Raw genomic sequence first — 131,738 nt, 5'->3', positions numbered from 1 at the left:
AGGCAGACAGACACCGAGACACAGCACCCCCACCCCGAGGTGGGGGGGGGGGAGTCACTCAGAGACACCACGGGACAGACACAGATGGAGAATGACCGAGAGATGAAAAGTCTGTCCTAACCGGGTCCGACCGTCTCCCCTTTTAGGCTGTTTGAGCTCAACAGTGTGGCAAGTGTCAATGGAATCTTGTTTGCCGTGCCAACTCTCTGGACAGGATCTGGGTTTGGAGCTGCGGGCTCCCCGCTGTGCTTGGGGAGGCTCCGTCACCCTCTCTGCGAATGTGCTTTGCCAGGTGATGCAGCAAAACATCTGGGCAGATGAGCACGTGTCTACAATGGTCCGACAACGGGATCTGCAAGTTTCGGAGAGGCAGGGAAGAGCTTCTGGACGAGGCTGTTGACTTGACTGAAGGTCGGAACTGTTCCCAGTTGGCGGAGGGCCCGCGGAATGATAGAGGGCGGCCGCTCGGCCCGTCTTGCCTGTGCTATCTCTTTGATCAAGCCATCCAAAGAGTCTGAGGGCAGTGGGGGGACGGCCTGTCTCGAAGCTGTGATCCGGAGAACGGCTTAACACTTGATTTGCCAACCAAAGCAATTACATTCTGGGTACTGTATGATCACATTATGTACATAAGAAATTAGATTTTATTTATTCAGGTGACGAACATTTGTAAAAAACAAAAATGAAAGAAAACGCAATTGTAAATCTTTTTTAAATAATGTAAATAAAGCTGTTTTTTGATTACTGAAGTGAAGGCGGAATGGTTTCCACGGCAACGTATGGCTTCCAAGGCCCCCCTGTCAGAGAATTCAGGGGCTGTGAGGATTTTCTTGGCCAATCCTGCGATAAGTAGACCAGGACCTGAGTTCCAGTATCGCCAAGCGGGAGACAAACCTCAGACATGACAGAAGTTGGGCACAGCCTCCCCCCCCCACAACTTGGCATCAAGAACCCCCAGCAAATTGGCAGAGTCCCCATGTCAAGGCAACAGGGTGGCATGAACCCTGACTTTTCACCTCCTGGGACCTGGGTTCAAATGTCACCCGGACTGATGGGGCAAAGCCCTCATCCGGGTGGGGCCTACCGCGTAAAATTGCTCCTAATTTAGCACTAATTGTTCACCTTGCTTCCCCCAAAACACGATGTGGGGAGGGGTGGTGGGGGGGTGGGGAGAGGTGGTGGGGGGGGGTTGCTCAGTGAGTAGCAGTCCTGCCTCAGCGGTCAGAAGGGTTTTGGCGTCCTGCTCCAGAGAGATCTGACGAAACTCGCCGTGCAGTCCCGAGGGAGTGCTGCACTATTGGAGGTGCCGTCTTTCGGGTGAAATGTTAAACCGAGGGCCCCGTCTGCCCGCTTTATTTTCCCGTGACACCGGTTGAAGAGGGGGGGTGGGGGGGGGGGTTGCTGTGTCTGAGAAGCTGGGGCACATGGCCTCCCCATGACAGAGAGCTTGGCACCGGGTTCAACATTTTTCATTCGTGCAACAAAACAATAATATTTACCCCTCAGCCATCATCGCTTAGCAAAGGATTATCTGGTCATTCTCTTGCTGCGGTTTGTGGGATCTTCTTGTGCACAAACCCGGCTGCCCGTTGCCTACAACAGTCGCCAGGCTTCAAAAGGGAAGAATTTCATTGGCTGTAAAGCGCTTTGGGACGTCCGGGGCCTGGGGTGGGGGGTTTGGTGGGTGGAGGGGGGGGGGTTTGGTGGGTGGAGGAGGGGGGGTTTGGTGGGTGGAGGAGGGGGGGTTTGGTGGGTAGAGGAGGGGGGGGTTTGGTGGGTGGAGGGGGTGGGGTTTGGTGGGTGGAGGAGGGGGAGTTTGGTGGGTGGAGGAGGGGGGGTTTGGTGGGTGGAGGAGGGGGGGTTTGGTGGGTAGAGGAGGGGGGGTTTGGTGGGTGGAGGGGGGGGGGTTTGGTGGGTAGAGGAGGGGGGGTTTGGTGGGTGGAGGAGGGGGGGTTTGGTGGGTGGAGGAGGGGGGGTTTGGTGGGTAGAGGAGGGGGGGTTTGGTGGGTGGAGGAGGGGGGGTTTGGTGGGTGGAGGGAGGGAGCTGTTTTTGAATTATGTCTGATGTCTCTCTGCTTCTTTCTGTCCTCTTTAAAACTTTTAATCAGTTTAAAACGGGAACTCCACCTCTCTCTCTCTCGGCCCAGTGAAAGCTGCCAAATATAATCCACACTTCAGGCCCGGTCCCCAGCTGATCCTGTTGTTTTCCCCCCTCTCGGGGGAGTGTCTCCAGCTGCCGACACCCTCCCGGTACCGGGAGAACAGGCCATGGTGAAACCCGTTGCTGGCCTGGTGTCTGGAGCTGTTACCGAAACCTCCCCGGCCTAAATTAGTTCATTGAGAGCGGCTGAGGGTGTCGGCTGCAGGTTTAATTGGGTAACACTCCCTCCCTCCCTCACTCCCTCACCCTCACTCCCTCACTCTCCCGCCTCTGAGTCACAGCGTTGCGGGTTCAAAGCAAGGCCGAACTCCCAGCGTCAGCACTGAGTGCAGGTGCTGTCTTCCGGACGGGCTGTTGAGCCGAGGCCCCTCTCGGGTGGACGGAAAAGATCCCGCGGCCGCTATTTCGAAAAAGAGCAGGGGAGGGGGAGTGTTTGGGAGGGGGAGGGGTTGGGGAGTTCTCCCCAGTGTCCAGGGGCCATTATTCATCCCTCGATGCAACATCACTCAGAGAAAAAAAATATTGCTGTTTGTGGGATCTTGCCGTGCGCAAATTAGCCACCGTATTTCCTACAACAGAATTCCTTTGTTTTTTTTTAAACCCCCCCCCACCCCCATCCCATTATCGACTTGCCCTCCCAGCTCCTCTGGTGCCCGTCTGCCAGCTGCGTCTCTGCTCCAAAAGAGCCAGAACAGAACAAAGGGCTGAGTGACCTCCGGTGCTGTGAGATTCTATGATCTAACTCAGTATGTCGGTGGGTGACTCCGATACCACACGGTGTGGGTTGAGTTATAGCCAGTGCAGAGTTTCACTGCAAGGTTAGGCGGCAGGTCTCTCTGCCCCTTTCCACCATCAGGGCCTTCCCACCGAGAGACACCCTCCGAAAAAACACATTCCGCTGGTATCAGCCGAGCGAGAGATTACACAAGTGACATTGCTACTAATCACCGGCAAGACATTCCTCATTGGTTAGCTCAACACTACAGCACAATAGGTTGCTTCAATTTGCAAGTGGCAAGGTGACCCCTCTGACACACTGAGTGACGTAGGGACACATTTTCAGGCTTGTGCTCCTCTCCTCTCCTTCCTCATGCCCTCTCTCTCTCTTTGTCTTTCACCCTCCTTTCTCTCTCGCTCTGTCTCCACCTGTGTGTTTCTCTCTCTCTCTCGCAGATTGCCTCTCTCTTGTCTTCCTGTCACTCCCTTTTTCTGTTTGTCCCTGATCTTTCCCTTTTTCTCTCTCTCTTATCCTTCTCCCTTGCACTGTCTCCCCTCGTCCTTTCTCTTTTCCCATTCTATTTCGTTCTCTCTCTGTGCTCAGCCGTTGACGCCCGGTGTCCATTACACTAAGTGTTTGGCTAACATCAACATCTCCATGGCGACTGCACATAAGGTGGACAGAAAATTTTTTTTATTTAGAGATACAGCACTGAAACAGGCCCTTCGGCCCACCGAGTCTGTGCCGACCATCAACCACCCATTTATACTAATCCTACACTAACTCCATATTCCTACCAAACATCCCCACCTGTCCCTATATTTCCCTACCACCTACCTATACTAGCGACAATTTATAATGGCCAATTTACCTATCAACCTGCAAGTCTTTGGCATGTGGGAGGGAACCGGAGCACCCGGAGGAAACCCACGCAGACACAGGGAGAACTTGCAAACTCCACACAGGCAGTACCCAGAATTGAACCCGGGTCGCTGGAGCTGTGAGGCTGCGGTGCTAACCACTGCGCCACTGTGCCGCCCAAGTGAACAGGACTTGACAACTGAACTACTGGAGCAATCATTTAAATGGTGCCTCAAACGGTAAGAGAGGTGGCCCCGCTCCAGAGAGCTGAGCACGTAATCCAGGCCGACAACCCCAGTGCCAGTACTGAGGGGGTGCGGCACTGACAGAGGTGCCATCTTTCGGATGAGACCTTAAATCGAGGCCCTGCCAACACTCTCAGGCTGATGTAAAAGATCCCACGGCCGCTATTGGAAGAAGAGCAAGGGAGTTCTCCCCTGGGGCTGATATTCATCCCTCAAACAACATCACTAAAGAAAAAAATTAATCTGGTCACATCTCACCGCTGTTTATGTGCACAACTTGACTGTCACTTTCCCTGCATGACAACAGTGACTACAAATTTAAAAAGTACTTCATTGGCTGTGAAGCGCCTTGGAACATCATGCAAGGCGCTACATAAATGCAAGTCCGCACTTTTACGTGCGCAGTTGGGAGCTGGGGCCCCCTGGACGATTTCCCTCCTTAGCCAGTCTAGGGGAACTGAGGCCAGTTGTAACCTTCCCAGTTCACCACCGCTGATTCATCACAGACTGTGGATGAAGCCTGAGGCCTACCACCTTAAACACACTCCCCTCACTCCTCACTGCACCGTTCTCACAGTAGATTACCCTGAGTAAACAAGAATAAAGCTTCTCCCCATGACACGTTTAAGACGACAGGGTAGCGAGAGAGAAAAACTATTTCCGATGGTTGAGCGCGGAGGGGTCAATTGAAAATCTCAATTTTTGCTTGCATTTTGTTGTATTCGGGTTTACACAACCAAGGCGGTTCGGGGAGGCGGGGTGGGGGGGGGGGGGGGGTTCAGATACAGATCAGCCGTGATCTGACTGAATAGTGGAACAGACCCGAGGGGCTGAATGGCCTCTCGATGCTCTGTCCCAGTGCAGAAGGTGAACAGAATGCCTGTGTAGCTTTTCTGCGAGGCCAGGCCCAGTCGGCACCACCTCAGCTGCTGGTCTCTTCCACTGTCTCGTACAAGTCTCAACAGCTCCCGTGCACGGGGAATCTGCATCGGACTGGATGAGGTGAGCATCGCAGAGATTGCGAACCGAAGCTTCTTGTAGCGGGAAACAACCTGCCTCACCATGTGCTCTCGTTCCAAATGCCCAACAGGCGCTTTCTCAAAATACTTGGGTCTACAAGTGCCAGGCTTTCCCTTGAGGGACTCGCAGTGGGGTCGGGGGGAGGGTGTCCCAGGCTGCTTGATGAAAAGCAGGAGCCTTACACCACATAACCCACCACGCATTGTTCTGTTGTTAGGGCCTTTTCAGCGTGCCAGTATTCGCCTAAACATCAGTGAAATCTCAGCCTGCTCTTCGATTGTTTTTTTTTTGATGCAGGGTTTTTTTTGTTTTAGGGAAGTTTGGCTGTCGGATGGTTCATTTTTTTTAAACATGACTCAGGTATTTACCCAACTGCAGCCTGGAATGGGACGGATTTACAAACTAGAGTGATGTGCAAGCCTCGCATTCTCTCCGAGTCAGATGCTTGTGAGTTCGAGTCCCACTCCAGAAGGCTTCACCCCATAAGCCAGACCGACACCCCCAGTGGCCAGTACTATCAAGAGAGGTTAAACCGCGGCCCCCGTCTGCCCTCTCAGGTGGATGTAAAAGATCCCACGGCCACTACTGGAAGAAGCGAGGGGGTTCACCCTGGTGTCCTGGGGCCAATATTTACCCTTCAATCATTCCATGATTCTATATAAGGAAACAGTTACGAAAACAAGTGATGCACAGCTCGGGCAATCAAAACACACAATATGGGAAAAATTCCCTGTTACAAAGTGTCTGGAATAATCTGCGAGGCCCGGAAGTGGAGGTTAAGACTTCAGGCAAAACACAACTGGGAGAAGATAGTCTGGTTCTTTTTTCCAGTAATGTTGTCAGAGGAATAAATATTGGCCCCCAGACACCAGTGAGAATTCCCCTGTGCTGTTTCGAAATAGTGGCCGTGGGATCTTTTACATCCAAGGGAGGAAGGGGCCTCAGTTTAATGTCTCATCTGAGAGACGGCACCTCCAACAGTGCAGAACCCACTCAGTTCTACCCACTGAGCCACAGCTGACACCAATGGACAGCTAGAGATAACGGAGGTTGGTTGTGGAACTGTACTCCCAATACAGGACACAGGTCAACCTGGGGAGCCTCCTTCGCCGAGTGACTCAGTTGGGCCGAGCAGTTAGTCACTGGAGGAAGCTGGGAGTAGGGCCAGCCCCTTGTCTAACAGCCCAGGAAGCGAAGGCAGGCCTATATTCCCCGTGGCTGGCTGGATTTAGCCTGAGGGAGGCTGAGACGTTCAGTATCTACCAACACCTCTCAGTCAATGACAATCCACCTTGAGGGGAATGACAAATCACAAACTCCGGTGACTCACCAGATCTGCCCGAGGGAGCAGCGGAGCTATCCGGAGAGTTGGGAGAGGGGCAGGACAAACGTGGCGGCCAATGGGTGCACAGCAAGATCCCAGCTGACTCACTGTTTTTTGGTCGAGTCAGTTGAGGAAGGAAGGCTATCCCAGGACACGGGGTGGGAGCAGAACTCCCCCCACCCCCCCTCCTCCTCTTCAAATTAACAGCCGTGGGATCTCGGTTTAACCTCTCGTTCGAAAAGACGGCACCTCCGACAGTACAGCACTCCCTCAGCGTTGGCGTGGGTTATGGGCTAAAGTCTCTGGAGTGGGGCTCGAACCCCAACCTTCTGATTCCAAGGTGGGAGTGTTATCCACTGAGCCTCAGCTGACGCTGGGGAGGTGGGGGGGGGGGGGGGGGTGGGGTAAGTGGGGACAGGTGGTGTAGAGGATGGGTGGGTTGTTGTTCTTGGCGCACATTACCCCAAGTGCAGGGGGCTGGAGGGGGTCGGGGTAGAGACTTAGCCTCTGAAGGAGACACCAAGACGCTCGAAGAGGAAGCTGTGGTCGACCCCGAGACACAGGAATTGGCGTCCGAGCAATTGATGGAAATCAAGAAAAGGTGAAATCTTTTAAAAGATTAAACCCTCCCTTTCGGAGGGCCTGCCAACGACCAGAAACGTCACTCAGAGGCCCATGGCTTTCACACCAGCTGCTGCCTTAGCCAGGCCCGGCGACAAGCACTCACTGGCAGAGCCTTGCAGCGAAAGGCCTGCGGTTAAACCACAGTCCCCAGTGGGGAAAAGGTTATCATTTTGTCAAGGCCCAAGCTGCCCTCCCGTGGGATTGCACATGGTTGCGATTCAGTTGCTCCAAAGAGTTGGGGCGTCTGGCCTGTCCCTTTAAGGCCGCCTGTCCGATTCTCATCACCAACCACAAACCACCACCCCACTGCCCAGGTCTAAACAGGCACCTATCCATAAAAGCCAGAAGGCCTGCAATATAAAGATGAGCAGGATGAAGACATTGCTGCGGAAACCAAAAGAAGTAATTGCCAACCAAATAGCCCAGGTGTTGTCGCTGAGCGACAGCTCAGGAATGCCTGGCGTCACACCCTCCTTTCGCTGTCAGTCATGGCTCACTGGGGTAGCACTCTCGCCTCTGAGTCAGGGGATCGTCGGTCCAAGTTTAGGAAGGATGTCAAGGACTTGGAAAGGGAGCAGAGGAGATTTACCAGAATGATTCCAGAGATAAGGGCCTCCAGTTATGTGGAGAGACTGGAGAAGCTGGGATTATTCTCCTTAGAGCAGAAAAGGTTAAAAGATTAAAATTATGAGGTGCTTTCAGAGAGCAAGTAGGGAGGAATTGTTACTACTGGCAAGTGGGTGGGTAACCAGAACACACAGGTTTAAAATAATTGGCTAAAGAACCACAGAGGAATGATACTAATGGGAAGAGATTATTTTACAGAGGGTTATGATGATCTGGAACAGACTACTGAAAGAGTGGTGCAATTAGAATCCATGGTAATTTTCAAAAGGCAATTGGACGGGTATTTAAAGAGGACTAACTTTCAGGGCTATGAGGAGAAAGTTGGGGTGCCGGACTAAATTGGATAGCTCTTCCGAACAGCTGGCAACAGGCATGACGGAGCTGAACGGTCCCCTTCTGTGCTGTGCCCAAATTCCACTCCAGGAACTTGAGCACGTAATTCAGGTCGACGCTCCCAGTGCAGTGCTGAGGGACCGCTGCACTGTCGACGGTGCCGTCTTTCAAATGAAACGTTAAACTGAGGCCCTGTCTGCCCTCTCAGGCAAAAGATCCCGCGGGTACTAGTGGAAGACGAGCAGGGGAGTTCTCCCCCGGCGTCCTGAGGTTAATACAAATCCCACAACCAGCGTCCCTAAAAAAAAAAATTGCGCTGGTCATTATCACAGTGCTGCTTGTGGGATCTTGCTGTGTAAAATATCTGCCACGTTTCCAACAGTGACTATACTTCATTGGCTGTTAAAAGCTTTGGGACATCCTGAGGTTGTGAAAGGTAAAATATAGATGGGAGTTCCTTCTTTCATAGCAGGACCACTTAAGACACTCGGGGACAGGGCATTCCTTACAACAAGACGGCCAAGGCTTCCAGTGAGTGATGCGCCTTTGACCAGTCAGGTTGCAAGGTACACATAGTTTACAATGTGACTGCGATGAACAGAGAGGCAGACATTCGATGCAGCAATCAAGGAACATCACTCTACACAAGGGCCAGCACAAACTAGATGGGCTGAATGGCCTTTTTCTGTGCTGTACTATTCTCGGATTCTATTCTAAGGCACAACATAAATGCAAGTTGCCTTTCGCTTGCTGCAAAGGAGCAAAACAAAAGCGTAAGCCAGCAGGAGGGTGCTAAACCAAATGCATGGGGCATATTAGGAGATGAGTTTTTCCCATTTTAGTGGTGATGAGTTTGTTTCTACCACTGAACTCTGGGTGTGCATCACGCAGTAATCAGTCAACACGCAACACGAACCATTACTCAATCACCATTAAGATGCATATGCAGAAAATAGGACAAAAGTGCCCAGCAATGTTATTGCATCTTTCTTTGTGACTGGAGCAGGGGGAAAATAAGACAAGACTATTCTATTTCATGCTGGGTTGGGTTAGGAGTTGTCTGTACAGGTGCTGGGCTCTGTTGCATAAACACTGGGCTTTGCTAATACACAGGTGTTGATCGGTGCGGGGGCCCTTCAGTTATACTGGATCACCATGATTTAAACGTTCAGTGAGGATCCCCTTGCCTCGTCAGTGTGGATGAGGTTTGATCCCCACTCTCTGGGATGAGTGTACAGTTCTCTTAATTTCCTACTCTTGCCCAGACTGTCTAATTCCCTCCAGTCCCCATCCCACTTAGAACACAGAAAGGCGAAACACATGCATACCAGAAGTCCCAGTCATAATCTGTACTGGGAGCCCAGCCAAAAAAAAAAAAAACCGTGTATTACCTCACTTGGGTCCCTGATAACAGAGCTGCACTTAAGAGTGTGCAAGCATACCTCATATTCAACCCCATTTGCTGAGTTCAGATCTCAAGAGATTAAAACCAAGTTCAGGACAGCAGTAGGTGGGGGAAAACGAAGGCAATAGAGGGTGCCAAAAAATGATATCTTAATTCAAATTCTCTCTTTAAACATCCCGCCACTCTCTCCTCAAGACGCTCCTTAACATCTACGATTTTGACCAAGCTTTAGGGTCATCTGTCCCTAATCTCTATGTGGCTCAGTGTCAATTAGGATTACACTCCTGTGAAGTGCCTTGGGACGTTTTACTACGTTAAAGGTGCTGTACATTGCTTTATCCAGAGAGAGGGGAGAATGTGAAACTTACTATCACAGGGAGTAGCTGAGGTGAGCAGTTGGGCAAGGGCATTAGGATTATGGAACCAAGGTGAGTAGATGGTGTTAAGACACAGATCAGCCATGATCTGACTGAATGGCAGAACAGGCTGGAGAGGCTGAATGGCTTCCTCCTGTTGCTACATTCCACAGCACAGAGGGACTGAATGGTTAACACCCAGGTACGAGCCACTATCTCTCAGGTTCCTTCAAAAAAAAAAGCACTTGAGAGAAAAACAGGAAGTGGTGTTCACTTCTTGCACCGAATTCTGAGAAAAGTGAAAAAGCTGCTCGCGTCTGTACAACATTCTGCTGTGAATACTGCTGGCCCACCAAAACCCCTCTCCCACCAGCCACAACGGAAGCACCTTTGTTTCTACTGCACCTTTCATGACCCAGACTGCCCTTAAACGCCTTACAACCAATGAAGTACTTGTTACTGTTGTAATGTAGGAAACACAGCAGTCAATTTGTGCACAGCAAGCTCCCACAAAGTGATATGTTAACGACAAGATAATCTGTTGGTTGAGGAAGAGACATTGGCCTAGGACACCAGGGAGAGTACCCCTGCTCTTAGGGATAGAGGTCGTGAGATCTTTTACATCTGCCCAAGAGGGCAGATGGGTCCCTTAGTTTAACATCTCATCTAAAAGACGGCAGCTCAGACACCCTCAGTACTGGAAGTGCCGGTCTGGATTATGTGCTCAGGTCTCGGAGTGGGACCTTACTGTTTGCAAACTTGATGTAAGAAACACAGCAGCCAAACAGTGACTGCCAAGTGTTTGGGACATTCTGAGGTTCAGAGAGGTAAGTTCTTTCTTCCATGGTGAGTAACGGTGGAGAATTTACCAGTACCTTGCAAAACTGATTGCGTGAGGGCGAATTAAAGGATATACCCCCTCAATTCAACACTGCAGGGGCACCACATGGCTAACAGCGATTCAGGAACAAAGCACAAGTGCAGCAATTTCAAATGTGTAACAAAAAAAACTTTAATGAAAAAACATTCTTCAAAATATTCTTTTAAAACAAAGGATATTAAGTAATAATAGATGTCAGCTGAAACAGATTATTATGCAGACATAATTTAAAGTATACATTTTGTTTCCTTTTAAAAGCGGTTTTTGCCCCCATGCCTGCCCGCCACACTGGTACTGAACTGGTTGATGGAGGCAGAACGCAGGATAGCACCGGCATCCCAGCTCGCAGTCAGGAAGTCCTGGGCTCACTGGGCAGGAGACACGTGTACAAAGCATATGGCACATCAGTTCACCCTCCCCCCACCACTGCTGGACTAAACTTCTTTTCCTATCCCCACTGTTTTATATCCCCCTCACCACCCCCACGTACAGTTCCATGGCCGGCCCACTACCTGGCATGAAGCACGAGCTTAGGACGGAGTGCTGGGAAGCTATTCAACAGTGTGGCAGCATCACGGGGAGGGGGGCCACAGAGCAAAAGGGGGAGAAAAGGTGACCAGTCTTTGCTCCCACAGCCTGACACTGAGTAGGAACACTGACCAATTCACACCCCGCCTCCCCCTCCCCACCCATCCTAGGGTCACTGAGGCCAAAGGTGTAATTGCAGGGGGCAGTGGGGGTGTTGGCAAAGGGAAGGGAAAAGCATGAAGCATTGTCTTTATAAAACACTGGGATGCACTTCTTGATGTGCTAGCATGGATTCTTCCTGCCGTTACACTTGACCAGCACAGGGAACATAGGAAAAACGGGATGGTTCCCTCAGAGCTGTGCATTCCTTCCTCTCAGTCCTCATTACCCCATATTCCCAGGCACAGAGGAGTTCACAGCAGCATCACCTACCCCACCAGCCTCTGCTCCCTGCAGTCAAGGCCTCAGAATTTATAGCAAAAGGCAGGTTACAAGGAGAGGCTGCAGAAATTGTAGAAAATTAGGGAACTTAAAATTCCAATGCTTAACTGACCCCTTTTAAATATAAACATTAAATAAATGCTGATTAAAAGCACAGCAAGTCAGACAGCAAGTGAAAGAGAAAATACTGGTCAACACTGTGCCAACTCAGGTTCAATCCAATGAAAATCCATTCTGGAAAATATTAATTTATTTTCCCCACTTTCACACTGGTAACTGACGATTCTGTGCGTTCCCAAGTACTCTCCATTCTAAATTCCAATTTTTCTGGGTTTAGACCATCCGAACATTAAAAAAAGCTTGTAATTTAAAAAGAACACTAGGCTGCAAATGAAGCTCAAGGCTCAGCCAACTGTTAGCATTTTCCAGTGACCAGACCTACACCACCTTCAAACAACTCAAGACTACGATTTATTTCAGAGAAACAAAAATAATTTACCATGTTGACAGACAACTGTACATTGGGATAGCCAAGCTGTTTGGTGCCTTACTTCCAAAATGGATGCCCTGATACTACAACGGCAGCCCTAGAGATTCATCAAGTTGAAGAGGCACAAGAATATTTTTAAATGCCACACCAATCTGCTGGAGCTAGGTGTGGACTCAAATCAAATAATTATGAAATGCAGTTCCTTCAATCGGGAGGAGAACAGGGTTGTGTTACTGCTAGTGTGGTGTTACCACATAAGTTTCAGAAGTGGAATGCCTTTCAAAGCTGCAGCATCCCACAACTGTTGCAAGATTTTACACCTTCCCTCTATTCCTGCACCCCCATCCAACATACAGAGCCTAGTACATCACCAGATGAGGCTGCACTACACAGAATCCACTCTCCCCACCTCCCATTTTTCTCTGTTCCACACACGCTGGCACTTCACTGGGTTACAGTTCCACAGCCACCCTCTTGTTACTGCAGCTAATTATGCATGAGTCGTCCCAATGAGGAGCAGTGGGTTATACGGGCCCAGGCTGCATCACATCAGAGCCCGAACTTGTCTTTATTGGACAAGTTTGAGGCTGGGGCGTGATGCCTCTGTGGTCGAACAGCCTGCAACACACAATTTTCCAGCAGAGCTGGCTGCTTCCCACCCCCACTCAGAATTCCCAAGGCCAATTTGTAACTCCCTTACCACTGTGGTCTCATGGTCTGAGATAGGCTAACTCAGCACAAGGATTTATTCTGGTTTGCCTAGCTCGGTACCACACCTGACAGTTAATCCACGAATGAGCAGGTTGTCTTGTTTAGATTCTGACTGATCTTACTTCACAATGGTTTGCAGTGCAGCGGTATGAGAGGGAGTCAGGATTGGGCGGGGACATGGGGAGGAATGAGAGGAATCAGTCATGGACGAAAATGACTCCACAGCCATTTCTAAAACTATTGTGAGACAAGATCACCAAAGCACATCAACACAGTGACCGTTCCCACCAGTGTTTCGAATCCTAACCATGCTGTCTCCAAGAGTTTGGGGGTGAGTGGCGGGAGTTAGACGAGTGGCTAACACATCATTTAACCATCTTTGCAAGGAATGAACCCTCTTCCCATACACTCTCTCCTTCTGGGGCATTAAACACACTCTAAGAATATCTTTAGTCTGTGTTTCCTCTCTCAAAACATAAAATATAAACATAACCAGCGTTGAGGGCAGGGAAAGGAGAGATGGGGTCAGTCATCTATGCATATTATTTCCCCGCTCTTCTCTTTTTCCACATTTGTCCCGTCCTTGCTGCTTTCTTTTTTCTCTAAGGCAGAAGGACCGTTGGATGCTGAAAAAAAAAGGGCAAGAGGAGATCATTCAAGATGTAACCAGTCATGTCCCATTGACGGGATCTTTTCAAAAGAGATGCTAACTCTCCAGCAGGTACTTTCCAATTATATCCTCTTTGGTCTTCCACATCCTTATTTCAAGGCCTGCTGTTCTGTGTTGAGAAGGCTGTGGCTGAAAGGATCCTTCTTGCTGTTCCCCACATTCTAAAGCTCTGGTTAGACTCCACCTGGATTAATCGTATTCAGTTCTGGGCACTGCTCCTCAGGAAAGATATACTGGCCTTGGAGAGTGTGCAGCACAGATTAACCAGAATGATAACAAGCTCAAAGGGTTAAATTACGAGGACAGTTTGCATAGGTTGTACTCCCTCGGGTACAGAGGATTAAATGGTGATCTAATCGACTTAAGACAATTACAGGATTTGATAGAGTAGATACAGAGAAACTATTTCCTCTGTGGGGGAGCCCAGAACAAGGGGGAATAACCTTAAAATTAGGCCATTCAGGGGTAATGTCAGGAAACATTTCTTCCCAAAAAAGGGGTGTGAAAATCTGGAACTCTCCCCAAAAAGCAGTTGAGGCTGGGGTCAATTGAAAATGTCAAAACTGAGATTGACAGCTTTTTGACAGGCAAGGCTATTAAGGGATAACAGAACCAGCGCAGGTAGATGGAGTTAGGATACAGATCAGATATAATCTAACTGAATGGACTCCTCTTGTTCCTGTATTCGGACCACTGCTGGTAACACCACACTTAATGGCCATCCCCTAGTTGTCTCATATGTTGATTTGGTGATTCACTGCTAAGCTGGGTCGCTTCACAGGGGCATTGGGTGTCTTATTGTGCAGTGGTATGACTATATGCAGGCTAGTTAAGCCTGGCTGGTGTTCTGTACAGCTTTCAATGGCAGCTGTTAGCTACAGACTGAGAAAGTAAGAACATGGAAGACATTACAGGTAAATGCTTAGACTGAAAGTACCGTTTCCCCCTCCCTCCTAACAAAGATGAATAATGGTGCACGATGAATGGTAAAGCAGTTTAAACACATTGACACACTGAAACAGTCAGACCTCTGCAACCAAACAGCTACACACATTGAACTGCCTGATCAATAGATTTACAGCACATACAGACCATTTGGCCCTCCTGCTCCGTGCTGGTGTTTATGCTCCATACGAGCCTCCTCCCACCCCTCTTCATCTCACCCCAACATTAACCTTCTATTCCTTTCTCCCTCATTGTTGATCCAACTTAAATGTATCGACACCATTCACCTCAACCACTCCCTGTGGTAGAGAGTTCAACATTCTCACTACTCTCTGGGTAAAGTAGTTTCTCCTGAATTCCTGATTGGATTTAGTAGTAACTATGTAATATTTATGATCCCTAGTTTGGGACTCTCCAACAAACGGAAACATCTTCTCTACATCTACCTGAACGAACCAGTTCATAATCTTAAAGATCTCGATCAAATCACTCCTCAGTCTTCCCTTTTCTGCAGAAGAGCCCAGCCGATGCAGCCTATCCTGATAAGTATAACTGCTCAAGTCTGGTGCCCTCTTTGTAAATTTTTGTTGTACCTTTATACCTTTAATAATATAAATACTAGAAATGTGCACAATACCCTTAATTGCAGTCTAACCAAGATGCTACACAAATTTAAAAGGTAACTTCCCTGCTTTTCAATTCTATCCCTCTGAAATGCACCTGTGCTATTTGCTTTTTTGATCACCTTCTTAACATGTGCTGTTACTTTTAAGGGTTTGTGAATCTCTACCTCCAGATCCCTTTGCTCCTCTACCCCATTCAGACTCTTATTTTCCAAAGGAGAATGTGGCCTGTTATGCTTCATACTAAAATGCACCGCCTCACACTTAAATTAATTTGGCATTTACACACCAATTCTTTAGGTTTATTAGAGTCATCTTGTATTTTGTTGCAGTTCTCCTCAGTTATGTATAGCCCCCAGTTTGGTGTCATCGTTCTGTAGGTGGAAGGTCAACTGAAGTTTAAGGCCCTTGGCCATCAACTCTCTCTCTCTCGGCCTCTGCCTAGCATTATGATACTGACATTAGGAGTTCAACCTAGCATTGCTCCTGGTATGATGGATACTGTCACCAGAACTTGTGATCTAACCTCATCCCAGGCTGTTCCCTCTGGTTGGCCAGTTTCAGATTATCGGCCAGAGACGCCTGATCCATCGGTGCCACTAAAGGCACATCAGTTCCAAACATCAGGAGTTTAATAAACCCGCCAGCCTCAATAGCACTTTGCTCCTGTGAGCGGTGAGGGAGGAAAAAGCCTCTTCTCAAGCCTCACACTGTCAGCTGTGGCTCAGAGGGTTGTACTCTCGCCTCAAAGTCAGAAAGTTGTGGGTTCAAGTCCCACTCCAGGGGCATTATCCAGACAGACACTGCCAGTGCTGTAATGAGGGAATACTGCACTGTTGGAGCAGTCTTTCAGATCAGATCTTAAAGTGAGGTCCTTATGGCCTTGAAGGCAGATGTAAAATATTCTGTGGCACTATATGAAGAGCAGCAAAGAGAGTTCTCCCCAGTGTCCTGGCTAATATTTATCCCTCACTCAACATCACTAAAACAGATTAACCAGTCATCATCACATTGCAGTTTTTGGATACTTACTGTCTGTAAATTGGCTGCCACAGTTTTCTACTTTAGAACAGTGACTACACTTCAAAAATACTTCATGAGTTATATACACCACACTGCTGACAGCTAACCCACTGTTGAAGTATTTGCCTGACCCCACCCACATTAATTCCACACCCACTTTCTCCCATTGGGCACTGATTCTTGGTTGGCCCCACAAGGTGACCATTCTTCCTCTACAGTGGGCTATTCCAGTGTGAAATGACAGCCCGCACCCACTCTTAGGCAGCGCCCCCATTTGATCTCCTCTCTGCTCCCTCCCCTCCACCTCCCCACAGACAGACAGACAGGAATCTTGCCTGATGTCCACAGACAGTGACCAGGAGCAGGAACTCAGTCTGATCTCCCCTGCCACCCTCACAGAGCACTGAGGCTAACTGTAACACCCCAGTTGAGATCTGCTAACCCAAAACAGATTGTAAGGCTCATCCTGGGACCCTCCTGTTTCAGAAAGCTAAGGAGCCACTGGAGGTCGAAGTTATCAGAGAAACCAGGCCATATTTTCCAACCACCTTAGTGAAAAATTCCAGTACTGGTTTAAGCTGTAGCTCAGGATTTTATGACCTGTGGGTTATGACATACACACTGAGCTATAATTCTATTGCTCACCCACTATTGAAGATCCTGTTTACATTTCGATAACCCACATGCTCCTTTTATGTACCCATCTGCTGATACCGAAAACACTGACAGAATACACAAGGGACACCTCACCAGTGTGATAGTCATCTGCATGGCAGACCCAATATAGAATCACACATCACAGAAGCGGCCATCTGGCCCATCATGTCTGTGACGGGTGTTTGAAAGAGCTACCCAATTAGTCCCCCTCCCCCGCCCCTGCTCTTTACCCCACAGTCCTGTAAACTTCTCCTTTTCAGGGATTGATCCAACCCTCTTCTTGGAAATGATAATTGAATCTGCTTCTACTGCCGTTTCAGGCAGTGCAGTCCAGATCACAACAATTTGTTGTGTAAAAAAATTCTCATCTCCCCCTCTGGTTCTTTTCCAGTTACCTTAATACAGTGTGCCCCCTGCAGAAGCAGAGTTGGGAGGTTGCTGCAGTTGGTCCCAGGGCCTTTCAGCCAAAATGGGGACACTAGCCAGGGGGACTGCTCCTGATCTACTTACCCAGCTGAACTGTGTGTGTCTGTGTGCTTGTGCCTATGCATCTACACTTGTGCCTGTGCAGGCCAGTGCTTGGTCGGGTGTGAACAACATTAATTGAAAGCAGGATCAGTCTTGGCTGTGATTCCTTCAGGGCTGAACTGCTTGTCCAAACACGCATGAGGAATTCAACTAGGCTGAGCAACTGTGGGGTGGCCAGCGCCCACATAACCAGGTGGCAGCGAGCAGCAGAGGAGGGAAGAAATCGGAGGCAAGAAGAAACGGAGATTATGGTTACTGCAGTATCACACTGGCTCTGCTGGCACCAACACTTGCCCAGCTCACTTGCAGCCTCTAGTGCCACTTGGTGGCAACACAGTGTTCTAGCAGGCCTACAATAACAATAAATTAAACATAAAAACACGAGTAATGAAGTCACCGGTAGTTTCAGTAAATAGTATCGGACTGGTGGCGAGTTTCTCTCAATCTCTAATACTATATTTGAAAGGCTTGGACATACCCCCAGAGATGAACCAGCGAGTAAAGACACAAGTTTAATTCCACCCCCCCCCCCCCCCCACCCCCCTATATCTACCTGGAGGAGTAGGCTTCAATTCAACTTGTACAAGTTGCTGTTCTTCACGAGACCCTAGAGTCTGGTGGCAGGGGCCTGTTCTGTTCTGTCCTCACCAGCAGGAAGCAATAAGCACTAATAAGGGTAGGAAACCTGGCAGATTTATCCCCTCGCTGACCTGGGGTCACCGAGGCAGATTGCTGCTGCTGCTCCTGCAGAGGTCAGGTAACTCAGCCCAGACGCAGGATCAGATCTGTAGGGGGTGCTGATCGATGCGGCTCAGCTAATCACAGCTAAACCGAAGCACCATTGTGGAAGTGCCACAAACAACCCCAACTTCAATCCCCATGGGGCGACCATTTCTCAGGGACAAATGGAAAAGTGTTTGGAAGTTTTAAATCATCCAATTACAGCCGCTTGATACAGTCCTTACTAAAATAATAATCAAAAATAAACTGCTTTGAACACCAAACACTCACATTAACTCATTATTCCCACTTAATAAAATCCTGAGTGAAATTTTCTAACCTACTATCCCTGTGGAGTGTCTAGAAATTAAAGATTACTCTTGCTGATATTCACTATAATCCTAATGCAGATGATGTTCCACTGTGAACTATTTTAACAGAGGCATTGCTTTAAAAATAGCGGACAAGTCACATGAACATGTGAGGCGTTCATCCTCCAGCTAATTCCAATCCTAAAACATGCAGTGTCAATAAACACTATGATTTTAATACATGACGTGGTTGTGAGCTGTGCCTTGTGCGACACTACTCACAATACTGTTTCAGTGCAGTTAAAAGGTGCAGCTGAAAGTGTGCAAGTTTATGAATGAAGATTTCACAGTCAGTGAGTAACTGAACCTGGGCCACATGCATGGTGACTCAGGCTTGTCAGCTGCCTCATGGATAAGGACCAGTGATTAAACAAATGGTAGTGAGCAAACAGGCACTGGGATAGAACTCTCACCAGCAGGACTCTTGAAGGGAAATCACCAGGGACTTTAACACGCTGGATAACAAGGTTGTTTTGGGATCTCTCTGAACAGAGAACTCAAATCCAAGTCGCTCGGTGGGGGGGCAAGAGAGCCAGCTTTTTTTTTTAAAATGGAGGGCCATTAGAGGCCTGCCAAAGCCTTCCACACTCTCTCTCGACTGCTGTACGACTGTACAGTGCATGGAAAAAAAAAAGTTAAAATGGAGAGAAAGAGGCAAAGCAAACGTCTTTTTTTTTTGCGAGGGGTGGGGGTGGCAGGAAGTTTTGAGTTGACTGGTTTTCTCCTCTCCTGAAAGCGCTGGGAACTTGCTCATTGGGTCACCCTCCGATACCTCACCCAAGTGGCGGGTCTTCGGGAGTGGCGCCTAGGCAGCATGCTTAGTCAGGTTATTCAACTATGGAGGGCATCTCAAGACAACTGCGCTTTCCAGCAGGGATAACAGATCAGCACTCAGGAGCTGACTGACCTTCTCTTGCCTAACCCAGGAGCTCTGAGGTCAATTGTGGAGACCCTACTGCCATTCTATCTACAATTATCTAACTCAGCAAAAAGGGGGTAGGGGGTGGGGGGGGCAACTTCTGAATATGGGACATTTCTGCTCCAAATTACCCACCCTCTTAACCACTGAGCGGTCAGGAATGAAAGAGATCCTGATGATGAAAGTCTTCCCTTCAAAGCTGAACATGCAAAAGGCAGATGGGATGAGAAACAGCGCTTCGAAGCACCAGCTTTCGCGAGAAGCAAAACACAGGATGTGAGTGGGATGGTAATGATGCTGCACCTGCGGTTCCCAGCGTGTTAGTAGGAAGCTTGTCATTACTGAAAGAGATGGGTCTCTGGGTGGGAAGCTGCGGAAAAGGCTGTGGGAGGATGAGGTGGCCCTGGCGTGGGTGTGCTCCAGAAGCGGGAAGCCGAATGCTCGCTGGTGGGGGGAACTGTACAGGATCTTGTACAGAATGGAAAGAAAGGAAGGAACATAAAAGATAGGAAGGAAGGAAAAGATAGGGAAGGAAGGGGAAAAAAAAGGAACAACCCTTTTGTTAGTGCAAAAATCAAGGTGATGGTAAACACCAGACTCCAACACATCTGTTTAACACACAGGACACTCAGATCATTTGTTTACCTGGCATTAATTCATTTTTTTTTTTCTCTCTCTTACCACCCAGTACTGAAACCCAAAAAAATGCAGTTCAATGGGTGATGGCAGGACTTTGGCATTCAACTATGGAGGGCATCACAGCTGGCCCAATCCATCCTATTTCCTGTCCAGGCACTGACATCAGTGGCAAACTATTTCTTCCCTACCTCCCTGGTCAGCCCAGGAGATGCTGAGGCCAACTGCCCCCAGGTGAGATCAGCTTGCTCAGCATACACTGGGGAAATCGAATTTCAGGCCATCCTGGTCTCCACAGGCTGATGCTACAACTAGTTTCAGGAAATGTTTCTGTCTAACCTCTGACACAGGATGAAGACATTTCAGAGTGATATTTTCACACACACTGAGAGCAGCCCTTTACTTGCAGTAGAGAGATCCTTGCTAACTGCGTCATTATCACTTATGCCATATGTACTGCCTGCTGCTGGTTGACGCTGAATGAAGGAGAGGAGAACAGGCAAACAAGGTGCTGATTTGTACTGGCACAATGTGGTAAGTACAGTGAGGCTGTTAAAGTATTGCAGGCAGCATTCAGCTGTGTGTGTGCTGCTCAAAAGGACATTACCATCCCTGAGGGCAAAAGAGCACCAGCTGCCAAGCAGTGCTTGCTCTCTTTGGAAAGGAGGAGACAACTTCTGCAACTGACTGAAGTTTTCAGAATTATGAAGGGAATAGATCCAAGTTGATTCAGGGTTGGGAGCAGCAGTGGGGAACATAGGGAGTAAAAGGGCAGAGCCATGTCATATAAAAATAGATACATTCATTGCTTTTCACAAGGATGATATGAGGACAGAGGGGTTTATTAACCATCTCTATGCAATGAACAGACTGGGGCTATTTTCTCTAGAAAAGAGAAGACTGAGGGGTGACCCCAATAAAGGTCTTTAAAATTATGAAAGGGGGTTCGTTAGGTACCTGTAAAGACTATGTTTCCACTTGCGGGGAGATCAAAACTAGCAGCCATAAAATAAGAATTGCTAATAACTGCAATGGGGAATTCAGGAGAAACTTATTTACCCAGAGAGTGGGGAGAATGTGGAACTCGCTACCACAGGGAGTGGTTGAGGTGAATAGCAGGAGATACATTTAAGGTGAAAGCTAGATAAACATATTTGGGAGAAGGATGTGCTGATAGGGTTAGATGGAGAGGTGGGAAGAGTGTCATGTTGAGCATAAACATCTGCACGGAACTGTTGGGCCAAATGGCCTAATTCTGTGCTGTAAATGTATGTTGGAATGGGGGTGGGGCGGTGGTAGGTAGGAGGACAGCTCTCATACATCAGGGATAGGTAATCTGGGCAGACAGTCCACAAAGGATTCTCCCTCTGTTCATTCAGAAAAGCTACTCTCTGGGATGAGTTAACAGGGAAGGAAGGTCAAAGAAGTGAGTACTGTAACTGGGGTTTCTACAATGTAGGAAAGGAGATTTCTACATATTCCTGAAGAGGTGGAAGAGGTGCTTTGTCAGTGTGTAACAAGAGTGCAGTTATGTGAAGATCAACCAAAATGGAGGAGGGTAGAATGGCCATTTCCATCGTCCCTACTGATTTTGCGGACTCTCTCAATTTAAACTGAGACAATCTGCTAAGGGACTCCAATCAAGCAGCAGTGTGACTGCATCATGCGGCTCTCAAGAGATAACTCCACTTTGAAACCTGCACATGCCAAATGATGAGAATGTATTAGGTTTGGGAGCAGAGTGTCAAATTTAAGAGGGGGGCTGTCCAGTATATTAAAAAGGTTGGAGACTAGAGTTTTCATTTTATAAAGATTGTGCACGTTAATCGTCACATAGCATATACTGTATGTGCTAGCACCCAGTAACAAGCAGCGGATGAGGTGGCTATTGTTTTGAGTCAATGCTTCAACTATCACCCATTGCTTCCTTAATCCTTTCTGCCTCTCCCCGCACCCCCAGCCTTACCACTCCTCCAGCTGAACTATCAGCTAGGTAAACAGTTGAAATCTTGTGGTTTGTATGTTGTATGGAGTCATTGCCATAACCTTAAAATCAGATATTAGCATGTGGAAAGGTTCGTATTTAAGTATTTGATAGTGCCCAGCACATACATTATATACTAAACCTTATATACCACAATCCAGGGACTGAGATAGTTGGTGATTCCATTTCAGGGATACAGATAGACATGGTTTATAAAGCATTCTCAAGTCAGACCACCATCTGAGTCCTTCATGGGAATCACCCCAGTATCCATGGCATAAAATAGTCCTGGCCTTCTCTGGCCCCCACATTCTTTTGCCTATACTGATCCTCTCTTATCCACGATGGCATACCGAGCCTTTAACTCCGTGATACCATTCCTGCCTCTGAGTCAGAAGATGGAGGGTTCACGCCCCACTCCAGTTTCCTGGTGCATGCAGACTAACGCTCCAGCTCTGAATTCTGGGCTGACATCTACCAGGATAATTTCGCCCAGTGGGGGCGACTATCCTCTTCCCTCATTGTATGAGTTGTGGCAGACCATAAACCCCTGTAGCCATATAGGACCAACCCTCCTAATGGGTGGATTAAAGATGGTTTTGGCCACGGAAGGAGCATTCAGGTCGCAGTCTGTCAGACTGTTAAATCAGTCTGTGATTAACATTTCAGATTATTCTGAGGGAAGAGTGTGGAGACATTAAAACCACCCCCCCCCCCCCACCCCACACTTTGCTTGCGTATCGCATCCTAGCCACGGCACAGTTAATCAATCAGAAATCGCAAATGTCACTATGTCACTAACCTGTTACAAAGGAGCCTCCTGGCACCTGACTGAAATTCATTGGGCCCCCTGGGGTGCTCACAGGAGCAAGTGGCCCAAAAGAGCCTCCATAGGCTGGAGATGTTGTATATGGGCCTGGTGGAAAGGCCTGGGAAACAAAACAAAAACCCATATATGTACATTATTACACCATAGATAAAAAGATTTAAACAATTGCTGGTCATGAGCTGAGAGCTGATCACCCATGCCAGACTTCCACCATATTGTTCAGCCCCACACCATTCTTTCTGTACATGCAGGAGTGCCAATGTCACTGGTTCATACAGCCACCCTGGGAATACTGAAGCAAATACAATTTTAACCTCTCAGGAACCTCTCACAACCAGTTTGCATTTTGTGATTAAATTTACAAAAAATAAACTACAAATATGAAAAATGCGATAGTGCTGCTAAAGCTTCCCCCATCAAACACTCCCAGGGCATGTCCCTCACGGGTTAGATACAGAGTAAAGCTCCCTCTATACTGTCCCCATCAAACACTCACAGCGCAGGTACAGCATGGGATTGGCTGGAGAGTCTGGAGCACGTTGAGTGTGCAATTAGGCCAAACAGCTGCATCTGGAGCAGGCTGTGGGAGCTACAACTGGAGAGGAGAGAGCCGCAACTTACAACTTCAACTGTGGAACGGTTTCTATTTTGTAAGAACAAAGGAGACCTACAAGTTATTTTGGAAAGGTGGGCATTGGAGCACCAGAGAACTGTTCTTTGTTTGAACTGTTGGGGGAGGGAAGAGGCGCCAGAAGATCCAGGGGTGGGGCTGCCAAATTCGATAGCGATCCCCTGTATTTGCTCTTTTGTTTTTCTTCCATCCTGCACAAAGCCAACTGTGTGGCTCAGGATGGCTGAAGCTGCCCAGCTGAAGAAAGTCCTTATACAACAGCAGGAAAAGGAGAGAACTGGGCGGCTTCAGCCGACCACAGCGAAGAACCCTCCCCTGACTGGAAGACTGGTCTTTAGTCTCTGCAGTAAGGTGCTCCAATCACCGATTGCAGAACGTCCTCACATCCCCTTTCTTTCCCTTCCACCATTTGGCCGCCTATCCTCTTCTCTCCTTTTCCTTCCTCCCCCTATCCTCCTCCACTCCCACCCACCCATCATATTGCTTAAGTTTAAAAAAAAACAACTTATTTGCTTTGTTTCTGAGGGCTGCTTGTGGCTCTTCGACCCCATGGTAAACTGGTGGCGGGGCCTTCTCGCACTGCCGCTGCAGCTGCACCTGCTGCCCAGTCACCACTTGCACTGATAATATCTAAGCATGGGGTCAAGAGCTACGTCCACCCCACCCCATGTCAACAGAGGCACAGAGGTTGTCGGCCCCTTGGCCACTGTTGCTGCCTCTAAAATGTACGGGAAGGCTGTGTTTTTCCTGAAGACCGAGCAGGTGGTGTTCCTGGCCCTGAGCAAGGGGCTCACTCTGGGCGGGACCTTTCTGCCAGATGGACCCCCTGGAGGCCACTGCGCAATGAATCATTTCGTCTAATGTCCTGCCCTTCATTCCTGGTGAGCTCCTCCTTCCTCACCTGCACCATCTGGGGGATGTAAAGACAGGGCTCACCACAACCCCGCTCGGTCTTCTGAAAACAGCCTCCAGCTCTTTAAGCAGCTGGCACGGGGGGAGGTTACGGAAGGCTAGTTTAATGCAGAGTACCGGGGGTGGGGGGTGGCCTACTGTGTCTTCTGGAACTCGGACGGGGCGCAGTGCCATGCCTGCAAGGGGGTGGGGCATGTTCGGAAGAGCCACCCCAACCTCCGGGCTGCCAACTCCACCTCAGTGGCCCAGGATGGCACTGCTGCACCCCACCCCCCCCCCCCCCCCCCCACACCTGCAACAATCACCGTTCAGGCGGTTCCAGAGGCCGTGGTTTCCAGGCGAGGCCACCTGCCCTGTGACTGAGCTCGGGCCCAAGGGATCTGGGCAGGGGGTGCGCGGAGGTAGAAGCAGAGGCTTCACCTGCTGGGTCTGTGGACACTGGCAGAGCGGGAGATGGCCTCCTCTCTCGACTCTGACTGGATTTCGAGAGTTGGGAACTTCCATCTCCCCGGGCCGCTCACTGGCCTGGGGACGGAGGTGGAGGGGGGTCCTGAGCCGCTGGCACCCATTGGGTTCATCTATTTGGCTGCAGCCTGAGAGTTCATCCTCCGCCATCGATCCTGGAGATGGGATCGTGACAGAGGCGGGACCAGCTGGCGCGGCAGGGATGTCTGCACCACAGCATGTGATGGGTGTGTTGGCTGCTGGCAGTGACGGCACGGAGGAGGATGGGGACTTAATGTGGGGCAGAAGACGACCTTGACTCCATTGCCAGTGAGGCAGTGGACTCCCTCGTACTCGCCACCGAGTCTCCTCTCATCCTCCCTCGTGGCATGCAGGGGTTGTCACAATAAAGTTTAGCTGGCCTTCGGCCGGTGGTCGAGTTTGGCGCTGATCATCCAGTCCGTCCGTGCCCTCAAAGTGGCAGGGAAGGGCACGTGCGTGAAATTGGTTGAGGGGCGCCGGTTTAAAGAGTTCCTCAATGGGTTGCTGGGGGAAAGGAAGGTGAGGTACACTTCCGCTCCCTCCTCACAGTGAGGTGTTGGTGACGGGTTTCTAAGTACTTTTGACACGAAGATAACCATAGCCAGCCTCAACATCAACGGCAGCAGGGGGTCTCACTGCAGATTTCACAATCTCTCAATCCTCAGGGAAGGGAGATATGCAGTGAGCTTTCTGCAGGAAATCCACACCGTTCCGGGAGACGAAGCCACTTGGCTCCTGGAGTGGCAGGGTGGGGCCTACATGTGTCACCTCACCCCTATTTCTAGTGGGGTGGCTATCTTGTTGGCTCTGACTTTTCAGCTGGAGATCTTGGGGGTCAAGGAGCTCGCAACGGGCCGCTTGCTCCACCTTGCCATTCGCCTGGGTAGCGTGCCGCTCTACTTGCGAATGTGTACGCGCCCAGGCCCGGTGCCTTGCAAGCACCTTTCTTTGAAGAAGTGTCCGCTCTCTTTATAGCGGTGAGTGCATCATCGCGGGGGGGGATTTTAAACTGCACTCTCGAGGTAAGGTATCGCTCCGGTCCCCAGCACGGCCAAACGTCTGTGGAGATGTTGAGGGAACTGATCAGTTCCCTCAACTTAGTGGACAATTAGCGGAATCTCCATCCCGAATCCAGCACCTTCACCTGGAGGAGAAGGGTGCTGGAAGGCCTGTCTCTACATTTCGCAGGCAACCTCTCCAGTGTCTCAGCAGCCTCCACGCGGCTGGTTTCATGCTTGGACCACCACCCGGTGTGGGCGGAGTTCACTCCGCTCCGCACGTGGGCGGGGTCCGCGTACTGGCACTTTAACAACCGGCTACTGGAGAACGAGCGATTCCAGGACTCGTTCCGTCGATTCTGTGCCGACTGGCGAAGGAAGCAGGGGGGGATTCCCCTCATTGAGGCTATGGTGGGATGTGGGCAAGACTCACATCCGTGTCTCTGTCAGGAGTACCCGAAGGGGTCGACTAAGAAGCAGGAAGCCGAAGTCAGACGCCTGGAGAGGGAGGTACTTGACTTGGAGTCCCACCTCAGACATGCCGTCGCAGACCCGGCCCTGTGGCAGGCATAGAGAGAGAAGAAAGGCGTGCTGTTGGACCTGTAACTCGTAGGGTCCTGAGGCTCGTACGGGAGGTCGCAGATCCAGATCCCAGAAGATTCACCCTTCTTCTACTCGCTGGAAAAATTGCGGGGGGTCCGTAAGCAGCTCATTGAGCTGCTGGCCGATGACGGATCCTCTGTGATGGATCCGGAGGGAATGGGCCTTTTGGTCCGTACCTCTTACAGTGCGTTGTTCTCTTTGGATCAGTCCAGCGAGGATGCACGCAGAGATTTGTGGGAGGACGCCGAAGGATTGGAGGCTCCGCTCACATTGGTGGAGCTGATCGGCGCCCTCCACCAGCTCAAGGGGCAAATCCCTGCGGCTGGACAAGCTGACCGTGGAGTTCCTCAGGGCATTCTGGGGGGGGTCCGGGGGAAAGCCTGGCGACCAGGGAGATGCCCCTCTCGTGGCGCAGGATGGCCATCGTCCTGCTGTCGAAGAGGGACGATCTCCGCTTGCTTAAGAACTGGCGTCCAGTCTCCCTCCTCAGCACGAATTATAAGATCTTTGTCCGGGCTATGTCTACCCACCTGGGCTCCTTGCTGGCCCACATGATCCAACCCGACCAGTCCTACACAGTCCTGGGCCAGTCCATCCAGGACAACATTTCCCCCTGGTCCGGGACCTGATCCACCTTTCCCAGAGGACTGGTCTGTCGGTCGCCTTTCTCTCTCTTTCTCTCTCTCTATGTCGGAGAAGGCGTTCGACAGGGTGGATCACGAATATCTTTTCGGAACTCTGCGGGCGTTCAGACTCGGGCCGCATTTTGTGGCCTGGGTACGACTTTTGTACGCCGCCACAGAGTGTCTGGTTCAAGTAAACGGGTCCTTGACGACGCCCCTTTGCTTTGGGAGAAGAGTGCGTCAGGGATGCCCAATGTCCAGCCAATTGTATACCATCTGCGCGGAGCCGTTACTGTGCCTGCTGCGCAGGAGGCTGACTGGTTTGGCTCTGCACGGGCCGGGCATACGGGTTGTCCTCTCGGCTTATGCTGATGACATGCTCCTCAGAGCCCAGTGACTTATGGAGGATGCGCAAGTGCCACCAGACCTTTTCTGCCCCTTCCTCCGTGAGGATTAGTTGGGAGAAATGTTCCGGACTCCTGGTGGGTCAGTGGCGGGTGGACTCCCTGCTGGAGGAGTCGGCACCTTTTGCGTGGAGCACCACGCACCTCCTCTATCTGGCGGTCCACCTTGGCCCCGCTGAGGAAGCCTGGTCGGCAAACTGGCAGGAGCTGGAGGCAAAAGTCACCACTTGGCTGGGGTGCTGGACAGGACTGCTCAGACTGCTTTCCTGCAGGGGCAGAGCGCCGGTCATAAACCAACCTCGGCCTCGATGCTGTGGTACTGGTTGGTCACTTTGGCCCCACCCCCTGTATTTGCCACCAAGATCCAGAAGAAGCGCGTCGATTTCTTCTGGGGAAAGAGAAAACACTGGGTCTTTGCCGCGGTCCTGAGTCTCCAAATTGACGAGGGTGGCCAGTCGCTGGTGCACGTCCGCACCCCAGGCTGCGACTCTCCACCTTCGGACCCTGCAAAGATACCTTTACATCGAGCGTCCTCCCAGATGGTGTGCGCTAGCGACATATATTTTTCACCAGGGGCACTGCCTTCAAGACGACACGCAGCTCCCAGCGGAGAACATTAGCCGCGCCTCTCTGAGGGAGTTGCCTGTCTTTTACCGGGATATATTCAGAGTCTGGAACATGGTCACCTCCAGTCAAGGCGCTCCCCCGTTGGCAGAGAGCGCCTCGGCTGTCCGGGCAGCAGGCTCTGGGGACAGACCGACGGGTGGAGGGGTAGCCGAAGCCCCGCAACACCCCTCACTGCGGGTGACAAGTGGGCTTGGGAGTGCAAAGTGCTCCCAGCCAAGCTGACCCCAGCTCGGCCACAACTGCTCATCGGACCCAGGTCCCGGAACCCTCCTTGGGAGCCAGTCCCGCATAACCTGAGTCGCTTCTTGGAATTGCCCTCCATGCCATTCCACAGGGCACGGAGGGGTTTCCTGTACAGGCTGCTCCTGCACACTATCCACTTCCGCGCCTTCATCTGCCGCCCGGACACGCTGTGGCGGTCAGTGTTGCCAGTTGGCGGTGAGGGGAATCCCCGGTGGAGGTCTCTCTACACGCGAGTCCTCCCCCTTTACATCGGGGAGCTGGGGTGGAGGGTGCTGCACAGGGCAGTCCCGTGCAATAGACTTTTAAGTATGTTCACAGACTCCCAGGATGCCTGTAATTTCTGCAGCCTAGACGAGTCCATGTTCCATGTTTATATGGAGTGTGTGAGGTTGCAGCCCTTCTGAGTATTTAAAGGGGCTGCTCCTTAAGTTTTGGCTGCACTTCAGCCCCATGCTCCTGATCTTTGGGCACCCGGTGCGGAGGGACATGGGCCGAGAGGAGGATCTCCTCGTCGGTCTGCTCCTGGGCCTGGCCGTGGAGGCAATTCACAGGTCCAGGCTGTGGGCTGCCCGATTGCCTGCCCCTCATCCGAGGTTACGTTCGCACCTGGGTGTCCCTGGAGAAGGAGCATGCAGTGTCCGCCAGCATGCTTGAGGCCTTCCACGACTGGTGGGCACCGCAGGGGCTGAAGTGCATCATCGATGCTGATTTGGCATTTTAATTTGAGTTTTTGTTTTATTCATTCGATTTTAATAAAGTTATTTTATGAAAAGTATATAAGGGGGGGGGGGGCCTGAGGAATAAAGGCCCCCTCGACATAAAATACATGAAAGGGGCCTGGGGTATAAAGGCCACCTTATGTAAAAAAAAAAGGGAAAAAAAAAACAGGGTTAGATACGGAGTAAAGCTCCCTCTACACTGTCCCAAACATTCCCAGGACAAGTACAGCACGGGGTTAGTTACTGAGTAAAGCTCCCTCTACAATCACCCAGTAAGCTGTTGAACAGAGAGGTTTGAGTACAGTGCCCATAAAGACTTGCATTTATGCAGCACTTCTCATGATCACCAGATGCCTGAAAGCACTTTACAGCCAATGAATTACTTTTCTGCACCATCTGGGCAAACTAATAGTAATTTGCAGAATTAATAACATTAATTTGGGAAAACTGTCTCGAGTGACAAAGAAATATCAACGGAGATAGTTTCAGGAGTAACAGTCTCCTAAAAGATTGAAAAGGAAGTTCACTGCAGCGTGCACTGAAACAAGTTCAAGAAACACTGCAGCTCTCAAATAGGAAGGGTGGAGGGACATGAGCAAAGCCGAATAGGCAGGACCGTGACTGTTGAAAGGTCATCGACCTGAAACGCCAACTGTTGTTTCTCTCTCTCCACAGATGCTGCCTGACCTGCTGAGCATTTCCCAGCACCTACTGTTCTCATATCAATGAAAACAGGACAAGTTTACATGGCTGATTTGCCTTTTCCTCTTTCACAAGCAGGAAGCTGGTGTATGGGCAGGGTGCCTGAGCATATTCACAATTAGATCAACAGTCAGCAAGCAGGGTTACCATGTGACATACCGGCGTATTTGCAGCCTCACTTCCCTTGTTGGCCAATCGGCTGAGGATGCTGCGCTCAGACATCTGGAGGCGAGCAGCTATTGGTGGGACTCGTGACAGCGTGGAGGGGAGCCGGGTCACATCAGCCTTCATGTCACTCAGCAGCTCTTCCAGTTGGTTCAAAACTAGGGAGACAAGAAAGGTGAGAGCTGAAGAAGTTGAGCAATTTGCGCCAGATTTTTAACAGTCACGATTTTCACAAGCGAGGGGACAGACATGATGAAAAGCAGTAAAGCAGCAGCCCCCATGGGAATACCGATGTTCCCTTTCTCTCTTCACAACCTACCTGCTGTGGGGATCTCATGGGAGCACAAGAGAGATGGCAATGGAGGCAGGGCTATACCAGAATTCACAGAGCTGGTAAAATCCCTCCATTAATGTCACCAGGCCTGTAAAGCTATCGGGTAAAACAAAGGAAGAGGTGAAATCCGAGTACAAGTCCCCAATGGTAGAACTGTGTGACTGGGACCATGAGTCAATTCTGCTGCAGACCTGCATTACAGAATAAAGCTCACAGCTAACCTGGAATGGTACCCACTGAGCTGGCACAATTACAGTGCTTGTGAACAATTTATTTTAAAAGAATGATTACCCACCTTTGTACAGCCTCTACACACACACACACTTGGTGATAGGCCTCAGGCCTGAAAGACAGCCCTGGCCTGCATCAAACACAGCAGCTTTGTTTGGAGAAGAAAGTGGGCCTCTTGGACAAAAGATGCCAAAATGGACACACCACCCTCCTCGCCCCAACCGTCCCACAACTACCCATGGAAATAAACTCAACTTCCATTTAGAAATGCACAGAGACTCCATCAGGCCCCAGTTTGACTGAAAGACACGATGCTGTAGTAAATACAAAGCAATCCCATTATCTCCTCTCTCCAGCAGGTAACAAGGAGCTGATTTTTCTCCTTCCCATGCCATCATACTGGTCTAAGATTAGTAGACCGTTAACAGGGGTCAGCCTTGGCTCAGTGTCTCTTGTGGCTTAGTCAGAAGGTCGTGGGTTCAAGCCGCACTCCACAGACTCGAGTATACAATCCAGGCCGACACTCCCAGGGCAGTACGGAGTTACTGAAGGAGCACTGCACTGGCAAGCAGTTGCCATCTTTCGGATGACATGCTAAACTGCAAGCCCTGTCTGCCCTCTCTGATGAACGTTAAAGTTCTCACTGTCGACATTTTGAAGAAAAGCAGGCAGTTCTCCTTCGAATGTGCTGGCCAACATTAGCACAGAAGATCTGGTCATGATCACACTGCTGAATGTGGGATCTTGCTGTGCACAAATTGGCTGCCATGTTTCCTACATTACAATAGTAATTATTTTTTCAACAATAAAAAAAGTTCTTCAGTGGCTGTAAAGTGCTTTAGGACATGCTGAGATTGTGAAAGGCACTATATAAATGCTAGTCTCTTATTTAACTGCAAGTTAGCAAGAGCAGGATTCACAGACTGACCTTTATGCAGGACAGCGTTTGCGGGTTTGTTTCCAGCCAGTGACTCCTTAGACAAGTGCTGGTGGCTCTCAGCCAGGCACTCCACCTCTGCAAAGCGGGTATTGAGCGCCATAGCTGGATGGGTGGTATCTTGCGTCATGTTCAGGTAGGCTGCCCTCCGCAGCTGCTCTTCAATCACCAGCGCCTGCTCCAGCAGCTAACCACAATAGAGAAAGAGAAGCATTAACTCCAAGTGATGGTTTTGACATTCACCAGGTTGACTATACTAATACACACAGTGCAAGGGTGGAGTAGGATGCAGACCAGCAGATATAATCTACACACTGTGACCATCACCTGTGGCTCAGTAGTTACACCTTCCCGAGTCAAGATCATAGGTTCAAGCCCTACTCCAGAGGCCTGAGCATATAATCCAGTTTGACGCGCGCACTTCCAAGACCGAACGAGTGCTGCACTGTCGAAGCTGCTGTCTTTCGGACGAGACATTAAACTGCGGCCCTATCTGCCCCCTCAGGCAGGCAGAAAAGATCCCACGGCCACTCTTGGTGTCCTGAGCTAATATTTATCTCTCAACCAACATCACTAAAAAGTAGATGTACTAGTCATTATCGAACTTCTGTTTAGGAGAGCTTGCTGTGCACAAATTGGCTGCTGTGTTTCCTACATTACAACATTGACCACATTTCAAAAGTACTTCATTGGCTGTGAAGTGCTTTGGGATGGCCCGAGTTCATGAAAGACACTATATAAATACAAATCTTTCTTTCCTCTTTCTGTGGGAATTTGGTTCTTTGTGCCTTGGCAGCCTTCTGGAGCTTGCCCAAGATAACAAGTCCACAGAGCCAAGCTGCCACGTTTATGGAGTGTGGAGAAGCAACACTGCCAAGTCTAATCTTGGCTCACATCCACCCAGCAACATTCAGTGAGCGAGCAGGAAGGCCCAAGCTGTGTGATCTCCAGCCCTGCAGTGTGGGGATGCCAAATCCTTATGTAATGGCGCCAATATACCCCTAGCTGGGGACCATCATTCACTATTCTTCTCCTGGTCCAGTAACACCTCGACTTTAAAATTCTCATGCGCGTGTGGGATCTTTTACGCCCGCCTGATACAGCAGACGGGGCCTCAGTTTAACATCTCATTGGAATTCCCTCCGTGACCTCACTCCTCCCCATTTCTAACCTCCTGCAGCCCTACAACTCACCAAAAATTTTGCAATGTTCCAGTTCTGGTCTCATTTGCATCCCCAATTTTAATTGGCCCATTGGCAGCTGTGCCTTCAGTTGCCTCGGCCCTAAACTTGAATTCTCTCCGCCTCTTTACCTCTCTGTCCTCCTTTAAGAGACTCCTTAAAACCTACCGCTTTTACCAAGCTTCTGGCCATTAGCCCCAACATCACATGCGGCTCGGCATTAAATTTTGTCTGGTAATGCTCCTGCGAAGCACCTTGGGAAATTTTACTGCATTAAAAGATTACAAATAATGATTCTTCTCAGTCAGACATGCCTCACACCAACACTCGCTGCATGTGCAATTACATTAATCCCCACCCCAATTATGCCAGGCTGCTCACCTTAAACCGTCGGGCGAGGAATTTATTCTTCATCTCCAGGAAGTTTCCTTTGTTCACTTCCAGCTTGAAGGGCTCATTGATGATGGCGAACCGGGCATCGTTCTGAATGTCTTGCCACCTGGCATAGCCATATCTATTTAGAGTTAAGGGGCATTGCCTCTCCAGGTACAGTCCAATGATCCAGATGTCACACACAAATTTAGAACAGTGGCAAAGAGAGAGGAGAGCACAGCAAATACGCTCAGTCATTCCCAGTACATCTCTTCTCTCCTGCCCCGGATCCTTGCTGCGACCCAATTTCACAAGTGCTGGCAGCCCTCCAGTACCTCTTCCTATGCCAGCCTCAACAGTAACAGTTGGCTGAGTATTTGACCAAGAGGGCTGCACAGCAAAAACTGATTGCTGTGCACAAACTGTGTCAACACACCTGCAATTTCCAGCAAGGGTCACGGAATATTTAACTTGATGGGAGTCTTGCTCTGTATCTAACCCCGTGCTGTACCTGTCCTGGGAGTGTTTGATGGGGACAGTGTTGAGGGAGCTTTACTCTGTATCTAAGCCTGTGGGGTTACCTCTAAGAATTATAAACGGACCAAAACCTTGGGTCGACTTGGCCATTGAGTGTTCCATGTGGGTGTAGCAAGCGAAAGGATACACAACAATACCAGAGAGCAGCCAGAAGTCATGTCGACGGTGCCAGATTTCAGACACTTTCCCAGAGGAAATTGCAGCCCTCTCTTCATTCTGCCACAGCGTATGTAATTCTGTTAAGAGAGGCATCATAATCAGCATCCACCCAAACATCTTACTATTACTACTTCCATCCCAGCCAACATGTGTTGGCAGGATATCCAGACACATGGCACGTTACAGTGAATGATGGAAATGTAAGCAATCAGGAGTATAAGCCCTGGCTAAATTCAGCTCTCCCTAGCCTAGGGGTAGGTGGCCAAACAAAGCACCCACACTGCTGTCCCCTCATGAGAACCTAAGGAGGCCATTCAGCCCCTCGAGCCTGTTCACTCATTCAATTACATCCTGGCTGATCTGTATCGCAAATCCATCTACCCAACTTTGTTCCATATCCCTCAATACCCTTATGTTAACAAAAATCTATCAATCTCGGTTTTGAAATTTTCAATTGACTCCCAGCCTCAACAGATTTTCCGAGGAGAGAGTTCCAGATTTCCATTACCCTTTGTGTGAAGATGTGCTCCCTGAACAACCTAGATCTAATTTTAAGGTCATGCTCCCTTGTTCTGGACTCCCCACACCCCCAACAATCTACCCTATCAAATCCTTTAATCGTCAAACACCTCAATCAGATCACCCCTTAATCTTCGTTAAAAAATTCTCATCTTCCCTTCTGGTTCTTTCGCCACGTATCTTAAATCTGAGACCTCTGATTAACAACCCTCCTGCCAGTGGAAAAGCGTAAACAGCGGTTGATAATATCCAAACTGCGTGCTCATTGCTGTCAGCGTTCAGTCACCTGTGAAGCCTCCGTCCGCGATGTTAAACATGAACTTGCACTTCTCTGTCCTGTCGTCCTCCCTTTTCCCATTGTTCTTGCTTTCATCCTTAATGCTACTGGATCTGGAATCCTTCTCTGTTTTAGTCTCCTCTGTAGGTACAGAAAAACAAAACAAGCAAAAGAAAGTAATGTACATTATCATTTGGCGAGTAACTCACCTCCCGACTGCCCAAAGCCTGTCCACCATCAACAAGGCACAACTCCGAAGTATGATGGAATACTCTCCACTTGCTTGGATGAATGCAGCTCCAACAACACTGAAAAAGCTCTACATCATCCAGGCAAAGCAGTTCACTTGATTGGTACCCCATCCACCACCTTCAACATTCACTCCCTCCACTGACGTACCGTGTATGCAGTGCATACCATCGAAAAGATGCACTGCAGCAACTTGACAAGGCTTATTCAATAGAACCTCCCACATAGGAACACCACCAGCTGCAAGTTCCCCTCCAAATCACACACCACCCTGACATTGAAAAATATCACTGTTCCTTCACTGTCGCTCGGTCAAAATCCTGAAATCGTAAATTAACAGCACAGTACAGGAGTACACCTTCATCACACAGACTGCAATAAGCCTTGTAAGCCTTGCCAGAAATAGCCACATCCTGAGAATTTGTTTTCTAAAAAAAGATAGATCCGGTTTAGCTGACAACATTTGACTGATAGACAGCGGGGTGAAGTTTTGCAGCTGCATCACCCTGCTCAAGATCACTGGCTCCTACAATTGTAAGAGGACCTTCTTGTTCCCAATGATCTCCCCTCCCCACCTGAAATTGGTGACACACACAAAGAGTCTCAGATGGGACTGCAGTCCGCAGAACAGCCACCTTCAGGGAAGGATACACACGCGCAGTCAAGACCGCCAAGCCAATCAGCCTTCAGTCTCTCTGTTAGATGGTGCAATCTTGCACATCCCACCCTGACAGCTAGTAATGCCAACTCCTGAGCAAAAAAAAACTAAATGCTGCCAATTTACATAGGCTACAGAATTCAACAACCCAATACCCCCACCTCCCGTGTATCGCTCAGGAAATGAAGAAAGCCTTGCATTTATACAGTGCTTTTCATGACCTCAGGAAAACCCTAAGCCCTGCCAGCCAAAGAACTTTTGAAATGTAGTCGCTGGTGTAAAGCAGGAAACATGGCAACGAATTAACACACAGCAAACTCCCAGAAACATGAACGAGTTAAGTGACCAACTAATCGGGATTAGTGATGTGAGGGGCAGAGAGCGAGAGGGGCAGAGAGCGGGGAAGCGCTTGATAAATAGACAACATAAATATAAAAATATACAGAATAGATAAATAAACAAAACAGCAAGATGCCTCTCTTTTGAAATAGGTGTCCGAGTTGTAGAGATCACCTTTAAATAATTCACACAAAGGAGAAGTGGGTACAAAACACAGACGGAATCTGTTTGCTGAAGGATTGCTAATAGAGACCCTTATCTGAATGTTTGTTGAAGCCACCCTTGGTGGAGGCTGCGGGTGTAAAACAGTGTCGTGGTTACCTTTCACACCAGTGGTTTCTGGCTCGGCTTTTTCCTTCACCTCTGAGTTTGCATCAACTTTTTCCACTGGAGTTTCCCTGCCACTCCTTTCAGCCTCTACAGTTAAAGAGAGAATAGTCAGGACACAGGCACACTTGTGAATGCACAGATTGTAGATAACTATTTGTTTTTGTTCCAGCTCTATTTGATTTTCTCTGAACATGAACGATGCAGACACACGGCTAGGGACCTGCCCTACAGCAGGGCCCAGGCCCCTGCCAGGGGACCGCTCCAAGGGAGGGCCCAGACCCTTGCTGGGGGACAGCACTGCCAGAGGGCTCACCCCGCCCCCATCTTGCTCAAGTCTTCATTTCTCAGTCCCCGAGCCTGGCCGGACAGCACTGGCAGGATATTTGACTGAAAGCTCCAATCTTATCCTCAGCTCGTATTTACAAATGCTCCCGTTAGGAAAATGGGAACAGAAAGAGGTCATTCATCCACTTGAGCTATGACTGATATGTAACCTCAATTCTATTTACCCCACTTTGCTCCATATATATCTGAATACCTCTTCTCTCTCAGCAGGACATACTGGATGGCAAACAGGAACCTGAATAATTTCCCCCATTCTCTCCATCTGCCTGCACTATGCAACAAAAATTGTATTCATCAAGCCCGCACACCTTCAGTACAACAGATTGGCTCCTTCCTTCAGGCAATACGTATCACCTCACATACCCCCTTACCGCTGCCTGGTTTGGTCTTTTCTGATGTGGTCTGGTACCTGGTTTCTCGTCTTTGGGCACTGGCTCTTGTCCCTCGACTTCTGCACTCTGCTTCTCCTCTTCGGGCTGTTCTTTAACAACTTCACTAACAGGTGGCTGGACCTCAGGCTTTTCAGTGGCCATGGGATCTTCCTCTGTACTTGGAGGCTAAAGAGGAACATTGTCATGCACAGGAGCAGTGAGAGAAACTTTTATGGTAAGAAATCAATAAGGACAGTACTGTACAGTAAGGTGCTCAAACAGACATATGGAAGAGGTTAATCAGACTGTCCTTAGATCAGCTAATGTGGTATTGCCACTAAAGCCTGGCTCGGGTATAAAAGTAAATCCCGACCCGGCAACAGCCAACCCGAACCGGGCCACAGTCCTTCAATTTTTTTTTAAATGCCCAACCCGACCTGAACCAGACACATGTAGGGTTTGGTCGAGTAGCCAGGCTTTACCGCAGAGGGCGGAGTCCGGACTGCACATTTTCCGCCTTGACTTCCTGAAGGTTCATTTGAAGATTACTTCCTGGAGCAAGGCAGCACTGTCCACGTCCAGCCCGACCTAACCTGAGCCCAATGCTGGACCCGGAAGAGAGACCTGACTTGAACCCGACACTTATCGTCGGGTCTGGTTGGGTAGCCACGCTTTAATTGCTGTTTATTTCTCGTTATATTATTTAATCCAATTACAAAGGGTTCTGATAAGGACAATCGGGAGAAACCGTTTCCACTAGCAGGAGGGTCAGTAACCACAGGATACAGATTTAAGATAATTGGCAAAAGAACCAGAGGGGAGATGAAGAGAATTTTTTGTTAAAAAAAACAGCAAGTTGTTGTGATCTGGAATGTATTGCCTCAAAAGGGCGGTGGAAACAGATTCAATTGTAACTTTCAAAGGGGGATTGGATAAATACTTGAAAAAGAGAAGTTTGCAGGGAAATGGGGAAGAGCAAGGGTGGGGGTGTGTGGGTCTAATCGGATAGCTCTTTCAGAGAGCCGGAACAGCACGATGGGTTGACTGGCCTCCTTCTGTGCTGCACCATTCCATGATATTGTAGGAATAGTAACCTTTAGCTTTTGCCTGTTAAGTGAGGAAGTACTATTCAATTTAGATGCAGTGACCTTTAAACTGTTGAACTGAAACTAAATCTAAAGCAACAGCCAGTTTAGACAATAAACCTAATTAGAAGACATTCCACGGCATTTATTTTCAGAGAGCTTTCATTAGTTGGTAACAGATTGGTGACAGAAGTGACAACACACAGATGGAGCAGTTCCTTTTGCCCAAAGATTTGGAACGTTTGGGAGTGCAGTCAAATTAGGGGGATTCCGAATCTATGGCTGCAAGGACAGGACTTAATTAAAATCAGTGTTGAATATAAAATATACAAATTGTCAGAAGGGGTGAGAAAAGGTATAAAAAGTGGATATTTGATGGAACAGATACTGTGGAATTGGATTCTGGTCTGGTCAAACCTGTCTGTTCCGAGCTCCGAACTGTAACACGTCTGAATTCTCTAGCTAAAATTCAAGGTTTTGCTGCATGTGCTGATGTTAAGTGACTGTTTAATAAATCTGTGAACGTCTGCCATTTAGTGCTGTGAACCCTATTATTTTGAGGAGTAGATTGTAAGCAAGAACATACCATCTCTCCAACAGGGAACCCCTCCCCAGCCTTTGTGTGGCTTTTTATTTACAACATAAACTACCTCCAGTTCCATCTTTTCTCCATTTGCCTCCTCCTCTTTGGCATCCGTCACTTCCTTTTCAGCAGGCGTTCCACTTCCCTCCAATTTATCACTCGGGGCAGGAGTAGCTGGTCATTCAGAATTAAAAAAGAAAAAAAACTTATTAGCTACAACTCTGTGTCTGCTTATACAGTGAATGCACTGTATTTGGTCTGGAAGGACAGTATTGCTCTGTACATAACAAAAACAGAAAATGCTGGGAATACTCAGCAGGTCAGGCAGCATGAGTGGAGAGAAAAACAGTTAATGTTTCAGGTCTGTTACCTGGGTTTTTCTCTCCACTCATGCTGCCTGACCTGCTGAGTATTCCCAGCATTTTCTGTTTTTGTTTCAGATTTCCAGCATCCACAGTATTTTGCTTTTGCTCTGTACTTATGCTAGCTCTGTACCCAGTCTGGAGGAATAGTATTAATGGGTACAGATGCTGTTCCTGTACCTGGTTTAGAGGAGTGGTATTGCTGTGTATGCAGCCTGATTCTCCGTGTACCTGCTTTAGAGGGACGGGATTGCTGCGTACAGTCTGTTTCTCTCTGTACGCGATTTGGAGAGGAGACTGCTGTGTACACAGTTTGTTTCGCTCTGTACCTGGTTTGGAAGTGCAGGGAGTGTTGCTGCAGCTGGGTTCTGGTGTTGTGGTTGCTGTCTTCACTACAGGGGACGAGGCTCTGGATGACTTCTTGGAATCAGCGGTGACCTCTGGTATAAGCTCTGGCATGCTCCATTTTCCATTGATGTGTTCAAATTCTTGCACCTGATACCAAAGTAAATAAACACATGAGGTAAGCGATCCACTGTCCTCTGACCCGACCACAGTCATTGCACAGAGTCACTGAGGGAAGTCAAGATGTGGCAGGACAGAAAAGAGGGGGCAGCAGGAGCAATGAGGACAGAACAAAGTGTAGCAAAATTTTTGCCTCTGGATCTACTGATCGGGTGGAATGTAGGGATGTTAGGATAGTTGGATGGGAAGGGGCACACATCCACTCAGTAGCCAACCTAACCTTTTCCTATCTGTTCCTGGGAGGTGGGCAACATGACAGGGTAGTACTTACTGCCAATCTTTAGTTGCCACAAACCCATTAAGAATCAACCACATAGCGTGAAACTGGAATCATGAGTAACCCAGATTAGGTGGCAGGCCCCTTTCTCTTTGAAAACCAGTTAAGGGTTTCTTTAACAACAATCCGTGGTCACTTTAGTTCCGGTGCCAATCACATCTGACCAGATTTATTGAATTCACTTTCACAACTCGCCAGAGGTGGGATCTGAACTCTATGTCTGATCTGCGGATCCACAATAATAACTATGAGGCTACCAGACCCATTGGTTCAGGCACAGAAACAGGAAAGGTTTGCCCTACCACAACCAGCAACGTGCCAAAAGACCTCTCTTCAACATTAGCCCATCTTTCTGATGCTGATGGGACAGCAGAACTGGTTCCAGTGCAGGGAAACTGTGTGCTTGCTTTCACAGCTTAAAAACATCAACTGATTTCACCAAACAAGACAGATGGATTCCTCCATCACTGCATCTAGACACATCTGTATTGACATTTTTGTGTCAATGAGCTGTGCCAGTCAGTCACTGCCCACATTCAAACCCATCTTCCTCCACATGCATTTCCCCCAACAGTTTGCTTAAAACCTATGATATTTCTAATCTTTGCCAGTTCTGAAGGGGGGTCACTGACCTGAAACGTTAACTCTGCTTCTCTCTCCACAGATGTTGCCAGACCTGCTGAGTATTTCCAGCACTTTTTGTTTTTAATTTCAGACTTCCAGCATCCGCAGTATTTTGTTTTTATTTCAGTTTGGCACTAACCTTCTTCTTCACCAGTGACATGACTCCTATCCTGGTCAGGACCTGCTGCCTAGACAGACCTTCTCGAGGCACCCCGTCTGCAAATGTCTCAGCACCATCAGCCCCAGGCTCACACAAGTGTCTCATGAAGAGAGACACGTAGGCCCTATGATCAAACACACCAGCCTTAGACCGTTCACTGAATAAATGGACTTAAAAAAAATAAACACAGTAAAGTTTCCAATGTGAAGCAAGAGGGCAGACCTACTTGAACTCCTTTTCACTCTTGCCTCTCAGATCCCTGACCAGCCATTGGGAGTTGAAGGCGTCCTGAGGAGGCATCCCCCACCTCATCACTGCATTGAGGAAGGCCTTTCTCTGACGTGTGTTAAATCCTAAAACCTGTCAAAGGAGAGAGATTACAAAGGAGATATTTCAGCATGGGAAATGTACATTCAGTTGCTTTGATTGTGCAATGGCTTATTCGCCTATGGCAGACAGCACAGCCCAGCCCAAAGTCTGTGGCCATTTTAAAACCTTAGACTGATTGTCCCTAGCCCTGAAGCTCCTCAAGTATGGTAACTCAAACACAATATGGGGATTGAAACTGCAGCTTTCCTGGCTCGGTGCAGGCAAGCACCACACCATGTACGGTCATCACTTAGCTAACCTCTCTTCCCCATCCCCTTCCTACCACTGAAATGGGGATTTCTGCCATCAGCAAAGCCAATAGGTGGTCATTAAATAGTCACTGACTTCAGTTCCATTTCTCACTGCACCCCCCCCCCCCCCCACCCCCACCCCCAACTGTAACTGTGGTGTGTTGCAGGACAGACTCTTGAGTCTGCCTGAGGAAGTCATTTACAGTTTTAATGTTTGTCCTGTATGAGAGAAGGGGCCGGGTCTCAAGACCCCCTCTAGGAAATCAAGACAGTCAACGTCAGTCAGTGACTAATTCACATGAGTAAGGCTATCATCACTTGGCAACCAACTCAAATCAGGACCGCCACACTACTTGCCCTCCATCCTATGGCTCGCACACCCTCCCTCCCACCACTCATCAGCGCTCCCTAGTGATGGGTAATCCAACCGGTGATACTAGTGGTGCGAGACGGCTCCAGCGGTCGTCCCATACCGCTTCACTTTCACACTGGCTGCAGTCCAACAATGGAAGGGGTCTGGGAACTTTATAAATACTAACAGATCTGCTGTGGCATTGCTCACAATAAATCACACACACTGTTTTATAAGAGGAGGAAAGCCAGAAATCTAATGCAATTTAAATAAACCCCGAGTGAGGCAAGTCAGCCATTGGGAGTTGAAGGCATCCCAAGGAGGCATCCCCCACCTTCAGACTGCAGGTTAAGAATCCAGAATGAAATGCTTGGCTGTTTCTTTCACATATGATTGGCAATAATAGTCAGAGGTTACAGATATTCTGCCTCTTGTGACAGGAAGAAAGCCATGACTGGCTTTCTCTGATTATATTTTATCAAGGAATGGTTATAGCACAGGAGGCTATTCTGCCTATCGCATCCACGCCAGCTCTCTGCAAGAGCAACTAAGCAAGTCTCACTGCTACGATGAAAAAAAAAATTGGCGCGGAAGTTTGCATAAACACTGATACCTGAACCACGACAGCCGGAACTTAGGTCAGGCAATTGTTTCACTAACAAAGAATCAATTGTCCTTTGTCGCAACAGTAAAATTGAAACGTATAATGTAGACAAAGAAAATGTGGTTATCACCAGGAATGGATGAAGACAGGATCAGAAATAGTCAACGCATTTGATCAGTACCGTTCTCCCATTACAGAGACAGCAATTGGTTCGGGGTAGCGGGGGGAGGCGGGGCGAAGCGAGAGCGAGAGAGAGAGAATGTGGGTGTCGCTGGCCAGGCCACATTTATTACCCATCCCTAATTGCCCCTCGAGAAGGTGGTGGCGAGCTGCCTTCTTGAACCACTGCAGTCCTTGGGGTGCGGGTATACAGTGCTGTTAGAGAGGGAGTTCCAGGATCTCGACCCAGCAACAGTGAAGGAACGGCGATATAGTTCCAAGTCAGGATGGTGTGTGGCTTGGAGGAAAACTTGCAGGTGGTGGTGTTCCCATGAATCTGCTGCCCTTGTCCTCCTAGGTGGTCGAGGTCACGTGTTTGGAAGGTGCTGTCGAAGGAGCCTTGGTGAGTTTAGCAGCACAAACGGATCATGCTCATTGTAATTCAAACCAGAGGAATTTACAGCACAGGAGATGGTCATTTGGTCCATCATTTCTGTGCTGATTCTTTGCTAGCGCAATGTAAAACTAATCTAACTGCCCCGCACTCTCCCGCAGCTCATCGTCCTCTGCTAATCACGGTTACCTCAATGTTCCCACCGACTCGAGCCAGCAAAGGTGGAAGTGGTTTGTCCTTCTCGCCCCGGAGCTGACGCTTGGATTGCCGGCGACCTTGAGGGGCAAAAGAAAAGCATTACACTGCCAGCATTTACGGCTCTATTAACTTGTAGGGTCCACACTCTCTACAAACGGTCCCCCTGCGGCACGTAGGGTTCACACTCTCAACACAGTCCCCGCTGCCTGTTCTGCAGGCAGAACCTATTTTAAACTAAAAATAAAACCAAGTGCAAACTGGTGAACTGCAATCAAGGAAACCAAAATTTAAAGACACACCTTCAGGCCTTTCGTCAAAGTCTTCATCCTCTTCCTCCGAACCAACTGAGTATTCTGATTGGTTGTCTGAAACATCATCCTGCCAGTCTGCAGCATTAAAAAGAAAGAAAACCTCTTCATTATTGTCTTTTCAACTTGTTACTTTTCGTTTCTCAATATATTAGATTCCCTGCTCTGTTGTAGCTTTTCCCAAAACCCAATAAATGTGGATATATTTGCGCTAAGAGGGTCAGGCGTCAGGAAGAATATGGTGCCCAGCTTTAGGTATCTTACTTTAGGAAGGATGTCAAGGCTGTGGAGAAGAGATTCACGAAGCTAAGTAAATAAGAAGAAACTTCCCACTGGCAGGAGGGTTGGTAATGAGAGGACACAGATTTAAAAATAATTGGCAAAGAACCAGAGGGAGAGATGAGGAAGTTATTTTACTGCAGCAAGTTATTGTGATCTGGAATGCACGACTTGAAAGCACAGTATAAGCAGATTCAAGAAATACTTTCAAAAGGGGAAATTGGATAAATATTTGAAGGGGAAAACAATTTGCAGGGCAAGTGTGAAAGACCAGGTGGGTGGTGGGGGGCAGTGGGACGAATTGTCTATCTTTCAAATAGCCGGCACAGGCATAATGGACCAAATGGCCTCCTTCTGTGCTGAATGATGCTGTGATCCCAGAACTGGGGGGGAGCTTTAGTTGGGAGAAGGGACTAGAGAACAAGTATTTAGAACAGAGAAGGTTTAGGAGATCATCTGATGGAGGAGTTGAGAATTATGATTGCGTGCTGATAAAAGTGAATCGGAAAGAACTATTTCTACTGGTCGGCGATTCAATAACGAGAGGGAATCAATTTAAGATCACCAAAGGGACAAACAGAGATTGTGTTTATTTATTTATTCATTCATTTTTAAAGAAAAAAACAACAACAGAGCTGTTAGGACACGGAATGCCATAACAATGGAAGAAGCAGAATCTACAATAGCATTTCAAAAGGGAAGTGGAGAAACATTTGAAAAGAAAATTTAACGGGTATGAGGGAAAGAGTAGGGGAATGGGACTAAGGGGGGGCAATTCTTTCAAAGAACCAGAAATAGCACTTCATTCTGTGCTGTAAAACTCTACCATAGAAGGGATGGGATGGGATGAAGAGTTGAACAGTCATTTAGACTGGGATTTCTGGTCTGATCTCCCAGCTGACGGAATCAGCCAGCAGCTACCAACCCTCTGAGCTCAGCAATTCCCCTTGTTCCTGCCAGCCCTGACCCAATGAGTTGTTGGTCCAGGGGCTGCGGGCAAGACGGACGGGGCCGCCGCTTACCTTGGTCCTCCTGGGCAGCGTCATTGTAGTTGACCTGCTTGCGGACCCGCTTTCCCTTGCCCAGGTTCCGCGCCAGGTCCTCCTGCTGCTGCTCGTAGTGGTGCCGGAGCAGTTTCTCCCAGTAATCGGGATCCACGTTCTCCTCTTGCTTGATGATCTCCCTCTCAATCTCCTCTTCCTGCAGGCAAACAAAAACCCCGTCTCTGTTAGCAAGTGTCTGAGTTGGTCAGTCACAAGCGTACCCATGGAAACTAAGTGTTTGCAGACGTCAAAACGGTCTGCAATACCTCTTGTAAGGATAGGTGTAGCACGTAAGCCATAGTAAGCTTCTCTTAATATATGCACATGCATTGAAGATCGATTTGACAGTGGTTATTCTCATGAACGCTTAATGAGGTAAGAAATAAAATTTCAAAAATTTGCAGACGACACCAAATTGGGGGTATAGTTAATACGGAGGAGAACTGCGACAAAATACAAAACATTAATAAACTTGCAGAATAGGTGCGTAAATGCCAGATGAGTTTCAAGGTAGATAAAAATGAGCCAGTGCATTTTAGGAGAAGGAACAAGGCTGCATACTAGGAAATTAAGAGTCTAATCAGGGTAGTGCAGAAAAGGATCTCAGGGTACAGATTCAGAAATCATTAAAAGTAGCAATGCAGGTTAAAAAGACCATCAAAAATGCAAATAAAGCACTCGGATTTATTTTGAGAGGAATAGTATTATAAAAAGTATGGCAGCACTGCAAAAGGTGCAAAAAAGATGGCAAGATTGATACCAGAATTGAGATGCTATGACTGTCAGGGAAGGCTAAACAAATTCATGCTCCTCTCTCTAAAAAAAAAGGCGGCAGCTGAGAGTTGATCCTATAAAAGTCATTCAGGTTATGAAAGGGGTTTGACACAGTAGATGCAGAGAAGATATTTCTGCTTCAGGAGTCCAAAACTAGGGATCATAAATATAAGATGGTCCCTAATAAATCCAATAAGAAATTCAGGGGAAACTTTTTTTAAATCCAGAGAGAGTGGTGAGGATGTGGAACTCACTACCACATGGAATGATTGAAATGAATAGCGTAGATGTCTTTAAGGATAGATGAGGGAGAATAGATAGATAGGATGAGATAAAAGAAGGTGGGAGGAGGCTCGCGTGGAGCATAAACACCAGCACAGGCCAACTGGGCTGAACAGCTCGTTTGTGCTGCAAATTTTTCGTAAAAACAGAAAAATAGTTATTTATTTATTTAGAGATACAGCACTGAAACAGGCCCTTCGGCCCACCGAGTCTGTGCCGACCATCAACCACCCATTTATACTAATCCTACACTAATCCCATATTCCTACCACATCCCCACCTGTCCCTAAATTTCCCTACCACCTACCTATACTAGGGGCAATTTACAATGGCCAATTTACCTATCAACCTGCAAGTCTTTGGCTGTGGGAGGAAACTGGAGCACCCGACGAAAACCCACGCAGACACAGGGAGAACTTGCAAACTCCACACAGGCAGTACCCAGAATTGAACCCGGGTCGCTGGAGCTGTGAGGCTGCGGTGCTAACCACTGCGCCACTGTGCCGCCCATAAAAAATATGCAAACGTAGGAGTCACCTGGCAAGAATGGCTTTGTGTTACAATTACACTGGGAAGAGATAAAACATTGAAGCCGAGTACTCATGTGGGAATGTCTGGAGTATCATTAAAGAGCATCCACAACAAATGATAGTAGCCTTACTGCTAGACAAGGTTTCAGATCAACAGCATATACTCAGAACGTAATGTTGTACCCCAAACTTTAACCCTTTAAAAGGATACAACACACTGAAGCTCCTTGGGGACTTTGACCCAATTTTGCCGCAGCTAGAGCAAGCATCCAAGATGACACACTTACAACCTCCTGAGCAGTCATTTGTACATAGTTTTAATCAGTATCTATCTTATGTGCACTGCATGTAAAGGGTTGTGTTGCATTATCTCACTGACTTGATTTAATAAAGAGACATTTTCAGTGTTTCCCAGCCCTTGAACTTGCATTCAAGGTAAAGGATGTACAACAATATCCTATAATACTTCACCATAAGGGCAACAGGGATGTATGACAATATCCTACATAAACCCAATCAGCTCTCGCTCAGGGATTATGTTCCCAACATCATATTCTTTAGTCTCCAATTTTCACCCGAAGGTGCTGTGAACAAGTGTGCAGCTCTTTCTGGGAGCTGGCACAGACGTGATGGGCTGAACAGCCACCTTCTATGCAGTAAACATTTGTGATTCATGTTGGATTCAGTCTTGAAGGTCTTTCCTCATTTTATTGGTGGCTGTGCTTTCAGCTGCTTAGGCCCTAGGCTCTGGAATACCCTCTCTAAAGCTCTTTGCCTTTCTCTCCTCAAGGTGCTTCTTAAAACCTACCTCTTTGACCACGTTTTTGGTCGCCTGTGCTAACATCGCCTTATGAGACTTGATCTCCAATTTTATTTGATATCGCTCCTGTGAAGTGCTTTGGAATGATTTCCTATGTTAAAAGGTGCTATATAAAGGCAAGTTATTGTTGGATGCCAAAGTGGCAGTGACAACCTGCACATGCTCAGCGGCCCCAGTAGCGGTAGCAGGGGACATTGGACGCTCAGGCAGAAATACCATTGAGGAAGACAATGAAGACAGCAAGCCCTGGGATACTAAACTGGCTTTCAAGCCCCAAACCCTGAGGAACGAGGTTGAGAAAAGTTAGAAACAGAGTTAAGGTCTCAGATCCATGATCTTTCAGATCGTTTCGACTGGAGACGTGTAGGCGGTTTCTCTCTCCACAGATGCTGCCTGAGCTGCTGAGCATTTCCAGCATTTACTATTTTGATTTCAGATTTCCAGCATCTGCAGTATTTTGCTTTTGTATTACTTTTTTCCCCCCATTGTATAATAATTTTAGCTCTATATAGTTCAGTAGATCAGAAAAGACGACAAACAGCTTCTAGCAGCATGACGTTTAGATGGATAAACAGAGGAATGTTATCTGTGAGGCAGTATCTGATAGGTTGGCTGAGTTAAAGTTATAGTACTCATGATATAAGCTTTAAATTATTATTCATGTTTTCTGAACCTGCCCACTTATTCCATCAGCCTCACTTACTTTGTCTTCCTCCCGGACGACATACTGTGCCACTTTGAAGGAGGTGAGGTACTCATTCATGCTCTGTATATCTGTGTCTTCGGTTGCGTCTTGGTTCCTATCCAGCAGTCGATCAATAGCAGCCCCGTCATAGTGGATAACGCTGCTGTCTTCATCCCGGTTATCGCCTGGAAACACAGAGAAGAGGAAGGTGAGCACCACCCAAGGCTTTGCTTTTTCAAGAATGACCGGAGCGATGATGGGTTGGTTTGGGGGAGTTGGGGGCGGGGAAGGTCACGTGGAAGTAAAAATTAATTCTGAAAGTATAGCTGGCTCACAAGCCACCTTTCCTACTCCAGTCCATCAAGTACAGAACTGATCTATGCACAGCAGAAGGTTCCTCATCCAATCCTGGTCTTTGCTGGCACTTCGGATGCCCTGAGGTTGTGAAAGGTGCCACATAAATGAGACTCATGTCTTTTTCTCGAGACACAAGGGTGCAATAAAGTAGTTGCAAATTTTTCACGAAGAAAACCCAACAGCCTGAGTAATCTCAGAGCACCTCCCCTTATCTCCTAGCCTCTGCCGTTTTAGTTTTCCTGCGCTAGTTAAGTAGAAGTTTACAGCACAGAAACAGGCTGTTCATATTTCACAGGAGCCTCTTCACATCTGATCAACATATCCCTCGATTCCTTTCTCCCTCATGCGCTTATCCTCAATGTATCTACGCTATTGATCTCAACCATTCATTGCCGAAGAAAGTTCTGCTTTCCCACCACTCTGAGCAAAGAAATTTCTTTTGGATTCAGAATTTTGAAAGCCTCTATCAGGTCACACCCCAACCCTCTATTTTCTAAAGAAAAATGAGCCCCAGCCTTTTCAGTCTTCCCTGATGGTTCTAGCACTATAATTCTAAATCTTTCAGCACCTTCTCCAGTGCCTCCCAATCTTTTTGTGTAGCAGAGACTAGAACTGTCCACAGTACACACAGAGTGTGCACCAACCAGTGTTCTACACAGTTTTGAAACCTCCATTTCTAGAGTGTCAGAACAGTTCCTTCCTTTCCCATTGACCAACTCCACTAATGTGTCTAAGGTTTGGTTTCCCCTTTGCTCTGCTTACCTTCAATATCTCCTTTGAAGAGCTCCTCTGTGCCGAACTTGAGGATATCATCCAGTTCCTGCTTGGACATGCTTCCGGTCTTGGAGCCCAGGCCGGGCCGGACCACGAGGTGAGTGAGCATCATTTTCCGCTTGGCCACTTGCGTAATTCTCTCCTCTACGGAGGCCCGTGTGACAAAGCGGTAGATCATCACTTTGTTTGCTTGACCAATGCGGTGAGCTCTGCTGAAGGCCTGAAGTACAAAGTGCACCAAAATCAGGAGTCATGGAGGAGTGGGGCAGATGATATAGGACAAGAGCAGAAACATTTAAAAATCAATCAGATGTTCCGGGAACACAAAGAGGCCATTCAGCCCCTCGAGTCTGCTGCACCAATTAGGTTAAAGCTGACCTGTACCCAATTTACCCATCTTTGCTCCATACCCCTTAATACCCTTACCCAACAAAAATCTATAAGAGTTTTGAAATTTTCAATTGACCCCCAGTATCTGCAGCTTTTGGGGGAGGGGAGGGGGGAAAGAAGTACTTCCTGACATCAGCCCTGAACAGCCTGGCTCTAATTTATTTAAGGTTAGGCCTCCTTGTTCTGGACTCCTCCTAATAGAGGAAATGCTTCTCTCTATCTACCCTATCATCTAATTCAATCATCTTAAACTCCTCAATTGCATCACCCTTCAACTGAATTCAACTACACATGATAAAAGCTCCTGGTGTTGGGGGCGATATATTAGCATAGAGGACTGACTAACAAGAAACAGAGTTGGGATAAATGCGTCATTTTTAGGCCGGCAAACTAACGGAGTGCCACAGGGATCAAGTGCTGGGACCGCAACCATTTACAACCTATATTAATGACGTGGATGAAGGGACCGAGTGTATTGTAGCCACATTTGCGGACAATACAAAGATAGGGAGGAAAGCAAGTTTTGAGAAGGACACAAAGTGTCTGCAAAGAGATGTAAATAAATTAAGTGAGTGGGTAAAAATTTGCCAAATGGAGTATATGTGGGAAAATGTGAGGTTGTCCACTTTGGTAGGAAGAATAGAAAAGCAGAAAATTATGCAGAATGTTGCAGTACAGTGGGATCTGGGTGTCCTTGTACATGAATCACAAAAAGTTAGCATACAAGTACAGCAAGTAATGATTTTTATACTTTCATGGGACTTGGGTGTCGCTGGCAGACCAGCATTTGTTGCCCATCTCTAATTAACCTTGAACTGAGTGGCTTGCTAGGCCATTTCAGAGGGCAGTTAAGAGTCAACCACATTGTTGTGGGTCTGGAGTCGCATGTAGGCCAGACCAGGTAAGGATGGCAGATTTCCTTCCCTAAAGGACATTAGTGAACCAGATAGGATTTTACGACAATCGACAATGGTTTCATAGCACCCGTGTCATTTTTTTCTCTGAGGGTCGTGAGTCTTTGGAATTCTCTTTCTCAAAATGCAGTGGAAGCAGTCTTTGAATATTTTTAAAGCAGAGGTAGATAGATTCTTGATGAGCAAGGAGGTGAAAGGTTATTGGAGGTAGGCAGGAATGTGGTGTTGAAGTTACAATCTGATCAGTCATGATCTTATTGAATGGCAGAGCAGGCTCTAGGGGCCGAATAGACTACTGCTGCTCCTATTTCTTATGTACTTAAGGTCAGAGGACAGGAAATACAAAAGCACTGGAAGAGCTTTGTGTGACAGATTGCAAAGTCCCACGTGCCCACTGAGGCTACTTTGTACAACTCTTGCTGCAACTGCTCACTCTCAAGTGTCCATGAGCTAAGGATGGGAACAATCTGTCCAGTTCCCTCCTGTCTGGGTGCCACTGAAGAGTAGATGTTGGGTGAAGACTTGGAATAGACCCAGCTCCAGCTGCCTCTGCCGCTTGTTGGCTAACACTCACCCCTGCCCCTCCCTCATTCTTGCCTTGGGTATTATCCCCATCCCTCACCTGGATGTCATTGTGGGGGTTCCAGTCTGAGTCGAAGATAATGACCGTATCAGCTGTTGCCAAGTTAATTCCAAGCCCCCCGGCTCTGGTTGACAGAAGGAAGCAAAACTGCAGAGCTCCTGGTGCTGAGAAAGGACAAACAGTATGATCATGAGAGAGGCAGAAGCAAAGGGTGAAAAGGGGAAGAGAGTAAATTCTGGGTAACCTCACCTCAAAAACAGATGAAAGGTCGGCTTCACTGTACTCACCATTGAATCGATCGATTGCTTCTTGCCTCATTGCGCCGGTGACACTCCCATCAATCCTTTCGTACTTGTAGCCCTCATAGTCCATGAAGTCTTCCAACAGGTCCAACATTTTAGTCATCTGAGAAATGGGAATCCAGCATCAAGGTGGTTTACAGGTTTTGTGGAAGCTTCCACAAAATCAAGTCCAGCTTAAAAAAAGCTTTAAAGAACCTACCTTGAAAGTGAGCTGTGTAAATATCAGGGTGTCAACGGTTAATGTGTTCAATCGGTGTGTGACACGCATGGCATGATGCTTGTGTAGCATGCCACATGGAATAGTCAATGCTACACGTGGCACAGTGTGATGTGTGGCACATTCCGTGTGGTGTGATATTCATGTGGCATATTTCACATGGCATGCGTGGCACATTCATGTGGTGTGGTGGTCATGTGCCACATTCCATGTGACATGCATGATGGCATGGCGTTTGCCTAGTGCATTCTGTGTAGCGTGATGTTCACATGGCATGGTGTTTGTATGGCACACACCTTGTCAAATGCCATTGATATGGGATGCATCTGTTTTGTGTGCGCGCGCATGTGCCACATTATAAACACATCAGAAAGATTCCTTCTGACTATTGCCAGCAAAATTGTAAAGCTATTACCATAGACACTTTTACTGTTTCATTGGAAATATTGGTCAGATCAATTCTGCATTTTTAAAAAAAAGATCTTTATCATTCATGCTCGCCCTCCCTTCCCCTCTCTATTTGTCTCTCCTAAATCCTGGCTTCGCGAACATCCCAGAGCTGCTAGGTGTGAAATGAGGCCCAAGAGCAACACTGCATACAGCTGCAGATGAAGTAGTGATGAGCTTCAATTATATCCGACAGAACATATTCTTAACCGTACCGGTCCAATCCAACCAATGCTCCCTCAAATTTCTTTCTTGTGCTTGGCCTGTTTGTTGCACTGCATTGGACACCCATGCAGCTTAGAGAGAACATGGAGCCTAACAACATCACCTACGACACACACCCATGGTACTGGAGGAGCAACCTAGCAGATACAACTTCAAACTCATAACTGAGTTCAATAAACTGGCAATTAGGAGACTGGTGCCAGAAAAACTAACTGGTTCACTAACTTTCTTCAGGGATAACCTGCCAGCCCCTATATCTGGTCCGTCCTATACATGACTCCTGTCCCACATTACATGATGGGCTCTTAACACTCTCAGAGCAACTAGGGATGGACAACAGTGTCAGCCACATCCCAACAGTGAGTTTAATAATACACACACACACGACTACATCTGTACATAGATCCCGAGCAGTGAACAGATTTTGTCTGTCCAGTTCATTCAGAGATCTGTAAATGTGCAAAGTGAATGGTACTGAGAGTAGGGGGCACCTGAGAAAATATCAGCACTCTGTGGCCCCGGAAATACCCTACCTGAGAAAATATCAGCACTCTGTGGCCCTGGGCCTTCAGTTTCTTCAGCATCTTCTGGAGCAGTGTCAGCTTCCCAGAGGACTTGATCAGTCCACTGCCTTCATACGCACCATTCGGTAACTTTGCAGACTCCTGTGGCAGAGACATTCAGACCAGACCTCTAATCACAACAGTGTTCAGATACAACAGCAACAGATCAGCAGATTTGTCAATACATACTATATCTCATTAACAAGACCTTTCAGTATGAAGTTCCCAGACAACATTTTTTTTTCCATATGCAGTTCTGATGAAAGGTCACTGACCTGAAACGTTAACTCTGCTTCTTTCTCCACAGATGCTGCCAGATCTGCTGAGTAGTTCCAGCATTTCTGTTTTTACTTTGTATTATAAAAAAAACTTATCTTCCCTCTCCCTACCCACACCCCTCGCCAGCCCCACCCACTTCTGAAGGGCGCTGGAGTATTAAGACGGACTTTTGATACCTCGTCCAAGAACCCAAACATCATGCATTGGCCTGGATAGTGAGCATGGAGAGTGGGAAGTACATCATAGCTAAGCCTGCCCTCGTTTTCACCTAACATCCACACATGGGTATTATCCACTGACATCACCAGATAGTCACAAGCGTAGTAACTCTCGTTGATTTTTCTCTTCACCAGCCTGGAGCGAGGAGATTATCTGATGGCCCAGCATTTAAACAGTGAGAATCCAAGCCCGGGGACACAAAGAACAACTGTACTTCTCCCATTACTGCAATAGCTAACTTATCAAAGACCAGGAACTGAATCTGTTGTCTTTTTTTAAAATCATAAAGCCCATATGTACGTACAAGGGTTTTGATAGCGTAAATAAGGATAAACTGTTTCCAGTGGCAAAAGGGTCAGTCATCAGAGGACACAGATTCAAGGTAAGTGTCAAAAAAACACCAAGGCTACAGGAAAGAGCAGAGGAGAGTGGCATTAATTGGATAACTTTCAAAGAGCTACCATAGACACAATGGGCCGAACATCCTCCTTCTGTACAGTGTATGTAGTCAATGAACAGAAGTGCTCAACAGACAGCCCTGCTGGAGGTGCCATCTTTCAGATCAGACGTTGAACTGAGGCCCTTCCTACCCTCTCAGGCAGATGTGAAAGATCCCACGGGCACTATTGGACAAAAGTGCAGGGGAGTTCTCCCTGGTGTCCTGGAGCAATATTTATCACTCAACCAACGTCACTTAAAAAAAAATACTGGTTGAGGGACTATGCTGTGCTTCTAGCTGAAATTCTACTGCACACATTTTAACATGCTCCTTGCTCATTATTCCTGTAGTTGTTGATTTACATCAATTTCCTGGCCACAATGCACTGGATTCAAAACCCTAGTCCTCAGTTACCAGCCATCCACACTCACCCCTATGTTCTCTCCGTCACCTCCCCCAGCATCACATGGCGGCCCATGCTCTTCAATTCTCCAACTCTGGGCTCCTCCACCTACCTCATTGGTGGCAGAGCATTCAGTCATCTCAGCCCTGCTCTCCGACTCCTCGCTCCCTCTGGAGCAACTGTGTTTAGTTCTATCAAAATTGCACCTCAGGAAGGATATTAGCCTTGAGCAGGGGCAGGGAGCACATATTCATCAGAATGATGCATAAACCTGGTTTATGCTCCCTTGAGTGTATATGATTAAGGGGTGATCTACACACAGCATTTAAAAGGATTTAAAAAAAGATGTGATATGGTAAATAAAAAGAGAAACTATATCCACTGATTGGGGAGTCCAGAACAAGGGACAAGAATCTTAAAATTAGAGCCAGGCCATTCAGGGGTGATGTCAGGAAGCACTTCTTCACACAAAAGGGTGTTGGAAATCTGGAACTCTCTCCCCTAAAAGGCCGTAGACAAGGGGGAGCAATTGGAGTTTTCAAGCTTGAAATAGATTTTTTGTTGGGTAAAGATATCAAGGGATTATAGAGCAAAGCAGGCAAATGGAGTTGAGGTACAGATCAGCCATGATCTGATTAAAGGGTGCAGCAGACTGGAGGGGCTGAATGGCCTCCTGTTCCTGTTTCCCCCCCTCTCACTGCCTTAAAAAGCCTCATCCCAAACTTCCCACTACTGCTTCGAACCAGCTGCTTTTTCCAGTGGCGCAATGGGGAATGGCTCACCCCGGGAAACAAGCCCTCGTTACTGGCTGCATACTTTTAAGACTCTGCCCTGCGCACTACAGGAAATAGCACAGACACGGCAACACCAGACTCCGAACAGTGATCACATACCATGGCAGCCACTGGGAAGAGATAAGGATGGTTACAACATTTCTTCAGATCCATCATAATATTCAGCAGCGACACCTGGTTTCCACCACCTTTGGAGTTCAGTGCGTCAAAGTTCCTCGTCAGAATGAATTTATAGTATTTTCTGAAAAACAATGAATAGGTTACAGATTTGTGCCTGCGACTTAGTTGGGGGTGGGGTGGTGGAGTTACTGATTAGCAGTGTAGAGACTTGTTAAGATTGGTTAGCATTTAACACATATTGGATTTTACCTCGCCCTCCTCCTGGTCACCGAACCCACTGAAGCATTTTAAACACCCGGAACTCTCAACGGAAAGGAACCCGAACAAAGATCTACTTTTAAAAAGACTGAGTGGCGATATGACATGGAATAAGGAACGCGAGTTCCATCAGTTCACTGAGATGACAAGAACAGGATGACGTGATACAAGTACATGATTCGCACACCCTCAGCAAGGCCAAGATCTCGAAAAACGCTCTTCACTCCGTCACACAGGAGACGTGAAGTAGACTCCCCTAGAATTGAAATCAGGATCAGCTGACGCCACTAAAACAAGAAGCTGGATCGATATCTGCCCAGACAAGAAGGGGTTTGAGCGATGTTAATGACACTGCTCGTTTTTATTTCTAGAAGTTATGGTAGCAAGGATGAGGGATTTCAGTTAAGTGGAGAGACTGGAGAAGCTGGGATTGTTCCCCTTAGAGCAGAAGGTTAAGGGGAGATTTAATATAGAGTGAACAAAATTATGAGTGGTTTTGATAAGAGTAAATAAGGAGAAACTATTCCCACTGGCAGGAAGGTTGATAACTAGAGGATACAGATTTAAAAATCAGCAAAAGAACCAGAGGCAGTATCGAGACAACCTTTTTCTTTAAAAAAACACCGAGTTGTGATCTGGAACGCGCTGCCTGAAAGGACATTGGAAGCAGATTCAACAGTAACTTGCAAAAGGGGAACTGGATAAATACTTGGAAGAGGAAACATTTACTGGGATATGGGAAAGAGCAGAAGTGGGACTAATTGGTTAGCTCTTTTTAGAGTTCCAGCACAGACATGATGGGTCGAAGGGCTGTATGATTTTATGAAGGGAAGAAATCAGAGTGCATTCACACCCCACAAGCTCAGTGTTGACATGAAGCTGAACCACTTCACACCCAATGCTAAATTTAAGAGTGTAAATTGGTCACGAAGCCCCAATTTTGAAGCCAAGCACAAGCTTCTGAGTCTACCTTCTCCAGGAGTCCCAATCCAGTATCAGGAGGGGCTCAGACCTCCGGACTCAGGTTAACACTTGCAGAGTAACTGCAGCAATGTAAAGAGAAACCACTTTGCACCAATACCAGAAGTGTAGAGTAAATGTGCACTTCAGGTTCCTTAGAGGATGGGCAGGTGGTGTGAGAGTTAAGTCCATGACGGAATACTAACAGGATCTAGACAGAGCGGATTGAATGGGCTACACACGTCATGACCTTTTTTGCCACCCGCCCTTCTGTGAATCTTGAGCTGAAGGTGAAGGATACAGCCACCAGAATGGTGGAGGGCCACAGAGGCCCAGCAGACGGTTACTTACTTTTGCATCGTGCTCAACTCCACACGTACAATCAGTTCCGTTTTGGAGGGCATGTTCTTGAAGACATCAGTCTTAAGGCGTCGTAGCATGTGCGGACCGAGGAGATCGTGGAGCTTCTTGATCTGGTCCTCTTTTGAGATGTCGGCAAATTCTTCGAGGAAACCCTCCAGATTACTGAAAGAAAGAGGAAGAGTGAGCCCGTCTGATGGCCACTGAACACAAACTGTATAGGAGGCTGGACCTTCACGTTGTTTATATAGCGTTTTTAATGTCTTGAAACTTCGCAATAGACTTCACAGGAGCACTAAAAAATTTGAGACCAAGTTCCATAAAGAGATATTAAGACAGGTGATCAAAAGCCTGATCAAAGAGATAGCTTTTAAGGAGCGACTTACACGGAGGAGGGAGACAGACGGAGAGGTTTAGGGAAGGAATTCCAGAGTTTAGGGCTGAAGGCACAGCTACCAACGGTGAAGTGATAAAGTTGGGTTGCACAACAGGTCAGAGACACTAACTACGAAGTTAACGGCTTTGATTTTGAGCTGCTGGTTTGGCTCAATTATAGCGCTCTGACCTCAGTCAGAAGGTCAAGGGTTCATGCCTCATACCAGAAACAGGAGCATATAAATCTAGGCCAATGCTCCCAGCATGGTGCTGAGGGAGTGCTACACTGTCAGAGACGTCGTCTTTTGGGCGACCTGAGGATAAGGATCCCGTAGCACCGCTGGAAGTACAGCAGGGCAATTCTCCTGGCATCCTGGCCAACATTCCTCCCTCAACCAAAAATAGGTGCACTGGTCATTTATTTTATTGCTACTCGTTGGATCCTGCTATGAATCAAATGGCAGTCACCCTGTTCTACAAAACTGTAATGCATACGCTTGAAGATAATTTGTGTGGTGAAACGTTTCGCAGGTCTTTCTAGTTTAGCGGGAATTTTTTCCATGGCGCAGTGGTTAGCACCGCAGCCTCACAGCTCCAGTGACCCGGGTTCGATTCCGGGTACTGCCTGTGTGGAGTTTGCAAGTTCTCCCTGTGTCTGCGTGGGTTTTCTCCGGGTGCTCCGGTTTCCTCCCACAAGCCAAAAGACTTGCATGTTGATAGGTAAATTGGCCATTATAAATTGTCACTAGTATAGGTAGGTGGTAGGGAAATATAGGGACAGGTGGGGATGTTTGGTAGGAATATGGGATTAGTGTAGGATTAGTATAAATGGGTGGTTGATGTTCGGCACAGACTCGGTGGGCCGAAGGGCCTGTTTCAGTGCTATATCTCTAATCACACTTTGAGCATTTGAACAGCACCCTCCCTTCCCATTCTAATAACATCTACCGTGAGGGGTCTTATTTTAGAATTTGCAGGAATTGGTTTGAAAGAAGCCATAACAGAACTGGACAGGTTGCTTTCTGGCCCAGTCCTGATCCTCCAACTCTTACAATTTCTCCTATCCAGCTTTGTAAGCAGTGGCTCAGTGGTAGTACTGACTTGAGCATATAATCCAGACTGACACTCAAGGCAAAGTACCATCTGCGCTCGCAGAGAAAAACACAGCCTACACTAGGTTTTCATGTGATTTCATATATTAAGACCCGCCCAGCTTCCTGAAAAGGCTTTCAGCTTTAACTAAACCAAATGGATTTTATTGTTAACATCTCTGCAGGCTTAAAGTATTTTAATTGTTTTTAAAACTAAACATGATGTAACTCAAGATCCCAGAGCACTATTTCAAGGATGAGGAGAGGAATTCCCCCCCCCCCAGGGTCCTGATCAGTACTTATCTCAACAAACATCACTAAAACAGATTATTTGGTCATCACGTTGCTGTTTGTGGGAGCTTGCTGTGCCCAAATTGGCTGCCGTGTTTCCTACATTACAGCAGTGACTACATTTCAAAAAATAGTTCATTAGTCAAAAAGTGCTTTGAGACAGGAGGTTGTGAAAGGTGCAAAATAAATGAAGGTTCTTCCTTTCTCTGCCATTTTGGACACAACACTTACTTGAAACGAACAGGCGTGAGAAAATTGAGCAGGTGGAAGAGTTCTTCCAGATTGTTTTGTAGTGGTGTTCCGGTCAGCAGCAGCTTCCAGTCAATCTTATAGCCGTTCAACACTCTGAAAAACTGAACAAACATCAGCAGGTCAGTTCAGCAATCAAGTTTCTGTATTCTCTCCTTTAGTGTGTTCCAAGAGCTCAGTGAGGGGTAGAGATGAACTAAGACACTTTGACCAGGGCAGTCCCAGCTTCAACTCCTGGGCTGTCAGCTGTGGCTCAGTGGCCCTCTGAGTCAGAAGGCCGGGGGTTCAAGCCTCACTCCAGAGATTTCAGCTCATAATCCATGCCGAAACTCCCAGTTCTGTACTGAGGGAGCACTGTAATGTTGGAGGTGCCGCCTTTCAGACGAGATGTTAAATCGAGCCCCTATTTGGCCTCTCAGCTGGACTTTTTTTTTTTAAAAAAGGAGCAGGGGAGTTTTCCCCAGTTACCTGGCCAACATTTATTCCTCAGTCAACATCACAACAAATTAACTGGTCATTATCACATTGCTGTCTGTGGGAGCTTGCTGTGCACAAATTCTCACAACAGTGACTAAGGTTCAAAAAAGTACTTAATAGGCTGTAAAGTGTTTTGGGGAATTCGGAGGTCCTGAAAGGTGCTGTATTAATGCTTTCATAGATTCTTAGGGTTGCTATCTGGTTGACATTTTTATGATTTTTCAAGTGGCCCAGCAAGCCACTCAGCTGGCAAGTCGGGATGGGCAATAAATGTACCCTTGCCAGCATCACCCACATTCCAGGAACAATCAGGGTACAGTAGTGTAGTGATTATGTTACTGCACTCAATCCAGAGAATTTAAGCTCAAGTCCCAATATATATTCAATATTTTTCTAAACATCTGGAAATAAAAAAACTGGAGAAGTGACCATAAAACAACCAGATCGTTGTAAAAATCCAAATGGTCCACTAATGTCCTTTAGGGAAGGAAACCTGCCATCTTTACCTGATCTATATGCGATTCCAGACCCACGCAGACGTGGGTGACTCTTAACTGCCCTCTGAACTGGCCTAGTGAGATAGACATTGAGTTACCATCCTTATCAGGGCAACTAGGGATGGACAATAAATGTCAACGATGCCCACATCCAGAGAATGAATTGCTTGACGGGTGTACTTGGGGCTACTGCCAGAACCACACCCCAGCGAGACACAGCTTCAACAAGAGATCGAGATAAAATGGCAGGAAAAGTTTTTAGAAAGTCAGCAATTAACTTCAGATAAGGCGAGAGCACACAAAGCACTGCTAGAAAACGTGAATGACAAGACGTCAAGTGATGGAACAGGAAAAAAAAAAAAAGAGGACGTCCCGCTCGATCTCACCTTGGACTGGTTGTTCTTCAGTCTGTGTGCTTCATCCACCACTAGACAGGCCCATTTAACAGAGCTCAGAGCTGCCTGGTCAATGGTAATAAGCTCATAGGAGGTCAGCAAGACGTGGAACTTCACTTGTGCTTGACTCTACAAAATAAAGCGTTAATTTGAGCAATTTAACCTTTTTGTGACCATTGTTGCACAAGGATAGATTTATCTTGTAAAGCTCCTCCTTCCCCTGTTTAGGTTCTTCTGGTTTATTCCCCAGTGCGAGTTTAGGACACACGATCAGTAATCCTCTGGGTTACTCTCCAGGTTGGGCACTGGGCCCGACACGGTCACTGGAGAGTTACCCAGAGGATCACAAGCCTGGCACTGGGACCTTCACTATAGTCCTGGGCCCTCCACCCCTCAGTTTTTAAACATTGTAGGCTTACCCGGATTTTGACGGCTCGCTTGCTGACTTTAATTGCGCTGTCGTCGAAGCAAAACTCGTTTTCCCGGATGACAGCACGGCTGTCTTTGTCTCCAGTGTACGTCACCACGTAGAAATCTGGTGCCCACATCTCAAATTCTCGCTCCCAGTTTATGATTGTGGATAGGGGAGCACTGACCAGGAAAGGGCCACTCGTGTGTCCCTGAGGAGTCAGAGTAAAAACAATGATCACCTATACAAAAAAAACACCTTTGCAGGAACAGCAACAACTTTTATTTATATAGCGCCTTTAATGTAGTAAAACGTCCCAAGGCGCTTCATCGGAACATAATCAAACAAAAATTGATAATGTGCTACATAAAGAGTTATTAGAACAGCTGACCAAGAGCGTAGTCAAAGAGGTAGGTTTGAAGCAGAATCATAATGAAGCAGAGTGTGGCAGAGGGGTTTAGGGAGGAAATTCCAGAGCTTAGGCATGATTGCCAATGGTGGGGCGTTGGAAATCGGGGATTCACAAGAGGCCAGAACTGGAGGAGCACAGATGTTTCAGAGGGTTGTAGGGCTGGAGGAGGGCCAGAGATAGGGAGGGGCAAGGCCAGGCCAGGAAGGGACTTGATCACCATGGCAAGAATTTTAAATTCAAGGCAATACCAGACCAGAAACCAACATAAGTCAGCGAACACAGGAGTGATGGGCGAGTGGGACTTGGTGCAAGTCAAGATACAGGAAGCAGTGTTTTGGATGAGCTCAAGTTCGTGGAAGGTAGAAGATGGGAGGCCAGCCAGGAGAACACAAGAACAAATCGAGAGCAACAGTTTGAGCACTGGTACCTGAAGGTGACAGTGAGACACGTGCTGCACGATTCTTGGCACTTTGCAGCAGGGTGAAGGAGACACCAGATGGGATTTCCCGCTGCAGTTACACCAGTTCCATCAGTGGGAAGGACAAGAGAATCTGGCTGGCACCTACTCTGGGCATTTACCCACCATCTCTTCTAGGATTCGCATTGTATTGACATGTGACTTTGCGCACGTGATTTACATTTAAAAAGCACAAGAGTCTGTGGACAGATCTTGGCTTTTGTGCGAGAGTGTAAACAAGGGCTGCTGACTTGCTTTCACCCATTTTACATTCTGAAGTAGATCTGCAGTTTTCTGCAATGTAGAGTTCCATTGATTCCAGGGGAAATTAGTTAAACCCTAAAACTTTAGTTCCCCTTCAGCTGCCGCAGAGGCTGCTGGCCTGGTGATGCCAAGTCAGGCGTGTGCGTCTGTGCGCATTGGGTGGGGGGGGATGAGAAAGAGACACGGGGACACACCCAATTGCGCACTGATGCGCAAATAATCAGGCTATTTATAGAATAGATTCTGACTGACAGCCCTGGAACCTGAGTGTCTGAAGATGGAATAAGAAAGAAGCACTATTTCCTGAACGAGCTGGAAATTCACTAGTGCCCAGCAATCTACATATTTCCCTCAGCAATCAGCAATTAAACTCTAAATGACCTCAACTTGATCTTCAACAACAACTTACATTAACATAGCACCTTTAATGTGATAAAATGCCCCAAGGGGCTTTACAGGAGTGCTATCAGACAAAATGTGACACTCGGACTGCTTCCCCACAGGAACCATCGGAGCAGTGGATTTCAAAATGAACAGGCCAGGTGAGCAGCTAAACATTGCGACCTGAACGGTTAGCCTCATGCTGCCAGCAGCCCTCCAGTACCTCACCTCAAGCAACCGCTTTTCAAACATTTTAGACTCACATGCGGCACAGGAGGCAGCCAGTCAGCCCATCGAGTCCGTGCCAGCTCGCCACAGAGCTATGCTGTCAGTCCCACTCCCCAGCTCAATCCCCCGCAGCCCTGCAAGTCTATAGGCTCCATATATAAATAAAATTCTCAGGACATGGACTTTACTTTCAAGGCTGGCATTTATTGCCTGTCCCTGGCTGTCCGAGAATGTGGTGGCAACAGAGTGGCTCGCTAGGCCACTTCAGCATGGAGTTACGAGTCAACCATGTTGCTGTGGGATTGGAATCACATACTGGCCCAGATTGGCTACAGATGGCAAATTTTGCTTCCTAAAGGATGTTAGTGAACCAGCTGGGATTTTCCCGACGACCTTAGAGTCAGAGTAGAGTCACAGAAGGAGGCCATTCAGCCCATCGAGTGTCAAGTGAGTTTCACTGCCCCGCTTGATCCCTGTAGCCCTGCAAGTTTATTTCCTTCAAGTGGCCATTCAGTTTCCTTTCCAAGTCATTGATCGTCTCTGCTTTCACTACCCTCATGGGCCGCGAGTTCCAGGTCATTATCACCTGCTGCATGAAAAAAGTTCATCCTCATATCCCCACTGCATCTCTTGTCTAAAACCTTCAATCCAAGGTCCTTGTAGTTACTTTTACTAATCCCACTGATCTTTTGAGGATTTTATTTAAATATAGTTCTTTGAATTATTAGTACAGACCTGTGGAGGGCGAGTCCAGGCCTCTGGACATACACTATATCCCTATCTGGCAGCAACAGCCTGACAGATCTGACAACATTACAAAGAATGATATGGAAGCGAAAGCCGCCTTTTTACCTCTTTGTACAGAGAGTACAAGAAGACGATGGTCTGGATTGTCTTGCCCAGTCCCATCTCGTCAGCCAGGATGGTATCAGTGCCCTGCGCCCAGGAGAAGCGCAGCCAGTTTAGCCCCTCCAGCTGGTACGTGTGTAGGGTTCCGCCAGTGACTGTGATGAAGTCCGGCTGTACTTCATATTTAATTGTTGGCTGCAGGGGAAAACAAAAGGAGCAACAAGAGTGACATATGTAACCTTCAGAAGAAAAGCACAGAGCTGGAGTGACAGAATGTAATGGCTTCTGCAGGGCACAAGACCAAGAGAAAATTAGAGGACGACAAAAACTGGCCTTATAGAAAGAATTCATATTTATACAGTACCTTCCATAACCTCAGGATGTCCCAAAGTGCTTTACAGGCAATGAAGTACATGTTAGTCCCACTCCCCAGCTCAATCCCCATAGCCCTGAAAGTCTATAGACTCCATACATAAATAAAATTCTCATGTGGTCACTTAACACGGGAAACGCTGCAGCAAATTTGCCCACATCAAGATCACATAAGCAGCAATGAGATAAATGACTAGATAATCTATTTTAATAATGTTGGTTGAGGATACATATCGGCCAGATCATCAGGAAAACTCCCCTGCCCTTCTTCAAAACAGTTAGAGTCACCGAGTCATTTACAGCCTACCTGAGGAGGCAGACGGGGTCTCCGTTTAACGTCTCATTCAAAAGATGGCATCTCCGACAATGCAACACTCCCTCATAAGTATCAATCTAGTTTTTGTGCTCAAGTCTAGAGTGAAACCTGAACCAACGACCTTCAACAACATGTCTTTTTTCAGCAATACTCAAGTTCTGTACTACCAAACGACTATAAGAATGGTTGTGCAGAACCTCAGTTGTCAGGGAAGGTCATTGAACCCAAAAGCAAGAATAGGCTCAAAAGACAATTGCAGATAGTTCTGGAAATAAAAGGGGACAAGGAGTATGGTGAAAGCAGAAGTGTCAGGTGGTGGCACTCGTCTTGGAGTCAGAAGGTTCTAGCCTCACTCTAGGACTTGAACACAAGCTCCACTGTCGAGACTAGGATTTCAGCCTAGTACTGATGGTGGTGCCATCTTTTGGATGGGATATCCAGCTGAGACCCCCTTCCCCACTCCCCATTTGGGTGGATGTGAAAGATCTGCTGGCACTATTCCATGAAGAGCTGGGGAGTTCTCTAGGTATCTAGTCAACATTATCCCTCAACCAACATCAATAAAAAAAAACTGAACATTTATCTCATTTGCATTTTTGCAGGAACTTGTGTACAAATATCTGTGTTTGCTTACGTTAACATTGATCAATTGTTTTTTTTTAGGCGTAGTCAATGTGATGTATTGGGACGTCCCAAGGGTGTAAAAGGCCCTACATCAGTGTAAGCTCCCCCTTCAAATGGGATTGGCCTACTGCATTCCGAATATTTTTACACAGTTATAGATTGCAGAATGCTGTTGTTGAATATAATTGAAGGGCTTGCTTTTGCCAAGCGTATTTATAGAATGCAACATACACCAGTGAGTCCACCTGCTCAGTGCCAAAGGTACCATACGCTAGTTTGTACACCTCCTCTCCTTCGCAGCCAAAGATCTATTTGGTTTCCTTTTTAATTTGTTGTTCTTTATTCCCATATACTCACCACACTCCGTGTGGTCATTAATTGCCTGCACTCCTTCAGAGTTTGAAAGTGAGTCCCACAGTAGTGATGAGATTATTATAGATTCAGAGAGTTACAGCACCGAAACAGGTCCTTCAGCCCACCGAGTCCACACTGACCATCAACCATCCATTTATACTAATCCTACATTAACCCCATTTCCCTCTCCCATCCCCACCTTCCCTCAAATTCTCCTCCCACCTACCTACACTAGGGACAATTGCTAATGGCCAATTTACCCATCAACCTGCAAGTCTTTGGCATGTGGGAGGAAACTGGAGCAACCGGAGGAAACCCACGCGGTCACAGGGAGAACTTACAAACTCCACACAGGCAGTACCCAGAACTGAACCTGGGTCGTTGGAGCTGTGAGGCTGCGGTGCTAACCACTGCGCCATTGTGCCACTCCTCTCTCCTTCCTTTCTTGAAAAGTGATCTAACATTTGCCAACTTCCAATCTGATGGGACCGTTCACAAATCTAAGGAATTTTGGAAAATTCCAAGTTCAGCAAAACACAGCACATACTTTCAGGGAAGTTAAATATAGCACAGGCCAGATGTGGAATAAAGTTCTCTTTGAAAATGCACCTCAACCTAATAGCACTCCTCTCCCCCTCCACCTCAAAACAAAATACAGTTTCTCCCTGTCACTTCAAGTTCCCTTGTGGTAAGCATCACTCCCTAAGCAGCAGCAGCAGCAGGCAGTCAATCCCAAACCTCTGCAAAAGTTGTTCAAAACCACCTGCTAGAGATGCACAGAAATGGCTTGAAGAATTTGACTTGTATTTCTGAAGACATATTTTGCTCTGGTCATCCAAGACCAGATTAGTGAAACGTTGAAGTGGTTAGATTGGGGGGAGTTCACTTTCTCCATGCTCCTTAAAATCTTGAACAGTTCACTCCGATCACACCCCAATCTTCTATGTTCCAATGTAACATTCCCATTAATACAACCTCTCATAGCTCTGAATTTTTAAAAATTACATTGAAGTAAAATATCCATTCTACTCAAAGATTTACAAAAGTAATCACAAAACTACCCCACAATAAGGATATTAGACTGTGTCATGCTTCCATCCTGCATTTACCTCTATTGCAGGCGAGCTGGGAGGCTTGTCAGCCAAGAACTCCTTGATTTTCTTCAACTTCTTGGTATTCTTGGGCCTGGTAGGCTCCTCGCCAATGATCATCTCCCTGAAGCCAAAACAGTTTGAGGTTAATGCTGGGTGCTAGCAGCAATCTTAAGAACGTCAGACAAGTACATTAAACATAGGCTATGGACCTGGTGCTGGAAGGTGGGTCAGACTGGGTGGCTAGTTTTTTTGGCCAGCGCAGACACGATGGGCTGAATGGCCTCCTTCTGTGCTGCAATATTTCTATGGTTCTATTCTGCGCCGGTACATGACTGGCATCATTTCAGATCATAATGCAAGAAATAGGAGGAGTAGGTCATATGGTTCCTCATGACTGCTCCACCATTCAATAAGGTCATGGCTGATCTTTGACTTCAACTCCACTTTCCCACCTGATCCCATCCCTCCATTCCCTTGCAGTCCAAAAGTCTATCAATTTCAGCCTTGAATACACTCAATGACTGAGTATCCACAGTGCTTTAGGATAAAGGATTCGCAAGATTCACAACCCTCTGAAAGCAATTTGTCCAAAGTAGCTGATTACGTACAAATTAGGAGAAGTAGGCCATTCAGCCCCTTTAGCCTGCTTCGCCATTCAATAAGATCATGGCTGATCTGTTTGAGTCTCGAACTCCACACTCCCATCTACCCAGATAACCTTTGATTCCCTTACCTAACAAGAATCTATCCATATCTGCCTTAAAACTATTCAATGACCCTGCCTCCACCACCAAAGTTGGACAACTCTCAGAAAAAATTTCTCTTCATCTCTGTTCTAAAAGGGCGACCCCTAATATTAAAAACAGTGCCCCCTAGTTCTGGACTCCCCCACAAGAGGAAACATCCTTTCCACATCCACCTTGTCAAGACCCTTTCAGGATCTTATATACTTCAATCAAATCTCCCCTCACTCTTCTAAACTCCAGTGAAAACAAGCCCAGTCTGTCCAACCTTTCCTTCCAGGCATCAATCTAGTAAACCTCCTCTGAACCAACTCAAATGCATTTACATCCTTCCTTAAATAAGGAGACCAAACTGCACACAGTATTCAAGATGTGGTCTCACCAATGCCCTGTATAACTGAAGCATCACATCCTTACTTTTTTTTTTCCAATTCCTCTCGTAACAAAGGATAGCATTCCATTACCCTTCTTTATTACTTGCTGTATCTGCATACAGGTTGTTCAACCATGCCCGCCTAAGAGCGAAGACCAAAGTACGAAAGTCCTCATCAGGGAACTCCTCTTTGCTGACGATGCTGCATTAACATCTCACACTGAAGAGTGTCTGCAGAGTCTCATCGACAGGTTTGCGGCTGCCTGCAACGTATTTGGCCTAACCATCAGCCTCAAGAAAACGAACATCATGGGACAGGACGTCAGAAATGCTCCATCCATCAATATCGGCGACCACGCTCCGGAAGTGGTTCAAGAGTTCACCTACCTAGGCTCAACTATCACCAGTAACCTGTCTCTCGATGCAGAAATCAACAAGGGCATGGGAAAGGCTTCCACTGCTATGTCCAGACTGGCCAAGAGAGTGTGGGAAAGTGGTGCACGGACACGGAACACAAAAGTCCGAGTGTATCAAGCCTGTGTCCTCAGTACCTTGCTCTACGGCAGCGAGGCCTGGACAACGTATGTCAGCCAAGAGCAATGTCTCAATTCATTCCATCTTCGCTGCCTCCAGAGAATCCTTGGCATCAGGTGGCAGGACCGCATCTCCAACACAGTAGTCCTGGAGGCGGCCAACATCCCCAGCTTATACACACTACTGAGTCAGCAGCGCTTGAGATGGCTTGGCCATGTGAGCTGCATGGAAGATGGCAGGATCCCCAAGGACACATTGTACAGCGAGCTCGCCACTGGTATCAGACCTACCGGCCATCCATGTCTCCGCTTTAAAGACATCTGCAAATGCGACATGAAGTCCTGTGACATTGATCACAAGTCGTGGGAGTCAGTTGCCAGCGATCGCCAGAGCTGGCGGGCAGCCATAAAGGCACGGCTAAAGTGTGGCGAGTCAAAGAGACTTAGCAGTTGGCAGGAAAAAAGACAGAAACGCAAGGGAAGAGCCAACTGTGTAACAGCCCCGACAACCAATTTTTTCTGCAGCACCTGTGGAAGAGTCTGTCACTCTAGTATTGGCCTTTATAGCCACTCCAGGCACTGCTTCACAAACCACTGACCACCTCCAGGCGCTTACCATTGTCTCCCGAGACAAGGAGGCCAAAGAAGAACCTGCATACTACCTTTTTGTGACTCATGCACTAGAACACCTAGGTCCCTCTGCACTCCGGAATTCTTCAGCTGTTCTCCGTTTAAAGAAATACTCTGCTTTTTTATTCTTCCTACCAAAGTTCACATTTACCCACATTATATCTGCCAGATTTTTGCCCACTCGACTTATCTATATCAGTCTGCAACCTCCTTATGTCCTCTTCACAAAATACTTTCCAACCTATCTTTGCATCATCTGCAAATTTAGCTACCATGCCACTGCTCCCCTCATCTAAGTCATTAATATAAATTGTAAAACGTTGATGCCCCAGCACGGACTCCACTAGTCACATCCTGCAAATCAGAAAAAGGACCCATTTATGCATACTCTCTTTTCTGCCAGCCTGCCAATCTTCCATCCATGCTAATATGTTACCCCCTACACCATGAGCTCCTACTTTGCACAATAACCTTTTACGTGGCATCTTGTCAAATGCCTTCTGGAAATCCAAGTACAGTATGCAACGGGCTCCCCTTTATCCACAGTGCACGTAACTCCTTCAAAGAACTCCAATAAATTGGTTAATTATGATTTCCCTTTCACAAAACCATGGTGACTATTCCCAATTACCTTGAGTTTTTTTGAAGTGCCCAACTATAGCCTCCTTAATGATCAATTCGAACATCTTCCCCACGACAGACGTCAAACTAACTGGCCTATTTCTGCCTCCCCCCACCTTCTTGAATAGAGGGGTTATATTTGCTACTTTCCAGTCTGATGGAACCTTTCCAGAATCTAGCAAATTTTGAAAAATTAACACCAACACATCTACTACCTCATTAGCCTCCACTTTTAAGACCCTAGGATGAAGCCCATCAGGACCTGGGAACTTATCAGCCCACAGCTCCATCAGTTTGCTCAGCACCGATTTCCTGGTGATTGTAATTTCCCCAAGTTCCTCTCTTCCTTCCAGATCCTGATTTACAGCTAATACTGAAATGAGTTTTGTATCCTCTATCGTGAAGACAGAAGCAAAATATTTGTTCATTTCACCTGCCATTTCCTTATTATCCATTAACTCCCCATTCTCACTCTCTCGAGGACCAACACTCACTTTACTTATTCTTTTCCTTTTTAAATATCTGTAGAAACTCTTGCTATCCGTTTTTATATTTCTAGCTAGCTTCCTCTCATACTCTAATTTCTTTCTCCTGATTAACCTTTTAGTCATTCGCTGCCGTTCTTTATATTCTGACCAGCCGCTCATCTTTGCGCAATTATATCCTTTTTCCTCAAGTTTCATGCTTTCCTTAACTTCTTTAGTTAACCATGCATGGTGGGTCCTCCCCTTAAGAGTTTTTCTTTACAGTAGGAATATACTTATCCTGAGTATTCTGAAATATCCCCTTAAATTTTGTATGCCACTGCTTCTCTATTGATCTATCTCCTAGCCTAGTAACACTTCAGCTAGCTCAGCTTTCATGCCCACAGAGTTGCCCTTATTTAAGTTTAAAATACTAGTCTTGGACCCACTTTTTTCTCTTTCTAACAGAATGTAAAATTCAATCGCTGCTACCTAGAGGTGCCTTTACTCTGAGATCATTAATTAATCCTGTCACATTACACAATACCAAGTCTAATATAACCTGCTCTCTGGTTCATTCCAGAACGTGCTGCTCTAATAAACTATCTCAAAAGGCATTCTATGAACTCCTCATCCAGGCTACTATTATAAACAGGAAAAATCGGATTGACATGTAGATTAAAATCACCCATAATTATTAGAACCATAGAAAAGTTACGGCACAGAAGGAAGCCATTCAGACCACTGTGTCTGTGCCATCCCTTTATCACAAGTACATATTATTTCTTGTATACTTCGCCCTATATTGTGGTTACTGTTAAGGGGCCTGCAGACCACTCCCACTACTGACTTCCTTCCCCTACTATTCCTCATCTTACCCAAACTGATTCTACATCCTGATCTCCTGAATCAAGCCATCCTTGATTAACAGTGCTACCCCTCCACCTTTACCTAGCTTCCTATTCTTCTTGAATGTCATATACCCCTCAATATTCAGGACCCAATCCTGGTCATCCTGCAGCCACATCTCCGTAATGGCCATCAGATCATATTTATTTACTTCAATGTGCACTATCAGTTCGTCTACTTTATTATGAATGCTACGTACATTCAGATATGGAGCTATTAGCGTTGCCTTTTTGTTACTTTTGTAACACCTAGTCTTGACTGTTGGTGTGTTCTTCCTCTCTGTCCCTTTCTTAACCTGAGACTATGACCCCTAGCTCTAAGCTCGCCAATAAGGGGAAAACAGCCTCTCAGTACTGATCCTGTCAAGCCCTCTAAAAATGTTTTTATATGTTTGAATACAATCATCTCAATTTTCCTGAATGAGAGTATAAGCCCATTCTACTCATAGGACAGCTGTCTCATCCCAGGAATAAATCTCATGAACATTTGTTGCACCCCCTCTAAAGCAAGCACATCCTTCTTTAGGCATGAAAACCAAAAACACAGGTGTGGTCTCACCAAAGTCATGTATAATTGCAGCAAACTTCCTTATTCTTGTACTCCCAGCTCCCTTGTGATAAAGGGCAACATACTATTGGCCTTTCTAATTGCTGCACCCTACATGTTAACTTTGTGATTCATGCACAAAGACACTCCAAACCCTTCTAAATACCATTTAAAACATATTCCATTTTTCTATTAATCCTACCAAAACAAATAATCTCACATTTCCCTACATTATAATCCATCTGCCACCTTATTGCTCACTCAATTCATCTATATCCCTTTGTCCTCCTCACAGATTATTAATGACTTAGATGTGGGAAAATAAGATTGTAAATAGCTGATTCTCCAGCAATGATCCTTGTGACACCTCACTAGTTACAACCTGCCAATATGAAAATTACCCATTTATTCCTACCCTCCTATCTCCCTCGTTGAATCAATCCTCCATCTGTGCCACAATATTATCCCCAACCTCGAGATAACAGACGGTGATGATAGCACATGATGCAGATGGAACAAACACCCCCTCCTCACCCTGCCCTCACTGACCTGTGATTCCAGTATGCAACTTTGAGCGAGTTGTAATCCGGGATCTCCAGCTCCTCCTCCTCCCAGGTGGCCTGGTCGTAAGGCAGATCCCTCCACTTCACCAGGTAGTGGTAGTTCCCCTTCCTATCAATGCTGTGGAGAGAAATGAGATGAAAGCAAGTGGTTGAGGCAGAGTACATTCACACGAGCAGCAGCCTGCAATCAACAATCCCAGAACCCGACATGTGCACAGTTCAGCAGGACAAGGATGAAAAACAAAATTGAGCGGAGGCCAGCAATTTGTTCTAATGGAATTAAAATTTATCTCCCCACCAAGCTTTAAATAAGGTTCAATTTTTAAACCCAAAGCAATAGCTCTCCAGTGCTGGGTGTCCCACCTGTGCTGCAGGATGCGGTGGATGGTCATCCACTCGGACTTTATCCCATAGCGGTAAAACTTCTCCTCCATGGCGGCATACTGGGGGTCCTGGGCTTTTCGCTTCTCGCTCTTGCTGTCATCATCCCCGGAGCAGTAATCAAACAGAGGTGGCTCATCCATGTCAGTCTTCCGCTGGTAATTCCGGAACATCACCGAGTGGTAAATCTCCAGCTGTTGGAAACCAGCAGATGCGTGGGTTACTTCACTGTGAGCACTGTGGGAAATTTATGCTGTACAGCCCCAGGATCACCACCTACAAATGCTGACACCCTCCCAGGGACCTCCCTATAGATACTAACTCTCCAGATTCATTAATACTGGCACACTCCTGAGAATCTCAACCAATGCTGTACCTTGGGAGTGTTTGATGGGACAGTGTAGAGGGAGCTTTGCTGTCCATCTACCCTGTGCTGTACCTGCCCTGAGTGTGTTTGAAGGGACAGCTTTATTCTGTATCTAACCCCATGCCGTAGCTGTCCTGGCAATACATGTTGCTGACATCAGCTGCACCAACAGTTCTCACTATGGAAAAGACGACAAGTGACCAAAACCCACCTGCAGCTCGGTGACCCAGGAGCAGTGCCAGTACGACAAGCCAGCCCACTTAACGAAAAACTCCCGCTCGGGCCGTCCATGCAGCGGTTTCGGTGGGGAGTCCTCCGGGTTGGCATCAGGTGGCCTGGGCACAAGGACTGGAATCGGAGGTTCACCCCACTTCCAGTGAAGAATCTTCTGAACTCGACCTTTCAATGGAGGGCACTGCGGAGAGATCAAAACAAGAAGGTGAGTGTTTACTGTCAGACAGCAAGAAGACTGAAAAAATTGTATTTATATAGCATCTTTCACCACCACAGGACATCCCAAAGCACTTCACAGCCAATGAAACACTTGTGAAGTGTAGTCATCATTATGAAGAAGGAAACATGGCAGCCAATTTGCACACAGCAAGATCCCACAAACAGAAATGATCAAATAATCTGTTTTAGTGATGTTAGTTGAGGGATTAATATTTGCCAGGACACAGATAAGTAGAGATGGAGGGAAGTTTCAGTGACGTTAAAAACACTTCCAATTTTCAGGCCCTCTCTTTTGTGGACACTTTTATACCAAACAGGACAGCAGCAGTTCAAGACCCACCACCACTTTCTCAACTGCAATCAGGGATGGGACTTGCCAGCATCGTCGATATACCAATGATTAATTTAAAAAGGCTGAACCATAACCCCTGATCATCATCCCCCCCGCCATCCCAATGTACAATTAGTACTCAATGAGGGAGGAACTCACCGTACAACGGGGGCAGAGCCACTCCCCATTGGGGATTTCTGGAAGTGGTGGATTGAGGCAGTGAATGTGGTAGGAGGACGGACAGGTGTCACAGCACAGCAGCTCCCCGCCATCTTTACAGACTCTGCAGTACTCCATGTGATCGTCCTCTTCCTCCCGCTCGCCTCCCAACTCCACTTCCTCTTCATCATCTTCCTCCTCCTCCTCATCCTTTGCTTCCCATTGAATGCCTTCTTTCTCCTAAAGGAGGAGCACACAGCAGGACATAATATACCAAGTTTTACCTTCTTAGTGTTTGATGTATGCCTTCTATGTAATAACTTACACATGATGGGAGCAGGGAGGGTGTTCATTTTTAAATAGCCAAATGTAGTGACACCACAAGTGCCGGCTAGAATGGAGATGATCGGGTAATTTCCCTCCATCATGAAGGAGACAGCACCGTGGTGAGTAACTGGAGGTTTACACACATAATTTGTATTAAGTAACTATCTTCCACTGCACTGCATTTTACTGGAGCAACAAGCCTGCTTTTACGAGGAGATTGAGTTCGGAGACTACCGACTAAAACCACAAATCCCCCCCAAGTCTCCAATCCACTGGCTGACACAGCAGTGTCAACATTCACTCCATTTTTAAACTTTGTTAGCGGGGCGGTAGCAGGGGGTGGGGGGGTAGGTGCGGTGGAGGGCATTGCAAACGAGGCATCAGTCAACACCCATTACAGATCCACTTGGCAAGGGCAAGCTGCCAATCAGGAGTGAACCTTGGATGATTTTCTCTCCCACCCACCCTGCTTGGCAGCCCGATGGCGCTTAGGTCAACTGCAGCACACATCGTCCCACCAGGTTCTGACCAGTTCATGTATCACACAGCAGGAACATCCCTGGTCTGTGAGGCTGATTAGTGCACTAGGCAATTTAGCAAAGGAGCCACCAGGAGAGCTAAATAAAACCACTGAGCGCGTTGCAAACAGTCAACAGCTAGTTCCAACTGAGTAAAGGAGGGGGAGCAAGCATTTACATCCACAGTCACTAGGCAGACTACCTCACATTAAAAACAAATCTGGCTGTTATAATAGAATTTTACAGCACAAAAGGACACAATTTGCCCCATTGTGCCTGTGCTGGCTCTTTGAAAGAGCTCTCCAGTTAGTCCCACTCCCCTTCCTTCTCCCCAGAGCCCTGCAAATGTTTCCTCTTCAAGTATTTATCCATTTCTCTTTTGAAAGCGAGTCTGCTTCCACCACCCTTTCAGACAACACATTCCAGATCACATCAACTCGCTGCGTAACTTTTTTTCCTTCTCTCCCTTTTTGCCAATTACCTTAATCTGTGTCCTCAGGTTATCAATCTTCCTTCTAGTGGAAACAGTTTCTCCACATTTACTCTATCAAAAAGTCCCTCTATTAAATCTGCTCTTGACCTTCTCTGCTCTACAGAAATCTATCCTAGTTTATCCATGTAATGGATCTACACCCCTGGTAACATTCCAGTAAATCTCCTCTGCACCCTCCCCATTCTTCCTAAAGTGCCGTGCCCAGAACTGGACACAATACTCCAGCTGGCGCCTAACCAGCGTTTTATAAAATTTCAGCATAACTTCCTTGCTTTTGAACTCAATCCCTGTGTTCATAAAGCCAAGGGTCCCATATGCTTTTAAAAAAAAACAGCCTTCTCAACTTGTCCTGCCACCTTCAAAGATTTGCAATTTTAAACCCCCCTTCAAATTGTACCATTCAATTTATATTAATCTCATTTTGCAGTGGCTGACATCCTATGTGTTCAGCCCAGGTGTGATTTACTATACGAGCAAGCTGTACTCACGCAGTGTGGGCAGCTCCACTTCCCTTCTGGGGCCTTGTCCAGCTCTGGATCTAGACAGACTAAGTGGTAGGCTCTGGGGCAGGTGTCACACAAGATGATCTCTCCTCCCTGCTGGCATACCTCGCAGTAATCCTGGTGATCAGTCTCATATCCATCCGCCTCCTCCTCACCAACAACTACAGAAAGAAGCAGGTTAAGAGTCAGTTATTGTCAACCAACAAAACACAACAGAGACTTGGAAGGGCAACAATTAAGCGCTGTTCCACTGATGTAGCACCTTGCACGATCTCAGGACACCCCAAAGTTCTTTACAAACACTTAAGTACTTTTTGAAGCATAGTCGCTTTTGTAACACAAGAAACGCAGCAGCAAACTTGTGCACAGCAAGACCCCAAAAAACAGCAATGTGATGATCACCAGATAATCTGTTTGGGTCATACTAATTGAGGGATAAATATTGGCCCCAAGACACCGCGGACAGCTCCCCTGCTCTTCTTTGAAATAACGTCATGGCACTGTTGTTCAGCAGGGAGGGACAAAGCGCAGAAGAGCAATAGTTATAGGGGACTCAATAGGCAGGGGCACAGATAGGCCCTTCTGTGGACGTGAAAGAGACTCCAGGATGGTATGTTGCCTCTCTGGTGCCAGGGTCAAGGATGTCTCTGGACGGACAGGGTGAACAGCCAGAGGTTGTGGTACACATCGGTACCAACGACATAGGCAGGAAGAGTGACGAGGTCCTGCAGGGGGAGTTTAGGGAGTTAGGTAGAAAGTTAAAAGACAGGACCTCTAGGGTTGCAATCTCAGGATTACTCCCTGTGCCACATGCCAGTGAGGCTAGAAATAGGAAGATAGTGCAGCTAAACACGTGGCTGAACAGCTGGTGTAGGAGGGAGGGTTTCAGATATCTGGATCATTGGGATCTCTTCAGGGACACGTGGGACCTGTACAAGAAGGACGGGTTGCATCTAAACTGGAGGGGCACAAATGTCCTGGCTGCGAGGTTTGCTAATGTCACTCGGGAGGGTTTAAACTAGTGTAGCAGGGGGTGGGAACCAGAGCAGTAGGACAGCAGGTGAAATAAATGAGGGGGAACTAGTGAATAAGGACAGTAAGACTGAGAGGAAGAGCAGGCAGGGAGATGTTGCTGAGCACATTATTTCAATGCGAGAAGTATAACAGGTAAGGCAGATGAACTTAGAGCTTGGATTAGTACTTGGAACTATGATGTTGTTGCTATTACAGAGACTTGGTTGAGGGAAGGACAGGATTGGCAGCTAAATGTTCCGGGATTTAGAAGCTTCAGGCGGGATAGAGGGGGATGTAAAAGGGGTGGGGGAGTTGCATTACTGGTTAAGGAGAATATCCCAGCTGTACTGCGGGAGGACACCTTGGAGGGGTCATGCAGCAAGGCAATATGGGTGTAGCTCAGGAATAGGAAGGCTGCAGTCATGATGTTGGGGGTTTACTACAGGCCTCCCAACAGCCAGCAGGAGGTAGAGGAGCAGATATGTGGACAAATTTTGGAAAGATGAAAGGGTTGTAGTGGTGGGTGATTTTAACTTCCCCTATATTGACTGGGACTCACTTAGTGCTAGGGGCTTGGATGGGGCAGAATTTGTAAGCAGCATCCAGGAGGGCTTCTTGAAACAATATGTAGATAGTCCAACGAGGGATGGGGCCATACTGGACCTGGAATCGGGGAATGAGCCCGGCCAGGTGGTTGAAGTTTCAGTCGGGGAGCATTTCGGGAACAGTGACCATAACTCTCTAAGTTTTAAGGTACCTTGGATAAGGATAAGAGTAGTCCTCGGGTGAAGGTGCTAATTTGGGGGAAGGCTAATTATAACAATATTAGGCAGGAACTGAACTATTTAGATTGGGGGTGGCTGTTTGAGGGTAAATCAACATCTGACATGTGGGAGTCTTTCAAACGTCAGTTGATTAGAATCCAGGACCAGCATGTTCCTGTGAGGAAGAAGGATGAGTTTGGCAAGTTTCGGGAACCTTGGATAACACGGGATATTGTGAGCCTAGTCAAAAAGAAAAGGGAAGCATTCGTAAGGGCTGCAAGGCTGGAAACAGATGAAGCCCTTGAGGAATATAAAGACAGTAGGAAGGAACTTAAGCAAGGAGTCAGGAGGGCTAAAAGGGGTCATGAAAAGTCATTGGCTAACAGGATTAAGGAAAATCCCAAGGCTTTTTATACATATATAAAGAGCAAGAGGGTAACTGGGGAAAGGGTTGGCCCACTCAAGGACAGAGGAGGGAATCTATGTGTGGAGCCAGAGGAAATTGGCAAGGTACTAAATGAGTACTTTGCCTCAGCATTCACCAAAGAGAAGGACTTGGTGGATGATGAGTCTGGGGAAGGGAGTGTAGATAGTCTGGGTCATGTCATTATCAAAAAGGAGGTGGTGTTGGGCGTCTTGCAAAGCATTAAGGTAGATAAGTCCCCAGGGCCTGATGGGATCTACCCCAGAATACTGAGGGAGGCAAGGGAAGAAATTGCTGGGGTCTTGACAGAAATCTTTGTATCCTCATTGGCTAAGGTGAGGTCTCAGAGGACTGGAGAATAGCCAATGTTGTTCCTTTGTTTAGGAAGAGTAGCAAGGATAATCCAGGAAATTATAGGTCGGTAAGCCTTACGTCAGTGGTAGGGAAATTATTAGAGAGGATTCTTCGGGACAGGATTTACTCCCATTTCGAAACAAATGAACATATTAGCGAGAGGCAGCATGGTTTTGTGAAGGGGATGTCGTGTCTCACTAACTTGATTAAGTTTTTTGAGGAAGTGATGAAGATGATTGATGAAGAAAGGGCAGTAGTGGATGTTGTCTACATGGACTTCAGTAAAGCCTTTGAAAAGGTCCCTCATGGCAGACTGGTACAAAAGGTGAAGTCACACGGGATCAGAGGTGAGCTGGCAAGATAGATACAGAACTGGCTCAGTCATAGAAGACAGAGGGTAGCAGTGGAAGGGTGCTTTTCTGAATGGAGGGCTGTGACCAGTGGTGTTCCACAGGGATCAGTGCTGGGACCTTTGCTGTTTGTAGTTTAGTTTAGTTTAGAGATACAGCACTGAAACAGGCCCTTCGGCCCACCGAGTCTGTGTCGACCATCAACCACCCATTTATACTAATCCTACACTAATTCCATATTCGTACCACATCCCCACCTGTCCCTATATTTCCCTACCACCTACCTATACTAGGGGCAATTGCTAATGGCCAATTTACCTATCAACCTGCAAGTCTTTGGCATGTGGGTGGAAACCGGAGCACCCGGAGGAAACCCACGCAGACACAGGGAGAACTTGCAAACTCCACACAGGCAGTACCCAGAATTGAACCCGGGTCGCTGGAGCTGTGAGGCTGCGGTGCTAATCACTGCGCCACTGTGCCGCCCCTGTAGTAAATATAAATGATTTGGAGGAAAATGTAGCTTGTCTGATTAGTAAGTTTGCGGACGACACAAAGGTTGGTGGAGTTGCGGATAGTGATGAGGATTGTCAGAGGATGCAGCAGGATATAGATCGGTTGGAGACTTGGGCGGAGAAACGGCAGATGGAGTTTAATCCGGACAAATGTGAGGTAATGCATTTTGGAAGATCTAATGCAGGTGGGAAGTATACAGTAAATGGCAGAACCCTTAGGAGTATTGACAGGCAGAGAGATCTGGGCGTACAGGTCCACAGGTAAGTGGCAATGCAGGTGGATAAGGTAGTCAAGAAGGCATACGGCATGCTTGCCTTCACCGGTCGGGGCATGGAGCATAAAAATTGGCAAGTCATGCTGTAGCTGTACAGAACTTTAGTTAGGCCACACTTAGAATATTGCGTGCAATTCTGGTCGCCACACTACCAGAAGGACGTGGAGGCTTTGGAGAGGGTACAGAAGAGGTTTACAAGAATGTTGCCTGGTCTGGAGGGCATTAGCTATGAGAGGTTGGATAAACTCGGATTGTTTTCACTGCAACGACAGAGGTGGAGGGGCGACATGATGGAGGTGGAGGGGCGACATGATAGAGGTTTACAAAGTTATGAGTGGCATGGACAGAGTGGATAGTCAGAAGCTTTTTCCCCAGGGTGGAAGAGTCAGTTACTAGGGGACATAGGTTTAAGGTGAGAGGGGCAAAGTTTAGAGGGGATGTGCGAGGCAAGTTTTTTTACACAGAGGGTGGTGAGTGCCTGGAACTTGCTGCCTGGGGAGGTGGTGGAAGCAGATACGATAGCGACGTTTAAGAAGCATCTTGACAAATACATGAATAGGATGGGAATAGAGGGAGACGGTCCCCGGAAGTGCAGAAGGTTTTAGTTTAGACAGGCATCAAGGTCGGCGCAGGCTTGGAGGGCCGAATGGCCTGTTCCTGTGCTGTACTGTTCTTTGTTCTACAGGCAACTGGGAGGACAGTTTAATGGAATGTTGAATACAGTGTAAACATGGATCGATGGGGATAAGGGAGGCAAGCAATAAGTTTAAACACCTCAATCAGGTCAACGCTTCAATCTTCTAAAATCAAGGAAATAAAAGATCGGTTCAGGCAACCTACCCTTGCACCTTCACCCTCTTAAACCCTGAACTACCTGCTTTAGCCACAACATGACACTTACTCCTCTTCTTCTTTCGGCCAACCTTCGCTTTCAGCTTTGCTTTCTTCAGAGGCCCAGCTGAGCTGTCGGATCGGATTGATGAGCTGTGTACACTGGCGTCATCAAAATCTGACTCCCCGTCCAAGTCCGCCTCGTCACTCTGAAAGAGGACAGCAGTGGCATTTAACAACAGTGGCGGCGCTGCAATCAGCCCATGACAAAATAAAGCCTCATATTTTAACGGGTTTGCGGCAGGAGAGCCACCGACATGTACAACAGATCTCTTTTGTTAAGTAGGCCAGGTTAGCCTGCAACACGAAATCTGAAAGGAGGAATGAGGCCCCTCATCCAAGGGCCACTGGGACTACACACGTAGGCAAACTGCCACAGAAACTGCAAGGGGAGAGACTGTGGCTTGCCAAAGGGCACATCACAACACTTCAACAAACAACTTCCAATCGCATGATATTGCATATCTCAAGCCATACTAAGTATCAGATACAAGGGTATTAAAACTAATTGGTTAAAATAACCCATCAGTACTGCAACTCAGTGTTATACAGTGACAGACCTGTCCCCACCAGTACCGTATCCATTATACACTGACAGACCTGTCCCCACCAGTACTGTACTCGTGTTATACAATGACAGACCTGTCCCCACCAGTATGATACCCCAGTGTTATACGTGACAGGCCTGTCCCCACCAGTATGATACCCCAGTGTTATACAGTGACAGACCTGTCCCCACCAGTACTGTACCCCAGTGTTATACGTGACAGACCTGCCCCCACCAGTACTGTACCCCAGTGTTATACGTGACAGGCCTGCCCCCACCAGTATGATACTCCAGTGTTATACGTGACAGACCTGTCCCCACCAGTATGATACCCCAGTGTGATAGTGACAGATCTGTCCCCACCAGTACTGTACCCATGTTATACAGTGACAGACCTGTCCCCACCAGTACTGTACCCCAGTAGTATACAGTGACATCTGCCCCCACCAGTACTGTACCCATGTGATGCAGTGACAGACCTGTCCCCACCAGTACTGTACCCATGTTATACAGTGACAGATCTGTCCCCACCAGTACTGTACCCCAGTGTTATACGTGACAGACCTGTCCCACCATTATTATACACTGACAGACCTGTCCCCTACCACTACTGTACCCCAGTACTATACAGCGCCAGATTGTTTCCACAGTACTGTACCCCAGTGTCATGCAGCTATTATTTTAGCATCCTCTCGACCCTGTTACACAACCCCCTCACTGCAGAATGATGGCTCAATAGACTAAACTCTAGGCCAACTCTTGTCCCAGAATGCATGGAGCTTCACACTTACTGAGGAGCTTTTCTTCCTCTTTGACCCCATTATACCCAGCTTGATTTTCAAGGGAACCATCTTCTTCCTCTTTTTCTTTTTTTCATCCGGGATCCTCGGGCTCTTACTCCGTTTCTTCGCGCCAGGACCTGCAATTACAAGAATGAGCATGTTGACCAGGGCCTCTGCTACTCCCTCAACAATCCCTGGCCCAACCCACCACCAGTGACTCTGCAAGTTAAAAAAAAAAATCCACATGTTGGCAGGCTGGACAGACCCAAAAAGGGCTTGCCATTCAATCACTGGCCCCTGCAGTTTGCTGAACCTGGCTGGGGTAGCAGTCTGTCAAGATGCTTTGTATCCCTCCTCAGGGAGTCTGCCTTTGACAAACATTGCTAAAATGGCATATTTGGTTATCACATTGTTGTTTGTGGGATCTTACTATGCACAAATTGACTGCAGTGTTTCCCACAATTACAACTTCAAAGAAAAAGTACTTAATTGACTGCAAAGTACCTGGGACGTCCTGAGGTGGTGAGAGACACTATATAAATGCAAGACCTTTCTTTGATAGGTGGAGCAGGACTGAGGCAGGGATGTGCTTACCTTGTCTGTACCATGTCTAGACAGGACAGGCCAGACGGACCAGGTGCTCGTCTTATGATTTTGTGCATTTTAGTCTCCCTTGGGCCGTCTCATAATTAAGTGCTTCAGTCCAATGGGAGGCAGCCTTCAACATGCGCACGATACCACTCACCTTTTCCCTCTTTGGTCTTGGCCTTTCGGATGGGAAGCACCGGCGGCATGGAGAGGGTCCCCGAGGAGGCACCGGCAGACACCTGCTCCACCACGGCAGCTACTGCCGCCGCAGCAGCAGCCGCCGCCACAGCAGCTGCCGACCCCTTGAATGGGCTGTTCGCGCTGAACTCCCTCCACTTGGCACCGAGGATCGTCATCATCTTAGACATTGGAATCTTGGGGTTCTTCTTAGCAATGAGCGGCCTAGAGTTCAAAACATATACATGTGAGTGCACAGCAGAGATAAGCCTGTTAAACATGGAATTACACAGAATTAAAGACTTGCATTTCTATAGCGCCTTTCATGAACTCAAGATGTCCCAAATCGTTTCACAGCCAATGAAGTACTTTTGAAGCATAGTCAGTGTTGTAAAGTAGGGAAAGTGGTGGCTAATTTGTGCACAGCGAGCTCCCACAAACAGGAATATAATAATGACCAGCTGATTCCTACTGTCGAGCTACTGAGTTAGAATGACAGACTGGAAGAATTTGGGCACTTCAGCCTTTAAAAAAAAGATAATTGAGGGGATAACAATAGAGGTAACACCCTTTGGCAGCCATACCTTCAAGCTGCCTGGGCCCCAAGTTCTGGAATTCCCTCCCTAAACTTCACCACCTTGCTCTCCTCCTTTAAGACTTTCTCTTAAACCTACTCTTGGACCAAGTTTGTGCTCACCTGTCCTAATATCTCATTTTTTGCAGCTCCACACCAAATTTTGCCTGATAACGCTCCAGTGAAGCAGCTCGGAGCATTTTTACTGTTCTAAAAGCGCTATTTGAATGCAGATTGCTGTAAAAAATAAGGGACCACGGATTCAAACTAACCAAAATTAGGACTGATGTCGAGATATTCTTCATGCAAAGAATGATCAACACATGGAATCGACTGCTGGTAGGGTGGGGGCAGGGGAAGAAAAGAGTGGCGCTGTAGCAGGTGAAGGAAGGACCATAATGATTGAAGAAACAACTGGATGATGCAATGGAAGGGCAAGACAGACAGACTGCAGGTACTTCCTGAAAGAATGAATTCAGACTGGCCTATTAGTTCTATATCAGGTGAGCAGATAGTCTGGGAAAAGGGATAGTGTCGACAAAGACAGTGGCGATGGTGGTCTTGACAACGATGATGCTGATGGTGACCGTGATCATGCTATGTAATAACGGATGCCCCAAAAACCATGACCGCACTTCAGAGCCCGCAACATCTGAAGCGCTTGGTAACGTTTGAAACATAAATGTGCACTTTTTTTTTTAAACTGGCCCCTGGGTCCAGGAAACATGGGACTGCTCCCTCTCAGCTCACCTCATAAACTGGCTGAAGGCCTTGTAGTTAGTTAAAGTGCGGTAGTCGTCCTCAGTAAATACGTGGTCCACGTCTTCCAGCCCCCAGTCCCCCAGTAGCCGGGCGGAGGTCTTCGGCTCGGCCTGTCAGACAGACACACACGGGGAGAGGGAGACAAGGAAGATATCAGCACATTATTCACTAGGCCAGGCACAATCATAAAAGCATACACTATAGCCACAGGCCATTTGTCCCATCAAGCCTGGGCTGGCTCTTTTAAAAAGTGATCACATTAGTCCCAGTCCTCTGCAATTTTTTTTTATTTTCAAGTATTTATCCCATTTCCCTTCTGAAAGTTCCTTTCGAGTCTGCTTCCACCGCCCTTTCAGACAGCGCATTCCAGATCACAACAACTTGCAGTGTAAAAAAATTCCATTTCCCTCTCTAGTTCTTTTTCCTATTACCTTAAATTTATGTCCTCTGTTTACTGGCCCCTCCCCATCTACCTGATCAAAACACTACATAACTTTCCACAGGAGCACAACCCAAGGTTAGATACCCCAAATAAAAACAAGAAATGCTGGAAATACTCAGCAGGTCCAGCAGCATCCTGTGGAGAGAGAAGCAGAGTTAACGTTTCAGGTCAGTGAACCTTCTCCAGAACTGGCAAATATTAGAAATGTGAAAGGTTATAAGCAAGTAAAGCGGGGGTGGGGCAAGAGATAACAAAAAGAGGTGTAGTTAGGACAAGGTCACAGAATAGATGACCAGAAGGTCATGGAGCAAAGGCAAACAATATGTTAATGGCGCGATGAAAGACAAAGCATTAGTACAGATAGGGTGTTAACGGACTGAAAATTGAACTGTCGCAAGTATAAACATGAAAACAAAACAGTGGGTAAGCAAACTGAACAAACTAAAGATGAAATAAAATAAAACAAACAAAAAAAGCCAAAAAAAATAGAAGAAAAAAAAATAAAAGTAAAATGGGGGGCCCTGTCATGCTCTGAAATTACTGAACTCAATGTTCAGTCCAGCAGGCTGTAGTGTGCCTAATCGATAAATGAGATGCTGTTCCTCGAGCTTGCGTTGATGTTCACTGGAACACTGCAGCAATCCCAGGACAGAGATGTGGGCATGAGAGCAGGGGAGAGTGTTGAAATGGCAAGCAACCTGAAGCCCGGGGTCCTGCTTGCGGACTGAGTGGAGGTGTTCCGCAATGCGGTCACCCAGTCTGCGTTTAGTCTCCCCAATGTAGAGGAGACCATATTATGAGCAGCGAATACAGTATACTACATTTAAAGATGTACAAGTAAATTGCTGCTTCACCTGAAAGGAGAGTTTGGGGCCTGGGATAGTGAGGAGAGAGGAGGTAAATGGGCAGGTATTACACCTCCTGCAATTGCAGGGGAAGGTGCCATGGGAAGGGGACGAGGTGGTGTGGGTAATGGAGGAGTGGACCAGGGTGTCACGGAGGGGACGATCCCTTCGGAATGCTGACAGGGGAAGATACGTTTGGTGTTGGCATCACACTGGAGGTGGCGGAAATGGCGGAGGATGATCCTTTGGATATGGAGGCTGATGGGGTGGAAAGTGAAGACAAGGGGAACCCTGTTGCGGTTCTGGGAGGGAGGGGAAGGGATGAGAGCCAAAGTGCGGGAAATGGGCCGGACACGTCTGAGGGCCCTGTCAACCACGGTGGAGGTGGGGGTGGGGGGGGGTATCCTCAGTTCAGGAAAAAGGAAGACATATCAGAAGCGCTGTCATGGAAGGTAGCATCATCAGATCATGCGGCGGAGACGGAGAAACTGGGAGAATGGAATGGAGTCCTTACAGGAGGCAGGGTGTGAAGATGTGTAGTCGAGGTAGCTGTGGGAGTCAGTTGGGCTTATAATAGATATTAGTGGACAGCCTATTCCCAGAGATGGAGACAGAGAAGTCGAGAAAGGGAAGGGAAGTGTTGGAGATGGACCACGTAAAGGCGAGAGAAGGATGGAAATTAGAAACAAAAAGTTGATAAAGTTTTCCAGTTCAGGGTGGGAGCAGGAAACGGCACCGATACAGTCATCAAAGTACCAGAAAGAGAGTTGGGGGAGGGGGCCTGAGTAGGACTGGAACAAGGAACGTTCGACATACCCCACAAAAAGACAAAGCATAACTAGGACCCATGCGGGTACCCATAGCAACACCTTTTACTTGAAGGAAGTGAGTGGAGTTGAAGGAGAGGTTGTTCAATGTGAGAACAAGTTCGGCCAGGCAGAGGAGGGTGGTGGTGGATGGGGACTGGTTGGGCCTCTATTCAAGGAAGAAGCGGAAAGCCCTCAAACCGTCCTGATGGTGGATGGAGGTGTAGAGAGATTAGACGTTAGATACCCCAAGTTGGTACCTGAGCAACATACCAGAATTCTGATTCAGCTGCCTTATACCCAAATCTTCAATCTCACAAAAATTCAACACCACATTTCCTCCCCCTTTTGGAGTTGCATTATCCCCCTACCCAGATTGGCTTTCTACTCCAAGCCAAAAGGTAGTCCCAACCACACACAGCCAATTCAGCATGTAGTCTGTACTGAACCAGATGGCATGCCTTCCTAACCAGGGAAGGAGCTCAAAAGTTATGCAAGGCAGTTCTGCATTTTCAAGCCCTTGTCTGAAGGGTTAAATTATTAGGACAGGTTGCATATACTTGGCTTGTATTCCTTTGTATATAGGAGACCGAGAAGTGATCTGATCGAGCTGTATAAAATGATAAAAGGATTCAATAGAAGGATTCAGTAGATAGAAACTATTTCCGCTCGTGAAGGGGGAGAGTCCAGAAGAGGGCATAGCCCTAAAATTAGAGCCAGGCCATTCAGGGGTGATATCAGGAAGCACTTCTTCATACAAAGGGGAGTGGAAATCTGGAACACTCTCTTTCCCCACTCCCCCCCACCCAAAAAAAGCTGTTGAGGCTGAGGGTCAATTGGAGATTTCTAGACGGAAATTAATAGATTTTTGTAAGGTAAGGGTATCAAGGGATATGGAGCAAAGGCTGGTGAACAGAGTTAAGATAAAGATCAGGCATGAATGACAGAGTAGGCCTGAGGGGATAAACGGCCGAGGGAGGGGCATAGGCATCAAACTGCTCATTTGAGAGCGATGAGAGCTCATGGGAAAGAGCTGCGATGCCCTTCCTGATCAGCAGGTGCTATTGATCCAATTCACAGCGGAGGAAGTTGGAAGATATCGGAGGGAAACAGTTACCTTGCGACCTTCCTCCTCTTCATCATCGCCGCCCTGGTCTTTTTTTCGTCGCTTGATTTTCTTTTCTTTTTTCTCCTTTCGTTTCTTTCTCTTTTTCTTGCCAAAGTCGCTGCAGCCGCTGTCAGATTTTTCCTTGAGCTCTTCCAGCTCAGAAGCGATTTCGTCCTCACTTTCCTGTTTCGATTGAAGCAGAGGTCAAGTAAGTTTTAAAATTTCTCAGCTCACCTGCAGGAATTGTATAGAATGTACAGCACAGAAACAGGCTATTCAGCCCAAATGATCCATGATAGTTGTTTATTCTCCACAAGAGCCTCCTCTCAACATATTTACATTCCACCTACCAGCAAATCGTTTTTTTTTCATGTGCTTATCTAGCTTCCCCTTAAATGTATCTATACTATTCACTTCAAGTACTCCATGCAGTAGCGAGTTCCACATTCCCACCACTCTGAGGAAAGAAGTTTATCCTGAATTCCTTATCGGATTTATTAGTGACTATCTCATAATTATAAGCTTTAGTTTTGGATTCCTTCACAAGTGGAAGCATCCTCTCTGTCAACCTATCCTGGATGGGTACAACTCCAACAATACTGTCGGGTTAGTATAAATGGGTGGTTCTTGGTCGGCACAGACTCGGTGGGCCGAAGGGCCTGTTTCAGTGCTGTATTTCTAAATAAATAAACAAACACTCAAGAAGCTCAACACGGTCCAGGACAAAGCAGTCCACTTGATCAGCACCCCATCCACCACCGGCGTACAGTGGCAGCAGTGTGCACTGCTGCAACTCGCCAAGGCTTCTTCAACAGCACCTCCCAGACGCACGTAGAAAGAGAAAGGAAACAGCCTCCTGGCAACACCACCGCCTTCAAGTCACACACCTTCCCAATTTGGACTTCGTTTATCGTCACTGGGTCAAAATCCTAGAACTCCCCAACACTGTGGAAGCACCTTACCATACAGACTACAGCAGTTCAAGGTGGCAGGCAGCTCACACTGTCTTCTCAGAGGAAATTAGGGATGGGCAATAGATGCGGCACCAACATCCCATGAATTAATAAAAAAAATTAAAAACCCTTTCCTAACCTTGAAGACTTCTATTGGGTTACCGTGCAGCCTTTTCTTTTCTAGAGAAAAGTGCCTTGGCCTGTACAATCTTTCTCCCAACCTGGGAGAAGGTTGGGGCCTCAGGATGCAAAGCTTAGCACAATGTAACTATGGATGTTGAGGTAGGAGATTTACATTGTGAAACTCAAATACATCACTGTACTTAGTTATCTTCTCAAGCCATCTTTCCCTGATCTATACAAATATATATAAATTCAAGATACTTGCTTGCCATACCTGTATCCATTTCATAACATCGTAACATTGGTACCACTGGGATCAACATGTAACCCTTCTTTACACTGAATTCAACAGGCAACGACTACAGCACAATGCTCACACTGCCTCACCCCCTACTCTTGTCCGTAATTTTTTCATGCCCTAGGTGGTGGTGCTGTGACCACCCCCTCACCTTCAGCCCGTAATAATAAACGCACCACTTACTCCAACCAACTGTGAGCAATGCCACAGGATTATGGATCTTGCAGATGTAATCCTTACTTCCTATAAAATCTTCCACATCACACCTCATTAATAATACCTCTGTTTATAAAACTGCATTCTGACTCTACTCTAATGTAACGAAAGTCTTGTGCATTGCATTATTTCCTGTCAGTGTCACACCTAGTTCCTGTAACATATTCTGTCACACTCTTGACAATTCCAATTATAAAACTCACAATGAGCAGAAGATCTGCTGGGAAATTTAAATTATGTAACTTTACGACATTAAAACAGTGATTACACTTCAAAACTACTTCAGAAGATGTCCCAAAGGGCTTTACGACCAAAGGTTATGAAAGGCACTACAGAAATGCAAGTTCCTTCTCTTTTCTTTTAAATGTACTGGCGATCACACATATCCAGTACCTCCCTCAGCAACCTGGCACAAAAACCACTGCAAACACAACAGTCATGTTTTAACAAAGTCCCATTCACAGTTAGCTCCCGAATCATGCAGAGAGAAAGCGAGAAAAGAGAGAGAGAGGAAGGGAAAGCCAGTCTGGAATTTGTGCTCAGGTCCCTGGAGAAACAGATAAACACAGAGCTGGCAGTCAGCTCTCTCTCCTGCTGGCTGCAGTCAGTGTTTGTATAACCTGGTAGGGTGAATAAAAAGGTTTAGGTTTAAGATATCAAAGAGAGAATGAATATCAGTAATCTTATTTTGTACAGGTTAAGAAACCCAATGAAGGTTCAAGGCCTATAAACGGAGAATGGCAACAGCTGGAAAAAAAGGAGAGAAATCGAGCGATCAGTTGGTGCAAAGCTTAGGTTTGAAAAGAAGCATCAGCTAACTAACACGGGGCTCATGCCTTGATACTCGAGGGGCCGGACGGCCTACTCCTGCTCCTAGTTCTTATGATCTTATGATCTATACAAGTCAACTTTACAGCCAAAGATAGATTAACATTCCCCTTTTCCTGGGAACTGTATGTTCTTGTTGTGGTGCCTGTGCAAGAGGGTTTGCTGCCCCGTGTGGTTATGGACCAAGTTTGAGGGGCTCACGATGATTCAAGAGTAAGCAGCAAAGCTGGCTCCTCTGCATTGTGCTGAATCCAACAGACAATTCAACAAAGTCTGCAGAAATAGTAAATTACTTACATGCTCCTCAGTTATGGAATTGGGTATTGACTACTGGTCAGAGGCAGCTGAGGAGCAGACCACCCCAGACTGCAATCTCCAACAGCAAAACTCTGTTCCAGTGTTGGGCACGGAGAGAGGGCATCATGCAAAACGTCCCTTTAATCCACATGGAGACACACTGACTGCTTCCTCCTTCTCTCATGCTCTCTCTCTCCTCCCCGGCTTCCTCCTCTCCCCCTGCCGCTTTTCTTGTTTCCTCCTTTCTCCTCTCTCACACTTGCTTTCTCCTTCCCTCGCCCCTCCTCCCTACATGCACTCAGTTGCTCAAGGCAGACAGACATAGTGGCTCTCCGGTCTAACAGGCAAAAGCAATCTGCTCCGATGAGTTCTCGATCCCTGTCTATTTGTTTAAAAAAAAATTGAATAAAGTTCCCCTCCCCTAGACCAATCTTCTCCCCTTTCTTCCTCCCTCTTAGCACAGGCTCCTGCCTGGAATCCAGTTCCACTAGAGTACGCTGCCCTCGGATATCAAGTGACTGATCCTTTTGTGTGCATATGTGCCTAGCCATTGAGTGTTGGCAGGGCAAACACAAAAAGCAGCCTAGTCCTGTCCTTCTGTGACCTCGACACATAGACACACACATATATTATATGTGTGTGTCTGTGATTTTGTGTGTGTGTGTGTGTGTGTGTGTGTGTGTGTGTGTGTGTGTGTGTGTGTGTGTGTGTGTGTGTGTCTATGTGTCGAGGTCACAGAAGAGACCCAGACTCCCACACAGACATACGGGCAGCCACGCCCACAGCCTGACGGGGCTAACTGGAGGTCAATCGAAAGCAGAAACCCTTACTTTCCAAGCACATGGTAGACTGAGGCCAAATGTAGCCCTTGGTTGAGGTCGGCCAACCGTACAGTGTCCAGCCAAGCTCAATCAATTACTCCAGCCTGCTTGAGAACTCGAACGCCAACAGAGCCCTGGGCAATTATGAACGAGATGTGGGTTTCTGACATGCCGGCTGTGTGGGGGGGGGGGGGGGGGGGGGGAAAGAGAGAGTGTGAGGGGTGAAGTGGGTACTAGCAAAGGTTAATAGGGACTATTATTTTCCAAATCCCTGATACCTGCACACAATCATACTATTACCTTAAATAGAGTATGTATGCAGCTAACCCACTGGATGCTATATCCAGCAGTCAGTCCTAAAGACAGCAGCAATTTCCATTTATATAGCACCTTTAACATAGTAAAACATGCTAAGGTGCTTCACAAGAGCGATCAAATACAATCTGACAGCGAGTCACGTGATGAGATACTAGAACAGGTGACCCAAAGCTTGGTCAAAGAGGTAGGCTTTAAGGAGCATCTTAAAAGGAGTGAGGCAGAGAGGGTTATGGAGGAAATTTCAAAGCTTGGGGCCCAGGCAGCTGAAAGCATGGCCACCAATGGTGGAGCAATAAAAACCTGGGACACGCAAGAGGCACAGATCTTAGAGGATTGTAGGGCTGGTGGAGACTACACGGACATTGTGGAAGGATTTGAACACGAGAATGAGGATTTTAAACTAAGACGTTGCTGGACCAGGAGCCAATGTAGGTCAGCGAGGACGGGGGTGATGGGTGAACAGGACTTAGTGCGATTTAGGATATGGGCAGCAGAGCTCAGGTTTAGAGGGTGGAAGATAGGAATTCAGCCAGGAACAGTCGAGTCTAGAGTCATCAGAGAACACGGAGAGCTGCAAGGCCTGGCTCATTAGTACATGGCAGTGCCTTTTTGCTGGGTTGTTTAGCATGATGGGCTAGATTCAAATGAAAATTGGATTAATACTTAAAAGGAAAAATTTGCAGAGCTATGGTGAAAGAGTAGGGGGAGAGTGGGACTAACCGGACGACTCTTTCAATGACACAATGGGCCCAACAGCCTCAATCTATGCCATGTGATTCCATCAGTCTATAAACACGCACGCTACCCCAAATTCAACCGGAAATCAAAATCATTCGCTCATTCTCCCACTCTCAAAATCACCCCACGACACACAGAAGGAAGCCTCAGGCAGGTAGAAGCACCAGAATGGAGCAAGAGGACAGCCACTGTGGCCAACTCTACATCTAATACATGGGTGATTGTAGCAAAATACTGACGTATCGGGTCCGCCCCAGCGTGGGCGTTCCTCCCGCAGGCCGGTCACGGAGTGGGGCTGACCGTTGTCGTCGCGAGGTCTGTGGCCCAGACCGTCCTGCCCTCGTGGCTGGAGGGGGCTGCGTGGGGGTGAGCAGTTCCTGTGGGGAGACAAACAAAAAGGAGGGATACAAATCGGGGAGGGATGGGTTAAAAAATTATATTTTTAAAAATTATATATACTAAAAGGCAGCCAGACAAAAATCTATCAGTTGATGTGGTTTTAAATTCCCTTCTTCTTGCAAAGAACATTTTAATTAGTTTCACACCACACATATATTTAAAGAGTGTTTAACAGGCCCTCGACCAGGAGAAGCAGCAGGTCGGTTGGTTGGTCAGTCACCTAGGTGCACCCAGAACTTTAAGCTGAAAATATATGTCTGTGGGCAGCACTCTCGCGTCAGAATCAGAAGATTGAGCATTCAGGTCCTAGGCAGCTGAAAGCACAGCCATCAATAGTGGAATGAAGAAAATCTGGGTAAGGGCAAAACTGGAGAAGTGCAGAGATCTGAGAGATGTAGGGCTGGAGGAGGTTACAGAGGTAGGGCAGGCCATGTTATGCAACCCTCCACAGATCCCCAGAAAAGGCTGCTACAGGTCCAGAAATACCTCAGAACCCAGCTACACTTTCTCCAATCTGGTGCAGCAGCAACCTCCCAGATGGGCTGGGGAGTGTGCAAGATTTACCATAAGGAAAAGCATCCTCAAGCCTGAAAGACGAACTGCACTTGGCTGCACACAATCTTTTCCGCTACCTCCAAGTTATCTATCACCCCGGTACTCAGCTAGGCACCTAATGTGCCAAGATCCATTGTCTCTTCCCCGATCTCCAAATTATATGGTCACCCCTTAGAAAACCACCCCCCAGACCTCATCAACACACTTGCCTCCAGATCAAAATGCAGCACAGGAAGCTCAAAAGGGATCAGAAGGGAAAAGGGAGAGAAGCATGAAAACAGATCACACTTGCCATCAGCTGACAGTTTCAGATAACAAATTGTAACCCCCCCCCCCCCCCCACCAGGTGCTTCACAAGTTCCACCTGGTCAGGTCACTGGAGTCCTACACATGGTGATCAACAGTACTAGGTAGCGCTCCAACAGGCCACGGAGAATGCGACTCCTTTTACAAGTGCCGCAGATCCAGACCTACCTCCACCTCAACCCCAACTAGGGTAATAAAAGCAAAATACTGCGGATGCTGGAAATCTGAAACAAAAACAAGAAATGCTGGATTCACTCAGCAGGTCTGGCAGCATCTGTGGAAAGAGAAGCAGAGTTAACGTTTCGGGTCAGTGACCCTTCTTCGGAACTGACAAATATTAGAAAAGTCACAGATTATAAACAAGTGAGGTGGGGGTTGGGCAAGAGATAACAAAGGAGAAGGTGCAGATTGGACCAGGCCACATAGCTGACCAAAAGGTCACGGAGCAAAGGCAAACAATATGTTAATGGTGTGTTGAAAGACAAAGCATTAGTACAGATTAGGTGTGAATATACTGAATATTGAACATCAGCAAGTGCAAACCTGAAGAAAATCAACCTGAAAAAAACAGTGGGTAAGCAAACTGAACAAACTAAGATGAAATGAAATAAATGCAAAAAAAGATTGTAAAAAATGTAAAAAGGAATGCAAAAAAAAGGGAAGAAAAAATAACTAAAAATGACTAAAAATGAAAGTAAAGTGGGGGGCTCTCATGCTCACATCTCTGTCCTGGGATTGCTGCAGTGTTCCAGTGAACATCAACGCAAGCTCGAGGAACAGCATCTCATCTACCGATTAGGCACACTACAGCCTGCCGGACTGAACACTGAGTTCAATAATTTCAGAGCATGACAGCCCCCCACTTTACTTTCATTTTTAGTCATTTTTAGTTATTTTTTCTTCCCTTTTTTTTTGCATTCCTTTTTACATTTTTTACAATCTTTTTTTGCATTTATTTCATTTCATCTTAGTTTGTTCAGTTTGCTTACCCACTGTTTTTTTCAGGTTGTTTTTCTTCAGGTTTGCACTTGCTGATGTTCAATATTCAGTATATTCACACCTAATCTGTACTAATGCTTTGTCTTTCAACACACCATTAACATATTGTTTGCCTTTGCTCCGTGACCTTTTGGTCAGCTATGTGGCCTGGTCCAATCTGCACCTTCTCCTTTGTTATCTCTTGCCCAACCCCCACCTCACTTGTTTATAATCTGTGACTTTTCTAATATTTGTCAGTTCCGAAGAAGGGTCACTGACCCGAAACGTTAATTCTGCTTCTCTTTCCACAGATGCTGCCAGACCTGCTGAGTGAATCCAGCATTTCTTGTTTTTGTTCCAACTAGGGTAATGTTCTCTACTGACCCTGGCAAATCGCAACCCTCATGCAACTGAGATGTTTGGTAATGGAAGTAACTAATGATGGAGTTTCAAATCAGCAGGTGGTCCAGAGTCACCAGGCAAGCTGATTGGAACTGCACTGCTAACCCCTCCCATGCCCTGTAGAAAGCCTATGATGACACCTTAGAAAATCAGCAAACTCAGGAACTGTAATCAGATGATCATGACCATAAAGGAGCGGATGCCCCACCATCGGAGCAACCCCAAACATCCTGGTACCCTCTTCTGGCACGTACCATGTGACAATACTGCTTGTGCACACAGATGTGCTAGTGTGTCTTCTCTTGCTTAGAAGTAAGAAGCATAGGAGACACATAAAGCAGCACATTCAATAAAAGACTAGAATTTATGAAGCAGGGCACTTGGACACTCCAGGTGTTTGAAAGTTTAAAGCAACATATTATGACAGCTTTCTTTTTTTTGGGGGGGTGGGGGAAACAAAAGCAGCTCCATGACAAGCTGGGATTTACACAATGTGAATCCACTAACAGAAGCCGAATGCTTGCTGTGCAATATACCCAGCCAAGATGACTCGCTGGGCATCTGCTCTGAGGACTCTGCCAAAGCCATTTTCCAGCTAGAGAGGGAGTAGTGAGGATAAGCAAAACCTCGTGTATAACTGTAGAGGGAGCTTTACTTTGTATCTAATTTCATGCTGTACTTTTTTTTATTTGTTTGGGGGATGGGGGCGTCGCTGGCTAGGCCAGCATTATTGCCCATCCCTAATTGCCCTTGAGAAAGTGGTGGTGAGCTGCTCTGGAACTGCTGCAATCCTTAGGGTGTCGGTACACCTACAGTGCTGTTAGGAAGGGAGTTCCAGGATTTTGACCCAGCAACAGTGAAGGAACGGCGATATAGTTCCAAGTCAGGATGGTGTGCGGCTTGGAGAGGAACTTGAAGGTGGTGGTGGTTCCCATGCATTTGCTGCCCTTGTTCTTCTAGATGGAAGAGGTCGTGAGTTTGGAAGGTGCCGAAGGAGCCTTGGTGCATTGCTGCAGTGCATCTTGTATATGGTACACGCTGCTGTCAGTGGTGGAGGGAGTGAATGTTTATGGTGGTGGATGGGGTGCTAATCAAGCGGGCTGCTTTGTCCTGGATGGTGTTGAGCTTCTCGAGTGTTGTTGGAGCTGCACCCTCCAGGCAAGTGGACAGTATTTCATTACACTCCTAACTTGTGCCTTGTAGATGGTGGACAGGCATTTGGGAGACAGGATGTGAGTTAGTTGCCGCAGAATTCCTAGCTACTGACCTGCTCTTGTCGCCACAGCATTTACGTGGTTGGTCCAGTTCAGTTTCTGCTCAATGGTGACCACCATGATGTCGATAGCAGGGGAATTCAGCAATGGTAATGTCAATGAATGTCAAGAGGAGATAGTTAGATGCTCTCGTTTGGCACTTGTGTGGCGCAAATGTTACTTGCCACTTATCAGCCCAAGCCTGGATGTTGTCCAGGTCTAGCTACATATGGACATGGGCTGCTTCAATATCTGAGGAGTCACGAATGGTGAACATTATGCAATCATCAACAAACATCCCCACTTCATGATGGAGGGAAGGTCATTGATGAAGCAGCTGAAGGTGGTTAGGCCAAGGACACTACTCTGAGGAACTCCTGTAGTAATGTCCTTGGAGGGAGATGACTGACCAACAACCACAAACACCTTCCTTTGTGCTAGGTATAACTCCAACCAATGGAACGTTTTCCCCGATTCCCACTTACTCCAGTTTTGGTATGGCTCCTTGATGCCATACTTAGTCAAATACTCTCACCTCACTGGTGAGTTCAGCTCTTTTATCCATGTTTAGACCACGGCTGTAATGAGGTAAGGGGCTGAGTGGCCCTGGCGGAACCCAAACTGGGCGACAGTGAGCAGGTTATTGCTGAGCAAGTGCCGCTTGACAGCACTGTCGACGACACCTTCCATCACTTTGCTGATGATCAGGAGTAGACTAATAGGGCGATAAGTGGCCAGGTTGGATTTGTCCTGCTTTTTGCGCATCGGACATACTTGGGCAATTTTCCAGAGCACAAGTCTTCGGTACTATTACCGGAATGTTGTCAGGGACCATAGTCTTTGCAGTATCCAGTGCCTTCAGCCATTTCTTGATAATCACATGGAGTGAATCACATTGGCTGAAGACTGGCATCTGTGATGCTGGGGACCTCAGGAGGAGGCAGAGATGGATCATCCACTCGGTACTTCTGGCTGAAGATGGATGCAAATGTTTTAGCCTTGTCTTTTGCACACTGATGTGCTGGGCTCCCTCATCGTTGAGGATGGGGATATTTATGGAGCCTCCTCCTCCTGTCAGTTGTTTAATTGCCCACCAACATTCATAACTGGATGTGGCAGGACTGCAGAGCTTAGATCTGATCCAAAACAAACAAGTGCTGGAAATACTCAGCAGATCTGGCAGCATCTGCTGAGAGAAGCAGAGTTAATGTTTCAGGTCAGTGACCTTTCATCAGCTGAGGGGGCAGGCGGTAGGTGGTAATCAGCAGGTTTCCTTGCCCATGTTTGACCTAATGCCATGAGACTTCATGGGGTCCAGAGTCAACATTGAGGACCCCCAGGGCAACTCCTTCCCAACTGTATACCACTGTGCCACCACCTCTGGTGGGTCTGTCCTGCTGGTGGGATAAGACATACCCAGGGATAGCGATGATGTCTGGGACGCTGTCTGCAAGGTATGATTCCGTGAATATGACTGTCAGGCTGTTGCTTAACTAGTCTGTGGGACAGCTCTCCCAATTTTGGCACAACCCTCCAGATGTTAGTAAGGAGGACTTTGCAGGGTCGACAGGGCTGGGTTCGCCGTTGTCATTTCTGGTGCCTGGGTCGATGCCAGGTGGTCTGTCTGCTTTCATTCCTTTTCTTAGATTTTGTAGGGGTTTGATACAACCAAGTGGCTTGCTAGGCCATTTAAAAGTCAACCACATTGCTGTGGGTCTGGAGTCACATGTAGGACAGACCAGGTAAGGACAGCAGATTTCCTTCCCTAAAGGACATCAGTGAACCAGACAGGTTTCTATGACAAAGAACAAAGAACAGTACAGCACAGGAACAGGCCATTCGGCCCTCCAAGCCTGTGCCGATCCTGATGCCTGCCTAAACTAACACCTTCTGCACTTCCAGGTCCTATATCCCTCTATTCCCTTCCTATTCATATATTTGTCAAGATGTCTCTTAAACGTCGCTATCATATCTGCTTCCACCACCTCCCCTGGCAGCAAGTTCCAGACACTCACCACCCTCTGTGTAAAAAAACTTGCCTCGCACATCCCCTCTAAACTTTGCCCCTCGCACCTTAAACCTGTGTCCCCTAGTAACTGACTCTTCCACCCTGGGAAAAAGCTTCTGACTATCCACTCTGTCCATGCCGCTCATAACTTTATAAACCTCTATCATGTCGCCCCTCCACCTCCGTCGTTCCAGTGAAAACAATCCGAGTTTTTCCAACCTCTCCTCATAGCTAACGCCCTCCAGACCAGGCAACATCATGGTAAACCTCTTCTGTACCCTCTCCAAAGCCTCCACGTCCTTCTGGTAGTGTGGCGACCAGAATTGCATGCAATATTCTAAGTGTGGCCTAACTAAGGTTCTGTACAGCTGCAACATGACTTGCCAATTTTTATACTCTATGCCCCGACCGATGAAGGCAAGCAAGCCGTATGGCTTCTTGACTAACTTATCCACCTGCGTTGCCACTTTCAGTGACCTGTGGACCTGTACGCCCAGATCTCTCTGCCTGTCAATACTCCTAAGGGTTCTGCCATTTACTGTATACCTCTCACCTGCATTAGACCTTCCAAAATGCATTACCTCACATTTGTCCGGATTAAACTCCATCTGCCATTTCTCCGCCCAAGTCTCCAACCGATCCATATCCTGCTGTATCCTCTGACAATCCTCATCATTATCCGCAACTTCACCAACCTTTGTGTCGTCCGCAAACTTACTAATCAAACCAGCTACATTTTCCTCCAAATCATTTATATATACTACAAACAGCAAAGGTCCCAGCACTGATCCCTGTGGAACACCACTAGTCACATCCCTCCATTCAGAAAACCACCCATCCACTGTTACCCTCTGTCTTCTGTGACTGAGCCAGTTCTGTATCCATCTTGCCAGCTCACCTCTGATCCCACGTGACTTCACCTTTTGCACCAGTCTGCCATGCGGGACCTTGTCAAATGCTTTACTAAAGTCCACATAGACAACATCCACCGCCCTTCCCTCATCAATCATCTTCGTCACTTCCTCAAAAAACTCAATCAAATTAGTAAGACACAACCTCCCCTTGACAAAACCATGCTGTCTCTCGCTAATAAGTTCGTTTGTTTCCAAATGGGAGTAAATCCTGTCCTGAAGAATCCTCTCTAATAATTTCCCTATCACTGATGTAAGGCTCACCGGCCTAAAATTTCCTGGATTATCCTTCCCATCCTTCTTGAACAAAGGAACAACATTGGCTATTCTCCAGTCCTCTGGGACCTCACCTGTAGCCAATGAGGATGCAAAGAATTCTGTCAAGGCCCCAGCAATTTCTTCCCTTGCCTCCCTCAGTATTCTGGGGTAGATCCCATCAGGCCCTGGGGACTTATCTACCTTAATGCTTTGCAAGACACCCAACACCTCCTCCTTTTTGATAATGAGATGACTGAGACTATCTGCACTCCCTTCCCTCTTCTCATCGTCCACCAAGTCCTTCTCCTTGGTGAATACTGATGTAAATGACAATAGATAATGTTTTTATGGTCACCACTAGACTAGCTTTTTAAAAATAATTCCAGATTTATTAATTGAATTAAAATTCTACCATCTGCCATGGTGGGATTCAAACCCATGTCCCGACAGCATTAGCGTGGGGCTCTCAGTTACTAGTCTAGTAACATTACTACACCACCGCCTCTAAAGCTCCCTCTACACTGCCCTGGGAGTGCTTGATGGGACAGTGTAGAGGGAGTTTTACTCTGTATCTAACCCATACTGTACCTGCCCTGGGAGTGTTTGATGCCAACACTAGGTGCCACTGGGTTTCCCTCGTTCAAACATCTGGCCCTCAACTTGCCAAGCACAAAACTACCATGTAACATACTGTCATTTAAAGCCACATTCAGTAACGTGCAGTTTCACTGATCCTGAGTCCTGCTTTTTTGAGAAGGAGGATAGGGGTTTGCGAAGTTAATCCCAACAGTCTTAACATGCCGAGCAACATACATCCTAGTCTTTGGAATTTCAGACTAATAAAACCAGCATCAATGCCACTTTCCTACTAAGTTTTCAGTAGCCAGTAACTACAAAAACAATGCTCATTTATTACAGAGTAAAGATAGAGAGACAAAGCATTAGAGTGGTCCCTGCGTAAAGACAAAAATTCACATCCGGAAATTGGCCATTTTCTTACAGATAACGTAGTAGCACTCAGCACCACAGGCCCTGGGAGGCCTGACCCCAACCAGGTGGTGGGAGATATTCTTGCCGAGACCAAACAACCATCTTCCAGCAGGTTTCATGAAGTCCACTGCAGATGCAGGAAAAAACTAAATCCATCTCTCCTGATCCACTCCATCCCTTCCACTACAGTATGGCCCAACATGTGCATCGGAGATAACTCTTCAAACAGGAGTGTAGACAGTGAGTGTTTGCAAACTATTGAACCGGAGGGTGTCACATTTAAGCCCAATCCTGTTCTCATGTGCATTTTATGACAGGAGCCACTCAATTGGCAATTAGCATTTGAACTACAGACCCACATTTGTTTCCCCCTATTTAGCTTAAGGACAGGGATGTTGGGAGTGAGTTACAGTCTGGAATCAAATCAAGGGGTTCAGATGGTTTGTATATTGAATAAGGGATACCCAGGACTGAGTTCCAGGCAGGAATCTAATCAAGGGGTTCAACGAAGATTATATCTAGCTTCACAGCCATGGTTCTTGATTTCCTTGTGAGATTACAGCATGAAGCCACCTCCTGGCTTCCTCTGAAACACAATGTGCATGGTTCATGCAGACAGTTATTTTGTTCTAGATATTGTTTTAACTTGTGCTGGTCTCCTGCCAGCTGACAGGATCAACAACTGTAAAATAACATACCAGTTCATTAGTAATAAGCAACCCATATAATAACATGTATAAAGAGAGAGTACATGACACAGAAAGAGAGCAAAAATGACAGAATGAAGTGGTGGCTGAGTGTGTAATTAGACACCCATATATTTGGCATGAATAATGAGCAAAGCTTCGGCCAGTTTACCCAAACTCAGAATGTGTTACAGCCCTGAGCATTATTTCATTTCATTCAGCTTTTGGAAGCATTACCAAACTTATCTTTTGTTATTGCTGCCACCCGCATAAAGGCACCATCAGTTGACAGCTGTAGAGTGCTTTGATGAGCAATAACACATCTTTGCAATCTGCAGTATAATAAATATCACACAGTGCCCTTCCTACCACACACTCACACTTCCAGTAATACTTACCTCCACAATTTGTTATAAAAACAGCTAATCCTCCCACTCACTGTGAGCAATGCCACAGGAACATGCGAGTCACGGACAGGTGTGAATTTCTTTCACACTAATTATTTTTGAGGTCAAGCAGCCACTAATACCCTAAACCAGATGCCAGGCTGTTTGTGTTCTCTCTTTCCTTTACACTGCATCTCTTTAATGTAACTCCACTTGCTTTGAAATACATTCTGCACAACTGTAAGACTGAACAGGCTGGGGCTCTTTTCTCTAGAAAAGAGAAGACTGAGGGGTGACCTGATAGAGGTCTTTAAAATTAGGAAGGGATTTGGTAGAGTAGATGTATAGATGTTCCCACTTGTGGGGGTTATGTGAGGGGGGGGGGGGCGTTGGAGGAGTCTAAGGGCCATACATGTAAGATAGAATCAGAGTTATACAGAACAGAAACAGGCCCTTCGGCCCATCGTGACTGTGCCGGCCATACAGCACCCAACTATTCTAATTCCATAATAGTCCCATAATAAAACAGTCACTAATCCATTAGGGAATTCAGAATTCTTGATAAACACATGAGGGAGAAATGAATAGAAGGACATACTCAAATGGTGAAATGAATTAGCAGTGGGAGGAGGCTCATGTGAAGTATAAAGACCAGAATGGACCAGTTGAGCCAAATGGTCTACTCCTGTGTTATAAATTCTGTAATTATTCAGGAAAACGCTGCTTAGGTGGATGAATAGGGTTTTCCCAAGTGGCAGACAGAGGCCAACAGCATTTCAATTCACTCCCCTAGATTCCAGGATCTTTTCTCCCCATATTTCACAGACACTGACTCTCCTTCTCCCTCATGCCACCTACAAACAAAACGCCAAGACAACGTTCCCAAACCGGTCCTCTGCCATGATTTCCCATGGGCCAGATCACAACTCAGTATAACACTGCACCTCAAGGGAGGATATATTGGCCTCAGAGGGGACACAGTGCAGCTTCACCAGAATGATACCAGGACTTAAAGGATTAATTTATAAAGCCTAGTTTGCACACACCCGACTTGTAATCCCTTGAGCAAGAAAGATTGAGGGGTGATCGAATTGAAGTCTTTATAATATAGAGAGAAACTATTTCCACTAGTTGGGAGGTGGAGTCCAGAACAAGGGGGCAAAAACTTAAAATTAGAGCCATGCCGCTCAGGAGTGATGTCAGAAGCACTTCTTCACACAAAGGGAAATGGGAATCTGGAACTCTCTCCCGCAAATAGTTGTGGATGTTGGTGGCCAGGGGAGGTGGGGGGGGGGGGGTCAACTGGAGCTTTCAGATTGGAAATTAATAGATTTTTGTTGGATAAGGCTTTCAGCCCACCCTTCACCCTGAGCCTGCTCAGTTATTTGATTAGATCATGACTGATCTGTTATCTCAACCTGATCTATCAGCCTTTTCTTCCAAGGTCTAACCAAATGACAGAACAGGCTCAGTGAGAGGGGCCGAATGGCTCTACTCGTTTCCAGTGGAAGAGCCAGATTTGTTCCTTCAGCATACATGACAACAGGGGCAACGGTTAATGAGCAAACGCAGGAGAACATTCAGCTGCCACTCACCAGCTTCTTCCGCTTTCTCGGTTTAGCCGGTTTATTTTCTTTCTGTTTTTTCAACAATTTCTTCTTTTTCTTTTTGGCACCTTCGCCTTCAGAATGCTCCTCGACCTCCTCTTCCACATCTTCTTCTGAAATAAGAAACAAAAACAAAGTTTCAATTCAGCAGGTTCTCTTTTGGTAATTACAAAGAAAAACTCATTTCGTGCAAGGCTTCAATGGACAGAGACCATCCAAGGAGTTAGCATGCACTGAGGACCTCGAGAAAATATAAATACGGCTGCAGCATTGAAAAAGAGGTTCAACAGATAGGAAGTCAAAATAAAGTACATTGGAATAGCAGATAAAAAAAGCACCATGTAATGTACCTACCCTGGGAGTGTTTGATGGGGACAGTGTAGAGGGAGCTTTACTCTGTATCTAACCCCGTGCTGTACCTGTCCTGAAAGTATTTGATGGGGACAGTGTAGAGGGAGCTATACACTGTATCTAACCATTTTTTTTTTGGAGGCCATTCAGCCCCTCTAATCTGTTGCAGCATTCCATCAGAGCATTTACACTTGGTACAATAACTCTGATTCTCTCTCTATCCCTCGTGTGGCATGGCGGATCTCCCGGCTCTCTGGCCTTGTTAGGTAGGGGGGGATCCGGGGTCAGCAGACTGCACTGTGTGTGTGGTGGGGGGGGGTCACCAGAGCCCGTTAACTGCCCCCCAAGAATACGGGGGATTTATTAGGTTGCAGATGCCGGGTGATATCGGTGACTCCACTGAGGGTTTTAGCTCTCTCTGCCACACCTCACACCACTTTCCTTTTTACATTCAGCCTCCCTTCACCTGGGAATCTCCAAGAGGTGGAGGTGGAAATGCTGAAATGCACGACCTGCAGAAAGATGTCTAAAACAGAGGTTCACCCAGCCATGAGATTGAGATTATTGACAAGATGCTGTGCGCCGGTCTCCCGCAGGGAGAGAAGAACGCCTGTCAGGTGAGACGAGAATGAAAGACGGTGAGTGAGTGCATGGGGGAGGCAGATTCAGTCTTGGAACCGGACTCCACACGTCTCTCCGAGAGGCCAGGAGGTAATCGGAAACGGGTGCAGCAGCACGGATGCTGTTCTGAGGTTAAAGCACCTTAGACAGGCAGCGTAAAGGAAGCTTTACTGTGTATCTAACCCCTTTTTTTCTCTTCTTTTTGAGCTTTACTCTGTATCGAACCCCGTGCTGTACCTGTCCTGGGAGTGTTTGATGGGACAGTGTAGAGGGAGCTTTACTCTGTATCTAACCCCGTACTGTAGCTGCCCTGGGAGTGTTTGATGGGACATGTAGAGGGAGCTTTACTCTGTATCTAACCCCTTTTTTTTTTAAGTTAGCTGCCCTGGGGATAGATGCCAGCACAGTTTTGAGGGAGCTTTACTCTGTACCGAAACAGTGCGGTACCTGTCCTGGAAGTGTTTGATGGGGACAGTGCAGAGGGAGCTTTACTCTGTATCTAACCCCGTTTTTCCTCTTTTTTAAAATAACTGCCCTTTGGAATGTGAAGGGTAGCAGGGACAGGGCCAGCAGACAAGGGCTTAGGGAGCAAGAGGGTAACTCGAGGGGGGCAAGGGACGGCACAGGGCTTGGGGGGGGGCAAGGGACGGCACAGGGCTCGGGGGGGGGCAAGGGACGGCACAGGGATCGGGGGGGGGGCAAGGGACGGCACAGGGATCGGGGGGGGGGCAAGGGACGGCACAGGGCTCGGGGGGGGGCAAGGGACGGCACAGGGCTCGGGGGGGGGCAAGGGACGGCACAGGGCTCGGGGGGGGGCAAGGGACGGCACAGGGCTCGGGGGGGGGCAAGGGACGGCACAGGGCTCGGGGGGGGGCAAGGGACGGCACAGGGCTCGGGGGGGGGCAAGGGACGGCACAGGGCTCGGGGGGGGGCAAGGGACGGCACAGGGCTCGGGGGGGGGCAAGGGACGGCACAGGGCTCGGGGGGGGGCAAGGGACGGCACAGGGCTCGGGGGGGGGCAAGGGACGGCACAGGGCTCGGGGGGGGGCAAGGGACGGCACAGGGCTCGGGGGGGGGCAAGGGACGGCACAGGGCTCGGGGGGGGGCAAGGGACGGCACAGGGCTCGGGGGGGGGCAAGGGACGGCACAGGGCTCGGGGGGGGGCAAGGGACGGCACAGGGCTCGGGGGGGGGGCAAGGGACGGCACAGGGCTCGGGGGGGGGCAAGGGACGGCACAGGGCTCGGGGGGGGGCAAGGGACGGCACAGGGCTCGGGGGGGGGCAAGGGACGGCACAGGGCTCGGGGGGGGGCAAGGGACGGCACAGGGCTCGGGGGGGGGCAAGGGACGGCACAGGGCTCGGGGGGGGGCAAGGGACGGCACAGGGCTCGGGGGGGGGCAAGGGACGGCACAGGGCTCGGGGGGGGGCAAGGGACGGCACAGGGCTCGGGGGGGGGCAAGGGACGGCACAGGGCTCGGGGGGGGGCAAGGGACGGCACAGGGCTCGGGGGGGGGCAAGGGACGGCACAGGGCTCGGGGGGGGGCAAGGGACGGCACAGGGCTCGGGGGGGGGCAAGGGACGGCACAGGGCTCGGGGGGGGGCAAGGGACGGCACAGGGCTCGGGGGGGGGCAAGGGACGGCACAGGGCTCGGGGGGGGGCAAGGGACGGCACAGGGCTCGGGGGGGGGCAAGGGACGGCACAGGGCTCGGGGGGGGGCAAGGGACGGCACAGGGCTCGGGGGGGGGCAAGGGACGGCACAGGGCTCGGGGGGGGGCAAGGGACGGCACAGGGCTCGGGGGGGGGCAAGGGACGGCACAGGGCTCGGGGGGGGGCAAGGGACGGCACAGGGCTCGGGGGGGGGCAAGGGACGGCACAGGGCTCGGGGGGGGGCAAGGGACGGCACAGGGCTCGGGGGGGGGCAAGGGACGGCACAGGGCTCGGGGGGGGGCAAGGGACGGCACAGGGCTCGGGGGGGGGCAAGGGACGGCACAGGGCTCGGGGGGGGGCAAGGGACGGCACAGGGCTCGGGGGGGGGCAAGGGACGGCACAGGGCTCGGGGGGGGGCAAGGGACGGCACAGGGCTCGGGGGGGGGCAAGGGACGGCACAGGGCTCGGGGGGGGGCAAGGGACGGCACAGGGCTCGGGGGGGGGCAAGGGACGGCACAGGGCTCGGGGGGGGGCAAGGGACGGCACAGGGCTCGGGGGGGGGCAAGGGACGGCACAGGGCTCGGGGGGGGGCAAGGGACGGCACAGGGCTCGGGGGGGGGCAAGGGACGGCACAGGGCTCGGGGGGGGGCAAGGGACGGCACAGGGCTCGGGGGGGGGCAAGGGACGGCACAGGGCTCGGGGGGGGGCAAGGGACGGCACAGGGCTCGGGGGGGGGCAAGGGACGGCACAGGGCTCGGGGGGGGGCAAGGGACGGCACAGGGCTCGGGGGGGGGCAAGGGACGGCACAGGGCTCGGGGGGGGGCAAGGGACGGCACAGGGCTCGGGGGGGGGCAAGGGACGGCACAGGGCTCGGGGGGGGGCAAGGGACGGCACAGGGCTCGGGGGGGGGCAAGGGACGGCACAGGGCTCGGGGGGGGGCAAGGGACGGCACAGGGCTCGGGGGGGGGCAAGGGACGGCACAGGGCTCGGGGGGGGGCAAGGGACGGCACAGGGCTCGGGGGGGGGCAAGGGACGGCACAGGGCTCGGGGGGGGGCAAGGGACGGCACAGGGCTCGGGGGGGGGCAAGGGACGGCACAGGGCTCGGGGGGGGGCAAGGGACGGCACAGGGCTCGGGGGGGGGCAAGGGACGGCACAGGGCTCGGGGGGGGGCAAGGGACGGCACAGGGCTCGGGGGGGGGCAAGGGACGGCACAGGGCTCGGGGGGGGGCAAGGGACGGCACAGGGCTCGGGGGGGGGCAAGGGACGGCACAGGGCTCGGGGGGGGGCAAGGGACGGCACAGGGCTCGGGGGGGGGCAAGGGACGGCACAGGGCTCGGGGGGGGGCAAGGGACGGCACAGGGCTCGGGGGGGGGCAAGGGACGGCACAGGGCTCGGGGGGGGGCAAGGGACGGCACAGGGCTCGGGGGGGGGCAAGGGACGGCACAGGGCTCGGGGGGGGGCAAGGGACGGCACAGGGCTCGGGGGGGGGCAAGGGACGGCACAGGGCTCGGGGGGGGGCAAGGGACGGCACAGGGCTCGGGGGGGGGCAAGGGACGGCACAGGGCTCGGGGGGGGGCAAGGGACGGCACAGGGCTCGGGGGGGGGCAAGGGACGGCACAGGGCTCGGGGGGGGGCAAGGGACGGCACAGGGCTCGGGGGGGGGCAAGGGACGGCACAGGGCTCGGGGGGGGGCAAGGGACGGCACAGGGCTCGGGGGGGGGCAAGGGACGGCACAGGGCTCGGGGGGGGGCAAGGGACGGCACAGGGCTCGGGGGGGGGCAAGGGACGGCACAGGGCTCGGGGGGGGGCAAGGGACGGCACAGGGCTCGGGGGGGGGCAAGGGACGGCACAGGGCTCGGGGGGGGGCAAGGGACGGCACAGGGCTCGGGGGGGGGCAAGGGACGGCACAGGGCTCGGGGGGGGGGCAAGGGACGGCACAGGGCTCGGGGGGGGGCAAGGGACGGCACAGGGCTCGGGGGGGGGCAAGGGACGGCACAGGGCTCGGGGGGGGGCAAGGGACGGCACAGGGCTCGGGGGGGGGCAAGGGACGGCACAGGGCTCGGGGGGGGGCAAGGGACGGCACAGGGCTCGGGGGGGGGCAAGGGACGGCACAGGGCTCGGGGGGGGGCAAGGGACGGCACAGGGCTCGGGGGGGGGCAAGGGACGGCACAGGGCTCGGGGGGGGGCAAGGGACGGCACAGGGCTCGGGGGGGGGCAAGGGACGGCACAGGGCTCGGGGGGGGGCAAGGGACGGCACAGGGCTCGGGGGGGGGCAAGGGACGGCACAGGGCTCGGGGGGGGGCAAGGGACGGCACAGGGCTCGGGGGGGGGCAAGGGACGGCACAGGGCTCGGGGGGGGGCAAGGGACGGCACAGGGCTCGGGGGGGGGCAAGGGACGGCACAGGGCTCGGGGGGGGGCAAGGGACGGCACAGGGCTCGGGGGGGGCAAGGGACGGCACAGGGCTCGGGGGGGGGCAAGGGACGGCACAGGGCTCGGGGGGGGCAAGGGACGGCACAGGGCTCGGGGGGGGGCAAGGGACGGCACAGGGCTCGGGGGGGGGCAAGGGACGGCACAGGGCTCGGGGGGGGGCAAGGGACGGCACAGGGCTCGGGGGGGGGCAAGGGACGGCACAGGGCTCGGGGGGGGGGCAAGGGACGGCACAGGGCTCGGGGGGGGGCAAGGGACGGCACAGGGCTCGGGGGGGGCAAGGGACGGCACAGGGCTCGGGGGGGGGCAAGGGACGGCACAGGGCTCGGGGGGGGGCAAGGGACGGCACAGGGCTCGGGGGGGGGCAAGGGACGGCACAGGGCTCGGGGGGGGGCAGGGACGGCACAGGGCTCGGGGGGGGGGCAGGGACGGCACAGGGCTCGGGGGGGGGCAAGGGACGGCACAGGGCTCGGGGGGGGCAAGGGACGGCACAGGGCTCGGGGGGGGGCAAGGGACGGCACAGGGCTCGGGGGGGGGCAAGGGACGGCACAGGGCTCGGGGGGGGGCAAGGGACGGCACAGGGCTCGGGGGGGGGCAAGGGACGGCACAGGGCTCGGGGGGGGGGCAAGGGACGGCACAGGGCTCGGGGGGGGGCAAGGGACGGCACAGGGCTCGGGGGGGGGCAAGGGACGGCACAGGGCTCGGGGGGGGGCAAGGGACGGCACAGGGCTCGGGGGGGGGCAAGGGACGGCACAGGGCTCGGGGGGGGCAAGGGACGGCACAGGGCTCGGGGGGGGGCAAGGGACGGCACAGGGCTCGGGGGGGGGGCAAGGGACGGCACAGGGCTCGGGGGGGGGGGCAAGGGACGGCACAGGGCTCGGGGGGGGGGCAAGGGACGGCACAGGGCTCGGGGGGGGGCAAGGGACGGCACAGGGCTCGGGGGGGGGGGGCAAGGGACGGCACAGGGCTCGGGGGGGGGGGGGCAAGGGACGGCACAGGGCTCGGGGGGGGGCAAGGGACGGCGGACACCACAGCATCTGCTGTTGCGGGGAGGGGAGGAGGAGGAAGCCCAGACTGTTGAGTGGCGCCATCGCCGACAGGAACGCGTTAAAAGCGTAGGGCGCACAGCCGGCAATGGCGGCTCTTCTCTCGCCACGGGGGGGGGGGGGGGGAGAGAGAGAGAGAAGAGTTGTGGTGGAGTGAGAAACACACAAATAAAATATTAAACATCGGAGCACTTATGAGGCGAAAAGTGCTGCGCACTGAAAGAGAGCATTGCATATCCGGACCTGTAACCCTATAATAGCGGCGAGTTATTACCTGCAAAACAACAACAACAAAAAAAATGTGAGGGAAATTGAGGAGGAAGAAAAGTCGGTCGACAAAAGGAGGAATGTGCGCGGAGGGAGGGAGTGAGGAGGGGGAAGGGGAGGGTGAGGGGGGAAAATAGGGACCCCTCTTTAATCGATGGGCTGCCGTTGTTGGTGTTGTTGTTGGTGTGTTTTGAGTGACAGGCGCGGCGGTTGGGCCGGCGCGCGCGGCCCGGGGCTGCGGTTCCATTTCAAAATGCTGGCGGCTGGCGGCGGTGGGGGAGGGGAAGAGAGAGAGAGAGAGAAACCGGCGCCAGCACCCGGGGACCGTTGAGGGTTTAAAAAAAAAAGCGGCGGCGGCGTCGTCAAAGAGGGAAACTGAACCTCCCCTCCCCACACACACACACACAACGCGATATATATATATATATATAGAAAAGAAAAACAAATCAAATGCAACGGGGGAAAGGGTGCGATGCCATCATTGCAGCCTCCCGCGCGGATTGCATAGGCTCGGACGACTTCATTTTTTTTTTTAAATTTTTATATAATATATATATAAAAAAAAATAAAGAGAGCGCGCCCGGCAGCCCCGGGGTTCGGGCGGCGCGCGCAGTCTCTCGCTACCTGCCGCTGGCGGGAAAAGCTGGCTGCGTTCGTCCATCTCCTGCTCATCTTCTTCATGTTGTTGCCTCACTGGAGATGCCATGGCCTCAAGAACAATTCCCCCCCCCCTTAATAAATTAAGATATATTCCCCCCCCCCCCCAACCTTAACAGCCTCCCTTCAACAACACCCTCCCCCCCCACCCCCCCCCCCGGCGCCACACCACACCACAACTCCCAACCCAAAAGAAAAAGTTATCCTTCACTTTTTTTTTTGGAGGGGGTTTGGATTTCTTGTCCTTTTTTTTTTCTCTTCTCCCCCCTCTTTCTCACATACACCAGCACCTCGCAATTTTTTTTTTAAGAAAAAGTTCCAGGGGACTTCACCAAAACCCCCTCAAAAAAAAAATGTTTTAATATACAAGGGGAAGAAAAGATGGCGTCCAAAATATTTTCAACCCCCCCCCCACCTCACATATACATATCAACATCATCATCATGAGGTGGTGGGGGGGGGGGGGGGGGGGTGGAATTTGTAGAGAGAGAGAAAAAAAAGTGGAAAATTAATCAGTGCTCATGCTCAGATTGACGTCACCCCCTCCCGTTGCCATGGGCACCCGGCATCCCATAATAGCGCCAGTTAACTAGTTAGAACTGAGTCACGTGGGCCCTTAACCAGGTTAACCAGGGGGTAGGGGGGGGAGTTCCCTCCCGGAAACTGGCATTTCGGTCAAGTTGTGCGGGCCCCTTGGCCTCACCGCTCCTGTTAATTAACACCTTGATAGTCATCTTCAAGGCCAAGGGTGCCAGGTTTCACCGTCGTTTTCGGTTCTTGACCCGGCTCATGTCTACATTCTCCTCCTCTCATTTTATTTTATTCATTACATTTCCCTGCCTCGCTCGATGAATGTCTTCACCCCGCTCCCCTCTCCCCTCGCTGCGGCTCGGCAAAAAAAAAGAGCCGCAACTCCCGTGCAAACCCCACCACCCCCCACACCCCCCCCCCCCCCCCGCCCCCCTCGCTCCTCGATGGTTTTTTAAAAAAATATGCCCCACAGGCAATTTTTTTCTTTTTCTTTTTCGTTGCTTCAAACCCGCACAAAATAAAAACTCATGCCCGGATCTGCCATTTCATATCAAGCAGGATAAACAATGGATCCGTGACGGCTTTGCCACCGAACACGGGCTCAAGTGCGGCAGCCGTGCTTGAGCGGGCAGCGCTTTGAACTCTGGACAAGAAGGTTGTGAGTGTTTATTGCCCCTCACCCCACCCCCCCCCCCCCCCCACCCCCACCCCCTCCGCAGAGACTTGAGCACAAGAAAATCTAGGCCGAGGCTCCCGGTGCGGCACTGAGGGAACGCTGCACTGTCAGAGGTACCGTCTCTCATTTGAGACCTTAAGCCAAGGCCCCACCTGCCCTCTGAGTTGAGCGTAAAAGATCCCACGGCTCTATTTTGAAGAACAGCAGGAGAATTCTCTCCCCCCACCCCCCACCTCCGCAGCTTGGCCAATATTTATCCATCAATCACCAATTAATCAACAGATTATCCGGTCATTATCACACTGCTGTTTGCGGGACCTTTGCCATGTGCGAATTGGCTGCTGTGCTCCCTACATTACCCCAGTAACTACACTTCAATATTGCCTAAAGCAACATCTTGAGGTTGTGAAAGGCTGTGATATAAACGTAAAGCGTTTTTTTTTAAAGTTGCAGTCTCTGCTCCATCAACTTGCTTGAGTTTTCATCTTCATGGGATGTCCATCAGGTGGATAGGTCTGCCTGTGTGTGTATGCAACTCCAGAGACTTACCTAAGGTTTTAAAAATATCCAGATTCTCAAAGCATAGCCTTCGAGATATAAAATGGAGGACCTATACCAAAACGTGAACCGGCCTTGGTTAAGGCGCTGCGTATTTCTAGCTTTTTCTCTTTTCGTTGCCGAAGGTTCCAGGATTTAAGGTTTTACATTAGGAGATTACTAATTTCCCGTTTATTATCTTTCTTTCTTCGCCCGAACAATTCTGAGGCAAGCCATGAATGAAGTGTTTTTGAATGTAATTGCTGGGTTAAACGGCTCTTAACCAATACGTTGCTTTTTTGCCCATGTAATACTGAAAAGGATCTGACAAGAAAGGAAGGGGTGAAATTTAAACACAGAACGCTTCTCATTTTTTTGATGGTTTCAGTCGAGGGACGAGTGTTGGTTAGGACAGCAGGGAAATCTCCCCTTTTGATCTTTGAATTGTGACCAGGGGGATCTTTTACATCCACTTAAATGCCAATCAAGGCCTTGGTTTAACCTCTCAGCCAGAAGACAGCCCCTCTGATAGTTCAACACTCCCTCAGTATCACACTGGGAGTAATGGCCTATCCCGAAGTGGGACTTGATCCCATGGCCTGTTGACTCAAAGGTGAGAATGCAGCCAAGTGATACTAATTCAAGCTGACATTAATGTGTAACAAGTTATATATACTTCATATAAAAAATTTATCCCGGAACAAACGTGTACCTTTTTCTTTTTGTCTATTTGCGATTGAAATACACAATCCCCGGATTTGATACCCAGGCTTCATGCAATATATTTGAGTGCAGTTATAGCAAAATTGGCAGCAACAGGGGTCTTTGTAAATGGGTGCTATCTGGAGAAGTTGTTAATGAATCCAGGATTCTATTTAGAGTGTGTTTTCAACATTTTAAAAAATAATGTTATTTTGTTAACTAAATTAAGGCCGAAGCCTCCAATCAGTTAATGGAGCTGTATGAATTTTCTGAGAACAGGAAGACTATTTTTCGAGATCGTAACCCCTGCCTACCAGCTCAACATATCCCTCAGTCTGATTCCACGTCCTTCCTTGTTAACTTATGACATAGAATCTATAGCACAGAAACATGTCATTCTGGTGTTTACGCTCCACATGAGCCTCCTCCCACCCCCTACTTCATCTCACCCTATCAGCATATCCTTCTATTCCTTTCTCCCTCGTGTGTTTATCCAGCTTCCCCTTAAATGTATCGACACTATTCACCTCAACCACTCCCTGTGGGAGCGAGTTCCACATTCCCACCACTCTCTGGGGAAAGAGGTTTCTCCTGAATTCCTGATTGGATTCATTCGTGACTGTCTTATATTGATGGCCCCCTAGTTCTGGTCTCCCCCACAGGTGGAAACACCTTCTCTCTGTCTACCCTATCAAAACCCCTTCATCATTTTAAAGACCTCTCTCAGGTCACCCCCTCAGCCTTCCCTTTTCTAGAGGAAAGGGGCCCAGCCCGTTCAGCCTTTCCTGATAGTTAGAACTTCTCAGTTCTAGTATCAGCCCTGTAAATCATTTTTGCACCTTCTCCAATGCCATTTTTTTCTCGTCTTTTTTTTTGTAATATGGAGGTTAATATTAATAACAAAATATTCTATTACCCTTTAAGACATTAGCCCAGAATGCCTCTCTACTCCTAACTTTTAACTAGCATCCCCTGATAAATGAACCCGTCTCCCAGCGTGAAGTTTAGAAGAATGAGAGGCGATTGCATTAAAACGTGGAAAATTCTTTGAGGGCTTGATGCTGAGAGGCTGTTTTCCCCAGGCTGGGGAATCTAGAACACGGGGTAACAGTCTCAGGTAAGGGGTCGGCCATTTTGGACTGAGATATCGAGAATTTTCTTTGTAAATCTTAGGAATTCTCTACCCCAGAGAGCTGTGGAAGCTCAGTCATTGAGTATATTCAAGGCTGAGATTGATAGATTTTTTGACTCTAAGGGAATCGATAGATATCGAGCAGGAAAGTGCAGTTGAGGTCAAAGATCAGCCATGATGTTATCAGGCCCTAGGGGCCATATGGCCTACTCCTTCTCCTATTTCTTATGAAGGAATTTCCCTGTGTCAACTTGATCAATTCACAATTTTTTTATACATTAAAAATTGCTTAACAGTTGGGGCAACTTTACTCCAGCAGTTAAGTTCTATAAGTGCCAGTGAGCTTTGTACTTCATTCCTAAAGTTGAAACAGTCTTGTTGAAACCTCTTCAGAGAAACACTAAGCTAAGCCAACACAGGCCCGAGTTACCTCAAATAACGTGGACTCTGCCCCTCTATTTCAACAAGCATATAGTTGCGATATACCTATGCTAACCAATACAACACATTGCAGACTCAATGAGGAGATGGTTATGTCTTAATATGTTACTTTAAAGAGCCCTTAGACTGAGTGAGGTCACTAGGGCTATGTAGCATGTTGGTATTAGTACGCTATAGGACAGGTTGCACTTAAATCATTATCATTCCCGACAGATTTTCTTCATCCATCATCTAGCTTTCAGAGATTTCAACTTTCTGCATTACGCACAGAAAACACTGAGGTGTTTCCATAAAACCTGGCTGGCTGAATTCACTTGCATTTCCTCTGGCGGGGAGGGGGAGTCCAGAACCAGGGGGCAGAACATTAAAAATACAGCCAGGGCCGTTCAGGGGTGATGTCAAGAAGCACTTCTTCACACAAAAGGGAGCGGAAATCTGGAAAACTCATCCCCCCCCCGCCCCCCCACAAAAAGCTGTTGAGGTCAGGGGGCAATTGTCAGCCTGGATTACGTGCTCGGGTCAGCAGTGGAGCATAAACTCACAACTGTCTGACTCAGAGCTGAGAGTGTTCCCCACCATGCCACGCTAAGACAGGCTTTATCGGGTTCAAAATACACTGAAGGGACATAATTAGCTCAGATAATGACTTCATCTGCCTACTGTATGTAGGCCAGGCCTGCTCTTATCCACACCTGGTGTCTGTATATATGCTTTTCAACAGGGGTCACTGAACAGTGTTAAGAATAGGAGTCCCAAGTGATTTGTTTTGAGGTTCTCCCATCACCCACTGTGTTCGGTGACCTTCCTTGCTTCCTGGTCCAGCAACATCTCAAAGTTAAAGTTCTCACCCACATGTTCACCTCTCTCCATGGCCTCACCCCTCCCTATCTCTGTAACCTCCTCTAACCCTAGAAACCACCCCCCCCCCCCCCCGGTCCCACCCCCCAGCTACCTCTCTATGTTCCTCCAATTCTGGCCTCTTGCCCATTTCCCACACCACCCACCCCCCCCCCCCCCATTTTAATCGCTCCACCATTGGCGGCCATGCCTTCAGCTGCCTGGGGCCCCCGAGGTCTGGAATTCCCTCCCTAAACCCTCTCCGCCTCTCTCTCTCCTCCTTTAAGACGCTCCTTAAAACCGACCTCTTTGACCAAGCTTTTGGTCACCTGTCCCGAATATCTCCTTATGTGGTTCGGTGTCAGGTTTTGCCAGATAACGCTGCTGTGAAGCACCTTGAGATGTTTTCCTGCATTAAAGGTGCTATATAAATGCAGGTCATTGTTGTTGTTGTTAAGGTGGACCCGTGCTTAAGGTGGCCCGTCATTTTAATAACATGAGGTCAGCTGAGAGAGTAACAGTTTCTCTGCCAATCAGATGCTGCTTGCAAATTACCTGACTCTCCCAACAGTCGCAAAAGCCAGGATCAAACAGCAGGCCTTATTTTGTTTTTAACCAAGTGGGACACAGATAGTGCAGCACAGAGTCAATGGGTCGTTCTATTCTATAAGTTTATGAATTCAGAAAGATGATTGCAGCATAAGTAATTTGAAAAGGCCTAACTTGAAAAATATTCAGTGCAACCCTTTGTGTTATAGTTACAGTTACCACTGGCGCCCCCTCCTATTTCTCAACTACAAGCTGCCCCTAGCCGACATCATTCAAATACACTAAAATAAAAGCAAAATACTGCGGATGCTGGAAATCTGAAATAATGTAGTATACTGTATTCGTTGCTCACAATATGGTCTCCTCTACATTGGGGAGACCAAGCGCAGACTGGGTGACCACTTTGCGGAACATCTCCGCTCAGTCCGCAAGCAGGACCCCGAGCTTCCGGTTGCTTGCCATTTCAACACTCCCCCCTGCTCTCATGCTCACATCTCTGTCCTGGGATTGCTGCAGTGTTCCAGTGAGAAACAGCATCTCATCTACCGATTAGGCGCACTACAGCCTGCCGGACTGAACATTGAGTTCAATAATTTCAGAGCATGACAGCCGCCCATTTTACTTTCATTTTTAGTTATTTTTTCTTTTTTTCTTTTTTACATTTTTTACAATCTTTTTTTTGCATTTATTTCATTTCATCTTAGTTTGTTCAGTTTGCTTACCCACTGTTTTTTTCAGGTTTGCACTTGCTGTTGTTCAATATTCAGTCCGTTAACACCCGCCTCACTTGCTTATAACCTGTGACATTTCCAATATTTGTCAGTTCCGAAGAAGGGTCACTGACCCGAAACGTTAACTCTGCTTCTCTTTTCACAGATGCTGCCAGACCTGCTGAGTGGTTCCAGCATTTCTTGTTTTTATTTCATTCAAATGCACACTCAGTATCCACATGTACGCTGATGACACCCAGCTCTGCCTCACCACCACCATTCTCGACTCCTCCACTGTCTCTAAATTATCAGACTGCTTGTCCGACATCCAGTACTGGATGAGCAGAAATTGCCTCCAATTAAACATTGGGATGACTGAAGCCCATTGTCTTCGTTCCCCAATCACAACCTCCGTTTCCTCGCTACTGACTCCATCCCTCTCCCTGGCCACTGTCTGAGGCTACACTGGATTGTTTATCACATTTGACCCCGAGATGAGCTTCTGACCACACATCCGCGCCTCAGCTGTTTGGCTGCTGAATTCCTCATTCGTGCCTTTGTTACCTCCAAAACTCTGCTGCCCATGTCCTAACTCCCACCAAGTCCCATTCGCCCAACACCCCCTGTGCTCACTGACCTACATTGGCTCCCAGTCAAGCAATGCCTCAATTTAACATTTTTCACCCTATCTTGGCCTCGCCCCTCCCTATCTCTGTAATCCTCCTCCAGCCCCACAACCCTTCGAGGTATCTGCACTCTTCTAATTCTGACCTCCTGAGCATCCCCCGATTCCCATCGCTCCACCATTGGCGGCCGTGCCTTCAGCTGCCTGGGCCCTAAGCTCTAGAATTCCTTCCCTAAACCTCTCCACCCCTCTCTCCTCCTTTAAGACACTCCTTAAAACCAATCTCTTTGACCAAGCTTTTGGTCACCTGTCCCTAATATCTCCTCATGTGGCTCGGTGTCGAATTTTGTTTTATAACGCTCCTGTGAAGTGCCTTGGGACGTTTTATTAAGTTACAGGTGCGATATAAATGCATGTTTCTTTATGGCGGGGGAATTGTCTGCCTGCTTCAGTACCAACCCAAACAGACGAGATGGCGCCAAGTTCACTCCGCAGTTGATGCTGGGTTAGCTGATCTCAGCTGGAGTGAGGCAGCAGATGAACTGGGGGAGCAGGGGGGACTGGCTTGACTGTGCTGCTTCCTTTTGCTTGCTGACACTTGCCTAAGGTGACAAGAGGGATGCTGGCACCCGTGGAAAGAATTACATTTCTATAGCGAGGGAGGTTCTGTTTCAGTTATACAGGGCATTGGTGAGACCACATCTGGAGTACTATGTACAGTTTTGGTATCCTTATTTAAGGAAGGATGTAAATGCATTGGAAGCAGTTCGGAATAGGTTTACTGGACTAATACCTGGAATGGGCGGGTTGTCTTATGAGGAAAGGTTGGACAGGCTTGGCTTATATCCGCTGGAGTTTGGAAGAGTAAGAGGCAACTTGATTAAAACATGGAAGATCCTGAGGGGTCTTGACAGGGTGGATGTGGAAAGGATGTTTCCTCTTGAAGGAGAATCTAAAATTGGGGTCACTGTTTAAAAATAAGGGGTTGCCCATTTAAGACAGAGATGAAGAGAAATTTTTTCTCTCTGAGGATCGTGAGTCTTTGGAATTCTCTTCCTCAAAAGGTGGTGGAAGCAGAGTCTTTGAATATTTTTAAGGCAGAGGTAGATAGATTTTTGATAAGCAATGGGGGTGGAAGGTTATCGGGGTAGGCGAGAATGTGGAGTCGAGGTTACAATCAGATCAGCCATGATCTTATTGAATGGCAGAGCAGGCTCGAGGGGCCGAGTGGCCTATTCCTGCTCCTAATTTGTATGTTCCTGTGTCCTTTCACCACCTCAGGGTGTCACAGCTTTGCAGACAATGAAATACTTTTTTGAAGGCTAGTCACTGTTGTAAGGTAGGAAATGCGACTGCCAATTTGCGCACAGCAAGCTCCCACAAACAACAATGTGTTAATGAACCAGATCATCGGTTTTATCGACGTTGATTGAGGGGTGAATATTGGCCCCCAGGACACCGGGGAAAATTCCCCTGCTCTTTTTCAAAACAGCACACGGGATTAAGGGGATAGCTGCTTCAGAGAGCTATCTGTTTAATGTCTCGGCCGAAAGGCTGCACTTCTGATAGAGCAGCACTCCCTCGGTGGCTGAAAGCGACAGTCTAGATTTTTTGTGCTCAAGTGTCTGCGCTGGGATTTGAACCCACAACCTTCTGACTCAGCAGGCAGAATGCTACGCACTGAGCCACAGATGACATGCTGGAACTGAGTCCCATCAGGAGCCAGTGCCTTTAGGAAGTGGGGGAAGGAGAGAGTGGAATGATGCAGAATGCACAGGAACGGGCCATTTGGCCCATCTGCTTCGTGCTGGTGTTTCTGCTCCAGACGAGTCTCCTCCCACCCCCCTCTTCATCTCACCCTATCAGCATGTCCTTCCATTCCTTTCTCCCTCACATGCTTATTTAGCTTCCCTTAAAGGCATCTCTGCTATTCAGAATACTCAAAAAATAATGAGAGGATTGACAGTTATCAGCAGGAAACCCATAGCTAGGCAATAACAAAAAAAGGCCATTTTATTTTGGAACGGAATAATAATCTGTACAGTTAACACGGACACACACAAGAGTATTTGGTGGGGATTATGCAGGCCAGAGAGCTAGAGTTCTGTTAGGTCGTCATTGAAATAGAGCAGAATCGATTGGCGGAAGTCATCGGGCTCCATCTGCAGCTCGTAGAACATCTCGTCCTCATCCTCAATCCCGTTCTCCGCCAGGGTGCTGTCCATCTTCAGTGGCACTCCCTCGTACTTCCATGTGTAGCTGGCTGCGTGAGCGTTATATTCAAGGTACCTCTCGAGTATGTCGTTCACTGTTTCTTCGCTGCACACCTGGTCAGGCCGTGTTTTGGGGGAGTGGGGGGGGGCGGAGAAAAAACATATTCGATTTAAAGAAAAAATTGAGGTACATCCATCTCCTGCGTCACTGCTTACAAGAAAAGATATCTTTTCCACTCTCTTATCCCTTCTGAGCCTTTATAGAATCTTACAGCACAGAAGGAAGCCATTCGGCCCATCCGTGCCTCCCCAAAAGAGCTGTCCCCTTCATCCCATATCCCTGCCGTCTCCATTCGGCCCACTGTGTCTGTGCTAGCTCTCTGAAAGAGCTCTCCCCTTAATCCCATTCCCCACCTTAGACTCTTCTATGTCACTGGTCAGGCGGACTGCTCCTTTTGTATTTCTCTTCTTTTACTTACACGTCCACCTGGTGCTGTTCAGCACCAAAGTGCAGCCAGTGAATCCGGTACCCAATATCCAAGTCTACATCTGTGTCACTCAGCCCTCTCACACTGCCAGTGTCAGCCCTGGCAACCTCCCCCTCCATATCACTCGGCCCTCTCACACTGCCAGTCTCTACCAATGTCTCATTCTCTTTCCTCTCTCCTCCTGTAAACTTTAGCAGATATTACAACCAATTAATACAGTAACTGACAGAGCTCATCACACACCTTCTAAAACTGCTTCACAAATACAATATTTGAGTCTACATATAAGATGGCGAGACAGCTCCAATAATGGACAAAGAACTTAGAGACTCTTGTCAATGTACTGATATCTCCCCGAGACTCCAGTCAGTGTACAGATATCTCCCTGAGAGAGGGGATTGAGGGACACCAGTCAGTGTACAGATATCTCCGAGAGAGAGGGACTGAGAGACACCAGTCAGTGTACAGATTTCTCCCTGAGAGAGAGGGGATGAGAGACACCAGTCAGTGTACAGATATCTCCGAGAGAGAGGGGATTGAGGGACACCAGTCATTGTACAGATATCTCCGAGAGAGAGGGACTGAGAGACACCAGTCAGTGTACAGATATCTCCCTGAGAGAGAGGGGATTGAGGGACACCAGTCATTGTACAGATATCTCCCTGAGAGAGAGGGACTGAGAGACACCAGTCAGTGTACAGATATCTCCCTGAGAGAGAGGGGATTGAGAGACACCAGTCAGTGAACAGATATCTCCCTGAGAGAGAGGGACTGAGAGACTCCAGTCAGTGTACAGATATCTCCCTGAGAGAGAGGGGATTGAGAGACACCAGTCAGTGTACAGATATCTCCCTGAGAGAGAGGGGATTGAGAGACACCAGTCAGTGTACAGATATCTCCCTGAGAGAGAGGGGATTGAGAGACACCAGTCAGTGTACAGATATCTCCCTGAGAGAGAGGGACTGAGAGACTCCAGTCAGTGTACAGATATCTCCCTGAGAGAGAGGGGATTGAGAGACACCAGTCAGTGTACAGATATCTCCCTGAGAGAGAGGGACTGAGAGACACCAGTCAGTGTACAGATATCTCCCTGAGAGAGAGGGGATTGAGAGACACCAGTCAGTGTACAGATATCTCCCTGAGAGAGAGGGACTGAGAGACTCCAGTCAGTGTACAGATATCTCCCTGAGAGAGAGGGGATTGAGAGATACCAGTCAGTGTACAGATATCTCCCTGAGAGAGAGGGACTGAGAGACTCCAGTCAGTGTACAGATATCTCCCTGAAAGAGAGGGGATTGAGGGACACCAGTCAGTGTACAGACATCTCCCTGAAAGAGAGGGGACTGAGAGACTCCCTGACAGAGTCAATCACTCATGATGCCTGGAGAGTTCTTTACTCGTGAGTATCAAGACGTTAAGACTCAGTGTCCTGCTCTGTATGTAGTCTAAAGATGAATGTTTTGAAACATTAAGACATATTACAGTCCCTAGCTTCCCCGAATCTGCTTATTAAAAGGATGAGGTTAATCCAACACCCTCCCTCACAGTGGAAAAGTGCTACCCAGTAAACTCAAAGCCAATTCCGAAAGAACTCTGCTTCTCTTTCCACAGATGCTGCCCGACCTGCTGAGTATTTCTAGCATTTCTTGTTTATATTTCAGATTTCCAGCATCTGCAGTATTTTGCTTTTATTAGATATTATTACAAGTATATTCAAGCTGTGTACCTCGATCACCTGTTCTTGGGATGTTAGAGTGTTGATGATTCGGATCTGTCTTGTTTTTTCACTTAAATACCCAACCTCGTACTTTGGATCTGTCCACCACGGTTTCCCGAAGTCATTAAACCAATCAATTCTCGGCAAGGGCGGTGGGATGTGAATAAAGCGGCCTTGAGGCGTGTGGTACTTTTGGCAATTGGTGAGCTGGTCAATCTCGATACGTATCTGTTTTGGAAATTAAGAGAATTCTATTTTTCCGTGGATTCTTATGGTAAACTTTAAGCCGCTTGCAATTCCATGGCAACTTCAGCTGGCCTGGGCTACCTCCTTCTCCAGCTGATGCATGAACTTTAACCGAGGAATGTTATTCCAGGACCCTGAGCCCTCAACTGCTACCCGCACAGCCGTGGCTCACTGGGAAACTCTCGCCTCTGAGTCGGAAGGTCCTGGGGTCGGGTCACAGGGACTTATAGAATCATAGAATGGTTATAGCACAAAAGGAGGCCATTCAGCCCTTTCTTGTCCATGCTGGCTCTCTGCAAGAACAACTCAGCTAGTCCCACTCCCCTACCTTTTCCCCGGAGCCCTGCAAATCCTCTTCTCCTCAGGTATTTATCCAATTCCCTTTTGAAAGCAACAATTGAATCCGCCTCCACCACTCTCAGGCAGTGCATTCCAGATCCTAGCCACTCGCTGTGTGAAGAAGGTTTTTCCTCCTGTCGCCTTTGGTTCTTTTGCCATTCACCTTAAATCAGCGTCCTCTAGTTCTCAACCCTTCCACCAATGGGAACAGTTTCTTCCTATCTACTCTATCCAGACCCCTCATGATTTTGAACACCTCTATCAAATCTCCTCTCAACCTTCTCTTCTCCAAGGAGAGCAGCCCCAGCTTCTCCAATCTATCCACGTAACTGAAGTTCCTCATCCCTGGAACCATTCTCGTGAATCATTTCTGCACCCTCTCGAATGCCTTCACGTCCTTCCTAAAGTGTGGTGTCCAGAACTGGACACAATACTCCAGTTGAAGCTGAGCCAGTGTTTCCAAGAGCAATGTGCTAATTTCACCCCTCTCCACGCGGTCCCTGTTCTTCAGGGTTTTCAATCACGAGAGGCATCGGAACCAATCCTGTTCCCAATGCCATGCACACGTGCGTGCTTTCCCGCAGGGGTCACTGGATGGACGGCCAGAGCAGGAAACTCTGGCTGCTCTACCTCTGTGAGGTGTGCAAAGCCAACTGTAGCGTCCCACACTGTCCCAGGTGAGCTCGGCACAAGCAAGGATTAGGCCTTGGGCCTATGTGGCTCAGTGATATATCAAGCAGTGCCTTTACCAACTATTCAACTGGAGAGAAGCTGACAGCAAATCGATCTCGTGTCTCTTCACGCAACAACAACAACTTGCATTTATATAGCACCTTTAATCTGGTAAACCGCCCCCAGGTGCTTCACAGGGGCGATTATCAAACAAAAATTTGACACCAAGACACATAAGGTGACCCAAAACTTAGCCAAAGATGTCGGTTTTAAGAAGCGTCTTAAAAGGAGGAGAGAGAGAGAGAGGGAGGCGAAGAGGTTTAGGGAGGGAATTCCAGAGTTTAGGGCCCAGGCAGCTGAAGGCGCGGCCGCCAAGGGTGGAGCGATGGAAATCGGGGAGAACACCCCGCTTCTAAGTTCCTAATGAGTAATTGAGACGCTTAGCGTAGATGCATTTAAGGGGAAGATAGATAAGTATGGTGAGGGAGAATGGAATAGAAGGATATGCTGAGAGGGTGAGATGAAGTAGGGTTCGGCGAAGGCTCATGTGGAGCGTAAACACCAGCATGGAGCTGTTGGGCCGAATGGCCTGTTTCTATGACGTACACACTATATAAATGTTTAAACCCTGACTTACCCAAAATTGTCAGCATGGTTTAAAACTGTTTAATCAGAAATTCGTGCCAATAGCAAATGGTCAGTGCCATTTACCCAATATAAGCAGGCAACTGTCCAGGCTACGTAGGGACAGTGTAAATGCTGGGGACTGTGGGCCCTCGTGGGAGATGTGAATTGTTTAAATGGTTATTGAAAGCCTTCACGCGATCCTCAGCGGACACCTCCCCTCCCGCTTGAGGTCCTGCACTTACGTCTTTACGTTTCTCATCAAACCAGTGGCTGATGTCTTTCCCGGCTGCTGCCAAAATAGGTTTCAGCAGAATATCACCTGAATAAAAGAGTACAGAATTAGGACAGCCAGGGGGAAAAACAAGGTGTCACTGGACAGCAATTAGGTGAATTCCCCTACACCATCCCGAAGCCCAGGGACATTGAAGGCAATGGTAGTGTAAGCCACAAAAGCATCAGGGCCTGCAGGGGAAGAAGGGCGCACAGATCTAGGAGTCATTCAAAAAGAAAGACTTGCATTTCTATAGCGCCTTTCATGACCTCAGGCTTTACAACCAACGAAGTACTTTTAATGTGTAGTCACTGTTGTACTGTGGGAAATGTGGCAGCCATTTTGCGCACAGGAAGATTCCACAAACAGCAGTGTGATAATGACCAGTATTTGTTGGTCGAGGGATAAATATTGGCCCCAGGACACCAGGGGAGAGCCCCCCACCCCCCCTTGCTCTTCTTTGAATCTTCTACATCCACCCGAGAGGGCAGACAGGGCCCTTGGTTTAACGTCGCATCCAAAAGACGGCACCTCTGACTGTGCAGAGCTCCCTCAGTACTGGGAGAGTCAGCGTGGATTTTGTGCCCAAGTCTCTGGAGTGGGCACTCCTGGCCGGCCTCCCATGTTCTACCCTCTTGAAACTTGAGGTCAGCCAAAATTCTGCTGCCCAAGTCCTAACTTGCACTAGGTCCCATTCACCCATCACCCCTTGTGCTCGCTAACCTACATTGGCTCCAGGAAGGCAACACCTCGATTTTAAAATTGTCATTCTTGTGCTCAAATCCCTCCATGGCCTCGGCCTTAAAGGTAGCCCCCCCCCCCTCCCCCACCCCACATCTCTATTAGCCTTCTCGAGCCCCACAACCACAGAATCATTGCGGTGCAGAAGGAGGCCATTTGGACCATTGTGTCCACACTGGCTTTCTGAAAGAGCAATTCCCTCAGTTCCACTCCCCGGCCTCTGAGATCTCTGCTGCTCCTCCAATTCTGGCCTCTTGAGCATCCCCTGATTCCCATCGCTCCACCATTGGCGGCCGTGCCTTCAGCTGCCTGGGGCCCCAAGCTCTGGAATTCCCTCCCTAAACCCTCTCCGCCTCTCTCTCCTCCCTTGAAATTCCTTAAAACCTACCTCTTTGACCAAGCTGTTGATCACCTGTCCCTACTATCCCCTGATGTCAAATTTTGTTTGATAATTGCTCCTGTGAAGCACCTTTGGGAGGGGGTGGGGTTTAACCAGGTTAAAGATGCTATATAAATGCAAGTTGTGTTGTTGTGGAGCTTGACCCTCTGACTGCACCCTTGCTGCAAACTGAAAGCTGGCTACCTTTAAACTCCTGAGCCAGGGGGGTCAGGTCGTAGACTTTGCCCAGGTAGGAGACCCACAGGTCATCCATGGTGTTGTGCACAGCCACCTCCTGACTGGTGTAGTAACGGGAGTGCAACATGGTCGATGGCAGCACAGTCGCGTCCTCCGTCGTCATGGAGACGCCTGCCTCACAGAGAGGGGACAAACGGAAGTGACGTCCCGACAACTGCTTCCGTGCCTTCAAACTACAACTTCCAGAATGCAGCGCGGGATTATTTTTAAACAATCTGTGAAAATCCATTTTAAAATGATTCCCGAAGCTTATTTTCAAGAACTACAAGAGCTAGAGATTTAAGTAACAAAAAAAGATAAGTTCGGGAGAAAGGGACTGGCGGTTTAGATCAGGTATTCTCGCGAGGTTGGGCTCTGCGGGTCAATGGGGGCCGCAGTTCTCGCGAGGTGTGGCTCTGCGGGGCATTGGGGGCCGCTGTTCTCGCGAGCCTGAGCTCTGCGATCATTGGCGGTGGCTCGTCTCGCGAGGTTTGACTCGACGGGACAATGGGGGCCGTTGTTCTCGCGAGGTTTATTGGGGGCCGCAAGATGGCGGATGGTGACGCCGGGAGCCGGCGAGCGGAGAATGGCGAATTGAGGGAGGAGCAGCGGAACGGCACCGGGGTGAGCGGATCCAGTCACATTGCAATTTCAGCAATGGGAATAATCTGAAACCCGGGGAAGGGGGAACATGTGAATGTGGAGCCCCGGTTTTCCCAAATCCTCCAATCCCTCGGAGCGGTGGAGAGGGGGGGGGAGAGAGATGGGGACTGCAAAGGGGGGGGGAGAGATGGGGACTGCAAGGGGGGGGAAGAGATGGGGACTGCAGGGGGGGGGGAGAGATGGGGACTGCAGGGGGTGGGGGAGAGATGGGGACTGCAGGGGGTGGAGAGATGGGGACTGCAAGGGGGGGGAAGAGATGGGGACTGCAGGGGGTGGGGGAGAGAGATGGGGACTGCAGGGGGTGGGGGAGAGAGATGGGGACTGCAGGGGGTGGGGGAGAGAGATGGGGACTGCAGGGGGGTGGGGGAGAGATGGGGACTGCAGGGGGGTGGGGGAGAGATGGGGACTGCAGGGGGGTGGGGGAGAGATGGGGACTGCAGGGGGGGGGGAGAAATGGGGACTGCAGGGGGGGGAGAGAGATGGGGACTGCAGGGGGGGGAGAGAGATGGGGACTGCAGGGGGGGGAGAGAGATGGGGACGGCGGGGGGAGAGATGGGGACTGCAGGGGGGGGGGGAAAGAGATGGGGACTGCAGGGGTGGGGGGAGAGATGGGGACTGCAGGGGGGGAAGAGATGGGGACTGCAGGGGTGGGGGGAGAGATGGGGACTGCGGGGGGGGGGGGAGAGATGGGGACTGCAAGCGGGGGGGGAAAGAGATGGGGACTGCAAGGGGGGGGGGAAAGAGATGGGGACTGCAAGGGGGGGGGGGAAGAGATGGGGACTGCAAGGGGGGGGGGAAGAGATGGGGACTGCAAGGGGGGGGGGGGAAGAGATGGGGACTGCAAGGGGGGGGGGGAAGAGATGGGGACTGCAAGGGGGGGAGGGGAAGAGATGGGGACTGCAAGGGGGGGGGGGGGAAGAGATGGGGACTGCAAGGGGGGGGGTAAGAGATGGGGACTGCAGGGGGGGGGGGGAAGAGATGGGGACTGCAGGGGGGGGGGGAAGAGATGGGGACGGCAGGGGGGGGGGAAGAGATGGGGACTGCAAGGGGTGGAGAGAGATGGGGGGGGGGGAGGAGAGAGATGGGGACGGTGGGGGGGGGGAGAGAGATGGGGACTGCAGGGGGGGGAGAGAGATGGGGACTTCGGGGGGGGGGAGAGACGGCGGGGAGGGGGGAGAGAGATGGGGACTGCAGGGGGGCGGGGGAGAGATGGGGACTGCAGGGGGGCGGGGGAGAGATGGGGACTGCAGGGGTGGGAAGAGATGGGGACTGCAGGGGGGGCGGAGAGATGGGGACTGCAGGGGGGGGAAGAGATGGGGACTGCAGGGGGGGGAAGAGATGGGGACTGCAAGGGGGGTGGGGAGAGATGGGGACTGCAAGGGGGGTGGGGAGAGATGGGGACTGCAAGGGGGGTGGGGAGAGATGGGGACTGCAAGGGGGGTGGGGAGAGATGGGGACTGCAGCTGGGGAAGAGATGGGGACTGCAGGGGTGGGGGGAGAGATGGGGACTGCAGGGGTGGGGGGAGAGATGGGGACTGCAAGGGGGAGGGGAAGAGATGGGGACTGCAGGGGTGGGGGGAGAGATGGGGACTGCAGGGGTGGGGGGAGAGATGGGGACTGCAGGGGTGGGGGGAGAGATGGGGACTGCAGGGGGGGGGGAGAGATGGGGACTGCAGGGGGGGGGGAAGAGATGGGGACTGCGGGGGGGGGGGGGAGAGATGGGGACTGCGGGGGGGGAGGGAGAGATGGGGACTGCGGGGGGGGGGGTGGAGAGATGGGGACTGCGGGGGGGGGGGGGTGGAGAGATGGGGACTGCGGGGGGGGAGGGGAGAGATGGGGACTGCGGGGGGGGAGGGGAGAGATGGGGACTGCGGGGGTGGGAAGAGATGGGGACGGCGGGGGGGGGGGAAGAGATGGGGACTGCAAGGGGGGGGGGGAAGAGATGGGGACTGCAAGTGGGGGGGGAAGAGATGGGGACTGCAAGGGGGGGGGTGAAGAGATGGGGACTGCAAGTGGGGGGGGAAGAGATGGGGACTGCAAGGGGGGGGGGGAAGAGATGGGGACTGCAAGGGGGGGGGGAAGAGATGGGGACTGCACGGGGGGGGGAAGAGATGGGGACTGCAGGGGGGGGGGGAAGAGATGGGGACTGCAGGGGGGGGGGAAGAGATGGGGACTGCAGGGGGGGGAAGAGATGGGGACTGCAAGGGGGGGGAAGAGATGGGGACTGCAGGGGGTGGGGGGAAGAGATGGGGACTGCAAGTGGGGGGGGGAAGAGATGGGGACTGCAAGGGGGGGGGGGAAGAGATGGGGACTGCAAGGGGGAGGGGGAAGAGATGGGGACTGCACGGGGGGGGGGGGAAGAGATGGGGACTGCAGGGGGGGGGGGAAGAGATGGGGACTGCAGGGGGGGTGGAAGAGATGGGGACTGCAGGGGGGGGGAAGAGATGGGGACTGCAAGGGGGGGGAAGAGATGGGGACTGCAGGGGGTGGGGGAGAGAGATGGGGACTGCAGGGGGTGGGGGAGAGAGATGGGGACTGCAGGGGGTGGGGGAGAGAGATGGGGACTGCAGGGGGTGGGGGAGAGAGATGGGGACTGCAGGGGGTGGGGGAGAGAGATGGGGACTGCAGGGGGTGGGGGAGAGAGATGGGGACTGCAGGGGGTGGGGGAGAGAGATGGGGACTGCAGGGGGGTGGGGGAGAGATGGGGACTGCAGGGGGGGGGGGGAGAAATGGGGACTGCAGGGGGGGGAGAGAGATGGGGACGGCGGGGGGAGAGATGGGGACTGCAGGGGGGGGAGAGAGATGGGGACGGCGGGGGGAGAGATGGGGACTGCGGGGGGAGGGGAGAGATGGGGACTGAAGGGGGGGCAGAGAGATGGGGACTGCGGCGGTGGGGGGGGTAGAGATGGGGACTGCGGGGGGGGGGAGAGATGGGGACTGCAGTGGGGGGAGAGATGGGGACTGCGGGGGGGGGGGGGGGAGAGATGGGGACTGCAGGGGGTGAGAGATGGGGACTGCGGGGGGTGGGGGGGAGAGATGGGGACTGCAGGGGTGGGGCGAGAGATGGGGACTGCAGGGGGGGGGAGAGATGGGGACTGCAGTGGGGGGAGAGAGATGGGGACGGGGGGAGAGAGATGGGGACGGCGGGGGGAGAGATGGGGACGGCAGGGGGGGGGAGAGAGATGGGGACGGCGGGGGGAGAGATGGGGACTGCGGGGGGTGGGGAGAGATGGGGACTGCAGCGGGGGGGAGAGAGATGGGGACTGCAGGGGGGGGGGAGAGAGATGGGGACTGCAGGGGGGGGAGAGAGATGGGGACTGCAGGGGGGGGGAGAGAGATGGGGACTGCAGGGGGGGGGAGAGAGATGGGGACTGCAGGGGGGGGGGGAGAGAGATGGGGACTGCAGGGGGGGGGGGGAGAGAGATGGGGACTGCAGGGGGGCGGGGGAGAGATGGGGACTGCAGGGGGGGGGAGAGATGGGGACTGCAGGGGGGGCGGAGAGATGGGGACTGCAGGGGGGGCGGAGAGATGGGGACTGCAGGGGGGGCGGAGAGATGGGGACTGCAGGGGGGGGGGGAAGAGATGGGGACTGCAGGGGCGGGAAGAGATGGGGACTGCAGGGGGGGGAAGAGATGGGGACTGCAAGGGGGGTGGGGAGAGATGGGGACTGCAAGGGGGGTGGGGAGAGATGGGGACTGCAAGGGGGGGGGAAAGAGATGGGGACTGCAAGGGGGGGAGGGGAGAGATGGGGACTGCAGGGGGGGAAGAGATGGGGACTGCAGGGGGGGGAAGAGATGGGGACGGCGGGGGGGGGGGGAAGAGATGGGGACTGCAAGTGGGGGGGGAAGAGATGGGGACTGCAAGTGGGGGGGGGAAGCGATGGGGACTGCAAGGGGTGGGGGGAAGCGATGGGGACTGCACGGGGGGGGGGGGGAAGAGATGGGGACTGCAGGGGGGGGGGGGGAAGAGATGGGGACTGCAGGGGGGGGGGGAAGAGATGGGGACTGCAGGGGGGGGGGAAGAGATGGGGACTGCAGAGGGGGGGGAAGAGATGGGGACTGCATGGGGGGGAAGAGATGGGGACTGCAGGGGGGGGAAGAGATGGGGACTGCAGGGGGGGGAAGAGATGGGGACGGCGGGGGGGGGGGGAAGAGATGGGGACCGCGGGGGTGGGGGGAGAAATGGGGACTGCAAGGGGGGGTGAAGAGATGGGGACTGCAAGGGGGGGTGAAGAGATGGGGACTGCAAGGGGGGGTGAAGAGATGGGGACTGCAAGGGGTGGAGAGAGATGGGGCCGTCGGGGGGTGGGGGAGTGCGATGGGGACGGCGGGGGGGGGGGTGGAGAGAGATGGGGGGGGTGGGGGAGAGAGATGGGGACGGCAGGGGGGGGGAGGAGAGAGATGGGGGGGTGGGGAGAGAGAGATGGGGACGGCGGGGGGGGGAGAGAGATGGGGACTGCAGGGGGGGGAGAGAGATGGGGACTGCGGGGGGTGGGGGGGGGAGAGATGGGGACTGCGGGGGGGGGGGGGAGAGATGGGGACTGCGGTGGGGGGGGGGGAGAGATGGGGACTGCGGGGGGGGGGTGGAGAGATGGGGACTGCGGGGGGGGGGAGAGATGGGGACTGCGGGGGGGGGGGGGAGAGATGGGGACTGCGGGGGGGGGGGAGAGATGGGGACTGCGGGGGGGGGGGGGGAGAGATGGGGACTGCGGGGGGGGGGGGGAGAGATGGGGACTGCGGGGGGGGGGGGGAGAGATGGGGACTGCGGGGGGGGGGGGGGGAGAGATGGGGACTGCGGGGGGGGGGTGAGAGATGGGGACTGCGGGGGGGGGGGGGGAGAGATGGGGACTGCGGGGGGGGGGGGGGGGAGAGATGGGGACTGCGGGGGTGGGGGGGAGAAATGGGGACTGCAGGGGGGGAGAGAGATGGGGACGGCGGGGGGAGAGATGGGGACTGCAGGGGGGGGGAGAGAGATGGGGACGGCGGGAGGAGAGATGGGGACTGCGGGGGGAGGGGAGAGATGGGGACTGAAGGGGGGGGGAGAGAGATGGGGACTGCGGGGGGGGGAGAGATGGGGACTGCGGGGGGGGGAGAGATGGGGACTGCGGGGGGGGGAGAGATGGGGACTGCAGGGGGGGGAGAGATGGGGACTGCGGGGTGGGGGGGGGAGAGATGGGGACTGCGGGGGGGGGGGGAAGAGATGGGGACTGCGGGGGGGGGGGGGAGAGATGGGGACTGCGGGGGGGGGGGGGGGAGAGATGGGGACTGCGGGGGGGGGGGAGAGATGGGGACTGCAGGGGGGGGAGAGAGATGGGGACGGGGGGAGACAGATGGGGACTGCAGGGGGGGGGGGGAGAGAGATGGGGACGGCGGGGGGAGAGATGGGGACTGCGGGGGGTGGGGAGAGATGGGGACTGCAGGGGGGTGCGAGAGATGGGGACTGCAGGGGGGGGGAGAGAGATGGGGACTGCAGGGGTGGGGAGAGAGATGGGGACTGCAGGGGGGGGAGAGAGATGGGGACTGCAGGGGGGGGAGAGAGATGGGGACTGCAGGGGGGCGGGGGAGAGATGGGGACTGCAGGGGTGGGAAGAGATGGGGACTGCAGGGGGGGCGGAGATGGGGACTGCAGGGGGAGCGGAGAGATGGGGACTGCAGGGGGGGGAAGAGATGGGGACTGCAAGGGGGGTGGGGAGAGATGGGGACTGCAAGGGGGGTGGGGAGAGATGGGGACTGCAAGGGGGGTGGGGAGAGATGGGGACTGCAAGGGGGGTGGGGAGAGATGGGGACTGCAAGGGGGGTGGGGAGAGATGGGGACTGCAGCTGGGGAAGAGATGGGGACTGCAGGGGTGGGGGGAGAGATGGGGACTGCAGGGGTGGGGGGAGAGATGGGGACTGCAAGGGGGAGGGGAAGAGATGGGGACTGCAGGGGTGGGGGGAGAGATGGGGACTGCAGGGGTGGGGGGAGAGATGGGGACTGCAGGGGTGGGGGGAGAGATGGGGACTGCAGGGGTGGGGGGAGAGATGGGGACTGCAGGGGTGGGGGGAGAGATGGGGACTGCAGGGGTGGGGGGAGAGATGGGGACTGCAGGGGTGGGGGGAGAGATGGGGACTGCAGGGGTGGGGGGAGAGATGGGGACTGCAGGGGTGGGGGGAGAGATGGGGACTGCAGGGGTGGGGGGAGAGATGGGGACTGCAGGGGGGGGGAAAGAGATGGGGACTGCAGGGGGGGGGGAAAGAGATGGGGACTGCAGGGGTGGGGGGAGAGATGGGGACTGCAGGGGTGGGGGGAGAGATGGGGACTGCAGGGGGGGAAGAGATGGGGACTGCAGGGGTGGGGGGAGAGATGGGGACTGCAAGGGGGGGGGGAAAGAGATGGGGACTGCAAGGGGGGGGGGAAAGAGATGGGGACTGCAAGGGGGGGGGGAAAGAGATGGGGACTGCAAGGGGGGGGGGGGAAGAGATGGGGACTGCAAGTGGGGGGGGAAGAGATGGGGACTGCAAGTGGGGGGGGGGAAGAGATGGGGACTGCAAGGGGTGGGGGGAAGAGATGGGGACTGCACGGGGGGGGGGAAGAGATGGGGACTGCAGGGGGGGGGGGGAAGAGATGGGGACTGCGGGGGGGGGGGAAGAGATGGGGACTGCAGGGGGGGGGGGGAAGAGATGGGGACTGCAGGGGGGGGAAGAGATGGGGACTGCAGGGGGGGGAAAGAGATGGGGACTGCAGGGGGGGGAAGAGATGGGGACGGCGGGGGGGGGGGGGGAAGAGATGGGGACCGCGGGGGTGGGGGGAGAAATGGGGACTCCAAGGGGGGGGTGAAGAGATGGGGACTGCAAGGGGGGGTGAAGAGATGGGGACTGCAAGGGGTGGAGAGAGATGGGGCTGTCGGGGGGTGGGGGAGTGCGATGGGGACGGCGGGGGGGGGGGTGGAGAGAGATGGGGGGGGTGGGGGAGAGAGATGGGGGGGTGGGGAGAGAGAGATGGGGACGGCGGGGGGGGGAGAGAGATGGGGACTGCAGGGGGGGAGAGAGATGGGGACTGCGGGGGGTGGGGGGGGGAGAGATGGGGACTGCGGGGGGGGGGGGGGGAGAGATGGGGACTGCGGGGGGGGGGGGGGGAGAGATGGGGACTGCGGGGGGGGGGAGAGATGGGGACTGCGGGGGGGGGGGGGAGAGATGGGGACTGCGGGGGTGGGGGGGAGAGATGGGGACTGCGGGGGGGGGGGGAGAGATGGGGACTGCGGGGGGGGGGGGGGAGAGATGGGGACTGCGGGGGGGGGGGGGAGAGATGGGGACTGCGGGGGGGGGGGGGAGAGATGGGGACTGCGGGGGTGGGGGGGAGAAATGGGGACTGCAGGGGGGGAGAGAGATGGGGACGGCGGGGGGAGAGATGGGGACTGCAGGGGGGGGGAGAGAGATGGGGACGGCGGGAGGAGAGATGGGGACTGCGGGGGGAGGGGAGAGATGGGGACTGAAGGGGGGGGGGGGAGAGATGGGGACTGCGGCGGGGGGGGGGGAGAGATGGGGACTGCGGGGGGGGGAGAGATGGGGACTGCGGGGGGGGGAGAGATGGGGACTGCAGGGGGGGGAGAGATGGGGACTGCGGGGTGGGGGGGGGGGGATGGGGACTGCGGGGTGGGGGTGGGGATGGGGACTGCGGGGTGCGGGGGGGGGAGAGATGGGGACTGCGGGGGGGGGGGGGGAGAGATGGGGACTGCGGGGGGGGGGGGGAGAGATGGGGACTGCGGGGGGGGGGGGGAGAGATGGGGACTGCAGGGGGGCGAGAGAGATGGGGACGGGGGGAGAGAGATGGGGACTGCAGGGGGGCGAGAGAGATGGGGACGGGGGGAGAGAGATGGGGACTGCAGGGGGAGGGGAGAGAGATGGGGACGGCGGGGGGAGAGATGGGGACTGCGGGGGGTGGGGTGAGATGGGGACTGCAGGGGGGTGCGAGAGATGGGGACTGCAGGGGGGGGGAGAGAGATGGGGACTGCAGGGGTGGGGAGAGATATGGGGACTGCAGGGGGGGGGGGAGAGAGATGGGGACTGCAGGGGGGGGGGGAGAGAGATGGGGACTGCAGGGGGGGGAGAGAGATGGGGACTGCAGGGGGGGGAGAGAGATGGGGACTGCAGGGGGGCGGAGATGGGGACTGCAGGGGGAGCGGAGAGATGGGGACTGCAGGGGGGGGAAGAGATGGGGACTGCAGGGGGGGCGGAGATGGGGACTGCAGGGGGAGCGGAGAGATGGGGACTGCAGGGGGGGGAAGAGATGGGGACTGCAAGGGGGGTGGGGAGAGATGGGGACTGCAAGGGGGGTGGGGAGAGATGTGGACTGCAAGGGGGGTGGGGAGAGATGGGGACTGCAAGGGGGGTGGGGAGAGATGGGGACTGCAGCTGGGGAAGAGATGGGGACTGCAGGGGTGGGGGGAGCGATGGGGACTGCAGGGGTGGGGGGAGAGATGGGGACTGCAGGGGTGGGCGGAGAGATGGGGACTGCAGGGGTGGGCGGAGAGATGGGGACTGCAGGGGTGGGCGGAGAGATGGGGACTGCAGGGGTGGGCGGAGAGATGGGGACTGCAGGGGTGGGGGGAGAGATGGGGACTGCAGGGGTGGGGGGAGAGATGGGGACTGCAGGGGTGGGGGGAGAGATGGGGACTGCAGGGGTGGGGGGAGAGATGGGGACTGCAGGGGTGGGGGGAGAGATGGGGACTGCAGGGGTGGGGGGAGAGATGGGGACTGCAGGGGGGGGGGAAAGAGATGGGGACTGCAGGGGGGGGGGAAAGAGATGGGGACTGCAGGGGTGGGGGGAGAGATGGGGACTGCAGGGGGGGAAGAGATGGGGACTGCAGGGGTGGGGGAAGAGATGGGGACTGCAGGGGGGGGGGGGAAGAGATGGGGACTGCGGGGGGGGGGGGGAAGAGATGGGGACTGCGGGGGGGGGGGG

General features: G+C 50.0%; 2 protein-coding genes across 3 annotated transcripts; both read right to left on the bottom strand.

Annotated features, from left to right (window-relative positions):
- Window positions 1-10,683: 10,683 nt before the first annotated feature.
- LOC137357311 (chromodomain-helicase-DNA-binding protein 3-like) lies at window positions 10,684-107,533 on the bottom strand. Of its 2 annotated transcripts, XM_068023551.1 has the most exons (41): window positions 107,433-107,533; window positions 100,436-100,560; window positions 89,948-90,085; window positions 85,126-85,299; window positions 81,904-82,025; window positions 80,560-80,804; window positions 79,824-79,951; window positions 78,496-78,634; window positions 73,884-74,059; window positions 72,058-72,297; window positions 71,326-71,529; window positions 70,730-70,941; window positions 70,353-70,484; window positions 65,000-65,105; window positions 62,228-62,419; window positions 59,644-59,844; window positions 59,216-59,353; window positions 57,838-57,959; window positions 55,841-56,014; window positions 54,251-54,392; window positions 51,988-52,119; window positions 50,551-50,668; window positions 50,303-50,427; window positions 48,365-48,596; window positions 47,264-47,430; window positions 44,134-44,311; window positions 42,824-42,910; window positions 42,516-42,601; window positions 40,424-40,557; window positions 40,177-40,321; window positions 38,941-39,106; window positions 38,317-38,423; window positions 36,620-36,767; window positions 35,857-35,952; window positions 34,299-34,430; window positions 33,462-33,570; window positions 32,807-32,939; window positions 31,236-31,431; window positions 29,737-29,900; window positions 22,603-22,729; window positions 10,684-13,350 (listed from the first exon to the last, which is right to left on the bottom strand). In XM_068023551.1, exons 1-41 carry the CDS (start codon window positions 107,512-107,514, stop codon window positions 13,250-13,252), a joined length of 6,075 nt encoding a protein of 2,024 aa, XP_067879652.1. In that variant the 5' UTR covers window positions 107,515-107,533; the 3' UTR covers window positions 10,684-13,249. The 2 variants fall into 2 exon arrangements, with proteins under 2 accessions (XP_067879652.1, XP_067879654.1); XM_068023553.1 differs by lacking the exon at window positions 89,948-90,085.
- Window positions 107,534-116,216: 8,683 nt separating this feature from the next.
- On the bottom strand, window positions 116,217-122,279 carry cyb5d1 (cytochrome b5 domain containing 1). The gene is made up of 4 exons (XM_068024054.1): window positions 122,103-122,279; window positions 120,750-120,826; window positions 118,633-118,851; window positions 116,217-116,532 (listed from the first exon to the last, which is right to left on the bottom strand). Exons 1-4 carry the CDS (start codon window positions 122,257-122,259, stop codon window positions 116,302-116,304), a joined length of 684 nt encoding a protein of 227 aa, XP_067880155.1. The 5' UTR covers window positions 122,260-122,279; the 3' UTR covers window positions 116,217-116,301.
- Between the last annotated feature and the right edge of the window lie 9,459 nt (window positions 122,280-131,738).

Source organism: Heterodontus francisci, chromosome 48 (genome assembly GCF_036365525.1).
Source record: "Heterodontus francisci isolate sHetFra1 chromosome 48, sHetFra1.hap1, whole genome shotgun sequence".
Lineage (NCBI taxonomy): Eukaryota > Metazoa > Chordata > Chondrichthyes > Heterodontiformes > Heterodontidae > Heterodontus > Heterodontus francisci.
Note: the sequence above shows the minus strand (reverse complement) of the source record. Positions and strands in the feature narration are given on the sequence as shown.

What these genes read in the sequence shown, in the direction of transcription:
- LOC137357311 (XM_068023551.1), bottom strand. Translation starts at nt 107,514, where the DNA reads ATGGCATCTCCAGTGAGGCAACAACATGAAGAAGATGAGCAGGAGATG. An exon ending in GTTGCATACTGGAATCACAG is followed by an intron (nt 65,106 to 70,352) that starts GTCAGTGAGGGC and finishes TTTTGGCTTCAG; the next exon opens with GGAGATGATCATTGGCGAGG. An exon ending in CGCGGACGGAGGCTTCACAG is followed by an intron (nt 33,571 to 34,298) that starts GTGACTGAACGC and finishes CTCTCTTAACAG; the next exon opens with AATTACATACGCTGTGGCAG.
- cyb5d1 (XM_068024054.1), bottom strand. Translation starts at nt 122,259, where the DNA reads ATGACGACGGAGGACGCGACTGTGCTGCCATCGACCATGTTGCACTCC. An exon ending in CCTGGCTCAGGAGTTTAAAG is followed by an intron (nt 120,827 to 122,102) that starts GTAGCCAGCTTT and finishes TCTTTTATTCAG; the next exon opens with GTGATATTCTGCTGAAACCT. An exon ending in TTGATGAGAAACGTAAAGAC is followed by an intron (nt 118,852 to 120,749) that starts GTAAGTGCAGGA and finishes TTTCCAAAACAG; the next exon opens with ATACGTATCGAGATTGACCA.